General features: G+C 36.4%; 1 protein-coding gene across 1 annotated transcript; it reads left to right on the plus strand.

The window, feature by feature from the left end:
- The first annotated feature begins 9,690 nt into the window (after positions 1-9,690).
- Positions 9,691-117,081, plus strand: ACD11 (Glycolipid transfer protein (GLTP) family protein). Its single transcript, XM_089810416.1, has 4 exons — positions 9,691-10,131; positions 64,258-64,430; positions 115,296-115,441; positions 116,639-117,081. The coding sequence occupies exons 1-4, from the start codon at positions 9,919-9,921 to the stop codon at positions 116,743-116,745; spliced, it is 639 nt and encodes a 212-aa protein (XP_089666542.1). The 5' UTR covers positions 9,691-9,918; the 3' UTR covers positions 116,746-117,081.
- Positions 117,082-144,179: the final 27,098 nt, after the last annotated feature.

The raw sequence follows: 144,179 nt of genomic DNA on the forward strand, positions 1-144,179 counted from the left end.
TTTGTATATTCTTTCATGTGATTTTGTAAATGTGGTTATTCTATGACATGGACTTTCTTTACATATCAAACTCGAGCTTAATAAAAATTATGTGTGTGATTCGATGTTATGGAACCTTGGAGATATATAACTGATATTGGATTGCTTATATATGAATATGATTTGTATTTAAGTTATTGCTTCCACTTTTTATTATCTCTTGATTGTTTTAATCTTTAAAAAAAATGATTGCCAAACTTATTAACATACTAAGTTAATTTCTCTTGGGTTCCCTAGTAGGTCATTACAAACATGGTCAACATAATACCCATAAACATCCTTTCAATGTCTACGAACATTATATTAGCGCCCACAAAGATTCTTGTAGTGATTACAAATAAACTTTTAACACTTGTAAACAATGAAACAATGCCTATTATCGGTGTTTCCCAAATAGTAAGCATTTTCCAAACTTTTCGGATAGAAAAATTGACATTTTTGGATAGGCATTCAAGAGTTATACCTATTCTAAGAAAAAAAGACTTGAAATTCACCATTGTTAGAATTGTTTAGAAAATTGAGGCATTCATATTAAGTTTCAAAATCACATCATGGATGAAAATAAATGGTCTAGATACCATAATCATGACAACAATGAAAAGGAGAATCGCAGTGCAAACTTCACAAAGCAACTACAATCTTTACAATCATAAATCCATGACCTAGAGGAAGAAAAGGATACACCATCCAAAGAGTACTTGTAAATATTAATTTGTCCTTTTCTCTTTAGTCATGATCTAAACATACCTTCCTTTTCTTCAAATAAAGAGCCATCTAAGCATGACCATCCTATCTTCGATCAAGAATAATTTAATGACAATCCATCCTATCTTTGATCAAGAATAATTTAATGACAATCCAATATTCGATCAAGAGTCTATTTTACAACCTCAAGATAATCCAATCTTTGATCAAGCAAATAAAGAGGAAGTTACATCAATTTAGTTGAGTGTCTTATCAATCAATCAAAGTCATTTTGAAATCAAGAGAAATCAAATCCTATCACAAAAATCATCATAATAAATTGAATAACAAACAAAAGATAACAACAACAACAAAATAAATTCTCATGGTCTTCAATCCAACATCGCCTTGGAAAATACAAATTCATCTAAATGTCACCAAAAATTAGACTTTAATCCTTTCAGACAATATATTCAATCGAATTAGGAAAAATTGACTGAAATAATCTCATCGCATTACCTCTATTCACTTCATGTGGAATTACATTTGCGAGATTCTATTGTACATATCATCGACATAATGAACATGAAAATTTGTGTAGAACTGGAACATAAAATCTAAGATCTAATTAATGATGATATAATTGAAGTTGGAAATCCTAATGATTCATTTAATAAATAAAAACTTGCTAATCTCAAGAAAGATCAAAATCACGAACCTCTGTCTAGTATTGATCTATATTCCACTTGTACTTATTCCACCATCTCTCCATCTCATTTTTTTAACATCTAGTCACACCACACAAACCTAATGATGGTGATATTTTACATTTTGAATATGCTTACCCATAGGGACCAACTCTAAAATAAATTCAATCTAAAATATCTCTTTCAACAATATTCTTTCATGCTTCAAAGGTCCTAAATCCCAAGCTTTTATGTGTTTCAATACCCATCATACCTATTCCAAAAGATTCTCCATCATCTTTTCAAGAATCAAGCATGCATATGCAAACACCTATCTAGTCCTTGGAAGTGGATCCATGTCAAGAAGGTAATTCAAAGTGCAAATAAAAAAGTATCAGAAAGGTCAAGATTGAGATACCATCAACTCCTATCCAATACTTAAACAAGATCCCAAATTGTTAGAGTCTCGTGATTATCCCTTCCTACTCTTTCACTTCTTCCAAGATGGATACCCTTCCATCTTAAGAAAAAAATATCCTTCCAAGTTTTGTACCTCACTCATTTCTTAAGAAATATCAAGATATCCCTTTCGCCATTTCCAATAGTCCTATTGGAAATTAAGACAAAATTATCCTTTCTATAGCATTCAACAACCCATTTCATTATCAAGATCAAAACATCCCATAATTTTTGTGTCATGATCCACTATGTTAACCTAAAAACCCCATAATTCCTCCCAATCCCCTCATGATAATATATCCTCTCAAGCTTCAGTTTCTCCTATCAACGCTACTCACGAGCCCATGGATATAAAGATAAATCTTAAAGATTATAACCTTGGAAATACAACTCACTCTAAAGATGTTTATTTTTCTTTAATACCTTGTATCCCTCCATTTAAACATAAGAATTTACCTTAACCAACCTCCAAATCCATTCTTGGTCCATATATCCCAAAGTTAAAGTCTTCATCCCTTTCATGCATATTAGTTACACATATCCCTCCATCAATCATGCTTGCCATTCCCACCTTGTCACCCACTCACCCTATTATATATCAATAACAAGAAAGAAACAAACACTTGAGAGAATTCTAAGAACCCACCCATATTAACCCTTTGTATCATTCATATCCTTCCATGATTTGAAAAATCTTTTGAAGCAACTTGGATGTCAAACTTTAAAATAATAAATCCAAGAATCCACATATATATATAAATATCAACATGCCTAATCTAATCAGAATGTGATTACAAAGCAAAAAGAGATAATAACTTTACTACAAAGGTTCATTGAGAAAAAATAAAAGTCAAGGATAATGGGATTATTAAATACCCCATTGAATAAATGTATTCTAAAGGAGGAAAGGATAACTAAAGACTATGTGGGTTCCAAAGTTGCTTTTGTAAGACTTGCATACAAAAGAAAAATCAATTTTGATAGTCAAGCTTGCAAAGGTTTCCACTACACGTGCATCTAAAATATCTTTCATTTTCCAAATCCATTTTGGGTCCCTATATCCTAAAATGTACTACCTTAGACACATCATCAACTCCTTGTATCGAAAACTCCAAATTCTTTCCTCCATCAAAATCTCAAGCTTACCAATCGATTTCTCTTTCATCATTTCGCTATCGCTCGAGGTGTATGTTAGAATTGGTCTTGCCAACATTTCCATCCACATGTATACAAACCTTAAAATATCCCCTTTATTTCCCACCACCTACTTTCCATGCTTTTATTCCCCTTATCTTATCACATGCATAAATACTTAACTCTCATCTACCTTAACCCTCCATATCATCTCCTTACCATCACGTTATGAGCATCTTTGAGAATATTTTTAGTAGCCATGGTCCATTACAAAATATCTTTTAAATGATTATATATCTAAAGAAAAAAATGCTTAAACCTCTCTATTTTTTTCATGCAATCACTAGCTTTTAGAAAAAGAAGAAAAGGAAAAGAAAAGAAAAGAGAAATAAATTCATCTTATGGTGAAAACCACTTCTTGTCATACCCTTGATAAGTACCATGATGAAAACCTAGCAAACATGCATCATGTGCAATTCAACTTCTTGTACTTTATACATCCATACCATCTTAGCCATTATATCCTACATATCCACATCATTCATTTTCTTTCATTTATCCTATCTAGGCACATACCCCTTGTCCACCACTGGTGTTGACAAGGTTGAGAATTTCCATAAGCATAAAAAATTGCATCCATGCTACCTTATCATGATCTTTCATATCCCAATCCTTTCATTGACCATCCCCTATCACCTTTGAGTCCCATCCTATCCATATATACCCTTTTGTCTTGATTAAAGTGAAAAAATGACGTAAAATGAAAATCATGTTCTCAAAAGCTTCTTGACATGTCCACTCTTTTGGACCCTATGTACCTTTTATTGCATCATGACATTACCTCGTATGCTGCCACATTGACCTGGATTGTTGTGTCCTTTTCTCCTTCGCTTGGGTAATCTTAATGAGATTATCCACGAGGGTCACATTACATTCGCTTCTCCCATAATTTCCTATCCATTTCTAATCCATTAGTTCACCCATCCACTTGTAAGGCCCTATACCTTTCTAAACATTAGGAGAAAACAAAAGTGATCTTGCTTCAGACTTAGTGATCAAGTTAAAAAATAAAAATAAAAATAAAATCTTCATAAAAAAAAATCTTTTTAAATCCATCCCAAAAATAATCTTTAAAAATAAAATAAAATATTTTTTAAATCTAACAAATCCAACATTTTTTTAAATTGAAAAAAACAAAATAACAAAATCAAAATGGGGACACAAATCCAAATCCAATGAGCTTATAGACACAAGTTGACACAAATTGTTGTATCAAACCAAAGGTCATGACACCTAAACTTTTTGATCCATATCGAATTCCAAGAATCCCAAAATTTGGTCAATATCCAAACATTTGATATACCCAATCTCTAACATCAAATTTGTCCAAGTTGAAAAATATTGATAGTTAATAAAGATCAAAATAGATGAATTTATTTTGAAATACAAGGCCGCAAACAAAGGCAAAGATATTTGAACATGTTACTTGATTTTGTGAATCATGTCTTTTTAGCAAATCGATGATGTCTTTGACTAGATGAGCGATCATGAAGCATGATATTTTCTTGATTTTGATTGTAAGATTTACTCATAGAAGTATGTAAATTAATCTAAAAAGTGTGATCATCAAAGAATCATTGAGGATATTTGCACACAAAAGAATTCTTTCTCTATCTGTGCTAGAATCCACTTGCAACATTGAATCAACCGATTGTGATATTCACACCACCATGATTGAAAATATAACCAATGAGGTTTGTACTAATTGAATCATCCAACAAAAATCTCAATGATGAAAATAGAGAAATAGATCAACTCAATGATAAGTGAGAATATAGTTTTGTGTTGCATTCATTTTAGATTAATCCCCACATTATATTCGTTATGGGATTTATAAAAGCGGGACGAAAAGTAAATCAGTGCCACATCATCAAAATTTCTCCTTGAGATGAAGTATTTAACAAAAAATTGCATTTTTTGTTTGACTATTGTATTTCTTTCATCTAGGGGAATTTTATAATTCAGTACATTTTATAAACATGTCACTTAATCTCCATTTAGTTGTTCCATTGCAGAATCATTAATATCATAGCATTATTACATCATATAACATTTTCATGTGTCCTAAAATATTGCATTCATAGGAAGGAACATTCATATAAACATTATCCATCTAAGCATCTAGTTCAATACCTACATACACAAGCAAGAAAACTAAAGTGCATTCGTACATCTTGCATAGAAAATCACAAAAGCATGCATGTAGAACAAAATTCATTTACATTAGACACATAGGTTATCAAAATCATAAAGTCTAATGTATCATGATATCAAAATAGATATAAATTGCAGAGCCAAGAGAGTATATAAGAAGTCCATGTATCAGAGTGCTATCAAAGTTCATTAAGAGTCCATATCGAGATACAGATTAAATGTCCGTCACTATTTAATAAAAGTTCTAATCACTATCATCAAATGTTAGATATCCATTGTCATAAATCATTGTCAATTTGATCATCAAATGTACATAAATATCCTCAAGATATAAATACATGTATACAACATCACAATTTGATACCATTGCTACTTCTTAAATTAATGGGATGACTCATCAAAATGCCACCACATGTATCACTTGTCTTATCAATTCTTAATTCTATATCACATGGACATCTAATTAACGCTACATCATCAAGACATTCAATCAAGCTTATAAAATCAAACATCAAGTAATCAATCATTCATCAATCATGCTATCAGTAAATCATCAATAAAATTATCCATTCTTTCTACTCAATTGATATTTCTATCAATCTCAAAGATTACATATATTTTTAATGCTTGACATCATGAGGTCAAAGCATCAAATCCTATCATTTGACATTGAAATACACATAAACAATATTGACTTATTCACTAAAAAAACATACAATCTAGTATTTGAGACACATTAATGATATAATTGAACTAGTGCCAACTTCAAATTACATTAGGAAAAAATAAAAATAAAATCCAAATCCATCAAAATTAGTTTGATTCATTTCTTGAGGTAGAATACATACTATCTTTACAATGCAAAATCATCCAGTTACCCAAATCAAGTCATTTATTTCAAATCAACTAGGTCATTATCATCAAATCACCACCATATCATTAAATCAATTGATTCTACATCTTGAAATCAAAATTTATATTATATAAACATCAAAGATCAGACATCAAACATTCTTTGAATTAATGTGCTTCACACATTGTAAACACATTAAAATTGGCAAGGCATTTAAATCACTAGTTAATTGAATTTGAACCCTTAGGATAAATTAAATTCAAAGATTGAATAACTGTGTAATTATTTTAATCAACAATACAATTTATTTAAACAATTAAATCCAACCCATTTAAATCAGAGACATGGTTGACTTAATTAATTTTTTGATTTAAATAAATCCAAAATTTTCTCAACAACCACGAATGGACCAAATTGAATCAACCAAACAAAAATGATGATTGAAAGCACATGGATCACTCTTAGGCTTTACTATGTTAGCCACTCATTTTGTCTTTGTTATCCCGACCCTTGATTTTGTCATCTTATCTCAATATTTGAAACACAACACAAGCTTTCTCCTCTAGTCATGGTTAATTCACTCTACCCCTACCCTTGGGAAAATCCTATAGATAGAATGCATCCATGGAGTGAGCAATTCACTTTCATTTGCATCACCATTATAGTCAATTTGAGACCCATTCCCTTTAATATCTATACTATAGTCAAATTTCATCAAGTTCATTAGCATAATTGAGTTCATCATATCATAATAGCATCATAATGGAGCATTTAGGATCAATTTTGAGCATAGATGAGCATAATTTGGCTTAGTTTGCATTGTAATTGCATCTTAAATAGCTTTGATCTTTATCATTTGCACTCACATTTAGGAGTTGTCACTTTAGGAATGCTTAGTAATCTAAGTGCATTTGTGTTTCCCTTCCAATTAGAGGAACATAGGATGATTATTGATTTTTTTCAATTCAAAGTGTTAAATAGGTTATATCTTTTACATTTGAATTGACTTTGGTTGAACTAATTCTATGAATATACTTTTGATACACACCAGGAAGTGGACTTTTAAGATATTTTGTTTAACTTTGGGATGTTGTATATCTTCATAGTAACTCTATGCCCAATGGATTGTCGGGAGGCTAATCTTTCATACTTAGTAGACGAGTATCCCCTTTGAGTCGTCAGAAATGTTGGCTTTTTCCACCATCTCAAGCTATACAGAATAATCTTCACCATTTCATAAAACATACAAGACCTTTAAAATATGAAGTTTGTAAAATGATGACATATAAGAGTCTTTCACAATACCACAAGGGTCACTTATGATCAACATGATTTGACTAAAAAAATGATTTCTCTTTATCTTTTCCTTGACGGATAATATTTTCACCATTTTGTAAAAGTCTAAATCAATCAAAATTCAAAGATTGTGAAACAATGATAATGAGGTGTGCAACACACAAAGTTAGGTTGTCACCATTTTGCAAAATTACTTCTCAATCAAACTTTTTGACCTGCAAAATAGAAGTTTACAAGCAATTAGGATGGTTGTTTCTATTTTGTTGGAGGGCAATGAGACCATTCATGTTATAGACATGAAATGGTAATTAAGTTAAAATGTTATAATGTAAGCAGTCAAGGGGCTCATCACTATTTCACATGGTCATGGTCATTTGACCATCTTTGCCTATGAAGTAGTGACTTACATTCCATGTGAGTTTGAGTGGTGTAATGGAGGAGCCAAACTATTTGAGTAATCAATAAATATGATTCCAGGGGTCTTTTCGAGGATATAAATACAATATTCAACCATAGGTGGCCATGCTCAACTTCATCATTATGATAATTTGTCAGTTAGGTTCTTATATCAAAATTAAATTAGGTTGAAATGAGTTATCAATTACCTTCTTTATAATATTTCAACTCTTATAGCACAATCTTATTATGCACTCACAACTCAAAATGTTGTTTGTCATTAATGCGAAGTCATTATTGCCTATATTGTGAAGACTTTGGTGTGCATTTATTGCTCCAAGTTGCATATGGGTTTCTTCCGATGCATGATATTCTCCTTATTGAGGGCATTATTCATTTTTGGTTCTTCTTAGTCACTTCAACATGTATGAAGATAATTTTTTCTTTGATCTTCTCTCCTAATCAGAATTTTGTGCTCTCAACCCTTGCTGAGGGTTCAAACTTAATAATATAACGTGGATTATGTCTAAAATCTTCAAAAGGAAACTGTGTACATTCTTCTGGGGTCTTCTCTCTTGTTTTCTTACAAAATCCTTCTTTTTGACCACAACTTGCCTTGCTTAATTCGATAATTTATTGTTTTTACCTATTCTTAATTTCAAATAGCTTATGTAGATCTTATAGCATGTTATTTGCATGTATTTCATCATCTGTATTCTTTTGGGTTTTTGGATTGATTCTTCATAGGGATGTATTGATTCCTTGTCTCTATAGAGAGCTAAGGTTGACACATATTTGGTAGGGTAGCTTTATGATCTTATTAAATTCATAGTGTAGTCACAGGCAAAATGAGGTTGTTTCTATATTTCACAAGGTTGTTTAGGTCTCTAACTATCACCTAAACAAGGGTGCAGACTTTTGTGACAACAATAACTAGAACAATATGATTTGTGATTTCCTCTAAGTAACCACTGGGTTTGAGATAGAGCCTTGAAGTCTAAACATATATGTGATCCTACGTCACATGCATTAAATTGTTCACCATATGTGCATGATCGACACCATTAATTTACATTCCATTTAGTAACTCTTTGAACAATAGGCTTTGGGGTTCTTTTGGACCCCCATTCAACTTCATATTGGTAGTCACCTCAATAGTATCAAGGAAAGAGAACAAAGTAATTAACAAGAGATAGCATGTGCTTCAGATCAACATCAACCAGACTTAGTGTGGGAGCAAGAACACCATTAGCCTCTTGGGAAATAACCCAACACCAAAAACTAAGCTCTAGTCCTAAATGACAACCAAGATGTCACAAAAAGATGATACAAAATCTAAAAAATCTATAGAATCTCAATTCAACAACAAACAAGTGTCTAAACTCATAAACACATATTAAAGGCATGCCATGTAGTACAACACCTTGGATGCAAAGTCAATCATGCATCCTCTACCTTCCATTATTCACCATCCTTCCCATCCTCTCAACATTGTTCAAATTCTTATATTCTATTCTATTTAACCTCCTAGAGTGGGGGTCACATGAAGGGGCCTCAAGATCTATTTCTAAGAACTATAAGGATTTATGAATCTAAATAAAATTGTTATAATTTTTTCCCAAAACAATAGCTCCTATTTTTTAGGATTGCTAATTTAAGTGAATTGAAAAAATTAGAATTAGAAACCCCACCACATCAAACTTTTCTTATTGCTTATAAATCATCCCAATTTTTTCAAATTTTATCTCTTCTTTTTTCTATTATTTGTAATTCATGAGCCCACCTATCTCCATAAATTTGAAACATAAATTAAGTAATAATAAATTAAAAAACCATCACTTGAACATAATCCTAAAAAGCCTTAGGTAGGCTACTCACTTTGAGAAGAAAGTCATCCCCTATAAGATCCCTCATTTTACAGACAAGCATATGTTTTTATTATTCTATTCTGTTATAATCAATGAATCGTAGTTACATTCCAACTACAAACTTAAAAAAGAGGGAAAATTGAAAATTGCAAAACCTCGAGAGTCCACCGGCAACGTAGAAACCAAGCCATCCCGTGTCTACTATTTTCATCATACTGTCGTATGTATGGTAATTGCAGTTGAAAAAAGTTGATTACTAAAGTTTACCCAGTTGAAATAAATAGCTGGAATGGCAGGGAAGGCCGAGGAGGAGACGAGACCCCTGAGACAGATTGCTGAAGCGTTTAAGGATTTGCAATCAGCTATAATTTCAGAAAACGCTGAGAATAACGATGGCGATGTTCAGTTGGCTGCATTCTCCCACGCTTGTTCTTTGGTCTCTGTTCTCTTTCGCTGCCTTGGAATGGCCTTCAAATTTGCAGAAATGGACTATGTTGCTAAGGTAAATGAACATATCGCAATGCTTCTCTGTATTTTTTTTTTATTAACTGATTTAAGCATGTGGGTATGCTGTTAATTGGGGATTATTGGTATAAATTTCCTGAGGAATTGATAGCGTAACCTCGCATTACGCTGGCCCGAGGCTCTAAATTATGGCCGGCCTTTCCTCTTGTTCATTGGCAAAGTTCCGGCGAGCTTATTATTGGAAGCCTCTAAGCTTTAATTGAGTGTTGGAGAAAAGCTCGAAGGTCACTTCTAAACAGAATCCTGCTGAAACGTATTCCTTGATCTTTATACTGTAACTTAACCTCTTCCGCACCGCGTGGGGTAAGCTTTGAATACATAATTTTAAAGATTCAGAAACGTGGGTTACGATTGAATGCACTACATAGTACATAGTGATCATACAGTAGCCTTTGGTTCATGCATCTTAAAACATACGATTTCTAAACAAGGGTCATATTGGTCGAATGCATTGGAGTCGGGGGCCAGGAGTTGTTGAATCTATATACAGATCGTGTTTGAATCTAATCGAGAACTCCTATTTATATGATTTGTACACGTGGACCATACTTGAATTTAACTAATAATTTGTACAGCACGATTTTAACCTCGACCTACAATTTTAAAGGTTTGCTAATATGGGATATGCTCAAGTGTTCTCTGCAATTGTTAGAATCAGGCCCTAAGTTTTGAATCTTAGTTAATCAGATCTTTAAACATGGGTTACCCTCAAAGTTAATAATTAAACTGAAAGCTACCTATTATCAATGAAACAAAAAAGTGAAAGCATGAGTCTAACTATACCATTCAAACATGCCTATCTTTGCGATTCTCAAAGGCTCAATAGACGGCAACATTAAAAGTAGTATACAAATTAAGTTGTGTGTCAGTAGAAAATATAGATTCTCTTGATATTCCGGGCAACTTCAGATCCATATATAGGTTCGAATATATCTTTTATTTTTAAAACTGCAACTTCACCTTTTGAGCCCTAATTCTTTAGTTTTGTAGGCATGGATCGCAATCGAACATACCCCAAGATTGCTACAGCAGAATGCTACCGCTTAAATCTCAATTCTGAAGATTTGTGTACAAACAAGCGCCATGCCTGTAGGCGTTTCATAACCAATACAGTACAATTTCACAAGTTGCTGTAGGTTTCGACCAGCATTTTGCTAGAGGCCAAGCTGAAGCTGGATGACATTCTTACGAGTCCTCCCTTGTCTGTTACATCGCAACTTTTTTGAGAATATCGAGTTCCTTATTATTCTTCTTATTCTCATTATTTTGGTAAGTTCGAAAACACTCCCAATCCTGCTGCACTCTTGCAGGATTTCAAAATTCATGGCATGCTGTGACTGAGAAACTGGGAGGGAAAGGTATTTATTGTTCAGAAATTGAGCTGGAATGTATTCCTGGCGCTGCCCAGTTTTTAACTTCTTTTATGCCTTTATATGGGAAGCATACCCAGTATTATTCCAACTTAGGTTATCATTATGTCACATAATATGTCTTAACACTCCATCAGTGCAGATGACACTGTATTCTGTTCATTATTAACTCTTTTATGCTTCCAATTTCTCAATATATAGATTAATCATTTAAATTTAAATCAAGATCAAGTTCAGTCTGCATGGTCTTTGTTCAGTCCACTGACATTCTGTAGTATAATTTCAGTTGGATCCACACAGTTATATTTTCTGCAATTGAGTTTACCTACAAGTTCATGGCTAAAAAGAAAGCTACAAATCGCTTCTAATGGTTGGAAATTTATGCAGGAAATAATGATAGATAGTCATAACTGTACCAATCAAGAATCAGAAATTGCTGTAACATACTCCAAGTATTCAGAGTATTGTTGAGGGTTTCTTCTCCATATTTTGTCAATTGCCAGAGTGGAAAATGGCTCAAAAATCTGTTAGCAGTTCAGTACTTAGAGTCGGTAATATTGGGAAATTGACCTATTGCAGCATTGCGGAGGAAACTCATATGTACTACTATGTGTGCTTTCTTTAAATGGAATATTTTTCTTGACTCGTTTGAAAAAAAAAAGCAACCCACAACAATTGATTTCGAAAGCAGAACTTTTGTCTTAACATTTAGTGTTAATCCAGAAGAAATGATTGTAGCCCTTTTAGGGCATCTACATAAATTTTCCCAGAATGAAATTGAATTTTAGTTTGGGTGTCTGAGGCCAATTGATCCTTGCTATAACTGCAATAAATGTGAGGGAAGAAAGAACATGTAAAAATGTGAATGGAAAAACAGAGGTTAACTTATCCTTGCTATAACTGCAACATTCGGAAGAGCCTTTAGTTTTGGATGTGTAAAAATCTTGTTAGAGTATTGCTGCAAATGTGATAGCACTGCTTGTGTATTATGTGTGTTTCGAATGCAGCAATCTCTCTTACATTTATATTGGGAACGAGGCAAGGAGAGACATGTCTCTTCATGGGACATGTCTACTCATTATGGTGAGATTAATATAACAATAATTGACCATGCAACCATATATATATATATATATATAAAATCTTACATAAGATATATATCTTTAATATTTTAGTCTCATAGGATTTATCCAATAGAAGCTACAAAACATCAACACTCCGTCTTAGCTAGGAAGGATAAAGATAGGCTATGCTATTACCTTAGCATAATATCAAGAATGACATATTTAAGAATATCCTTGATTAAAAGATATTCACCATTAGATATCAAGTGTAATGACCTCCTAAATGTCAAGTTATATGACATCCACCAAGTACTTTGAGTAATGGTCTCTTGAATATCAAGTCATATGATATTCACCAAGTACTCCAATGGTTATAAGGTAACGGCCTTCTGAATATCACGTCACATGATATTCACCAAGTACCTACGATATATTTATACAAACAACTCATAGATTGCCAATTAATGACATCCATCACTTAGTTGTTGATTTACAAGATATAATCTATCATGATCTTCTTGGACATTATAAAATGTCTAACACAATAGAAAAATTCAAGTTATTTTAAGATTGTCACCTTTCAATAACTTCTGCAAATACAAGTGATGATCATTTGAAAGTGGTCACTTCCTCATGATGTACATAGGGGGTAGGCCCATTAAAATCATGCAGTCACACATATAACATCAAAAGTTTACTTGAAGTCGAACTCCCTTTGAATTTGATATCAATTGCTTTGACCTCTTAGTTCACTTTGTTCTTTGTGCATACTCACTCCTTTTCCTTCCATACTTTTGTGTTCGCAATACTTTCGTCTCTCACAAAAATCTTATGAATGCTTTCATATTGTGCCTTGTTAACATTAGTGTTCCTCCTTCCTTCTTCATGCGATGTTTTCTTTGTAATTGGCGGCAGAACATATAAATACAAAGCCCCAATAATAATAGTCTTCTCATAGTTGCCCGCAACGATGCCTGTGACCACGACCATTCCCGTGCTCGCGATCTACGACCATGGCCGCCGCTAGACTTCCCATGCTCGCCGTTGCCCTTCCTCCCTTTTTTTTGTGTTTCCTGTGGCCCTTCTTCCCTCTTCTCTGCCTGTTCGTTTCGTTTTGTGGTCGCTGTGTTTCCTGCCGCGGCCGAGGTGTTTCAGTTGGACTTTTGTTTGCGGATTGCGTGATTGAAGTGTTCTCTCGTGGGTTTCGTTGTTGGAGTTTTACGGGGTGTCTGCGACCTGATTTTTGTACTATTTCGTTTGCAATTTATTTCGACCATGCCTGCAACTTGATTTTTAGGGGTTTCGGGTTGTGCTTGCTGCCTGATTTTGGGGTGTCTGCGACCTGATTTTCGTAAGTTTTGGGGTGTGTGCTTGCCGCTTGACCTTGGTTGGTGAGTTTGGTTTGCTTTCTCCTGTGTTTGTTCTCCCGTGAGTGTTTTGCCATGGGTGCATTCTCCTAGTGCTTGCCTCTTTTAAATCTTTTCATAGGGTGTTTCCCGTGTGTGTGGAAGTGCCTCTGTCGAGGTTTTGAGCAGGTGTTGGCTTTAGTGTTCCTTTCTACATCTTTGGTTGCAGTTTTTGTTCTGTCTAGTTATGGTAGATAGTGTTGATTCAGGTTCAACCCATGGCCAACAACTCCTCACTTATCAGAGGTTATGCGGTAGGATTTCCAAGCTAGAAATAGACAATTTACAGCTGAGAGAGCAGGTTACCTCCCTAACTAATACCATTTCTGAACTTAAGAGTGCCACAATCTCTAATACGGCTCGGTTCCAATGTTTCTTAGATACTTTCACTATTGAGACAGTAGGATTGCAAACCAGTATCGACTCTATTATTTCACAACTGGAGGGTCTTGATGCCATCAAAGAACAACAATCCATCATAGCAGCTAAGCACTCCTCTTTGGTATCTAAAACAGAACTAAAAGTCAAGTCATGGGCTTCTCTTTGTAGTAACATAGAGTCTCAACTTTTGGCTAGTATTGACAAAATGGTACAAGGTAAGATTGAGGATCAGCGGGTGAGACGAGTTCGTGAGCTCAACCTGCGGGTTCGTGGACTTCCCTCTACTCTTGATCCTCTTGCAGCTAGACGCTTTTTCCTCTGTGATTCGCTTGGGCTTACCGACATCACGTGGGGTAGGTGTTGGATTGGACATGGTGATGTCCTTTTTATCATATTCTTTTCACTTGTAGATAGGTTTCGGGCTCTCTGTGCTAAGAGGAAGCTATTTTCTCTTCCTTCCAAGATCTTCTTAGATGAAGATCTTACGAAGACTTAGGTTGTAGAGTTCAAACATGCTCGTGGTATTGTTGCAGAAGCAAGATGGGCTGGTAAATGGGCAGTTATTAGAAATCTGAAAGCAGTTATTAGAGATTCCCCCCCCCAATGGTTGGGTAGAGAGGCAAGCCCCCAAGGCCAAATGACGGTCCCACTAGCAGTTGGACAAGAGGGAGACCCCCACTTTCTCCCTTCTTGTTAACTGCTAGAATGGTAATGGATCTTTATGGTCATTACCTGGTCTTCTACATGATGCTGTGGGATCCACAGATATTCTTGTCATATCTAAGACTCAGGGGTCTCCCTTCTTGTTAACTGCTAGAATGGTAATGGATCTTTATGATCATTACTTGGTCTTCTACATGGTGCTATAGGATCCACAGATATTCTTGTCATATTTGAGACTCATGAGAGTCTTGTGCGTCCTCTTCTAGGTGTTACCGGTTTTCAGTGGTTATCCATTTGTAGGGAGGAGGTTTGTGTTTCTGGTGGGGTACGGGGCTCGGGTAGTGTAGCTTGTTTGATTAAGGAAGACATTTTCAATAGCACTTATATTGTACACTTAGACACGTTTGCGAGATTTATGTGGGTCCGCATTGACCGTAAGTGTTACCGTTAGAGAGCTCTATTTGGCTACTTGCTACTTTCCACTGGCTTCCTCTCACAATGCTATTCACAGTATCGATGGAGACCCTTTTATCGATCTTTGCGAGACTATCGATGGAGACCCTTTTATCGATCTTTGCGAGACTATCTCACAGTTTGTTGCTCTAGGGGACACTATTATTCTCGAGGATTTCAATGTGAGAACCAGAGTACTACAAAATCCACTTTATGATTATAGTTCGGATTCCATATGCTCCATCGAGATTGATCCAACTTCTTTAGGGCTTCAGAGGTTTTCTGAGGATGCTCTTGGGCCGTTATCCGTGTATGCTAGACATTTGTTGTGACTTTGTGATCTTGAACGACCTCTCCTGCTTCTCTGGTTCCGAGCTCTTCACTTGTTGGCCTCATTGTGGTGGTGCTAGTGTCGTGGATTATGTTCTTGCCTATCCCTCCTTCATCCCTTGCATTCGCAGTTTCACCATCTTGTGCCTTGCTTTGGCGGACCATGCTCTCCTCAGTATTCATTTTCGCCTCTCCCCTCTTCTTTCGTCCCCTCTCATGTCGCCTCATCATTCATCTGTCACTGCTTGCTTGCCCATTCGCTTCTATTTTATCGATGGTGATTGTGAGCTTTTTTCCGCTTATCTTTTGAGACTCCTCAAGCTATCGTGCTTCTTGGACTCGTGCAAGGCCGCCGTCACGTTTGACTTGCTTGCATCGATTATCCTTTAGTCTGCCACCCTTTCCATTCCTCATCGTCCTTCTTAGCCCCTTCGCAACAAATGTCGTAATACCTACCCTATGAACCAGTGGTTCGATTTGACTGCAAATCTTTCCATCATTTTATGTGTTCTGCTTTTGAGGCTCGCTCCACTGATTTGCCTGCATTCATTCATCTTATCTCCACTTTCTTCAGAGTAAGAAGCGCAACTTTGCCGCTTCTAAGTGCAAATCTCTTTGTTCCACGCTGATCCTTAATCCCCAACTCTTTTGGCACACTCTTTTCCCCTGCAATTCTCCTCCACCCTCCACCTTCAACTTTCACTCTCTTACCTTGCACACCATGGCTCTCTATGACATTCTTGGGCAGCCTTCCATCCACCCCTTTCGCCTCCTTTCACCCGCCTTTTCACCCCCTCCCACATTTATGGGGTGATCAGACCCATGAAGTGTAGTAGAGTTGCTGACGAGGAGGGTTTCCAGGTTGAGCTTTTCAAGTTCGGTTCCTCAGTTTTGGGCCCCCCTCTCTCTATTCTTTTCAATAGAGTGATTCACATTGGTTTTTTGACCTCCAAGTTCGGGCATTTGATTTATCCATTCACAAGACTGGCCCTGTCTTAGATCCGGGGAACTATAGAACTATCATGATTGGGCACACTTTTGCCAAACTGTATGTGATAGCCCTTAATGCTATGCTTTTTGCGGAGCTAGACAAGAAAGGTTGTAGGGCTAGAGGGCAGGCTGGTTTTCAGGTTGATTATCAAACTATGGATCACATTTTCACTCTATGGGCTATTATTGAGGAGGCCAGACATAGATCGGAGAAGGTTTATTGTTGCTTTATTGATTTTCGCAAAGCTTTCAATTCTGTTCCTAGGGTGGCTCTGTTTGAGAGACTTATAGAGGTTGGTATTTTTGAGATGTTACGTACCGTTATTATGAGACTGTGGTTGTCAGATATAGGACTCCTGAGGGCTTCTCGGATCCAATCCATAGCACCATTGGGGTTAAGCACGGTTCTCCTCTCTCTCCTACCTTGTTTGGGTTATATATTGATGAGCTTGAGGACTTCCTCCTAAAGTCTTCGCTCCTTGGGGATGGATGTTATCTTCATCAGGTTCTAACTCTATCCTTCTTTTTGTGGACGATGTGGTTCTCCTTGCTTCCTCTCCAAACAGGTTACAGAGACTTCTTGATGGCTTGGCTTCATTTTGTGATTAGCGACAACTTGTGGTTAACTTGGGTAAGACTTGGGTCATGGTCTTTAATTGCTTAAAGACCTCTCATCGCTTCGTTTTTCAGGGTCAGGAGATTGAGATCACTTCATCTTACACTTATCTGGGGGTTATGTTTTCCGGTCTGCGTTTCAGTATGAGACTAGCTATTCAGCCTAGAGTTAAATAGGGGTATGTGTTCTCTTGCTTTGCTTGAGAAACAATGTTTCAGATATCACTTCCAAGATACCTTGTCTAAGCTATCTCTCTTAGACTCTTTTGTGTTGCCGACTGTTCTTTATGGATTTATGGTTTGGTGCCCTTCTCTTCTCAGCTCAGATTGGGCTTTGATAGAGCGGGTTCAGACTTTGTTCTTGAGGCGGATCATCATATGTCACAGGTTCAGTCCACACATTGTCATTTCGGCTGAGTTTGGTGCTCATCCCTTTAGTCTCGTGACCATCTTTGATTTGGTTTGGTTCCTCCATCGCCTCCGTGGGTTTGCGGATGATGTGGGGGACCATGATCGATACTCCTATTTAGCTTATTATTCATCTGTTTCTATTGCGAAGGCTGAGTTTGGTTCACATGCTCGCTGTTGGTATGCACAGGCTTGTTCTTTACTGGGTTTGATATTGATCGTCTCCCCCCTTTTCAGTTCTCATTGGATGCCCCCGCTCATCTTCTTCCCTCTCAACAGGAGTTGAATGAGCATGTTCGACTTGACATTTATAGACATTACATTGCCACTACTTGGGTTAACCCTTCTGGTGGGTTACGCCTGTGGATGTCCTTTTATGCGGAGCACTTTTTGGAGATTTATGATGGGATTATTGTCCGTCCTAGCTACCCTTCCTGGTGGTGGTCTCATGCCCTGCGGATCTCCTTAGGTTCTTTCAGAGTTAGATCTTACCATCTTTGGGTTCAGACTGATCATCATATTGATAGTGGGGAGCAGATCTGTATACTCTGTACTTTAGGGGAGGTGGAGACTGAGGCTCATTTCCTTTTTTGATGCCCTATATACTATGAGATCAAAGGGAGATTCTTTTGTCTGTTCCGAAATGCTTCTCTCTCTCTCTATGACTTTTTTAGCTTTTGTGATCGGAAATGTCTTGTAATTTATCTTCGTGAGGTCCCTACGCTCTGTGATAGCACAATCCAGTCATTGCTTCCATACCGACACTCATCTACTCAACACATTACTACCTTTTTTACACCATTATCTCCTTTGCGTGGTGTGAAAAGGCCTCTAGGCTCTATTAGATCTATCGGGCTATCCAGATGTGTTAGATCTCGTTCTGATTATTTGCACCAGCGACACTCCTTTGCGAGTGGCCAGAGACAGTACAATGCCTCTACACATCAGCATGTGTATCATTCAGTGACTGATTTCTTTTCGCCTAAGAATGACTCCTAGTCTCTCTTAGCGTTTTTTTTCTCTCTCTCTCTCTCTTTATTTGTTGTTGTTGCTTTGGTTTTAGTCATTTATTTTCAGACACCTTTGTGTGTTCCTACTGGTGTTTGCCTCACTATTGTAATCTTTCAATCCCATAGACTTTTTTTGGTCTTTTGTTGGACATTAATATCATTATCTTATCTTATCTTATCTTAGTACAAGGTTGTCTCTGATGAAGTGTCAAAATCCCTTTGAATTTGATATCAATTGCTCTGACCTCTTAGTACAAGGTTGTCTTTGATGAAGTGTCAGACTCCTTTTCAATTTGATATCATCCTTTTGACCTCTTGGCAACAAGTCCTTTCATGCTTCTTGGTTCAACAAGTATCCATCTATCTAGGGATGTTATAGTCTAGATGTCCTTGGTTCACATGGAACTTCATCCCATGAATCATAGTCCTTTAATTGCTATAGTTTTTTGATCAGTAGAGAAACCATCTTAGCATAGTCTACTTCTGAAAAAATATGATCAAGAACCTCAAAACTCAATTGAAACATATCCTCTATCTGCTCGCTCTCTTTGTCCAAAGTTGCATCTAGTGAAATTTCAGGCTCCCTTTTGATATAGAATGAATCTCAATCATCAAAGATATTTGCTTTAAGAGCCTCACTTTATCTAGCATGAATATTGGATGACTAATGAGTCCTAAACCAAAACTTTGGAGTCTTGCACAAAATTTGGTAGCATGCCTAATATTAATCTTCTTTTCCTACAAGAACATCCTACACATCAACATCCTTGATACAAGTTGCTCCAATGAAGGTCTATATGGATCAAATTAGAAAATGCCTCCATATAAACATTTGTCAAATAATGGGAATGGAACATTGGTTATTTCCCCCCCATGATGTAAAAACTTCCATTCTTATATCGTTTGAACAATTTTGCGTCAAATCAAATTTGGTAAACTTCTTTTTGCTTAATAGATTTTAGAACCTTAGTTTATTTGCACTATGGGAGGACATAATAGAAGCGATTAGGCCGAGCTTTCAGCTTTGGTCGACAAACACATCACTGTCATAATTAGAGTCATTTCCAACTATTGCATCATCACAAGCTTTTATAGAAATTTTCCCCACTCTATATTCAATATTCTATTGTATTTGGCATACACATTTCTTATAATATCTTATTCTAATCCATTTCCAATGATCTTCACATCAAATTCACATGGAGATGCTTCTGAGATGGCCATAATGTTGTTGTCGTGCTTGGTGTGGAGAACATGAATGTCATTTTCTCATTTCTCCCACTGCTGCTCAAGCTCTCACTAATTGTCATATCCTCCTCTAGAAGAAACTGATTGTAAGCTGTATATATTCTCCCTCTTCAGTAGATGATTCAACTTGGTGCCACTTAAAGTTGTGTCTCCACACAATTCATCAACGTGCGTGACTTCCTAATGAGATTTAACAACCTTCTCCCTAAAATTCTTATGCAATATATTATCATCCAGTTGAGCAGTTGTTGATAAAGTAAACATTCCACTATGGAACTCGATGCACTTCTCACACATGTCTCTTAGTAGAGTATGTAATGTATTGTTAGTCATGAATCCTATATAACATGGCTCCAAAAGTGCCACTTCTTATTCTTTCTAAGAAATCACAATTCTAGGTATTTTGTCTCTTATACTGCATATTCCATCACATATGGCAGTTTCAGTAAAATCCTTTGATGTCATTTTAAAAATGATCAAATTGTATATCAATCTCCCATCACTTACCAAAGATCTGACGACCCCGATGAATTCTTCTATACGATCCATGGTTTAATTCTTATTTGGTATACTCTGTATGACAAACTCCTTAATTGAAATTGCAAATGCTGCTTTTAGTAAATATTGTTATCTCTGAGTTGAATATAATTGTTTGGGCATGGTTTGATCTCTTCCGCCAATATCCTTTAGAGTTAGTATCTCTAGAAATGGCTCCTCTTCATGAGGCACTTGGATTACTCATACATTGGCTTTTCAAAGTGACTCCAAAAAATTCCTATTGTTGAGACTCTACATCCCTCGCACATATCTTGAATGATTAGATTTCATTTCATGTTTTACTGACACATCTCTTCTTATCAGATCCAACACTAGAGAAGCTCCTATGAGTGCATCATATGTGGATTCTCGGATATCAATGTTGAGTAGCTTTCCATTCAGAGTGCTTGTATTTCTGTTTACATTTTCAACCACCAAATTAATAGCAGTTCGCGCTATTTTTCCACTAGTTGTGCCAAACGCTCCATTATACTGCCTATGTTTATTGACAAAACACCCATTTTTACGGATGAAACAAACACAACAAAAGAAGGCTAGTACTTTGCAACACTGGACATCCAAAATTGGCTTTGCTCCCCATAGCTTCAGAAATATAAAAGATGTGAATTGCTGCCTTTACTATGGTATCAAATACATGAAATCATAAATCCTGATGGTGGAGTAATGACTGTTGACTTTTGTCCATGCCTAAATTTGATGGCCACATTTATGCATTTTGCATATACTCAAAACTCAAGAGGATTATGGGGGCTGAATATGGGTATGTCTAAACTGTATGATGCAATTTCTTAAAATAGCATATGCCTTAACATTCAACATGCATCAGAGGTGCGACCTGGGATATTCACGTGAGTAATTTGGATTTGAAATAACATTCATTCCTCTATTAGGCAATATAAAATCAGCTCCAGAACCATTATTTCCCGCATGTTTGGTCCTCGGAGATTCATTTGCTAAAATATTGTACTCCCTTGGCCTTCCTTGATTAAAGTAAGTTTCTCTTTCAGGCATAGATGAAGAACCTATTAAACTGAAGGTGTGCCTAGTATTGACTCACGTCTAATAGTATGATATGGTGTGAACCATGGTTCTTGACCGTATATCTCTATGCATAATTTTTTTTGCAACATATTGTTTTGTATTACGATAATAGATAGTTTCTATATCTATTTAATGGTTATCTATTGTAAATATTAGAATCTTTCTAATATTTAGTTAGTGGTTAGTTATTTGTTAGCCAAAATAGAATGTTTCTATTCTTGATGACTTTTTCCTAAGGAAATGTCGTTTATTATTTTGTGTATATTGATCATTTGATCTCTGCTAACATCAATTTTTTACCAATTACTTCCTGTATATGGTATCATATCTCAAACTTTAATTTTGAAAAAATTATATAATTTCCCGTAGAAATTTTTTAAGCAAATTTTTTGAAATTATTTTCTGCAAATCAATTTGGAAGATCTATCTGTAAATCTGCCATTTTTCTTGCGGATTTTTGAGTTTTTTCGAACCACATAGGGTTTTCTTTGAAAACCCTAATTTTTTCTTTATAGGTTCCAATTTTTTTTCCAAATCATGGTGGGTCTTTCGAGAGCTAAACTGGGTTGTCATCCATTTTTTCTAGGTGTCTCGATTTTTGTGCTTGTGGATCCAAAATATCACAAAAGATTCCTTCCAGGTTTTTTTGAGCTCCCTTTTGGGTACCGCTTCATTTTTAATTTGGGTCCCAACATTTTGCCTCGAAGTACATGCCTTTACAGATTTTCACATTTCACTAAAAAATGCGCCACGGCATCACTGAAAAATATTCTGCTTGGGGGAAATAAAAAGCTCAATGGTCGGAATTATGGCGCTTGGAAGCAATGGATGCTAACCATCTACGAATATCGCAGTAGCGATCAAGTGGTTTTCGGTACTACAACTCGTCCTGCTCAAGTTGGTCCTGATCAAATTGGTTATGATCATAATCGAGAGGTAGTGATGCTTCTCACATTATTAGTAGCTGATGAACAACTCCCTCAAATTCCTTCTGACAAAACAATTGTTGAGATATTGAAGCACCTAAAGAATCTACATGAGACTTAAGATAAAAGCAGAGCTTTCTTTTTCAAGAACACTCTATTTTCTATTGAACAGATGAGCAGAAATCACTCTAGGAACACTTGAATAGGATTTGGTAAATTCGTGATCAGTTGCTTACCATTCACTCTAAAAAATTTACCCAACTCCTACGAGCATTTTATCTAGATTCTCAACATCACTTTTATGGGTGTTGATGTCAAGTTCACGAATCTCTACACACTTCTGCTTTAGCAAGATCAGTGGAAACAACAGTTCCAGCTCCACCTCTACGGAACAAGCCTTTTCTGGGATAAGGGCTAGTCTCATTTACAACAGTCTTCTCAACAAAAGTCCTCTGCACCAGCATCATAAGGCTCCAAGAAAAAGAACATTCAGTGCAACTACAACCACAAGTATGGTCACATGAAGGCTAAATGTTGGAAACTCTTAGCTGCCTTTTCTAAGCAATTTGGTTCGCAACCCAAAGGGAATAGTGTAGAGCACATTTAGCAGATAGAATCTACCTTTCATGCTTTCATGGACTAGTGCTGGTTTTATAGAGCCCCAAATGTACTACATTTTTCATTGCTAGCGTCTGTGTCACTTCCACTGCTTAATCTTCCTTCTCCATATTGCTAAATGTAATGTTCTCCCTAATAATTTAATATCACCATCATAATGCTTATAAGAGCCATTGATCATGATCCTAAAGTTTTTCAAGGGTGAATAAGAAATTTTTAATTTATTATTATTATTATGTCGACGCTTGATTATCTAGGTTGCTATTCTTGCCTTTTTGAACTCTTTCTTAGTCCTAGCATTAATTCCCTTAGAAAATTACTCATTGTACTGGGATTAGTCTCAATCAAGCCGTCTCTTTATTTAAACTTTTGATCCACTATAACCTGTTCACATCAAACTTCCTACCTCTACTTGGTTGTCAATGTTTCCTTGACACCAATGGTGAGACAAATACACCTACTCCCATGAATGTTCATAGGACTGTTGAATCCGGGATATCTCTTATGCAAAATCCCAGTTGGTACACATTCAACAACCATTTTGTGCAAATCCAGCTTAATGCATCTTCTCCACTGTCTTCAGAATCTTTAGGCAATATTGCCCTTTTCATCATCTCAAATTATTTATGAAGTGTTATAGGCCTGGTAAGGAACCTGCTCAGATACCATGTTAAAGTTATTTCATTGGTTTCCTACCAAGATCCTTTTGATAATTTAATTCACAAACGTGTTGTTACTTTGGCTTACGTCCATTAGGAATTTCCCTTTCAGCAATTTGCTTTAATCTCTTCTTACACATGTGTGCAACCTCACAAGGAGGTGAAGTGCACACTTTAGAGTTAAAAAACTTGATTTTTTCCCCTACTGACTACCCGACATTGCCCAGTTGAGGATTGGGGTTTGACCTATACCAAGGGGAGGGTCCTAAATGACCGAGGCTTCGGACTAGATGCCTCACAGAGAATTTTGAAACTAGGGGGTCCCCATTTTGTGACTCAAAATTGGACGTGCGTTGTGGGACCACAACACTACTCTATATAGGCCGAGTCATGTTTATAAACTTGTATATACCGAGCTCTATAGCAGCCGAGCAAGTATGTGGTCGCCGAGTATTTTCAATTTAAGCCGAGTATAATGTTAACTGAGCAGTTTATGTGTGTTGAAGCTGAGTTATACAGAAGTTACTAAGCATAATAGAGACCGAGTGACAGCAACATAGAGTATGGCTGCAAATTTAATAGTACTGCCTGTGTATTATGTGTGTTTCAAATGCAGCAGTCTCTCTTGCATTTATACTGCGAATGAGGCAAGGAGAGACATGTCCCTTCATGGGACATGTCTATTCATTATGGTGAGATTAATATAATAATAATTGATTAAGCAACCATATATACATATGCATATTATATTAATTTCTCCTAATAGTATTTTAGACATATATCGATATATAAATATTATATCTCACATAAGCTATACATATCTTCAATATTTTAGTCTCATATAATTTATCTGATAGAAGCTACAAAATATCAACAAATCCAAATGGAAAAACAGAAATTTAAAACTTTGAATGATGACTGGAAAGATGACTTTACCATTCTAGAGACTGAAAAATATAGAGCTCCTTTACGAAAGAGCTAATAACAGAAATAAAACCACTATACTGTTGGAAAAGTAGTTTCATTACTATATAGAAAAGAACGTTCTTCAGGGGGTTGTTGCAGTGAGCTGAAACACTAGCTCTATATATGTGTATGCTAGGATTTGCTTCACAAAAACATGCCCCATCAATTGTCTAAGTGTCTGCATGTAGATATTTTTTCCATTCTATCTTTTGTTTTTACATGCGGAAAGAACAGAGAGTTTACACAAAATTGCACTCAGCTGACATTAATGAAAATGTCCTTTTGGATCCACAAAAGTGGGTTGAACTGAATCCTGTAATTTTTGAACGGAGACATGTGAGACTGTAACTAGCACTGTAACAGGAAGTCAGTGCGGCCAAATAGATGCATGGTGCAGGGCATTAGGAAATGGAATGCAACTAAAAGGTTTGGAAGAGGTAAGACAAGCCAAAAGATTAGCGCATGATTTATCCTAGAATGAGGCTGATTGATCAAGGATTATGCATAAAGGTCTGCAAATAAGACATACACAAAGCCATTGCAGATGATACCTAATTGATTGAACTTGGCACAAAATAGTGTTCCAGTAAGTGGCAAAGTATTCTATATGCATAGGAACAACATAAAGGTATTATGTGTGGCTTGAGTAATTGGGAGAAGTTGGCACAAGCTAATATTAGGGTGGCAAAACACAGTTGTATTAAAAATGGCATGGCACATGCATTAGTTGTGACATGCTGCTCTGTTGTTCTTTTTGACGAGTGTTTTTTTTTTTTTTTTAAATCTTTCAAACTAGACAGAAGGTGCAGGAGTTTCTTGTTTTCTGATTAAACTGCTGAAAACAATAATTTATAGCAGCAAATACCAATTCTGATATATAACTAGCAATATGAAATCTATGAGCAGAATATTCCAGATCTAAATGCTGATCAAATTATTGAATTTCTCAGCAATGGTGCTGTGCCCACTGCAGATCAGATACAACTTCAACTGATTTTGTCCTTGTTACAGGTTCTCCTTCAATATTTTCATGATGTCTTGACTCTCATATAACAGATCTTTTGCCTTAGGCACTTTGTTGTCCCTAGATAGATGATCCATTAAGTTGGGAGTCTCATATCCACACAAAGCTGTAAAAGGTGTCAGCCTGATAGATACGTGCTAGGTGTTGTTGTAACAATACTCACCTAAGTGCACCCACTTAATTCAAGCTCTTAGCTGTTCAACATAGTTCTTGAAGTACCCTTTCACCTATTTATTAACTATTTCTGTTTTTTCATTTGTCTGTGGATGGTAGCTCATATTAGCAGTGAGCTTGGTCCCACTTAACCTAAAGAGATTCTCTCATAAGGTACTCAAAACTTGTTGTTTGTATCACTTGCAGTGCTCTTGTGCACTCTCCTTAAAAAATTGATCAGCTTCTTGTGCGGTTGTATATGTAGCTGAGATAGCTAAAAAGTGAGCAAATGTAGACAATCGGTCAATTGACACATGAATATAATTTTTGCCTTGAACCTTGGGTAACCTCATAATGAAATGCATCAGAATACACTCCCATTCTGATTAGGAATGGATGATGGGTGTAGTAGATCAGCTGGAAATATATGCTCGTTTAGTTTGTTGGCAGATTGAATACTCGTAATATCCCCAATGGATATTTCCCCAACTTTTCTCAAATATATTTTAGAAGTTAAAATAGATACGAGTATGCAATAGATTTCAAGCTAACCAGCAAAATATCATAAAGTACCTAGATAAGAAGTCTTAGAAATCTGTGATAACCCTGTAATAAGCAGTGTTACCTGGGTGCACGCACCCGGGTCAAAAACTGCACGCATTTGGTGTGCGTACGTCCCCGGTGCGGGTACTTTGCACACCTGAGTACCCCCATTGTGGCCAAAACGCTGCCGCACTGCGCCCACACCGGTCGGAGCACCCGAGTGGGACGCAAGTGCGTCTTGGGTGCATGCAGGGTGTGCCCAGGGTGCGGCAGCGTGTTGCATGAAAGGTAAAAAAGTAGAACCCTTTTGCTTTTGTTTTTTATTGTTTTTTTAAGCATGAGAACCTTTTTTGTTCATATTTGAACAATGAATTTTGAATCTTTCATCTTTGCCATTTGATAATTTGATAGTCAATGGTTGACTTACATGGTACACTGTACTATGTATGGTTTATATTTTTCATTTATCATTATCATTATTATGTTTAAAAGTTTTAATATTTATAATTTTTCTAAGTTAAATGGTCATCGGTAAAGTTATGAAGTTTCAAGTTTCAAGTTTGAATTTATGGTTCGTGAATCGCATTTCAATTTTCTATATTCAACTATATTTGGAATGTTATATTAAAGTATCATTTCATAATTAGCATTTTCAGTCATATATGTATACTATGCAACCTACCCCACCTTCCCCCCCCTACACCTCGCCGCCGCACCCATGCCGTCCCCAAATTGAGGCCCCTTTTTTTTTCCCGCACCTGAAACTTGTCCTGACGTCCCCTTGCTCCGCCACACCCTTGCGCCAATGTAACACTGGTAATAAGTAATGAAAATAATTAATGTATATTTGAACGATGTATAGAATATATTTTCTACATAAGAAATTCATAAATGTTTCATAAAGTTTCCTAAAAGAATCCATATATATTTGTATAAGGTATAATATATATATATATATATATATATATATATATATATGTGCATGCATGCATGCATGTATGTATATCTCATCTCAGAAAATTATCAATATTAAAGAAAAGTAATATAAATGAAATCTTAATAAAAAAATAGTAATAATAATATAAAATAACAATGAACTGATATACAATAACTAAATCGATTTAATAACTCCCAACTATAGTCATTACAATTATTATTCTATCTCCTGATATGGACGAATAGTCGCCTGTCCAAAGGATGCGGCTAGGCAATGTGAACACATATATAAGTAGGGAAAAAATAGTCAGGGGGGGAGATATTGATCTGTGAAAAGTACATTAGGACGCAAAGAAGAGCAATTGAAGACCATCGAAGAATAGCAAGAAGAACATATATGAAATACACGGAAGAATTAACTAACACTCTGCATGCAAGGAAACAATTGTAAACATCATTGAAATTGCAGGGCGAGCGTTCAAATTACTTTGTCATTAACCGGGACCTCATCGAGATAGAAGAAGGTGGGCAGATGATTTCTATTTACCAACGTGAATGGGAAGAAGGCTCATGTATAAGGGATATATGATCAGTAGGTGTCAAATACAAACCTCCAGATAGAAGCGAACAGAGAGAAGGATTATAGACAAAACCAATAAACATCTCACCAACGTGGGCATCCCAATACACTGAGTAGTGATGTTAACACCAACATCGCACAAACCCAAAGCTGATGAATAGGAACCACATCACAGCCACAAAACCAATCATTGATTAGGAAATTACGTCTGACTTGGCTAGAAGACTAACAACACATCAGTGTGACACAAGGGGAACAGTAAGAATATAATTAATTACTAAGGAGGACTGAAGTCAATTTTAGCAATGAAATAGAAAGTGAATATAAATGAACAGAGAAGCAAACTACACAATTAAGGCCAGACAGAGGTATACCATAATTGATAATAAAATTATAAAGAGGTTAGGGACTGTAGATTTTATAGTGACCAAGTTCAATCTTGGTAGAGGGCATCTATATGGATGTCAAGTTTTTGATGAGAAACTTAAGAGCTAGAGGGCATTCATAATGGAATGTCAGATTCCATTATGGAAATCCAAGAGAGAGATTCATAGGAATCTCTTAGAGGCAATATTTATTGTAGTGGTCAAACATATGCATACGTCAGAGACTTGGTTAGAGGTGGGATCTCTACCAAGTAGTGTCATTAGAGATCCCAAAGAGGCCTAAAGAAGATATTCTTCATATGACGATTACCTAATTGAGATATAATTCTCATTAAAGGGTTAGGTAATTTGAGAAGGGTCTCTTCGGAAGGATTAGAAAGGGTTGTGAGGGTAGCATTTAGATTAATATTTATCTAACTCAATATTTCTATTATGTTTTATGTACATTTTCTCTCCATAGTACTGACAAATGGTTGTAGTTTACAACATTCAACCTTAATCCGAGAGAGGGGACAATACAAAATCTTATTGCATTTCAATCTTCAGTAGTGCAATAACAAGATAGATACAGCCAGATTGGATAATAAGAAATGAACTTGAAATACCATGTGAACTCCATCGTGAATCAGCTACTAAACTAGAATTGGGGTTTCCATCTAATCTACCAAGAAAGCCTGAATGTTTCCGTCCTCAGGTTTCAAAAAAGAAAGCTAGAAGCTTCTCAATTTCTCCAAGAGAAAACTGAAATCAAGAGTTAATCCAAGCATACTGAAATAAATCAAGCCTCATTTTTAATGCCTAGTGCAGTGACTCTTCAATTTCCCTTGCTTGTCTCTCATCTTTTATTCTTTTATTTTAAAATGTCCTTTTTCCACTTCGAAGAACAAATGGCCCTTTAAATAATAAAGTGAGTTATTAGTATGTGCCTTAATTTAATAGTCATATTATTAATAACTATTGAATTTTTTGGCACTAAAATAAATAACCAAACAAACTTAGAAGATGTGTGATAGCTCATTGGAAAGGTCCCAACAAGCCACTCCAAGTCCAATATCGAAATGTCAAAAATATGGAACTTTGTTTACTATAAATAGTATCCTAAAAACCTGAGTAAATTGCTTTGATTGGCCAAACAGAAAAAATGCTTGGGCCAAAACTCACATTGATCCCCATAAAGTCTTGGGTAGCCCATGCGACCATGGTGAAAAGGGCTAACTACTCATCAGTAAATAGTGGGCTAGAAAAGGGGATATCATAGTCCTCTCCTTGTAGAGATTGCTTTACCTCAAGTAATTTGTATTTGCATGCTGTGACCAAAATGCTTGGATCCCACACCAATCTCAAGGAAGCTGCTCCACCAAGCTGCCATGCTATTTTGATACAAACATGTCCACAATTTTGAAGCCACTCATCAATACCCCTCAACAACAATGCATCAAACATACTAATACAAGGATCCCAAATTATTATGCTGGCATGATTGTCATATATAAAGAGACAGGAGTACCCAAAAATCTACCATCAATGAGTAACTCTCCAACAACGAATAACGTCCCATGGGAGTGCCTAACACCTATTATAGGCATAAATGAAATATATCAGCCCAATCTGAGTTGCTGATGTAATGCATGACAACTCTTATAGGTCTAAAAACTCTAAGGGGCTTGAGATCAAAGCCATGATATGTGTTTTTCCATAGTAGCTTGAAAGAGACCACCCATAAGATATCCTATTAGTCATGATCCAAGTACTACTCTTGTAGTCAACTATTGTAAATCTATTGTCAACCGTTTGCTTCCAAATGGTAGTTTCTATTTTCGTCTTTAGTTCACGATCATTTCTTTTAGAAACATTGTCTTTGTAAATCTATATAAGGAGTTTTCATCTCCTTTGTTTAACACAACTACAACAACATTGATTTACCATAACATGGTATTAGAGAAGCTCGATGGGATTTCATAAAATTTGGTGAATTTTTTAAGGAAAATTCGAGCCTCTTTTGATTTAGAATTTTTTTCCAAAAAATGTGCTTTTCAATTTTTAGAAATAAAAATTGTTAAGAGTTATTTTTTGAAACTTTTGTGGTTCATCTTAAAGGATTTTTGCTGGAAATTGTAAGCTTGGTTAAGGGTTTTGATCCTGCGATTTCTTGGTTGCAACAAAAGTCTCTGCTTTTTGAGGGTTAAATGTACTTGCATGTGTTGGTTTACTATGCAATGTTCTGTGTTTTGCCACCCTTAAAAAAATCTGATGGGTTTTCATAATTTTTTCCCTTAAAAAGTTTTCTAATGGGTTTTCATAATTGGTGGTTTATAATTTTCTCCTCAAAAATTATCTGTTGGGTTTTACCGTTTTTCGTCAAAAATGAAGTTTTGTATTATATTGTTCGTGACTTGGATTCTGTTTGGTTTTGATTGATTTTTCACCTCAAAAATCATGTTGGGTTTTGACCAATTTTTCACCTAAAAAATTGTGTTGGGTTTTTCTTGATTTTTCTCTTAAAAAATCGTAGGTTTTTGTAGTCTGTTTTGGAGTGTCGCACTCACCTGCAAAGTTTGGAGGGTTTGCTATTTTTGACTCAACATCATGCTAGCTGTTCTAAGTGTTTGTCTCTGTCTCCAAGGAAGAGCTGCTTCATTATCCAATATGATAATTTATGATGATTTTTGGTTAGATGTTTTGTTGATTCTGGGAGGGTTAGTGGTCGACTCATTTCAGTGGCAGAGTCAGTGGTAGGCCCTTGTTTCTTGTTGCAAAGCATTTTGAAGAAGGGGGCACCCTTTTCTGTTCTTTTATGGACAAATTTTGGCTTTCGAGTGATTTTGACGGTGTAGATGCCCCTCAGTCCTTGGCTCTAAGCCACAGAAGTTTTAGGCACGAGTGGGCCCGTATTGGGTCCCTAAAAAGTCTATGTGGTGGCCTTTGCTGGTTGGTAGCTCGCAGGTTTCGTGCCTCGCTGGGTTGCCTCGTATGTCTAAACCCTCCAAAAAAGAAAAAGGAAAAAGAAGGGGGCACCCTTCTTTGTTCTTTTATGGACAAATTTTGTCTTCTTGGTCATTAACATTTGGCAGATCCAGGTAGGGTCTCAACAACAACAAAATGTTTTAAAGAATTTGTGACCAAAAGGCATCAGTTAGACAATGACCATTAAGGGAGGGTATTAGAATAATATAATGTTTGTTTAATGGTCATCTTAGTTAGTCTTTAGTTTATTAGGTAGTTTCTATTTCCGTCTTTAGTTCACGATTGTTTCTTTTAGAAACATTGTCTTTGTAAATCTATATGAGGAGTTTTCATCTCCTTTGTTTAATACAATTACAACAACATCGATTTGCCATAGCAATTATAACTGATTAATTGCATTCTCATGATACGGATTAACTACCAATTTAAATTAACCAAATAAATTACACAAGATAAGTGAATGATATCTAACTGGAATATCTAACTACCATTTCATGTAATCAAGAACTAACTGTATAATATATGTAGCTGAACTAAACTAAGATATGAAAGAAATTAACAGACGAGGTTACAAACAAGATTCAACTCACACCATGCTAAATGAAATAGAACTGATCTATCTTGTACAAGTCTTGGCATTAGAGGAGAGGAGAAGCATTGCCAGAGGCTTAACCTCCCAACCTTTAGGCTATTGTATCCTCACTCATTCTCAATTGAGAATGGCTCTACCCTGCATAAGATAAGGCACATGTACACCATCTCGTCCTGCCACCTGAGCATCTTGGTGTTAGAGTGTCAACTTCACAACTGACTGGATCACAAAGCCCTTCTAACAACCTATCCATCCGACTGTGAGTTATCCTAACGTCTAGTGATCATAGCAGCATTATTCGCCACTAAACCTACCTTGGCTAGGGATTTACATGGACATTATGTGCCCAATCACCCACCGCTCGACTTGACAAACAAGACAACACCCAAACTTCCCACAAGGAGCTAACTAGATTTTTGTTTTCAGGTTACAATTTCATTTTGGTTGTGATGTAAATTTCTATTTTATGCAAGGTGTTGAACCATCCAATTTATGTAGATTACACCATACATCTCTGCCTTACATGGCCATCCTTGATGATTCTTGGTGTAATTTTCCAGCATACATTGTGCTGGTTTGATTGATGCAAAGAGAATATCAACATTCTTTTCAAGAGTTCTCTTGAATAAGGTCAAATAAATAAATTGTTAAGCCTTTTTCAGTCATTAAACACCCTGGCAGGATATACTTCCATGCTTTCAGCAACATATGGAAAATGTCACTATATCAAGAAGTGTGCAATCTTACATGATCACCTTCTCATTAGCACACGTAAGTTTCTAGAGAACAAAAGAAAGAAAGGAGTTGCAAACACAAACTTCAGCCAATTGCTCACCCCATGACTGGCATGTCAGTTCAACAATTAATTGCAAACTCTACTTATATGAAACTTTACGAGTCCATTTGGACCATTCAGAGAAGGAAAGAACAAACAATTGCATGCATCAAATCTAGTGTTGATTATCAGTAATGACATGAAAAGATTTAAAAGTTACGACCTGACAGAATTTGCAATGCAAATATGAATTTGGTGTTCTTACGGCTCCAAGCCATGCTTCAATGTTTGAAATTATTGGGCACTATTCAGCGCCACTAGCAGGGTATACTTCTTGATATAAACTATCGCGGTACAAGCATGAATTAAGAGCAAGCCCCCAAGTGGCTGCAATTTCCCACTTTGTAGAATAATGCTCGGTTAAACAAGAATTGAACCTAAACAAGAAGTTACATCATGAAAAGATATGCAAGGTGGCAAGCATAAACTTGAAGTTTTGACAAAATATGAATAGTAAAGGTGGCCAAATTATTAAAAGAATATAAGAGGCCGCTAGACTTCATGAGATTAATTTCTTTTTCAAATGGGCTTATTCCCAAACTATTATTAAATAATACTCATATTATCTAAGTGTAGTTGTATGTAATGTCTACACACACACACACACACACACGTGTTATATATTAAAAGTTTAATACACATGTATGTACATGCACATTAAAGTATATGTATGCCCATACGTGTTACTCCAAGATACACACACACATATACAATGAAATATGTACAATTACTCATAGGTGCTATGGGTATTATTTATAACAAGACATAATCACCATTAGATGGAGCAAACTTCCCAAGTGATATTCAAAGGTAACAATTTAATTTCTCTTTTATTTGTTTATGTAAATTATAAATATGTATATGCATTTGGTGGCCTAGTCAACTCATGGTGGACACTTGGCATTCTCTGGTTTGTCCTAGTTTGTTTTCCCTTGATCACGATGGTTTAGACAAATGCCTGATAGTTTGGTGGTAGGTTGGTGCCCGTGCCCTATTTCCTCTCTGCCAATGCTTCCCCCCTTCGCCGTGCTCCTGGAAGAAGAAAATAACATGGTGAAAGCATATTTCCAAAATCATTCAAATACAATTTAGTTGTCATAACTAATAACCATATTAACTAACCATTTCCAATCCATGTAATAACATAATGATTAACCAATATCTTCAATTTCACATGAAACATAACAAATAACCCATATTTCCTATTCACATGAAATCAAAATGAGTAACTAATTTAACCAACCATTTCTGATTTGCTTGAAGTCTCGCCGGCTAAACAAAATATTTAAACTTAACAAAATAGGGAATGTAACATCAAACAAGGACATGTCAACCAGCTAAAAGTTATCTAACTCATAATGACGTTCTGGCTGATCCAAAGATTTGTTACTTGCTCTTTTGGGACAGCCATCCAAGTCATAACTCTATTGTATGCTATCAAGTTCCTTAATCACTTCCTGACAAAAATCAGACCGACCTCTGTTTGCTTGTTCCCTTTATTGAGTAGTGGTAACAATCTGATTTTCTGTTTCCAAAAGAGCAATCCATGTATGCTCTAAATATTTCTTGTGTATCTTTAAGCACCTTGACGAACTCATTAACCTCACCCTTCTTTTCTTCCAATTTAATTGTGTGTACTTCAACAACCTTCAAAATATGATCCTTGTTTGATAGTAACACATATAATCTGATTTCAGAGATTCAAGGGCTGCTTTGACCACCTGCAAATTAGCAACAAATGAATTACCTTCCATTCCCCTTTGCCTCTTTCCCGTTTGAGTGTTCCTGTAGAGATCTTCAATGGACTTGTGAGTATCATCATAACATACTAAAGCTGCAACAACCATATCTTCTATGACTCTCAGCTCATTCCGCAAAGCATGCTTCTCATCATTGTCATTTTGAAATGCATTTTTTGATTGGTCATCCGAATCACCATCATGCATAAGTGAGTTGCTGCTATAAAGAACGCATGATCCATCATCCCCTTCACAAGTGTTATCAATGTCATCAAGGCCTCTAGATCTCTGTTTAATTGATATGCATGCAAAGTTAAGGTTGCTGCTATTACATCATTTTCAAACAATTTTCTTATGATGTGAAGTTTCATAAACTTTTTTGGAAACAACTGGAGATACCCACATGCTCTCATATTGATTAAGACCATCCTCAACAAAATGTGTGCCAATTACAACCTCAAAGTCACTAATGTAGAGATTTGTATAACGGTTAACCCATACTTCGAACATTATCTGAATCCATTTCACCACCATCATGAGTGTTATTTTGTGGGGGCAAATGTGTTGAATTCCTATCTCCATTGCTGGTCTGAATTTCTTTGGCTGCCTTGTCCTCATTACAATCCCCACAAGCATGATTATTTGTCTAATTTTGCTGGCATGTGAAACAGATGCACTCTCTTCTCATTTTGTTCTTGCTCATTTTCGGAGATCATATAACTTGTAAGCCTATTGGTCTTAGTTCATTTTCAAACATGTGCTCCTCGAACCTTTCATTTTTATGTTCAACCAATCTTCTTGAGAACGCATAAGCAATAGGGGGTACAACTTGTTCCTTCCTCCAAATAGCTAATAAATTCAATTGCATTTGCTTGCTTACTTCATCATTTTCATCAACGATTAAGGACATCATGGTGCGCATGCAAGCCCTTACATTTTCTGGATGATGCTTCTTGATTTAAGCTGAGAAGCATTGAAACATTTCATTAGTTTCAATGTCAATCATAATGGTAAATGATACGACCTCTGTCATAATTTCTAAGATCTTAACCCTCTTAACAAAGGCAGGGCCTTTGTCATCATGTAACCCCTGAAAGCTTTTCACAATCAGCTGCAAAACCTTTCTGAACACATCATCATTATAGGGTGCTATAGGAGCTGTTATCCATGTCATCATGCAACCCCTGAAAGCTTTTCATAATCAGCTGCAAAACCTTCCTCAACACATCATCATTATAGGGTGCTATAGGAGCTGTTATCCATGTAATATCAGTGAGACATGAAGCCACTGCAAGCTTAACATCTCTATGTGGATGCTCCATAAATTTTTGCGGAACCAAAATACACATTGAGGGCTGCAAAGCCCAATTAAGAAGCATAGATGTACTTAGACAAATATGTACTGATTCTCACAACTTGGTAAGAAGAGCATCTCGAAACTTCATGAATTCCAATTGTAAACCAATTATATAGAGCCCATTCCCAATTTCTTTTTCTTTTTGTAGGTCTATTAGTTGTTCACCATTAAAGGTATCAGTAAACTCCCTAAAGAAAATATAATTTTCAGACCTGCAAATGTCTCCATTCTGTTTTTTTCCAACTATAAAATGCCACCATGTTCTATCCCAAATTTATCAAATTCCTTTTACTGTTAACTGATACCTTTAGTGACCCAGGAAGATGCGACGATAATTTTTATATTCAATGATAGAACTAAACTGATAATGTGCTTGAAGCCAACTTGTTGGAAACAATTGTCGCAGACTTAATAACTCGAGCTGTTGCAACCATTTGCACCAAAAGTACCTACAGTGCGATTCCTGTTCTATGGGATGACACAATAACTCCTTTAATCAAATTCTTCTGGTTCCTTCTCGGTGTTCGAAGAAGACTTCAAAGGAATTGTGCTGTGGTTTTTATGCTGAAGCACCTTTCAATGCTCAAGCAAAAATATCATTTTGTAATTGGGTGTCTAGCAGAAGGAATAAATTTTCTGTTCTTCGCTATCAAATGATATGTTTTTGCAAATCTGAAGGCATTAGGCATTAGGCTTCTGTGTAAAATTTGCAAATTATTATTATATGCCTTTATATTGGAAAGCAAGCTACTTATTTTGTAATAGTGCAAGAACATTTTGTAAGACTGAAAAATATTGCCTTTGAGTAGACTCCTTAATCAGATTCTTTGCACCAGTGTCCAAGCAATCCGTGACTTTCTTCCTTGGCAGTTGGCTTTGGTCTATCTTCGGTACAATGCTCAACCAATCTTTACAAGTTGTTTGAATGTCATTGATAGCTACAGAAAATTGTTTTTCCATTGAAACGGTTCCCTTTGACTCCTATATGGTCTGCCACAATCATGTCGTTTGCACTTCAATATTTACAAGTTCTCAGCCTGATGTGATTGGTTGTCACTGGAAAAGAGAACAGAAGAAGATTTGTGTGTAAAAGCATCCATGATCAGTTGGAGTAAGCAACAAAATCAAGGTGGAAAAGAAGTTTTTGTGCAATGGGTTGGTGCTCACAAAGATAGAAGTGGGAGTTGGAGCTTCTTGTAGGTCAGAGCCTGCGAAGTGTGGGAGTTGGAGCTTCTAGTGAGTCGGTGCTCATAACCATAGGGGTTGGAGCCTCTAATAGGTTGAAGCCTACAATACATTGTAAAAGAACAAAGTTTATATAAAAGCATTTATTGTCGTGGTTTTCTCCTGCATTGGGTTTCCACGTAAATCTTGTGTCATTGTGTTCATGTGCATAATTGTTTATTTCAGCATTTGAAGTTAATTGTTTGGATAAAAGTTGTAAATTGACAAATTTGTTATTATACTGATTCACCCACCCTCTCAGTATAATCGTGTGCTCTTCAATTGGTATTAGAGCCGGTTTCTTCTCTAAAGCCTAACCGCTTGAAGGTAGATCTTCTGAGCACACATGGGAAAAAGGAAAGGAAATAAGAAAAAAAGAAACTCAAAGAAGAGTATAAATAGTCATTTTCTGACTGCTAGAGATGGAGTAATCGGCAATGAATTTTTTGAAGAAGGAGATGACTTTATATATAGTGATGATTGTAATGTTATTGCAAAAGCAAATACAAATATGGAAGCTAACATATGTGAGGAGGTGGCACTTGGAATATATATGACGGCAGAAAATGATGATATGACAAATCAGGATGACCTTGTGAATGATGTAAAAGAGATGATAAAAGAAGATAATGAATCAGATTCAAAAGAAGTCCCGGATGATGGAAAACTCAAAGAAGGATCTACTACATGTACAGAAGATGAAGAAGCAGCCTACAACGAAGAAGAGGATGTTGATATCATGGAAGAACTTCATTATGCTTACAAAGAAAATCGAAAGCTTAAGAACAAGAATGCAAAACTGGAAACACACATCCAAGAATTACATGAATCCCAAATAAAATCAAGCAAAGTAATTGAAATTTTGAAAGAGCAACTAGAGGAAGCCAGACAAGTTCAAAATGAGATGATGAGAAAATTAAATGCAAAAGAAGCGGAACATGCAAAATTAAAGGAAGAAGTCACCATGCTGAAAGTTGATTTAGAGAAAACCACTGCCAAATTGAATACTAGTCTCAAATTCGAAAAGAGTTCTGAAATCCTAAGCAATATCATTGATAGCCAAAGGCCTTCCAGCAAGACAGGGGTAGGTTATGAAAGAGGCTCAAAGAATCACCTTTGTACTTTCAAAGGCTTCATCAAAGAAAGAAGTAGTATGTCAGATTCATCTAAGAAAGAAGAAGAAGTTGAAAGATGTGATCGAGTTTTGATAAATCCAATCAGAGTTGAGAATAAAAAGGACAAAATCAGAAAAGTCTTTCCTCCTAGCCAAGAGCATAAACCCGGACTACGACATGACTTATATGGATATTATTACTCATGCAATTACTTTGGTCACAAAGCAAGAGAATGTAGAACACGGGATAAAAGCTTTCATGAATGGAGAAGAAGAAATAATGATGTGCAGTTGGCACAACACTGCAGATATGGACTAATGAAATTATGTTAAGAGTATAAGGTAAATTATACAAAGAACAAACCTATCTTTGTATGGAGGAAGAAACTTGGCAAAGACAATGAATCCTTATGGACTTGAGGCAGAATAATGATAAGGGAAGAACTAGAAAAATTTGGACAAGAAGACATCTAACGGAGAAGCACTTACCAAGGCAAGTGCTACTTGCAATTCATTTAACTCCTAGTTTGTGAGGGGATGTTGAACTTAGGGGGAGATACATATGAGATTATCCATTAGTCCCTTGGAGAACCAAGCAAGATGATTCAAGACATGTTGATGTTTTGAAGATTGCATTCAAGAGATTGGAAAGCAGATTGCATTTATGTCAAAGTTCTGAGAAAGATCTTCACGAAAGAAGACATATGAAATGACATCATAGAGCACGTAGAAACATTGGAGAATTCTTCTTAGAGGGAGTACGAGAGAACTTTCACAGGGGGAGCATTCGTAGATAGAAGCTTTTGATAGCTATCCCTTTGCCATTGATGTCAAAGGGGGAGATAGATTGAAAGGATGAGATTGAGAAGATTTGTTATTGCCATCAATGACAAAGGGGGAGATTAATAGAAGTATTGTCATTGATGTCAAAGTCAATCAGAGAGATTGATGGAATTATTGTCATTGATGTCAAAGAAACAAAGAAGTTGTTATTCATGGAAAATGTGAAATGAGTTATTATCTCTTATATCACAGTTAGGTTGTTCACAAAATATAAAGAGCATACTGTATTGAGTGAAAAGATTGTAATACAAAGACATATGGTATATGTAGCAGCAATAGAATAAACAGTTCGCAACATGAAGTAAATTAGGAATGGAAATCATGTGAAAGAACAGAGAAGAAAAATATAAAATGAATTTGAGGAGATGTGATCTACATGGAAGACAACAATAACGATAAGACTAACTTCATAAGTAAACAATTGAACCTCAATAATATATAATACCATTGCAGATTGGAGCAAGTATATTATGTGGATGCAAAGTAGACAAAGTGATGAAGGCAAGCCAAAGAATGTATATGGGTGCTACAGCATGATGAAGAAAGCAACGTGACTGAACAATGAAGACATGAACAATAAAGAAGTAATGCAATGATACACAGGAAAATATTATTAATCAAAGGAAGAGTATATTATAGTCTTCTAAATCATACCAAACCCGATAAGAATATAGTGACAATGATTTATGTGTGATGGTGATATGAACAAGTTTAAGAGATTGGATGATTGATGGCAAAGGAGGTTCAAAGACAATAGAAAAAATGCAGCACATAGTTAAATTTGATTGAATGCACAGATAATATTCATTTTCAATCAATAAGTATGTCATATATATGTAGCGATTAAAAATATTAAAGGTGCAGTAGACAGTGATAAAGATGAGTAGGTTTCAACTCTCACAAAGACATGTGAAAACCTTAAGAATCTTCAGTGGTATAGACAAAGGAAGTCACGTCAGAACAGTTGCAATGGCTATGATGTGTGAAGCATGTCCTGTTGCCAGCAAACACTGAAAGTTAACCAAGACCAATAAGAAGATTGAAACAAACATGAGTATTGTTGAATGGAGATGAACATAGCGATAAGAGGCTGCTATCCTATAAATTTCGAAACAGCGAAATTAATAATAAGTAAGAGACAGATCAGAAATGGAATAAGAATAAAAGAGTCCAACTCAGCAATTAATCTGGGAAAAGAGAAATACAAACCACAATAGTGAATATGAAGTGGTAAGAATCCATGATAAAAGGAGTATTAGACGAAATTGTATATAAATCCCATATTTGCATACAGCAACTAGATGTTTATGGAAGCTGTGATAAAGGTCAAATTAAAAGTATGCCATATCTTCCACGTCAGCAATAATAGTGTATGCCATATCTTTGATTTCCAGTCAGTGCCTAATTTTATGCCATTGGAAGCTGTTTGAAAACAATCATATGTCATAAGATGAAAAGACAATTCAGCAAAGGAGTTAAAAATTATATTCAAGCAGTGATAAATAGAAGGAAGTTAAACACTAAACCAAGACGGTGGTCCCAAGCAGTAAATTGAAGTATAATTACAATGAAGACTTTGATTTTGGGAGCCACGTGAATGATCATACACAGTGATCAATATGCAGCGATGTGTTTCAGGAAACTCAATCCATAGAAGATAGTGGTGGACTTAATATTCACAAAGGTCTGAAACATATATGCAGATAAAAGAAGTGATGGAAATATTGTGCAGATGAGTTGGATGACAAAACATTAAGCAGTGATGAAAATATCAGAGACAGAAGAGTTGTTCAAATCTACAGATGGCAGCACCTACACCTGGACTATGCAGCATTTTGGTCTTCATAATGCATGATATAGTATTGGTGAGTTATAGAAATAATATCATATGGCATCAAACAAAATAAGGTGAATGAGTTAGGAAAAAGCGGTGGAAAAGATAACTTTAAGCATTATGAGTGGAAGATAAAATAGTTGGAACTTAAAATAATTTGAAGTTAGAATATCTAAATCTGAGAATGTGTGATTAACAAGGGGAAGACATGACCATTTAGAGTAGGATATGTAAAGAAGTATGAGTAAATAAAAAGGTGTGTGTGTGGTAAAAGAAGAACAGAGGAAAAGAAGCAATGTGTAATCAGAATTCTTAATATTTGAAAAAGGGAGAATGCACAGCAAAGTGGAGTGATTAAAAAGGAAAAATATATATATGTGAGCAGATGAAAAAATTAATGAAGAATATGAACCAAAATAATGAGAATAAGAGAGTGCAGAAATAAAAGTCAGCGGTGGTGAATGAAGTAAATAAGATAAGATAATAATATTAATGTCCAACAAAAAACCGCAAGGGTTTATGGGAAAGAGCATACATACAGAAGAGCCAACAAAAGTAGGAGTACCAAACGGTGGCTAAGAAGAAACAAAGTAAGAAACAATGCCAAAAACACCCAAGGTAAGGACTAAGGATCCTTCCTTGGTACAAAGAAATCAGTCACAAAAGGATATAACCGTGGATGATTTAAAGTCATGGGCCGTCGCCGAGAACCACTGGAAGAGTGCTGTTGCCTGGACAGACTAGTACAATGTTTGACCGATTTGGAGGGAATGATGCTGGATGACGTTTTCACAACCCGTGGTGGAGACAAGGGGGAGAAAAAGGCGGTGATGAGCTGGTCCGAGGTATGGATCTGAGGTGTGACTGACTGCAGGGTATGCTCACGAAGCTGAGTGGCTTCCTGAAGATAAAGTGCAAGACATCGCTGGTCAACATAGCTGAAGAAGGCTAAAAGAGAAAAATAATCCTTGAATAAACAATAAAATCTCCCTCTAATCTCGTAGTAGATAGGACAACAGAATATGAAGTGGGTCTCAGTCTCAACCTCCACCATAGTACACAGAGTAAAGATCCAATCCTCTCTAGCCATATGGTGATCAGTTCGGACACGAAGACAATGAGAGCCAACTCTGAAGGAGCCCAAAGAGAATCATAGGGCGTGGCACCAATGCTGATAAAGATAAGCAGGACGCACAATAATACCCTTTTGAATCTCGAGAAAATGGTCTGCATAAAAGGCCATCTTAGGATGTAATCCACCAAGAGGATTACTCCAAGTAGTGATAATGTATTGTCTATAGATATCCTGTCCGACATACTCGTTCAACTCTTGATGACAGGGGAGCAGGTGAGCAAGAGCATCAAGCGAGAACTGGTAAGGAGGAAGACTATCAGTGTCAATCTCGATCGAATTTAACAAAGAGGTGGCTTGGTGTTCCAACAGCGAGACCTAGGGCTAGTGTCGGATCTCATAATTTGAACTGAAGAACAATATGCCAGATGAGGGTATTTGTGTCGGTCGGCATCAAAATCCATAAATCCACGAAATCGATGGAGAAACTAGATCAAGTAAAAAATGGCCGCAAGTTTGAAAGGATGAGATCCAAACTTGGCTAAGACAATGCTATGGGGGGTGAATCTATGACATCTAATGATGCACAATAGAAGCAATGTTGAACATGCTCAATAGAAGCCTAATTAGAAGCAAGAAGACAAGGTCCCCAATCTATTGAGCCATAAAGAATGGTCGGTCCGACTAATGAGTCCAAGAGGGATAGCTTGGACGAAATGTCCAGAAAATGATGTCTGAAACACCGCCTCTCAAGCAGTACATATACAACTTGTAGAGAAAAGAATAAAGAGAGAAAGATAAAAGGGATACATAGATTCAAATATTTAAATCTAATATTTGTATATTCAAAAGGCAAAAGGTTGAAGAAAAGATTTTATATAATCAAATTATATTTGATATAAAATAGAAATATTTGTAAGTACATATAAGGAAGAGTGATTGGTTGACTTCAAGAGGAGAAAAGAGAATAGAAGAAGATTTGTGTGTAAAAGCATCTATCATTAGTTGAAGTAAGCAACAACATCAAGGTGGAAAAGAAATTTTGTGCAGTGGGTTGGTGCTCACAAAGACAAAAGTGGGAGTTGGAGCTTCCTGTAGGTCGGAGCTTGCGAAGTGTGGGAGTTGGAGCTTCTAGTGAGTAAGTGCTTATAACCATAGGGGTTGGAGCCTCTTGTAGGTCAAAACCTACAATACATTGTAAAAGAGAAAAGTTTATATAAAAGCATTTATTGTCGTGTTTTTCTCCCGCATTGGGTTTCCACGAAAATCTTGTGTCATTGTGTTCATGTGCATAATTGTTTATTTCAGCATTTGAAGTTAATTGTTTGGATAAAAGTTTTAAATTGGCAAATTTGTTATTATATTGATTCACCCCCGCTCTTAGTATAATTGTGTGCTCTTCCAAACCAACCAATTTACATATATATTGAATTCTATATTGCTTTTGAATTGCCAGGCATATATAGCAGTCATTGATATAATTGTGATAGAATTGAATTATCAGTTGAATTCCATTGCAAAATTTGGAATTACTAGTTATATAAATGCATTTACCATTGCATTATTATACATTGTTATTCATTTCCATTTTGTAGCCCTTGGAACTACCAATCATATCTATAATTCGTTAATTTGTGTTTTAGTTCACTATCACAATTCACATAACTTCACTTTGCATTGATTAATCCACGTAGTGTCTATATAATTACAAAAAGGGGACATTGCAATTGGCATAAAAGCCAATGGACAATGATCAAGGAGTTAATGATAAACTCGATCGTTTTTGAGACGGGCAAAATACAGGTTTCAATCTAATTAATCAAACCTCTTACCAAAACATCTCTTAAACATTCACTAAGGGAGACTTCCCAATCGACAAGTAAAAACACTAGACATTCAAACTCTCACCAAGTTTACCAACGTGTCCCTACTAGCAAGCAAAAACTTCAGACTTGGCATTCTAACCTTGACCAATTCTACCAATATTGACCAAGGAACCCACTTCTTAACTGTACAAGACCAATTAAAAAATGATTGGGAGAGCAGTAATCTAAGGGAGCAACTAATCCTTAAAGAATACTTAGAGTTGAGAATGAAATATTATCTAAATGCAACTCCACCCCAAACACGACCACAATGTCATTCGTCTGGAAGACAACGCCAACAAGATTAATGAAAACATTGAAATAATATATTATATATAGTGAGGTTTCAGTTTCCTCATTGGGTTCATGCACCAAGAAAAATACAGATTTCAGAAGGGATGAGGGACCAAAATACCACCCAAATGAAACATACACAAGACAAATACATTCTTTCCTAGCCAAGGCCAATGGCAACTTTTCATTGGATACAAAAGCAGATTCACATCAATCACGAAATAACGTGGGTACAACCATAAGAAAATGGGGAGGTGAAATGACTTCAGATGAAATATCTTCTCAACCCTACCAAAATAACATCACTATGGATTGTCAAACAAAAAAGTAAGAATTACAAGATCACACAGAATCCAGTCTACAAGTTCAGAGAAGACTTAATTAACGACAATCCTTTCTTCCATATCGAGGAGTTAGAAAGACAACCTACCCCACAAAACTATACCAAGTGTAATATCCCCCTCTAGTAACGAGATTTGGCATAAAATCACAATAGTTGATATCTCTATTTGAAATAATTAAGTAATCAATTAAAGAATAAAACGATTATTAGAATTTTGATTATTATAATAAATTATTTAATAAATAGATATCAGTATTTCATTATAGAGTATATAAGTAAAATGATTAAATAATTACTCATTACTCATTGACTGATTAATCACTAACGAATATAATCAATCAATCAATATATATATATATATATATATATATATATATATACATATGTATATACATACATATATATACATGTCTATACATATACTTGTATATATATGTATATACATATGTATATATATATGCACACGTGTACATATATATATGTATATGTATATATATATGCACACGTGTGTATATATATATTTATATATGTATATATATACATGTGTATACATGTATATGTATAGACATATGTATTTATATATATGTATATACATATGTATATACATAGATATATATATTATATGTATACACGTGTATACATATATATACATATATGTATATACATAGATATATACATAGATATATACATGTCTATGTATATACATATATGTATATATCTATGTATATACATATATGTATATATATGTATACACGTGTACATACATATGTATATACATATATGTATATATATGTATATACATATCTATATATATATATAGATATGTACATATATAGACATATGTATATATATATATGTATATACATATATATATCTATGAATATATATATGTATATACATATCTATATATATATGTAGACACATATGTGTGTATATATATATATATATATATGTACACATATGTGTCTACATATATATATAGATATGTATATATACATATATATACATATGTATATATATATATATATATATATATATATATATATATATATATATATATATATATATATATATATATATATATATATATATATATAAACTACTAATCAATTATATACAAACTCAAAATAATCTATCAAACTATATATATTAATCAAACCATATACTAAATCCTAAATATACTAAACCATATGCTAATCCTTAAACACATTAAAAGTTTATACTAATATTCCTAACTTCTAAATGAGATGACCGAACATGGCTTACATACTGTAAGTTTGACTTGCATCGAGTGTAAAAGACATGGGAGGCAAACAATAAGAAAAAATATAGAGTAAATGGAAGCAATTTGAAACAAAGAAGTTGCTATAGCTTGTCCTATGCCATGTAGGATTGATGGGACCCACCACTAGTGAACGTAAGAGATAAGGTGAAAAAATAATAGGGAGAGATGTGGAAATATCACATGTAATGCAAAACATAGAGTGCGATCATGTTGAATGTGAGGGACAATTTAATATAAATAAGAAATACGCCTAATGTGCCATCGGGGAGGGCAAACAATTAAACACCACACCCACCATATTATATAATTGACATTCGGACATCTAAACCATGGATTCCACACAACTTGCATACATTCCCTCACTTTCATAGGCCACGTCAACAGACATAAGGAATATGCTCTGGTTATATACTTGAGCCGATGGGTCATAGTTTTCTTGATTTGACTCAAAATTAAATTTATGTGTTACCCAAGTGAGATCCAACCAATATTGACAGAACCTAAGAGCATGGTATTGTCAACCAATAAAGTTATAATTATAATCAAAAGCATTATAATTGAGTAAATATGAAAAGTATAAATAAACCATAATGTGGTCAATATTCAATATAAATCTCATTAATTATTTAAGACTAATTTTCAATATCATTATAAATAATCATTAAAAGAGAAATGCTGTAATATATTCTTATAATCACGTAGTGCTGTTATAAGAATATGACTTAATCATTTGATTATCAAAAACATGATCATTTTTAACATTATAATTATTTGATTTGTGATCTGAAGGACAATGTTACCAAGGAGGGTCTTGTCTAAGTCCGAGCAATTGGATATTTGTCCCAAAATAGGGTAGGGGTCAGCCACTCGTGATCCTTTGGGATAGGGGCTTGGACTTGTAAACTTTGAGGAAATCCATTACACATTTGGCGTCTAGGCCACCTGGATAACATTTATACCCTTCGATCCCAAATCCAAATAACAATATCATTTGACAACTAAAATAACTATTATGAACATCTTGATTGATTAAATAATCATTTTTAATAGTGGACCCAAAAAAGGTACATTACAAATGGATATCAGAGCATGATCTTGCCATCCGATAGGGTAAAAGCAAATCGATCAATCGCTTCTAAGGAAAATAAATTTGAAAAGAATTGGTTAAACAAGAATAATAACAAAAGTCTATTTAAGAAATGTATACCATGTATGCTTTGTATCTTCAATGCGTATGCTTTGTGTCTTCAACATGTATGCTTCGTGTCTTCCTGCATCAATGTGTATGCTTCGTGTGCTCATGCATACTTTGTTAGTGTAGTTTTATATTTTTCCTATTTTGCCAGGATTTTCCTATACTTTTAATAATATCGCTTAGGTTAATAAAGAATGTCTTATTAGGTGAATGGTTGTGAGGTGTCACCTTCCTACATGTGAGCATCCATTAGCTATCTTGGGAAGATACTTTGCTATCTTTAGTCCGATAGATGGTTGCTCCTCATTGGTTGGTGTTGCCACCTTCTCCCTCTTCCTAGCCTATATAAGCATGCTACCTGGCTTGTATTTGCATCTCTTGTTTTAGCATCCTCTTAATGCTATTTTGCTTCTAGCATTTGCATTACTCTCTTGGAGATTAACTCTGTGTTGCTATTTTGATTTTGTATCATTTGCATTCATAGTTTAGATATTTATTCTTTGCACTAGTTTTCTGGGTTATTAATCTTTTCAGATTCTAACAAGGTATCAGAGCTTTTTTATGTGCAAGAGTAGATTTTAGTTTCCTTATTTGAGATATTTGGGGGGGGGGGGGGCTAATAAATTTTATTGTAGTTTTTTGAAAAACGAAGTATGCTCTTCTCTTGCATCTTTGGATGATCTTGAGAATCAGAAAAGTTTTGACAAAAACGGTTTTTCTCTGGGGTTTCAATTTCAAATCTGACAACCAACTTGCATATTTGGAGTTTTCAATCAGTATTGTAGGTTCCAGCATGCCATTGATGGACTTATGAAGCTGATCTAGCATTTGCATGTCATATTTTGGTTGTTGGGGTCGTTTCTTGATTTTTGGAGCCGTTTTTTACTGTTAAAAGTGTCTGATTTACACTACAACAACATCTTCTGTACATCAGTAAGAAAATCGCTTTCTGGGTTTTGTTTGCAGCATCAAAAAACTATCTGGGTATCTTTTAGTTTTTGCACGCACGCTATATGTTTTGCAGAATCGAGCACAAAATGCTACAGCCATACCCCTCTCCATTGGTAGTCGCAGATTTGAACGCAATTTTCAAATGTCTCATTCTTGCTCATACGGACTCCGATTTTTGATGATTCTTGTTATGACCTTGGCTATTTTTTTGTGCTCTATCCACTAGTGGAGTTGTTTTTTGATTTTCATGCATGAATTCTTCAGAAATTGCAGATTCTCAGCCGTGACTGTGCATAGTTCTCATTTTGGAAACTTCAGAGGATCATAACTTTCTCATACGATCTCGTATCAGGGCGATTCTTTTTTTAAAAGTGCATGATTTTTCAAGTAGATCATGTTGGTGCTATTTGTTTCCTTGATTATTGTGCCCAAGTTTCACTTTCAACATATGCTTTTCATGAGGGTTTGTAATGCATTGAAATCAAGACCGCTAAGTATTTCTTTCTAGTGGTAGTTGTAAATGCACTAAAATAAAGTGCCAAATCATATTTCTTTGGGGGGGGGGTTCTTTGATTGAGTAAAAAGGGGGGGCATTGTCGTGGCTGAGTTCTCTTCTTTTTAGCATTTCTTCTCTGCATTTCTTCATCATGGATCAAACAAATATGCCCATCCTAACTCCATACAATTACTTTGAGTGGAAATCACGCATGACAATTCACTTAAGGAAAGTTGGATTAAATAGGATAACTATGAGACTTGAAACTGAACCTGATAAAGATGAAAATAAGCCTAAGTGGTTTAACAAATGTGATGAGGCATATGGAACCTTGTGTTTGTCTGTTTCTCCTGACTTGTATTTCACATTGAGTCTTTGGATACACCAAATGAAGTATGGACAAAGCTAGAAACACTATTTGGCACACAAGATTCAATGAGGGGTCATATGTTGGAAAATGAATTAATTAGTTTAAGTCCAGGCAATTTCAACACAATCCAAGATTTCTTCACCAAATTAAAATCACTAAGGCTGCAGTTAAAACAATGTGGAATTGAAAAGAAAGATGAAGAACTGATTCTTAGTATTCTCTCTAAGCTAAGTTTAGAATATTCTGTGTTTGTCTCTACCTTCTATGCTACTAAGGGTGCACTTGGTACTCAATTCACCATGCCATCTCTTGATGATTTTGCTGTCAATCTCACTCGAGAACAAGAGAAGCTAATCCAGATGGGCACCCTTAAGTCCTCTAAGTCACATGCCTTAGCTACCAACCAAGGCACAAAAGAACAAAAAGGACAAAGTAGTAACAACAATAGTAAGGATGAGAAACAAAATAATAGTGAGGAAAAGAAAGATCAGATATCAATTGCTTCAAAAGCAACTATTGATAGCTCATCCTCTAAGGGCGATAAGCCTAAGAAAGAAAAGGTTAAATGTGCCTATTGTAAAAGACCCGATCATGATGAACATATATGTTTGAAGAAACAAATTGATCACTTGATATACATTCTTGAGAAGAATAATATTAGTGTTCTCGAGTCTATCAAACAAAGTTCTAATGAAGAGTCTAACAAGGCAAAAGAAAACAACAAGGGGAAAGGAAAGGGTAAGGCTCTTGTTGCAGTTGCTTCCTCACCATCCACTTGGGTTCTTGATTCGGGTGCTTCGCACCACATGGCTTCATCTAAGGAAGAACTTGCATCTTTGGAGCCATGTACTATGCCTTCTATTTTGGCGGGTGATGACACTCCTGTTGAGGTGTGTGGGAGAGGGTCTGTTGATGTGGGGGATGGCACATTCCATGATGTTCTTTGTGTACCTTCATTATCAACCAATCTTCTATCAATATACCAGATCACTCACACAGGTTCAGGCAAGTGGGTTGAGTTCACTCCTGATTCAGTGGAGATACGTGAGTTGCATAGTGATTCTGTAGTTGCAGTTGGAAGAGCAGATCATCAGTCACGACTCTATCTGTTTTCTCACTTTGTTCCTGATCCTCCTTCATCTATTTTGTTCACTCACTCTAATGATGTGAGTAAATTATGGCATGAGCGGTTTGGCCATCTTAACTTCCGCTATTTGCATCAGCTCAACCACCAGAGCATGGTCACAGGGTTGCCTTCGGTTCAATTCTCAGGAGGTGTTTGCCAAGGTTGCATTCTTGGTAAGCATCCTAAGGAAAAGTTTGAAAAAAGTAAGGCATGGAGAGCTTCACAGATACTAGAGTTAGTTCACAGTGATTTGGCTGGTCCATTTCAACATCCTTCTTTCAGCAGGACCCGATATGTCCTCACATTCATTGATGACCTTTCTTGATATACATGGGTGTACTTTCTCAAACAGAAGTCAGAGGTATTTGATCATTTTCAAGACTTCAAAATTTTTGTAGAAAAGCAATATGGGAAAGCCATCAAGGTTTTGCGCACAGACAATGGTGGTGAGTATGTCAACCATCGGTTTGAAAGATTTTGCACTTCAGAGGGGATTGATTTACAACATTCAGTTCCATATGATCCTCAACAAAATGGTGTTGTAGAACGGAAGAATAGATCCTTGAAGGAAATGGCAAACTGTATGATTCACTCTAGATCTCTTGCACCACAGTATTGGGCAGAAGCCATTAACTGTGCTTGTTATATCCAGAACCGTGTTCCTCATCGAGCCTTGAAGGGAGTTACTCCTTTTGAAGCTTGGAGCGGTCGGAAACCATCTGTTAAGCACTTTCGGGTTTTTGGCTCCTCTGCATGGGCCCACATTCCTACAGAGAAATGTAAGGCCTTGGATCTGCAAAGCAGACCTTGCATATTTGTAGGTTATCCTGATGGTGTGAAGGGTTATCGATTGCTCCACCCTACTACACATGAGTTATTCATTGAGAGGAGTGTTCAGTTTGAGGAGGGATCTTCAAGCTCGCTTTCTATTACTTCTCCAACTCCTTCTACCTTGACATTAGAGTCACTTGGAATACATGACAGATCTTCTGATGAGTCAGATTCACCTGAACAGTCTTCTATCTCTACTTCTGATGCAGAAAGTGATTCAGAGAACTCACCTCCTTCCTCTCTTAGTCATCATTCAGAGGTTAATGATTCCCCTCCAGATTCTCCATCTTCCTGTCCAATTTGGGCTAGACAAACCTTGCAGTCTGCATGTGATTGGGTTGGGGATCCATTAGACACCAGGCGAACTCGTTCACAATTCCAAGATGCTCCACATGTCTTCATTGCTATTGCCTCAGATCCACAGTCCTTTCATGAGGCTTCTGGTATTCCTGAGTGGGATACAACTATGTAGAAAGAGTATAGTTCCTTGATGAGGAACCACACTTGGGATCTTGTCCCTCTTCCTAAAGGAAGAAAACTTGTTCAATGTAAGTGGATCTATCGGACAAAATTTGCAGCAGATGGGTCAGTTGATAAACACAAGGCTCGCTTGATCGCCAAAGGATTCTCCTAGGTTCCTGGGATTGACTACTCTGAGACTTTTGCGCCAGTTGCCCGAATGAATTCCATTCGAATTGTTCTTGCCATTGCTGCAGCTAATCATTGGGAAGTACATCAGATGGATGTGAAGTTTGCTTTTCTTCATGGTGACCTTCATGAGGAGATCTACATGGAGCAACTACAGGGCTTCCTTCAGGATTCTTCACTTGTGTGTCGTCTTCGGAAGTCTCTCTATGGCCTCAAATAGGCTCCTCAGGCCTGGTATGCCAAGATGGACTCCTTCCTTCTATTAGTTGGGTTCACTCGGTGCCATTCTGATCCTAATGTCTACATTTTGCTATAGGGTGATTCACTTCTATTTTTAGTTTTGTATGTTGATGACTTGCTGATCACAGGAAGTTCTTCACCCACCATTAAGACTGTCAAAGTGGCCCTTCAGGACAGTTTTTTGATGACTGACTTGGGCTTGTTGCATTACTTTCTCGGGATTGAGATCCTTCAGTCTCCTTCTGGGATCACCATCACACAGTCCAAGTATGCTCTAGATTTACTCTCGAGGTTTCATATGGCTGACTGTAAGTCTGCTCCGACTCCCTTCCTTTCTGGAGTCAAACTTGAGGCTCAATGTTCTTCTCCACTTGTTGATATCACTTTGTACCGCCAACTTGTTGGGAGTCTTATTTATCTGACTCATACGAGACCTGACATCTCCTATGCTGTAGGCATGGTCTCTCGATTCAAGTAGGAGCCCCATGAGCTGTACTGGAAAGCATCTAAGCGGATCCTTCACTACATTCAGGGTTCTCATAGTTGTGGGATTCACTACGCAGTAGGTATTGAGCTTGATTTGGTGGGCTGCACAGATTCAGATTGGGCAGGTGATTTTGAAGATCGCAAGTCTACTTCAGGGTATATAGCTTCTCACTTGGGTCAGGTCCTATTTGTTGGTCGAGCAAAAAGCAGTCTGCTATTGCTCTATCTTCTACTGAGGTTGAGTATCGGGGGGCTGTAAATGCCGCCACTGAGGCCATTTGGCTTCAACATCTTCTCACTGAGTTTGGTATCCAGATTAGACAGCCATCAATCATATTTTGTGACAACCAGAGTGCCATTCAGATCTCACGGAATCCGGTTCATCATCAGCAGACCAAAAACATAGAGGTCCACATGCACTACATCCGGGAGCTCATCCATGGTCATGTCATTGACCTTTGCTATTGTCCGACTTCCGAGCAAGTTGCTGTCATCTTCACGAATCCCTTCACTGAGAGCAAGTTCCTGCATTTGCGAGCTTTGTTGGGGGTGTGGGATGCTTCATCTTTTGGGGGGCTTCTTCCTCTCACTCGGAGTCTTGACTTTTTTTTGGGGGGTCTCTTTTCTCTCTCTTTTGGGAAATCTTATGTACATGGGTACCTCATCAGACTTGACTTGCCGGGACCCATTTCTACATCCACCTAAGCTTCGCTTATGGGGGGCTGTTAGTGTAGTTTTTTATTTTTCCTATTTTGCTAGGTTTTTCTTACACTTTTAATAATCTCGCTTAGGTTAATAAAGCATGTCTTATTAGGTGAATGGTTGTGAGGTGTCACCTTCCTACATGTGAGCATCCATTAGCTATCTTGGGAAGATACTTTGCTATCTTTAGTCCGATAGATGGTTGCTCCTCATTGGTTGGTGTTGCCACCTCCTCCCTCTTCCTAGCCTAAATAAGCATGCTACATGGCTTGTATTTACATCTCTTGTTTTAGCATCCTCTTAATGCTATTTTGCTTCTAGCATTTGCATTACTCTCTTGGAGACTAACTCTGTGTTGCTATTTTGATTTTGTATCATTTGCATTCATAGTTTAGATATTTATTCTTTGCACTAGTTTTCTGGGTTATTAATCTTTTCAGATTCTAACACACTTCATATCTACAAATTTCATATTGATTTGATTCTATAATAGCCAGCAGAGAATGGTTAACCCAAAATGTAAATTTACTAACTATAATACCAATTGTAGTGCATTCAAACAAAGCTACTCATTAAAATCAATCATGCCATATCTTTAGATTATGAATACGTCAATTAAACTTTGCAACTCACCAACCTTGATACCATCAAATCTATCAATCATCTTATAGAAGATGAATCACTCGCAAAATACACTAATCAATCTATCCTGTAACATCCTAACTATGTGTCATATTGAAAAGGCTGTATAATAAATATACTGAATCAATTAAAACCTAGAATTACTTGCGGACAAGCAATTTTGAGAGGGTAGGATTGTAATATCCCCCTATAGTATCAAGACTTGGCATTAAATCATAATAGTTGATATCTCTATTCAAAATAATCAAGTTATCAATTAAAGAGTAAAATAATTATTAGATATCTTGATTATCTATAATAAATTATTTAATAAATAGATATAAGTATTTCAGTACAGAGTATATAAGTAAAATTATTAAATAAATGCTAATTACTCATTGACTGATTAATTACTAACAAAAAGATATATATATATATATATATATATATATATATATATAAACTACTAATCAACTATATACTAACTCAAAATCAAACTATATATATATCAATCAAACAATATACTAAACTATATGCTAATTCATAAACACGCTATAACTATATACTAATATTCCTAACTAACTAAAAAAATGACGCTGCCGAACATGGCCTACATACTATAAGTTCGACTAAAACTGAGTGTAAAAAACATGGAAGGAAAACAATAAGGAAAAAATACAGAGTAAATGGAAGCAATTTGAAACAAAGAACTTACTGTAGCCTGTCCTATGCCATGTAGGATTGATGGGACCCACCATTGGTGAACACAAGAGAGAAGGTGAAAAGAATATAGGGAAAGATGTGGAAATATCACATATAATGCAAAACATAGAGTGCACTCATATTGAATGCAAGGGACAATATAATATAAATAAGAAATATGCCTAATGTGCCATTGGGGAGGGCAAACAATTAAACACCACGCCCACCATATTATATAATTTATGTTTGGAAATGTAAACCATGGATTCCACACAATGTGCATACATTCCCTCACTTTCACATGCCCCGTCAACAGACATAAGGAATATGCTCGGGTTATGTGCTTGAGCCGATGGGTCATAGGTTTCTTGATTTGACTCTAAATTATATTTATACATTACCCAAATGGGATCCAACCAATACTGACACAACCTAAGAGCATGGTAATGTCAACCAATAAAGTTAGATTTATAATTATAATCATAAGCGTTATAATTGAGTAAATACTAAAAGTATAAATAAACCATTATGTGGTCAGTACTCAATATCAATCTCATTAATTATTTAAGAGTAATTTTCAATATCATTATAAATAATCATTACAAGAGAATTGCTCTAATATATTCTTATAATCAAATAGTGGTGTTATAAGAATAAGACTTAATCTTTTGATTATCAAAAACAGGATCATCTCCAATTTTATTATTATTTGATTTGTGACCCGAAAGATAATGTTACCAAGGAGGGTCTTGTCTAAGTCCGAGCAATTGGATCTTTGTCCCAAGATAGGGTACGGGTCAGCGACCCGTGATCCTATAGAGCATAGACTTAGACCTATAAACTTTGAGGGAATCCATTGCACATTTGGCGTCTAGGCAACTTGGGTAACAATTATGCCCTTCGATCCCAAATCCAAATAATAATATCATTTGACAACTAAAATAACTAATATGAACATCTTGATTGATTAAATTATCATTTTTAATAATGGACCCAAAAGGGGGACATTACAAGAAGGAGGATTCAGATGATGAGGTAACCTTGGCGAACATAGATGTACCTGCTTTGAATACCTTTCAAATTCAAGGACAAATTAATGGAAGAAACTTTAAGATACTCATGGATAGTGGCTCTACTGACAACTTCATCAGCAAAGCTTGGATCCACAAATATGATCTACCTAAACTCCTATGCAACACCTTAAAGGTCAAATTGGTCTGTGGAGAAATTGTGCTTTGCACACCATGAGTCTTCCCCTCAAACTGGAACTTGTAGGCTACACATATTTGGCTCAATTCCACATTCTAACATTAGGGAATGCTGACCTCATATTGGGACTGCTGTGGATGAAGAGCTAGGACCATTCAAGCAGGATATGAACAAACAAACAATTGTTTTGGAAGAAGCAAGGAAGAAAGACATCCTTGTGGACTCCAAGCCAAGACTATCACACCTCAATTGCATCATGAGAAAATTAAGAAATCTCTATAAATCTCAAGGAGCAAGATTCACCCAAGGGTTGAAGTAATCATTAAGAGTGATGAAACATTGTGGATCTGTGTCAACTATAAAAGAAACCCATAAGAGCAGAAAAATCAAATGCTCGTGGGCAAGCATTTTTGAAGGAAAGGAGACTGATATTCCATTATTTTGATCAAATAAAAATGTAAATAAGGGCAAGGAAAAATAAACGTACCTTTGCTATGCATTTTATTCCTACATTTTATCATCCATATAAATGCATCCATTCATGATGTCTCATCACATATTTGTGCATTCATACGCATCAATTGTGGATTTGTTCATGTATGATGTGGATCATGTATGAATGCATGTATGTGTATATGTGTGTATATATTTATGCATGCATATGCGTACGTACATACATATGCATGCATAAATATATACACACATATACACATACATGCATTCATACATGATCCACATCATACATGAACAAATCCACAATTGATGCATACTATTATACCACACCTTCGTACCACTGATATATGAATACATACATGCTACAATGTTCTATATAAATATCGAAACATTCTATCAGAAATAGACATGCATTCATGCAGCATCATCTTTACATATATCTCTGCATCATACTATTGGTGAGAATGGTATCATTGAGATCAGCGTTACTCAAGGTTACAATGATTTATGGTTACTAGGAGTAATCCAAATGATGACTAATAATGATCATACATGATTATTATGAGTAAATATTGATAATTCTCAGCGATGGCTATATTCATTTACCATTGATACTTGGCTTTTATCGATTATCATGTTAATCTACAATAACATACGATTATTCATAACAGTTGTATTGTTTATCCATTCACAAATGGTGGTTAATGATATTGAAGTTTGGCATCTTTTCATCATGCCTCTTTGGCACATATATTTATTATTTACTAAGCCAATTGGCTATCCAAAGCATAGATTGAAGAATTGATTTTATAAATATATCTATTTTTGTGGAATCCGCTTGGTAAAGAGAATAGACAGTTGCTAGCGCAACTTATCTTAGTGCAAATATTATAATTGCAGATCAGCCGACAACATCAGTCAAGGAGCATATAATATTATTGACATATCTGAGACGGCTCCCGTACAGAGTATTTGCGTAATTTATATCAGAACATCTAAGACGACATACTTCTTTCTAGTATTTATCCAGTAACTTGCGGCACATACAAGATTGTCTATTAGAGACAGCTCACGGGGTAACATGCATGCATCATATTGTTAAATCAGAAGCAATCACTTTACATATATATTGAATTCTATATTGTTTTCGAACTGCCAGACATATATAGCAGTCATTGATATAATTGTAATAGAGTTGAACTATCATTTGTATTCCATTGTGGCATTTGGAATTACCCGTCATATAAGTCCGTTTACCATTGCATTATTTTGCATTGTTATTCATTTCCATTTTGTAGCAATTGGAACTATCAGTCATATCCATAATTCATTAATTTGTGTTCTTAATTCACTATCATAATGCACGTAACGTCAAGATACATTCATTAATCCATGTATGTCCATATAACTACAAGAAGGGGACATTGCACGATAGTGTGCCATCATGTCATGTGTTGGGTGATTGGGATGATTTTATTTTTGAAAAAAATGGTGTCTTAGTTCCAAACCATCAAGCGTGTAGATAAGGTGGCATAGAAGACAATCAAGTTCTTCAAGGACAACCAACTGCTTCAATGTATGAATATGAATTTTTTCATACATTTGTTAGCTCGCATAATCTTGAAGTGCGTGGCTATGAATACAAATCAGAAGCTTTGTATGGAGTTGAGTCTCATAAGTTACATCATTTTGAAGGTTAACTAAGGTTAAATGAAGGTATGGTCTTTGCAGCTCTAAACCATTTTGATCATGTTCATAAGATGATGCCAGATTTGTGTTGGAAGGCTTTAGGGAATGATGATGTTTCTGAGGGAGGTGAATCTCTTGCCATGAGCTCAAGTAGGCCTTGGTAGTAGTAAAATCAAAATACCTAGACTTACTTGCAGATATAGATCATCTCCTTACACTTGGTGAGATATGCTTTGATGCCTTGAGAAGAACAGGAGATGATGTGGGTAAGCTTGGTGAGGCATTGGGCATAGCCCACCCTTCATAATACATAGTAGAATTTCAGACTTCTATGTCAGCCAGACTTACAAAAGACAATGCAATTTGAAGATGACAAAAAGTTGAAATATAGAGGAAGGACTTGAAGGGTCCTTTGATGAAGACATGATGGTAGAAGAGGCACATTAGGAGCTTGAGGATGATAAACATAATGGCAAAACACATGTTATGATTGCTCTCCTTTCTGCTGTTCTTAGATATCATCCACAGAGAAAAACAATGCAATATGAAGATGGGAAAAGGTAGAGACACAAAGGAAGGACTTGAAGGGTCTCTTGATGAAGCCATGAAGGTAGAAGAGCCATATTAGGAGCTTGAGGATGATAAAAATGATGAAAAAACACATGGTATGATTGCTTCACTTTCCGGCATTCCTAGATATCATACACATCTGTTAAAAAACAATGCAATATGAAGATGGCAAAAAGTGGAGATGCAGAGGAAGGACTTGAAGGGTCCTTTGATGAAGGCATGAAAGTAGAAGAGCCACATTTGGAGCTTGAGGATGATAAACATGATGGCGAAATTCATGGTATGATTGCATTCCTTTCTAGTGTTACTAGATATCATCCTTTCATGTTAAAAGGAATTGTTAAGGGACAAAGAGTTGTGTATGGTAGAATTTTTCAACAAACTGGAGTTTGAATGTTCTCCAATGGGTAAACATAGTGTTTTAAGGCCCTAAGGAATGAAGCAAAGGATGGGACAGCTAAAAGTGTGTATGCTTACTTTGACATCAAAGATTTCAAAGACAAATAAAAATGAAGGGATTGGGCCCAACTTTCTGATCATGCACAGTCGTGTTTTGCCTTATTTTTGTGTGATATTGCAACCTTCAATCGTGGAGAAATGAATAGTATGAATTCTAGTATTGTTGGTATACATGATGCAAGCATGGGATATAATAATTTTGATGATTTGTTTTGTGACAGGATTGATTGTTTGCATTTCGGAGCAGCGGATATAGAGCAGTCCCAAAAGTTGAATGACAGATGGCTAGAAGTAAAAAGTGAATCCACCATTCAAGAGATGTCTTCATTGGGCAATGAAGACATCTACATTTCATCTCTAGATTTGCCACCAATTTCATATGATATTGTAATATCACCAACTCCAGACCAAGAAAGCAATATAAGATTATATAGGTTTTAATTAAAGATTGAAACTTATGATTTCCCAATCAATTAATGAGCCTTGCTAGCTCACTCTTGAGTATGCTGTAGAATTAATATTGTTTTCCTTGCCATCTTGAAAGCTTGTGATTTTTTGGATTCTATGCTCTTCAGATTTTGAGAAGAAATTAAAAAAATGCATAGAAATAAATGGTAATCCACAATCTTATTTATAATTTTGCAAATATATACAATGAATTGCAGCTGTACGGAATGCACATTTATTAAATAGTGAAATGCAAGGAACTTGACAAAGATAAGAACTACGTAAGTCCTTGGCAAATGGAATTGATAGTTGTTGGAGAAGTAATAAACAGTGCCTCTAGATTGCTGTTTGCAGCCCTCTAAATGTCAAACACCACCCTTAATGAATAATTGCAGTTATGAGTAGAAGCGACACTGCTTGTACTTTGAATGCCACCTTGCTATAGAATACAATGAAACGATAAAATCGGCCAGTTATAACAGATTATCACCTAGCTCTATGTAGCCAATCTAGAACATGCAATGCCAGCAGTAATATTATCTCAAACCCTCAAATAAACTCCTTACAAGTTCTCAGAATTGACTTGAAGGAATGAGTAGATGACAAACACAAGTCATTGGCTTAATCCAACTCAAAGTGCTGAAAGACATTGAAGAAAATTCACCATTTCCTCCAATTCAATGCCAAACCCTTGGAATTCACACTTCATCAAATAAATAATGCATAATGGAATGATTCGATCCTTCGTAAGGAATGCATTTATAACATTTTTAATGGCCAAGTTTCCTCTACACACTCAATGCCAAGAGTCTTCATGAATATACTTTTCACTTAAATGCCCTTTGCTTTATACTTAGGCGCATATTTGAATAATATAACTTGTTAACTCCCTTTGATTCCAAAAATGATCTTTTCACCAATATCACGTATTCCGACACACAAGTGTAAAGCCACAATAAAACATTAGTTTATTATAGTATGATCAAGAATAGTTAGTAGAGGGTTGGGCTGGTTACGTAGTGAGTGGATGTGTGTGTTGGTCTCCTTAACCAACCAAGGATCCATTTTAGAACTCTTCAACATGGAAGATGGATGCACTGTTTTTGATAATAAATAAAGAATACTATTTTGCTTTGCACTCATGTGGTATGTTACCCATTGGTAATAGTTTTGTATATGCTATTGTTGGTATTAAATATTGATTTATTCAATTCATGTCCCGGTGAACTGTGGTATAACCCATCTAAATTTTTAGTGTCATTGTCGAGTTTGAACTTGGAGGTATCATAACAAACAAAATGGAGCAATGGGCCCACCATTCCTATAATAGGTTCTAGTCACAAACAGTAACGTGAAAGAGGAAGAAGTAACAAGGGAAAATCAAGTAACATGAGAAAAGGTGGAGGCCTGGGAAGTTTTTGTTGACCAATACGTGTGAAAGGAAGCCTGAGAGAGTGGTTCCTGAGAGCACGGTATGGAACAATTTTTTTAGTTCCACTAATAATATACAATCTCCTTAGGTAGATACCTCGGTTACTGGCAAGGAACTTGGTACGGTTGGAGGATAAGTGAGTAGAAGTACAATAGGAGCAACAAAGGCAACAAGTACTTAAGCAGTTTGTGGAAAGAAGCCTATGTGAAAACTAGGCGAGGGATATTCCAAGGAGGACACCTGGGCAACAGAACAATTAATGCCCCTAATTTTGAACAAAGACCAAGGTGAGTACGAAAAGCTGAAACTAAGGGGGAAATTGCCCTAAGATGAGCCTTAGGTACTAGGGAGCAAGAGGAAAGACATCGCTGTTTGAAAGATCTTATTGACCAATCAAAAGTGCTTAACCAAATAGAAGAGAATCTGATTGAAACTACCATAAGAGAAATAGAGAAATTGGCAGTCTTAGAACAACCTGAAATAAGGGGTGGGTAAATGGATCCGGAAACACTAGCATGCATAGAGCACCGCCCAACCCGATAAGAAATCCCTAGTTACGTAAAAGGAGAAGTAAGGGGGCCGCCAGTGGTAAGCACTCAAGGTGTAACTCAATTGGTTACGAACACTCAAGGAAATAGTGGGAGAACCAAGATGGCCAAAATGAGAGACGAACAAAGACTTCCACCATTCACAAAAGAAGGATTAGAAAATCTAGCATGACATTGAAAAACATGTACAACAATATGGTAGGCAAATGGTGAGAATGATGAGGACAAGTCGTTAAAGGCGTTCTCGACTACCCTAAGAGGGATCGCCGTTGATTGATATCCAGAGTTAGAAGTGACCAAGAAAACAAGGTAGAAAGATCTTCAAATAGATTTTGAAGAAGAATTTAGACTGTTATGAGATGATGATGAGATAGTAACAAAACTATACAATACTAGATAGGGGAAGAATGATTCCATACGAGCCTATAGTACGAGGGTGAGAGAATTAATTGGCAAATTAGAAAGTAAACCAACATAAGAGATGGTTTATCAAAGGTCTAACTCCCATCCCTATGTAAAAAGATGAAGGTAGTCCCATCATCATCCTTTGTTGATGCTTGCACTTGCGCCATGGATATTGAAAGTGAAAGGAAAACCTCAAAAGGGAGGAGGCGTGGAAGTGACATCGAGAGCTCAAAAGAAAGTGCGGATGAATCCAAAACAATCTAAGCATTGAGAAGGGATATTGGGAGGAGATGGAAGATATGGCTGCCAATAAGGAAGGTACAAAAGAAGGAAACTGTGGTGCACTGACTGTTAGAAAGGACACACAAAAACCAGTTGCCCAAGGCAGACTGTGATATATGTCAGTTATTAGGACATTCTATTAAGGAATGTCCTTATAATTTGACGATACAAAGCGCCAAGGTATTTTTGATGCAAGGTGAATAGTCCACACCACCATCCACACCCCTAAGGAATGCAAACATGGAGGCATCACCAGAAGGGTACCCGAACAATCGATAGGGAAGTAATAACAATAGCAATTCCAATACACCCAGGAGTCAACCAGTATCACACTAGGGGATGCCCTATGATCGAATACGAATGATGTAATGAATGAGGACATTTTGCTTGTGACTACCAAAGTGGAGGAATGCTATGCAAATGGTGTGGACCTGGTAATCATGAGGATACCGACTGTCCCAGACAGAAAAGTGTGAACATGCTTGAGATTTCATAACCAAGGAGGGAAGTCCTAGCCATTACAAGGATAAAAGCCAGGACACTCACATACCCTGATGCAGGTGTGGAGTAAGGGAGCTTGGAGGAGGCTAGGAGAGACATCCAAGATGCCATGGCGAAAGAAGGACAAATGAGTACCCCCAATTCCCTTTCCCTTAGGTCAGTATCTGAAGCTAAAATTATACAAGTCTTAGAAGCCACTATACTAGTGAAAGTTGCAGATTTGTTAGAAACTTTACCTCAGCTAAGGGTGGCTATAACACAAGGCAAAAGAGATAAGGAAAAAAAAGCCAAGGAGGGAGGAGAGGAGGAAGCAAAGGTAGGGAAGGACATCAACACTCTATTCACCATAGGGGTAGGAAGGACACCTTTAGTGGTAAAAATGGAAATAATGGGATGTAAGTTGACAAATACTATTGTGCATGGAGGATGAGGTGTTAACATCCTTCCTGAAGAAACTTGGAAGGCCCATGGAAAACCAACTCTCTGGCTGCCTACATTTCAGTTGGTAGGAGCCAACCAGCACAGAATCAAGGCCATTGGAACACAGTTGGGACAGAAAGTGGTGATTAGTACGCAACAATTCTTCTTGGACTTTGTGGTCATTGCCTTGGAAAAAAAGGGTATGATACACTACTGGGGAGAGGTTGGCTTGTTACAACCAAGGTAAATAAAATTAAAAAAATGGAAAAAAAAAATAAATCTTTCCAATGAAGTGGATGGACTAAAGTATGTAATCGACCTCCGAAACCAAGCGCTGAGCCAAGAGTTGGCCTTAGATTCAGAAGTGGAAGGAGAAGAATGGGACAAGGATGGAGTAGAGCTTGACAAAGAAGGCATATTACGGCCAGGGAATCGCTTAACAGGTGAAACAAGCTCCCTCAATGGGCTGTTTCACTGGCAAATGGGAGATTATGAGGTCTTTGAATCAGAGAGTAATATGTTGCAAATTCAAGAGACAAAACTCAAGGAAGAATACCCAGGACATTATGAGGAATACAAGGAAGGTACTGTAAAACTTGATGACACCCTGATTCACAGATTTGAGAAGGACAAAGAAATAAAATATAAAGAATCTAAACTGAGAAGAATGAATCTATGGGAGGAAGATCATCTCAAGAAGATTCTCGTGGGCGATGATTGGGACCCAGTGTTAAAGGCAGCAGCATTTAGAATTTTCCTGGAGTACTAGGACGTGTTCACATGGACATACAAGGACCTAAAAGGAGTGCCTCCAGAACTATGTGTCCATAGAATACCCCTCATACCAGGAGTCAGACCAGTTGTAAAAGACCCTACTGAATGAATAGAAACTATGCAGCTGAGTCATAGCCGAGTCCGAGTCATGGAACTATGTGTTTTTTATGGGGTTTGGACTCATCTTATTTCTTCTTGTAAACATCATTGCAAAATGAATGATCTCATCCAGTATATGAAAGTCTTTAAATCTTTAGAGTAGCCAATGCTACATTCAATTTCTGAGCCTGACAGAAATATGGGAAGAAGCATTATCACTTTATAATTTATTATTTAATGTTTTTCTTTTTCTTTTGTAGCGTCTCCTTTATCAATATTTTTGTTTGTAATAGCAATGGACATACTTATACAGTCCCTGGAATGCATATGATAAATTCTGCTTTGTATGGAAATCAAATTGTTATGTGCTTGCCACTTCAAAAGCATCTTTTTCATTTGAAGCTTGAATTTAACCATTGGAATAATTTTTTTAAACAGCATTCTTTGTCATGTTGCAAAAACAGCATTCTTTGTCATGTTGCAAAAAAAATGCTTATATGAGGCTGACAAAGGGACTTGGTTTTCCTTAAAATTTCAATGTAAATATGTTATCTTCTTTTCATTGCGATTACATATATAATTTAGCAAACCACTAATGGTTAAGTCATTTTTTTTTAACTATATGGTCATGTAGCACAAAAGTAAAGATCAATAATACCTGAAAAAAGAAGAGAATACACCTGTGAGTTTGTAGAAGTGTATGGAAGTGACAGTAGAACTTTTACAATGTCATCTGAATACTTTTGAAACTTGAACAGGTTGATAATTTGAAGGAAGCATCAAATTCCATAGACACTCTGCAGTCAATGTTAGATCTTGACATCAAGTCAAATTCTGTTAGAGTGGGAGGCAGCAATTCACGTAACTTGCTGAGAGTCAAGAGAGGTCTGGACATGGTTAAAGTGTTATTTGAGCAAATTCTAGTCACAAAGTATGCTTTCTTATCCGATTTTACTTTTTATATTCTGTTTCCTGTTCTGAGATTGTTTATTTTTGAAATTAATTGGATTTGTTTTAAATGTTAAAATTTTTTATGTTTCTTGTGGAGAATATCTCCTACTTATCACTTGTTGTGTTTGGAATTTAGTTAAATATTGATTTAAAAAAAAAATAATTTAGGTTTGAGATGGACATTCCATCTAAGTTCCATCAAGTACTTGCAATGTGGGTTGATAATGATCGGTAAGAATGGAAAGGGTGATAGCACATGAAACAACAAACAGAAAATCAATTAAGAAATATTTTTTATCAGTGATATCTGTAATCAAATGATCACAAGCATGTAAACTTCACACTAGAAAACCTGAAATATGTGCCTCATCAGATTCCAGTGTTGTCACATTTTTGTTTATATTTAAAAAAAATCTTTGTATTTTATTTTGTGGCTTTACTTTTTTTGGAGTTTAGAAGTTTTAGAGAGTTTCTAGGGTTTAAATGTTTTTTTGTTTTCTTTCTTGATTTTTGGATTCTTTTTAAACTTATAACTTCAGTTATACATTTTATGATGTAATATTAATAATTTTATATTAATATTTATTAGTTTTTATAAATATTTTTTATATTAATATTTATAAAAACATCCTTAATCAAACAGGAACTTCTAGTGTGCCTACAGCCATGTCAGAATTTTCGATGTGTATTGAACTTATCATTTTGATCTATGAATGAACAGAATCCTGCTTCTTAGTTATATAAATTCAGTTTTTAGCATGCTTTTTAAGATTATTTGTAAACTACTTGTTTTTAAATTATTTGGGAATTTCAAGGAGTTTTGGTGTGTTTTTCCTAAGTCAGAGTCTCAGTTAAATTTGGGTCTGCCAAGTTTTGTCAAATCCAAAGTTTTTGAAATATGCTCTCAATTATGGTACGGGCATGTTTTATCCAATGAGATATGTCAGTTCTTTGAATGTTTTATGAATATGAAATCTTGCGAGGATCTACCAAAGAATAGCAGTTTCAGGCATGGTAGTGCAATATTTTACACTAGTTGTTTCTTCGGAGAGTGCATCCATCTTGCTTATGGATGCAATGAACTTAATTAAACTTCTGTTTTTAATTTTTCTTGGCCTTATATTCAGAGTTAAGATTTGAGTGTGAACCAGTTTTATAATTAGATTGTGGAATTGTTACTATGTTGGTTAGTATTTAGTGATGTGCGGATCAAAGATTCGAAACTTATCCAATTATATTATTTAATGTCATTCAGAAAAATGTGGAGTGAGATTTGTAAAACAAGAAGTTAGTGGAACATTAAGCCTTATCCTTAGGGGTGATGATACTTAGAGGTTTTGCATATGAAAAGAAGGATGTTTGTTGTTGTGTTATGATGTCTGCTGTGGCAGATATTTTAGTGTTAAAAATACATGTTTCTTTAATTTGTTTGTCGAATATCAACCAATCATCCTTCTGAACTTTCTTATCAATATTGTTTACAATTGTGAGAAAATCTGATTTGCTGTTCAGTTTACCCTCTTGTTGCAATCTTCACTTTATCGATGTGCATATTTGACACCTCAATCAATGTATGTTGGGAGATGGTATTATGTCACATCCTGTAGTAAGGCTCAATAATTAAATTGTTGTTGGTGCTAGGTTAAGTCAATAATTCATGCTTCAGGGATTCAATAACCTATGGTGTAAGAATGCCAGTTTAAAACTTGGAAGTGTTATGATATCCCCGTCATGGAGAAATTTGTCTAACCATTGGACCAACTTTCATTGACATCTTCACATTACTTGAACAGTGTCAAATTCAGTTTTTTTTCATATATGAATTAGGTGTATAATTCTCAGAGTATATTAACACAAATTGCAATTATTTAGTATTTATAAAAATTTTGAACTGTACAAATTATCTTAATTGGTCATTCAAACTGAATGTGATTGGTGGTTTTGGAACTTTTATGCTAGAAAGAAATGGTTGTGAAATCTAATGCCTATCCACTACTGATGAGACGAGTGTGATAAAGTAAAAGAAGTCAAATAAACAGTACCATTGCCATTGTTGTTGTGTCTGATCTCTCTTTATATCCACTTTCTCATACTTCTTTTTTAGTCTCCAACAAATTTGCTTGTGTTTAACTTCCTTTTAATGTTGGCTTATTTTTCACTTGCCTTCTTTCTTCCTTCAATTTTATCAGATGAATACGGAAACACTTCATATGGTTCTACGTGTTCTTCAAACATCTCTGCATTTACCGTATGTCATCTGCATTGTCGCCCTATCATTGTAATGGAGCATTTGAAGTTTTCAGATGTGGGAATAACACTTGGGGTTATTTGTTTGGAAAGAAGGATAGTTGTTGCGGTGACGCGTTGTGAGGTTTTCACAACATCATCCCATTGCAAATGGGAACTCCCTCCTTTTTCCTTTTGTTCCTGCCGCTTAGGTTTTGTGAGTGAGTTTGGAAAGTCTCTAAGGGCCAGCAGGGACAATTTGGTCAGGTTGGATGAGAAGGAAGGCTAAAAATCAGTCAAGAGTTAGCCTTCATTTTGAGTTGAGGAGAAAGCTTGCGGGATAAGGCAAATGGTGTTTTAAGTTACACGGTGAAGCAGAGAAATTGTGAGACTAAGAGGAATCATAATTCCTCCCATACCTTAAAACTCTGCTCTTAAGCTGGGCTTAGAAAGTGATGGAGCCCTAATTTTGTGCAAATTGAGGTGTCTGTCTGAGCTTTCTCTCCCACTGCTTTTTAAAGTTTACCATTAATATCAGTTCTTATAAGATTGATCCTTAGCAGTTTTAGGGGTGATGATACACTTATTCAGCTATATCACAGCTTTATTACGGAATTTGAATCAAAGATTAATCTGCTTAGGCCTGCACACTTCATTGTCATAGTTTCACGTCAGTGCACAAAAAGGAGGCTATTATTAGCCTCTTGGAGGAAATATTTGAAAAGCTTATCGACATAATATAACAAATATTGATCATACAGTTTATGCAAGCTACCTTTGGGTCTTACTGTAATAGTATGACGCTGGAAAATTTATCATACTTTCCAGAGCGTTAGCGAGATTCAGGCCTCAAGTCTGCCAAAGTCAAATCAAAGCATTGTGTTACTGTGGAGAAAGACAAGTATAATCAATAACAGAGGTTGCAAGATAGACAAACAGGGACTGGGCAATCTCTTTTAAGGTCATAATCATTCACCACTCAGGAACCGAGTGTGTTTTCCATACTTGCAAGTGGATAGCAGGCACAGCAGCATGGTGGGAATAATTTGCTTTGCAGTCTGAGTATATAATTTGCTTTGCAGTCTGAGTATAGTCTGAGTATAGATTGTCAGAAATCCGATGATCTTCAATTGTGGGGGTTGTCTCATTCAGTTCTTCTTACAAAATAACTCCCAAGTTAACACTGATCACTAAAGTGCACAGAAGTTTATAAGTGTGTAGCGGCGGTCAGCGAAAATTTGAAGGGATCTTGATCACGAAGGTAGAGAGAGGAATATGAAACTAAAACACTTACCAGTACCAAATCACTCTGACAGAAAATTGTTTAAAATATATAGGGTTTGCAACTGTGATTTGATAGAAAATAGATGAATCAAATAAAAGGTTTGTGATAATTAAGTCTATTGCCCAGCCTGAAATATTGCAGTGCAATGATGAAATAAGCAGGTCTTGCATATCATAGATTCACGAGATTGATCTTCCAAACATAAGAACTATTGACACCTTGACCGTGTTTGTATATGATTCAAAAATAAAATATTCAAAAGCATCGATTAAATATCGGGGTCATACAGTCAACATACATTTCCACATCATTCGGAGATAGTTTGGCACTTGAATGAAATGGTTATGGGAAATACTGCTATGAACAGGAATAATATATAGGCAACACCTGGTGGCAGATAGGAGGGACAAATTACTTGCAGCAATAGATAAACTAGCCACCCAGTACTTAAGAAGAAGTGATTGATGGAGAAAATTTAAACAAAAATATTCAGCAAATCAAGTCACCCATGTGTATGAATTAATGCCACAAATGGCCAAGACAAGAAAGCAATACTTACAGTTAGAAAAGCCAATTCAGCGATAATTATACATGATGGTGGTCTTAGCAGTATTACCAGCAGTTAAGGTTTACTCTAATATGGATATTGAGTCTCCATAAGCCCCGATAATAAAAGATCAAGGAGTTGCAATTAAGATATTAATTTCAAAAGAAGGCAATCGCCCATTTGGAGAAGCTACAATATCATTAGAGAAATTCTAAATTAAAGGAGACAATTTGATTTAATTATTAGTAGTGAAAATTCATGATTCTTGACTTGAAAAGTCACCTTCACTTATACAATCAAATATAAATAAGAAGTGAACCATTTTTGAAGGGAGATAATAATCAACAAGACATATTTGGAAGAGCAATATAACTACAGAGATGTTTTCAGATTTTGTAAGGGGAAATATGAATTATAAAGAATGGCTTATGATATGGATTAATATATTATTATTTCATGATTAAAAATTCTTAGTTCCTGTTTATTTATTTAAAGCAAAGAAAATAAATACAATTTGGATTTGTCCTTTTTGATTAATAAGACGATTATTGGATTATTTCTGACAAAGCTCATGTATTAGATTCTTCATCGCATTCTTTGTTTGATATTCAGGGATAGTGTGAATTATATGTGTTTCCTCATCTATGTCCAATTGGACTTCCCACAATAGAAATTACCTTCCTTTTGGACTAATGTCGAATTGTATATAAGATTTATCTTCTGCAGAGCATAGGGGTAATTTATGATATTTTAAATGTTGTCTCATAAAGTTGTACATAATAATCTTCATTGTGTCAAACTCTAATGCCCAAGTAAACTTGGCACTGGTAATTTAGAATCATTGAAAAGTAACCATAAGGTTCATAGTCAAAGTTTATGATCCTTCTCTATATTTCCTTCTTGCAAACATTAACTCCATTATTGAAAAATAATTATATAAACATTCAATCATATCAAAGCATTCATATAATTTCTTTTTGGACAAGTTTTAAAGATTTTGCCAACTTAGAATTCACAGTCTAAATTCGCTATAGAAAAGCCTTGAATCAAGCCGCAAGGGTTTAAGGAAGGTTTACCTGCCTAGGTTTAGCGAAGCCTAAAGTGCAGGAGAATTAAATCAGGAGAGTATTCCCGTTTGTTGACAAAAACTGATTGAGTAATCCTATTAGAGAATTGGCAAAGCTCCTGGATTTCCAATCTGTGGTTTTGGGAACCAACAGATTGGCAACTTTGCTGGGAAGAGTCACTCACAATATATATTGTGAAGTTACCCAGAATTTCAAATTTCTTAGAACAGAATCAAAAAACAGCTGTATCAATTTCTTTGGAAGCATACTTTGGTGGAAGCAAGAACCCAAAAGATTAGCACAATCGATACACTCCTCGAAAGAGGTGACGACTATTCAATAAGATTTCATTTGGTAACTCTGTTGAGGGAGAAGACTTTGAAGGAAATGGTAGATAGTTTTATTGCAAATGTATCAATCATTTCAAAGAAAACCTTTTATTCCAGATGGCATCAAGCCGTTGGATCTCAGAAGATTTGGTTGTAAACCAAACAAGTTGTTCCCAGAGCTTTCACAACTTGTACCAAAGTTCCATGGAGAATGGGATGAATCAACAATTCAACATTTGGATGCATTTTATCCATTCGTAGAAGATTGTGAGATCTATTCAAAGGATCAAGTGATGAAGCCATTTGCTAGGACATTAAAAGACAATCCAAGACAAGCATATGAATCATTACCTACACAAAGTATTTTATCTTGGTTTTTATATGAATTTCATAATGCAAGTGAGGAAAATAACATGTATTATGAACGAGATGAAGGCCAAAGTTGCAACATGGAGGAAGATCCTAACATGTCTCTACTATATGCATTTTTCAATGTGGAAAGATATGAAGGTGAATCTGCAACACATTTGTTCCTGAGGATGAAAAGCACTTATTATGAGATACCATCAAACCTCATGCTTCCATACATGGAATTTCTTAAAAAATTCTGAGTTGGGAATCTCACCAGATGACTGTGATTTGAAGCTTCTTTTCAAGAATTAGAAGAAGATGAGGAAAAATATACCAAATTGAGACAAAAACATAATGATAATTTCGATTGGAATGGAGAAGAAATTTTTGGTCAATGTAAAAACCCAACTAGCTTCCGACTGAAATGATGATGAACAATTTGGAACTTTGTATTTGTACTTTTAATTTTCAAAGTTTTGGAACATATATTTTATAATAATAGATTGCTTCAATGAAATACTGAACACAACTGATTTAAATAGCCAAAACACTTTATTTCTTTTGAGTGCATATGCAAAGGAAATCAACATACAAATAATTAGAACCAGATATGTAATGGAACAATACTCCAGTTGGGCAGATCAGTGTGCATATAATTCCTTAACTGTATGTCACAATGCTGCCGCCTTAAGCTTTTAGACTGAACCACTGTTGGAATACTGATCTGAATTGTATTCGAGAGGCCTCCACAACACCCAGCCTTCTACTAGGCAACGCAGCCCACCCAGTATTAGATATGAGCCAATGAGATTGGCTGCTGGTCCCAAACTCAAATCACAGGCATATAAACATCAACGCAAGTCTTCAAGGATACCACTTGCCGGCCCCTATGCTGATCGCTTGCTCATCAAATTTGAATTACAACCAATAAATATGCAAGCTGGCCTCTGTAATCCCAATGCACAGGCACCCAGCAACAGCAAACAAAACGTAGACCCTCAGTGAGCTCACATGACTGGAGGTAGTGATGGAAATATTGTCATTGATGTCAAAGGCATTCGGAAGATTGTTGAAGCTATTGTCACTGATGTAAATAAAGGGATAAGAAAATAGATGACAATTTCATTAAGAATATTATGGCAATGGAAGCTAGAAGACTATGAAAAGAACTGCTTGATGAGCTTATTGAAATTGCAAGATTATAGAGACTGATATGTCCACTCGAGCTACAGATCCAATTTGTAATCAAAACAGTATAAACCATGCTGAGTATGCAGCGGGCAGAATTCCCAGTATCTCATCAGTTGACATATCCACATATGCATTGATTCAGAAACATGTTTATCTGAAGAATATTGTGCTTATTAATTTGACATTAGAAGATACACAGAGTCGAAAATGGCTTTTAGCAATAGTTCTTAGGTAAAAGAAAAATGGTAGAAGACATATGGGAAGGCTTACAGTTTCAGATGCTTATAGAACAGTGATTGTGTTGTAGAACATACAAACAGCATTGAAAGAACTGGTAATAACTACACACCACAAAAATCACAGACCCGATCCAATATACAAAGATATACTGGACAGAAATGATACAGCAGAGCATTCAAATGAATGATGATTAAAAGTCAAACAAAGACAAAATTTAATGTCTCATTCACAGAAAAAGACAGTATAAGAATAAGACAAGAATTTGTGTTATGTGAAGGCTAGCGCACAAAATATTAAGGACACAAAACAGATAAGACAAAATTTGTCTTATTCATATGACAGGTCAGAATTATATTAATATACAGAAAAAAAAGACTAGCCCGATATATGAAAGTGTAAGTATGTTTTCAAAGGATTCTTTCAGAAAATGACAAATTAGATTGCCACATCACATATTAATCAGAAATGATGGAGATTGACGGCAGCATAATATATAATTATAATAAATTCTGGAGGAGACAGTAACGTCAGAGTTGCTGTTAAATATGTGCAGTATAAAGAGCAATTGGAACCCATCGAGGAGTACAGTTTAAACATTAAAAAAGGCATAACTCAGATATCCATGCGTCAGCAATATTGGTAAGTAAAAGTGGGAAACTATTATGAAGTCCGAATAAATTGGTGATGTAATGTCCCTTTTCTAGCATTCATAGCATGATGTTGTCGTTAGCCTATTTCCCCACAGTCCCGTAGGCTAACTAGGACATTAAAGGGGCTTAGAGGCCATTTGGCCTAGACAGTTTCAGTTGCAGGTCTTTCTGAGTGGTTCTGAGGCAACTTTGGGCATACTTACTATTTATAGTAAGTCATCTTGGACATGGCCGGACATTCAGTCACAGTGGTATGTCGATGGTAATTGTTTAAAATCGACAAGAAGATTTATTTATCATTGATAAGATTTGTTATGCATTGATAAAGCCATTTTATAAAGTTAAATTTAAATATTTAACTTTATTAATGCATAGACTATAGTTTGTGGGAAATATTTAAATTAAAAGAGTTCCCTTTATTTTTATAACACATTGGAGACATAAGGTACATAAAGGGAGTTATGTTTTATCCCACATTGAGAAAACGAAGGATTGAGCTCTTGTGAGAACACTATAAAAGAAATGGAAGAGCTTTTTTTTTTGTATGCTTGGATGAAGATTAATGTTATGTTGCTGGATATTTGATTATTGGGCTTGGAGGACGGAATCCCTCTTTGCTAGCATTCTCTTCGCTGTTGGAACACACAATCAGGAGGATCAAGGGTGTTTTCACTTCAGGAAATACACTGGGTTTCATTTGGGGCGTTTGCATAAAGAAATTTACAAGGGTTTGAGGTGCAGATCTGAAGTTAGTTTTTGCTACAGTCGGCATGAACAGTATTTTGCTACAGTACGGCGTGAACAATGTTGGTATCAAGTTTACTTGTTTTTCCGGCTGATTAGAAGTTTGGAGGGCTGGCCGACTACATCTGCAAAATACTACGGCCACTAATTTCAGGTTTCTTCTGTCAAATTTTGATATTTTGCATAATAATTGTTGAATACAAGTCTGAATAGTTGTTGCAGCCTTTAAGGCAGCTGTAAGTGCACATCTACATTTAAAAATCACCCTTTATTAGCAGATTGAAAGAGTTTCCAGATTTTTCATATACTATTGAATGTGTACCAAGTGTTTGTGAAAATGTTATGATGTGTATTATGCATTTTAATGTCACTTCATACTTGTTCGTAAATCTACTCATTGGAAAGCAATTTATTGAGGAAATCAGCTTTATGAGTTTGCATACAAAGTGTTTGACAATATTCCTTAAGTTAAATTTCTGCAAGTCAAAGTTCAAATCAGGGGAAGATATTACAAGTGATAAGGATACCGGTATTCCAACATCTGGATTAAGATACGAACAATGAAGATAAAGAGTCTATAAGTGATTTAATACACGAAATATAATTAAAAGTGAGTGAGTTTAGTTTGCAAATATCTAATGAAAGAAAAGACATGACCTTTGCAATATGAAAAGTCACCTCTTATATTAGAATATAAATAAGGAATGCTTCAAAAAGAAAGACGTAGTGCAGGAAAAGAGTGTGTTGAAAGAAGAATATATAAACAGAAGAAAGAGAGCAGAAAAGAAAAGTAGTGGTTGAGGAAAGGAGTATTAAAAGTGATACATCTGAGATAAGTCAAGGATAAGTGTGGATGTAAGCACATGTAAGAAGAATAAGAAGAAGAGCGAAAATATATATATATATATTCAGATTTGAATCTGACATATAATATATGTTGAATAGATGAGATAAAAGGAGGTATAATATCATCCAGATTGGGGACAGATATAAAAGATATATTTATGAGACATATATGCAAATATAGAAGAAAAAGATGCAAATTATAGAAAGGATGTGCAGATTTGAAGTAGAGATTTGATTGTCCATCATCAGTTGAAGTAAGCAACATTGTCAAGGTGGAAAACAAGTTTGTGTGTAGTGGGTCGTTGCTCATGAAGACAAAGTGGGGTTTGGAGCTTCCAGTGGGTCGGGGCCTACGAAGTGTGGGAGTTGGAGCTTCCAGTGAGTTGGTGCTCATAAACATAGAGGTCGTAGCCTCTAGTAGGTTGTAGCCTACAAATCTATTGTAAAAGAACAAGTTTATATATAAACATTTATTGTCTTGGTTTTCTCCCACATTGGGTTTTCACGTAAATCACTATGTTAATGTGTTCATATGCATAATTGCTCATTTCAGCATTTGAAGTTAATTGTTTGAATAAAAGTTTTTAAATTGCCAAAATTGTTAATACCCTGATTCACCTCCCCCCTCTCAGTATATTCTGTACTCTTCAGGTAGGTGTCCACACAACTGGCAATGAAGTTGCAGATCCAATGATACAGTTGTCTATCTCCTTGATGGACAAATTCGGCTCAAAATTCGGTCAACACAATTAAAATGTACAGAATGCTGCCTCTAGATGCAATTCGGCAGTCCCTTAATATCAATTCCTTGCTCCGCCAGTTCGCAGTCTTTAAAAAATGAAGGGCCAATTCTATTCCCTTCGAATCTAGACAACACTCTAAACCAATCTCCAAAACACAGTAAATACAGTAGGAGATATTCAGAATATGCTATACCTCAGCAACAAATTACAATACTATCTACAGCAATTCTGATTAAATCTTCACAGAAAGCCTCAGCTAGATAATCAATGAGAAATATAATATTTGAGATTATTCTCCTTAGCCACATAATTTATAGGAGATGTTGGCCAATTGTATACTTCAACACAATTGCCAAGAACTTCTTAGAATTTCGGACTCAACCCATATACTTCAGCAAGGGCCATGATAACAAAACTCAGAAAAAGCCACAAGGACAACAAAAACAATAAATATCCAAGCATACTTTTCTCAACAAATGGGCTTGTATTTATAACCTCTAGATTCCCTTTTGTTGCCAAAATGTAACTTCACTCAGGAAGCTTCACCACACAATATTAATTAGAAGCTTCCATTAGATTCTCTCATTTGACTTTGCTTAACTAATTAATAAATGACACTTTCACTTTCCATTGATAACTCAACCTTTAACTTAGGTGAAATTATAAAGTTAAATTAAAACTTTATAATAAGTCATTTAATTATTTAATAATAATTCAGCCACTAAAATTATAATAACTCCCAAAATACTCATTATTTAAATATGACGTCTAAAATAGGAGTCATACCTATTATTTCTTCATGTGACCAAATGCACTTTCCAAAAATAGAAAGGGTCCATCTTGATCAACACCAACTTGCCACAAATAATAAGTACACAAAACTAAGCTCAAATGAAGTCCAGTCTGAGCCAAACGAAGACCAACCTGTAGCTTATTGAATTGTGGAGAAGATAAGACCCTACCAAGTCAAGCCACTACCTCAGAAGATCCTCTATCCACAATAATTAACCTAAGAGGATCACATTAATAGGCTAATCCATGAAACTCTGATATTGACAAAAATGGGGACATTACAGTCAATCTGAAGAGGAATCACCCATGATGATACTCGTATGACAACAAATACCGGTGCATACTTTGCATAATCATCGAATAATCGGCGAGTTTCTACTAATCACCAAGTTTTTGGGATTGGCAAGTTTTTCACAGATTTAATTGCGACTCGGCTACGGAAAAAATCGTCGAGATTTTCAAAAAAACTCTTTTTAAAAAAAAAATTTTAAATTTTAATTTTTTGCTTTTTTGTGAAAAACAAAAGGTAAAAAGCCTATATATATTATGTAAAATAGAGAGTTACAGTATGCTAGTAGAGCTAGGAAGAGGAAGATGTGATTGTAATGATGTTTTTTCTTCTAGTTTGACACAAACTATTTACTGTTATGCTTCCTGCCATTAGTATTCCGCATGAGAATGTGATTTTGTACCCACTATGCATTTATATATATCTAAACTCCTGCTTGTTTCTTTTGTGTTCCCTATAACAAACTCATTAGATACATCTTCTCATTGAAATTTGCAAAAAAATGTATTTTGAATTAAATGTTAGCCCTTTTTTTAGGTTCCTGAGTTTTTCCGATTTAAAAAAAAAAAGGCCGAGCTTTTCCCGATTAAACTTTTGGGGGGCTTGGCGAGTTTTCCAACTATGTACTGGTGAATGTAAAATTGAGGAAGAGAATTCTCTCAGCATGGAAGAAATTTCAGATTTGTTAGACGTAGAATATCAGAAACATATTGAGAAAAATGGTCCAATTTTTTTCTCAATTCACAACAATAAACGAGTTTATGAATCAATGCATGTTCAAGGATATTAGATGAAAGAGACGATAATTCCTAGGAATCAAAAAGTGGATGAAATAAAACTGCATACAGTATATGAACAGGAGGAAGTTTCAGGAGATAGTGTTAATGAAGATATCAGTCTTGTTGATCAAGCATATGATGGTTCTCAAAAGGATGAATTTAGTAAAAGTATACAATTTGCTGATATCTTGTGTTAATGGAACACAAATGATCCACATGAAAGCTCTCTTGGAGGTATGCCTGAATTCTCTATGTTCTTGAACTTTCAACAGTCCACTTTCAATCTACAGACTTAGACACCTCTATCAACAGAATAAAAGAAATCTGAATATTATGTTTCTGTACTGATGTGATTATAGTAGAAATGTAGAATATATTTTAATCCAAAACCAAAGGAACTAAATATACCTGTAGCAACTATCAAGCCTTATTTTTCTGCAAAAACTTCAGTGTATACGCAATGTCTGCTGCATATGCTTATCGACAGTGATAGATAATTTCAATGTATATTTGTTTCCAGATTTCTTCTGATAAAATTTCCAGCTCCCAGAGCATCATATGTGTTTAACTTCTTTTACATTATTTCAGCTTTCATATCACATATACCGTTCCATCCAACTTTATCACATGCAATATATACATCTATAATGTTCCACACATGCACCTCTGTGATTACATCTGATGCCGCGATCTCCAATATTAATTTTCCTTCACCTCATTATATGATGGCACTTCTTCTATTATTTCAAATGTAGATGTGCATCTTTTATAATATTGTAATTGGTTGGAGCTGGTTCTAACGTCCACCTGCCAGATAGAACAACCTGTAACATTTTCAATGTCAACCAATAATAATTGAAAGCCATTTAAAAAAAATACAAACTAACCTGATGCGCTGTCATCAACTGACGTCTTAATAAGCTGATGATATGTATATTACATAGCTTATTAGAAACAACTAACTTCAGTGCCATGTCAATTGCATACTTTAATCTGGCTTCATACGTGTCTGACAGGTCAAATAATTGTCTTATCTGCTGTTTCAAATAATACCAATTTATTCTCTCAAGACCATCAGGCATAAACCAAATTTGTTTGTATTATAATTTACTCAAGTGCTAAGGGGGCCACGTCCTATTAAACTGAATTCATGAGAAGATCAAGTCTTTGCTATGTGCATTTGTTGCATTATTATTTGTTATCACTGCCGAACATCTCAAGGACGAACTGGGCCACAAGTTTGACACTTTCTTCATATCAAAGACAAACTGAATATACCCTTGCTTAGCCGTTCTTGGCCTTTCGATTGTTCTATAGAGGTATGTACAAAATATTACTAATCTGTGTGTACTATGAACTGCATACTTCTGAGATTATACAGTAAATCTAAAACTTTTCACAATATATTGTAACCCCTAGTGTAGCAATAATATTCACTATATTTATGTATCAATTTTGGCATTAATGACATAATAGACCAACACTAACTTACCTAATTCAAGTCTAAATCTAAGGTGCTTGAACTGCTATTCAGAATTAAAACTAAGGGCTAATTGAGGGATTGCAATGGCAGGGACAGGCATTTTAGGAGCTAAAGCAGTGAGCTCGAAATAAGAATGGCAGACCCAAGTTAAGGAGGACATTGAAGATATGATGCCAAACTCTAGTTTCACCACAAGAATAAGAAGGTTGGGGCTACCAATCTTGGACCTGTCAACATGCTTCAAGTAAAAGAGAGAATCTCTAGAGGTACTTCTAGGATGGCAAGGAAAATGTTGAGTAATGGAATAGTTCAAGTAGCTTCTTTCCCTCCCACCATGTAGTGCACTGAGCTAGTCCTTGGATGTGCAAAGCATTACAATCCTTGAAGGAAGACAATCAAATGTGGAGGACAAAAGGATCTTAACTGTATTATCAGAAAAGGCTATTAGGGATGTTTTCAACATACCTTTTCATAAGGATGGAACATATGTTATTAAAGAACAAGCTTTGAAACACCATAATGATCAGGTTGATGCATTTGTAGAGAAGATGAACGAGGAGTGGATAGCTGAGTCATGGAATTACTATCCCAAGATCTTGAAGTTGAACAAGCTGATATATGATTTCGAGGAGTATATTGGCGACTTCATAGTCATGCTAAGTAGGGTGATGGGAGAACCACAAGGTGGCAATTTTGCACCTTGGATGTTTTACTTCTAGACAAGATATCTATAAGAGTAATGTTTGAATGGGAAAAGATTGTTAGTGACAACCTTGATTTTCAATTGATAACGATGAACACTAAGACATTTTACATGACATCCTACCTATATATGGTAGCTATGGTATGAGAAGATGTGGAGTACCTCCAAGAGAGTACTTAGTGCATAAATGTTACCCACAATTACACCTTCGCAACCACAATAATTTCAAGGTTTTTGACGATGCATTTTCCATGAAGGTTGTGAGACAGTTACAGGAAGTTCCACATGTGAGACTTTCCAAGGAGGCCAATATACTGATTTAGAAGCATGGATCGTGGTATATCTAGCATCCCAAGTTCACTTTCATTCAAGTTTTGGGAAGTATTGTTTGTCTAGTCAGTTTCCAAGATATCCTACAAACAAGATGGTGATCATGGAAGTGGCATGACAACTACTTGCCTATGACAAGATTCTAAAGCACAAACACAAGTTAGGAGTTGGAGTCAACTTCAATATTGGAAGTGAATCTTGTCCATCACAAGCAACAATTGAAGCTACAAATGAGGAATCTGAGTACTTTGGGCTAGGACTTTATGGGTCAAGGGGAAAGTTTGATACTGTGAGGAACATCAAGAGAGCGTATGAGAATATATATCTCCACATCCCACACTTGGAGGACTATTGGGTTGATGCAAAGGATGACGTAGAATTCAGGAAGAGGATGTTCTCAAGATTAACAGTGGATATGATTAGAAAGTACAAATGGAAGCAAATTGAGGTTCCTAATTAATTAGAGGAAGATGATAACATCAATAGAAGAGATTTTAAGATCACTACAAATCTTGAATTGGAAACAATTGATTGGTATGATGGTAAGGAGGTTAGCCTTGAGACCTACATGCTTCTTGTTGCCATTTTCACTCAAAAATGGTTGGATAGGAAGATGAAAAGTTTACTGAAAAGAGGAGTTCATTTGATATATGATAAGATGAAACAGGTAGAAGAAATTGTAGAGGAATCATCCAAGCAGCCTCAAGCATCAAGTGAACAACACAATGAAGTCAACAAGAAAAGAAAAAATCTTGCAAGGGCTCCACCAAGTAAGAACTCGAAGGAAAAGGGATGAGGATCGAAGAATCACAAGCCAAGAAGGAAAAATAAGTTGCCCTTCCATCCAAGGAAAATACTACTTCAAAGCAAGGAAAGACAATGCCATCCAAGGGAGAAGAAATAAATCAATAGGTTTCTTCTGAATTGGAGAAATGTGTTAGCTAGAGCTCTTCAAGATATTCTCTATTGAGTGTAATTGAGATAGAGGGAATTCTTTCTCTATAGAAAGGAATAAGGATGAGATGCTAGATATTGAAGATTTTCCTAAGGATGGACAAAGCCCATCTCCTAACGTAGGTCGAAGTGAGAACATTACAATTGTTGCAGTTGAAAGCCAAAACTAAAAAGAGCCTGAGATTGGCTTTGGGGAATGTACAACACCTGCGTGGCTAAGAAATATGATACAAGGAAAGAAGGTTGTGGAACTTGAGCCGATTGCAAATGGTGAAGACATTGTGCAACACATTGGGGAAGAGAAAGAAAGACAACTTGCATGAATGGTGGACAAGGCGATTAGAGATAATTTAGGGACTTGCAAAATCCAAATTGCTATTCTAAAGTTGGACAAGGAAAGAGATAGAATTTAGCCTCAAGACTATGGATAATTGAACACAAAATGGGAGAAAGAAGCAAGAATTTGAGGAAGCCCAAGATGCTTTGCAAGCCATGCAAGATCGAGAGCGCAAGGAATTTGCAAAGAAGAAGAAGTACAAGGATAGAAGGTATAGAGAATATTTCAAATAGGTTTTCAATCCAATCTAGCAGAGGATCCCATACTTGCACCACCTCTCACCCTTGAGAGCAAAGCAATTGGTAGTGCAAAAAGTTCAAGGATATCACTCCAAGAGACTCGAGCTTGGATGGAAGAAGTTTTACAAAGAGAATTGCCATTCTTTTAGGATTTGTGAAGCAATTTCAAACACTCACAACACTTGGGGCAACATTCCATGCTTTTGGCAGGCTTTGGGAGGAGTTTTGACCTATTAAGAACAAAGCCATACCTCAATTGTAAGCTATGTCAAAAATTCCTAAGCAACTTTTAGAGAGAACTAAAGTTGTTAAAGCAAGAGGAATGAAGGAGGTAAACACATGATAATTTTCCTTTATCTATAGGCAAGATATGTTGGAAAGGATAAGAAATGATGGTGCTCATCTTGGTGTCACCATCCTAAATATGATTGAAGAAGTTAAAGAGTGTCATGTCCCTCTTTTTGAAGCCCTTTAGCGATATTTTCATCTTGTTCACACCAATTTTGTGGAATCTCTAAAACACGAAATTGCAATAATGAAGTTCACTTAAGATTTCAATGCAAAAATATCTAACAATAGTAATAGTCAAAATATGAAAATTAAAATAAATGATAATAAATAACAATATAATTAATGGATTATATAATTTATTATTTATCAATAATAATATAATAATGGAAAATAACAATATGTTACTATCCATATATATATAAAGAGGGAAAAATAAAAGTGATTGAGATGAATATTCCGATGACTAAACAGTACATTACTTATGTTGAGCAACTTAAGTCGCGACCCTTAAATGGAAAGGAGAGGCTATAAAGGATAATGAATGCTTTGGATGTGCTAAAGGTGAGAGGCAAATAAAAAACTATGAGAAGAAAATGCTATGGGGGAATGCTATAAAGACGAGACGAAAATGAGTAGGGAAAAGTAAGCAAGTAGATGAAACAAGCATTAGATGATACATTATCATTTGCAAAAAAATGAGGTAAGGTAAAAATAGTCATCTTGAGATCCAAGCGAATAATAGCTAATGAGGGATGAGAGAATTCAACACCGCTAGTGACAAAGGATATTATTTGGTTGAGTCTCAATATCTCTTAATAAGGAATGATAATGGCTTAGTGCAAATAGTCTATTATAGTCCAGTGAATTCCAAAACTGTTGTATAAGTGTTGATTCATGTTGTACACGATCATTGTAAGAATTCGCGTTGCTCCAGTGCAACATTTAGAGGTTAAATATTGTCATTAGCATTAAGTAAAATATTGCTTTTCCATGATGCTTAGTATAAATCAATGGGTGAGAGTGATTGTTGTATATAACTGCTTGGTTAGGCTACGAAGATGTTAAGAGGCGAAAATAATAAAGGAAAGATCAATTGGGGTCTTATTGTAACCTTTGCTGAGCATGAACTTGTGTTTGATGATATTATAGATTGTTGTTGCCATACATCTGCTATCTAATATATGGATGTTAAGGTTTATATTCAAGGTTTTAATAACAATGAGACATACACAACAACAAAGAGTTGATTCTTATATTGGCTATAAGGAGCAAAGATATTTGTTACTAGAATACAAATGAAAAATATGAGAATGCAATAAGGAGAGCAGCGATAGTGATATCGAGTAATAAGATTTGATGACAAAGCAATAAGATGACTAATAAACAACTCAAAATTCATAAACAACAATGTGAATAATTAATGTAGAGTGCAAATAACAATATACATATTGAGATTATATATCTGAATGCTCTAATATTTATATTGGAGTATAGCAAACAATATCATTGAATTGCCCATCTTAGAAACAGCAAGAGATGACCTTATTAACAAATAGATTAACAATTTTCATTGCATCTTGCAATGCTGGACAACTATTTATGGTACTAGTGTCGAGTATGTATTCTAAGGTTAATCATTGATAAAGCATAAGCGACATCAACTAACATCAATACAAGCTCACAAGAACAATTGGGTTGTTAGTAAAATATTAATTAGCAAGAAGTTTTATCTCAATTGAATTTAAAGAAATTAGTCCCAAAACCCCATAGGATCGTTGGGGATGTTACAAAAAGGCAATGAAGGTTACCTTCCACTTCGAGGAGAAAAAGGAAGGAAACATGGACTTGGAAATCGTGAAAGAAAGGTTAAGAATTGACATCTTTGAGGGGAATGACATTATTAGAAGGGAGTATATGAGAACACTTTCATCTCTTGAACTTCTTGTGGCCTTGGCTTAGGGCAATGCAACAAAATGGTAGAGAACAATTTCTACAAGCAAAACTGAGATGGACTTAGAAGATTGTTGAATATATAATACACCCATGCCTCAAATGTATGAGCTTAACAATATTTTTTTCTAGATTCAATAAATTGGCAAAGAGGGAAAGAGACAAAGGAAATCATATTTTGAATGATGATTTGATGTAAGCACCTTAGTGGCAAACATGTTTCTCATTGGTTGTTAATTAAGATGCTTAATTCTAATTGGTCCACGTATCAGTGCCATTTGGTTGGTTGTCACTACTATGTAATTTTGCAATTGGGTCATTTTGAGATACTTGAATCTCATTGTCCACTAGGGTGACAACCCTAATTAGGGTTTGTAGGATTTAATCTGGGCCATTTATTTTTCTTGAGCTCCCTATATAAGGCTTGCTCCTCTCATTTCTAAGAGAGGTTGTTGGAGAATTATTGCTTATATACTGTCAAATTTCCTTTGTTATTCATCGTTGTGATTTGCATGGTGATCAACATCCCTCACTTCCAAATAGATTTGATTTTGAGTTGTTTAGATTACAATTTTATTTGAGTAATTTAATGGATTAGAGAAATTGTGAATGTATAATTGTTAGACTCAAACATAAAACTAGGCCACTAGCCTTTTGTTCCTTGTAAGTGTGCCTTGTGTGATTAGCCAGTAATTGAATGCACTCAACTTCAATTGATATTCAATCTTTAGTTTGCTCCATTGATGGGATTGAAGAGGACATATTAATTTGAAAGCAACTTGGATATACCTTAGAAGCTTGCACTAGGTGAGTGAGTCACTGACATTAATGCATCTAATAGAGTCCAAGTACATCCATAGTTCCTTGCATCCATAGTTAGAAGTAGAAGTAATAGAAGTTAGTTTAAGTTGAAGTGAAGAGCTGAAAAATCAAATATAATTTCATTGCATTTGTGAAGCCAAATCTTTAGAATCAAGTTGACAAGTCTTGAGAAACAATGTAATTCCCCTTGTGATACCAACAAATCACATCATTTCAACTAAATGAGTATCCACAGTTGAAGGAACCTTGAAGTCACCTTGTGACCTTACTTTGCAAGCTTAGCATAAGAAGCTACCTTATTTAAGAGAAAATTGAGTATTAAGTGTTTCACCATGAAACATTTTGTTTGATTCTGCATGTTGTAGTGGAACAAGACACATCAACATGACCCTAAACTTCAGTTGGAGAATGGTAAAGCAGAAAATGTGCTTTTAAGTATTATTAGGGCTACCACTATTAATTTTGAAGCCCCATAATTGCTTTAAAATTGTATAATATTATGTGCTTACCATAATAATAGTATGCGCACATGTAGACCAAGATGTATGTGATATATTAAATAGCATCTATGATCAATTTTGAAATGCCACTCAATTACATATTCAAAATGGGTACACAAATAGAACAATAGAAACATGCCCTATAGATGCGTGTTCAGGGGTGTTGACCAATTAAAGTTATGAACTTCCTTACTAGAATATTAGTTTTTTGTACTTGAATAAATTGTGTATCAAACCTTAGGATTGTTGTGCAAGAAACTGATTTAGAGTTGGGAAAAACTCTGTGTAGATCATTGAAGGGGTTAATTCCTTTCTTGAAATTGAATTAAAGTCAATATGCAAACTCTGAATGTAAAGAATATTAAATCTAATTATTCTAAAAAATGGATTGGGATTGATTGGTTGCAAGTAATTTGAGGACTGATTCTACTGCAGGCAATTACAGTTATCTCTAATCTATATCATCATGTTTGGTTGAATGATATGCTGGTGTTGTTATCCATAACAAATTTTCGTGCTTCATTTCTGTGATTTTGACAATTACATAACATAAATAACATATACAGTTTAATCTTATGCTTTGGAATTGGTGATGGGAGATCTACAATAGTTTTTAAAACCATGTTGTATTGGAGTCTTGGAATGAAGGGATGGAGGCACCAGGAACCTTGCTTTGGAGAGAGTGGTTGGTGAGGATGTTGGGGTTGACCACATGGAGTTGAGGGGCATTCTTTATTTTATCACTATGTTGTCTACATTAAGCCCTCACTAATACAATATGTCTAGCCTAAATTTCAATTTTTAGACAACTAATGATTCAGTGTTGGGTGGCGTTGCATGCTTTTAGGTAGTATTTTAGTAATCAGAAGTCAGTAAATACAATAATTATGAGTTTTAAGAGTTCAGTTTCAGCCCCATACATCTTCATCAGAGGACTACTTTAGAGTTTTGAATCTTTGTCATCAGTGGAGTGCTCTTTACATATTTTGAGCTTCTTGTACTAAATTGTGAGGTTGCAACTGATTGATATTATAAATCAAAATAATATAGCAGTATTATTTCAATAGATTACATCATACATTGTTATTTCTAATGCCTTTCATAACTACTTTGTAAAGTTTGGATGGTTTAACCTTGAAAGGGTTTAATTTGCATTCATTTTGATGATGCCAAATTTTGAAGAAACTATTTGTAAACCTAATAAACCCAACACAAAGTCTAAGATGTAGAAATTAAATTCAACAACATATCAATGAAGCTCTTCTCCATGAATAAAAAAACTTAAAATAAATTAACCAAATTATACCATCACATTCACGAGACACTTGACACCATTTTTCTCATATCCTTGAGAATCTTGTATGAAATGACATTTTCTCTTCAGCTATTTAGCACATGCATAAGATGGCATCAAAGGAGTGGAGTGTGATTAATTGATGTTGATGCAAAGATAGTGAGTGATATGATAATATTATAGCAAGTAGGCAACATAGCAATAATTGCATAAAATGGATAGTGCGTTAGATTCAAATGAGGAAGAAAGATGTTCTTTTATAGAAGCTTTCAAGATAATTAAGGTTTGAGATTATGAAGTTAAAAGATGAATGGCTAAGATAAGAGGATAGATAAGGATTAATAGGATTAAGAGGTTAATTTGGATGAAGGGATGGGATTAGTGGTAGGTAAACAAAGCTTGACTTTTAATAATGCATTATTGGATGCATTGAACTTGGACATGTTGGGAGATGTGAGAGGAAAAAGATAGTGAATCAATTAAATAAATAAAAGCATTTATTTAATTAATAAAAGGAAAAAAATGGAAACTAGATAAGATAAGATAAGATAAGATAATGATATTAATGTCCAACAAAAGACCAAAAAGAGGTCTATGGGATTGAAAGATTACAACAAAGCAGGGCTGAAGCCAGCAGGAGCACACAAAGGTGTCCGAAGAAAAGCAACAACAACAAACAAAAACAAGCAATAGAAAACACTAGGAGTCTTTCTTGGGTGAGAAGAAATTAGTCACAGAATGATACACGTGTCGATGCGTAGAGGTACTACATTGTCTCCGACCTGTCCTAGAAGAGTGCCACTAGTGCCTTTAAGTAGAACGGGATCTAACGCATCTAGAAAGATCACTAGGCCGAAAAGAGCTAGAGGGCCTTTTCACACCACGCAAGGGGGGATAAAGGTGTAAAAAAGGCTGTAATGAGCTGAGTAGATGAGTGCCGGTGTGGAAGTAGAGTCTGAATCATGTTATCTCGGAGCATAGTGGCCTCACGCAGATACAATGCAAGGCATCTCTGATCATAATAGCTGAAGAAATCATAGAGAGAGAAGCATTCTCTGAACAAACAAAAGAACCTCCCTCTGATCTCATAATAAATAGGGCATCGAAAAAGAAAGTGAGCCTCATCCTCCACCTCCCCTAAAGAACAGAACAAACAAGTCCGCTCCTCACTGTCAATATGATGATCCAATTGAGCCCGAAGACGATGGGAACCAACTCTGAAAGAACCTAAAGAGATCTGTAGGGCATGAGACCAGTGCCGTGAAAGATAGCTAGGTCAGGCAATAATCCCATCTGAGATCTCCAAAAAGTGTCGTATAAAACGACATCCGTGGGCGTAATCCACCAGGAGGGTTAACCGAGGTAGCAGTAATGTAACGTTTATAAATATCAAGACGAACATGCTCATAGAATAAAATAAAATAAATAAAATATACAACTAAATAAAAAATAAATTTATTTATGAGATAGAAAAGATAAGAATTAAATAAGTAAATGAAAATATCTATTAAAATAATAGAAGAAAAGACTAATGAATTGAATAAATAATAAGTATCTATTCAATTAAAAAAAGTATTATAGTAAAATATTTTTTTAAGGCAAAAGTGGACGAGCCACTATGTATATAATTATAATAAAATAATAAAATAAATAAAAATATTTGCTTAATTGAGGACATTTTTAGGTGTCTACACATTTCATATTTTAATATTGGATTGTTTGCAATCCGTTAATTGCAAGCAATCAATCAACTTGTTTTGGCATTGAACAAGTTGGCATCATCAACAATGTTTTTATTTTAGTCAAGCTTCAACATTATGCTTGTGTTTTGCATTGGTTTCATGCAATCTATTGAAGAGGTGTTAATAAGGCTTGCTCATCGCCTCTGTGTCTTTTTATGTTGCTTGGTTAAGAGGTGTCGGTTAGGTTGGCTAAGGTGCATGCATATCTATTCAGTTTGCTATGATATCATTTTGTATTTGCAATCATTTGGAATGGCTGTGTAGTTGGAAGTGTCATGTTGTCTAGGGTAAACTTTAAGAAAGCCACTTCCAAAAAAAGATATAAAATATTGTTGAATCTTTCATTTTTTTGAAAAAACAAAATTATTTTTATTGGCGAGTCTCTCAATTTTTTATTCTAAATATGATTAATATTGGCGATTATTTTTGAATCATAATTTTTTTGTATAAAATATTCAAGAACGTCAATAATTATAGGAAGTTCATTAATCACCATGGAATATTACAAATCAAAATTGAACATTTTTTTACCTTGTAGAATATTATGAGGATCGTTACATATACTTTAAATCAACAATGAAAACTAAATATTTGTGATATATCCCTGAAGTAACTAATAATTATGATAATTATTGGTTAGATAAATATAATTTCTCGAATAATATATATTATATTTAGGTGACTGAAATCTAATCATTTGACGAATATTTGAGTTTAAATTTTTCAATAAAATAAATTATTGAGTGATTCTAAATATTCTAGAACTAAATTTTATAAAACTATGGCGATTTAGGTTGTATCAAATCTTAAATTATTAGCCAAATTACTAGCCAACAAATTCTAAAATTAGCCAATTTGCGAATATTAGCCACTAAAAAAGACCTTGTTGTCTCACCTTGCTCATTTCATATCATGGTGATTGAGAAGAGTCAAAGACATAGCATTTGCATTTTCTATATTGTAGATAAATAAAAAGAAAACATATGGTGAATGTTTACTTCTTTTTTTTGATTTTGGTTAAGAAAAAATACAAAAAAAATCAGAAGATCAAATCATTGTCTAGGGACATTACAACTTTGGGCTCATTGTAATCACATTGATTGGCAACCTATTTCTAACATCCTTCATTTATTGCATATGGTGAATATTCCTAAAATATGCCTTGAAGCTCGAATCATCTCCAATGATCTACCAATAATGTCTCTGTTTAGTGTTGACTTGGTGGTCAACACCTCCTTGGAGATTTTGTGCTGTGGACCCGGGTAATTCTTGACATTTGTATCAGGCATTGACAGTTCGAGCTTTATGGTGCAACGACAAATGCTACCTACAATTGGTATTAGAGCCCTCGGGTCATGGGTTCGAGTCTCCCTTTAGTTGGAGCTGAAGGCTCAGTTGGTGCTGAGGGGGAGATTGTTTAGTGTTGACTTGGTGGTCAACACGTCCTTGGAGAATTGTGTTGTGGATCCAGAGAAGTCTCAGCATTTGTGTCGGGCATTAACAATTCGAGCTTTTGGTGCAATGGCGAATACTACCTACAGTTTCCTTCATTATCCAAAAGGGTGGTCTTGCGCTTGATAAGGGAAGGTGAGATTGAGATGGAGATATCAATTTCCAGTGTTTTACATGACCCAAGAGGGTAGTGTGGGTTCTGTAATTGGGGATCAAGAGGGAAAGTTATCCAAGGTGTGAGTGGCAAAGTAACATAGATCAATTGAGGTATTTGAGGATTAATCACATTGATAGTTGTGTATATTCACAACATACTTCATTTTATTTTTAGCTCACTTGAGGCATTTGAGGATTAATCAGATTGATAGTTGTGTATATTCACAACATACTCCATTTTATTTTTAGCAAAATAAGGACCCCTTCTTTTGTTTGAAATTTGCAAATCTTGTAGTTTGAAACAAATATCATCAAAATCCCTTAATCTTTAATTTGGTTCTCTAAATGGCTGAAATTCACCATGGGTGTAAAGAGTACTGAAAAATAAGTGATTTATTTTCGTTTGGATAAGCAAGAGGCTGAGGCCAATGATTAATTTGAAAAATAATACAACCCAACTCAAGGGGCACTGAGAGGACAAAGTTGGGTGATAGTCCTTCAGTTTCATGTCAATAGATGCATTACAATTTTTGCAAAGCTTATTTGAAATCCTCTAAGGTTAATAGGAAACCTTAGCCTCTTCATCACGCAATATGTCATTTCCTTTGTTCTGTCATTGCCCAATCTAGTTTGAAAAACAATACCAAAGCCACTATAATACTCTATGCTAATTGGTAGGAGGTTAGAGAAAAATAAATCAAACTAAGTTATTGAGAAGGAAGAGCTAATTATGTAATATAGAACAATGATATTAAAATATGAAAAGAAAGAAGCGAAGATCAAAATCATATAATCAACAAAGTAGATAATGAATAAAAATGAAATTTAGAATTTCAGGCGATTCTTGCGATTACATCACATGACAAAATCCTTCAAAGGGAGCGAGAGTTACAATCAGAGGAACAAAGATTTAAAAGTCATTAGGGGATGAATTATCGATCCCCTTATTTGCAAGCTCATTTGCTCTCTTGTTACCTTCTCGGTATATTGTTGTCCGGCCAAACAGGTAGTTAGTCACTAGTGCCGCGATGGTTGTGTCGTTTCATTGGCACCGTTTCAGACATTATAAATTTTGTGGACACATGTATTTTGGAATCATTATCATTGTATGGAATAGCATTTAATAATGAATAATATTTTGCATTGAGTATATGTTTTCTTTCTTGTTCGCCACGGGCTGAACATTTGGTGCCATTGCTAGTTCAAATTCGGAATAGTATGGAAGGACAAAGATAAATGGGAAGAACAGTCCAAGACAACTGGAAGACAAATGATGATGGCGAAACATAAATTTTTGAAGGAGAGCACGAGGTAGCGCAAAACTTTCACATTCTGTATCGCGTAGGTCTTGAAACTTTCGTACAGAGGGAAGCTACCGAGAATGGGGTTACGACAGATAGTGTATGGGATGACATGCATGCCAACCCTACTAGGACCAAATTTCTAGACCAACTTCCCCGTTTGATTGCTTAAGCCTACGTGGCACAGAAGTGACGTTGGGAGGAAGCATAACGTGAGGAGCTCCATCAGGAGATCCTCAAGAAGTTCTATGAGGAGAGAGCCGCACAGCGGCAAAAAATTGAACCATGAGTTGATGTGCTGTGGTGTCTAGGGCACTCAGAAGTCTGTAATTGTTGTCGCATAAATTGACACGTTATGTATACAAAGTAAATAAATAAAAAAGTGTTTTGTTTTGTTTTATTTTATAATGGGATATGTGAGATGCCCAATCTTTTAAATAAGAATAGAAATTTGAGGGAAGAAATTGACGAATTACAAATTGTACGTGGCGAAGCCAAATGTCGGCGGAGAATAAGACAACTCGCCAGGGAATGGATTGAGGGGTAGTCGGAGGAATCACCTAATGTGGTGGTTGTAGCGGGTTTCACAGGAACCAATGAAGGGTGCTACAGTTCACCGAAGCGGCGGGGACAAAGCAACGAGGAGTTGCTGGAGGAAACTCGACATAGATTAGTAGTGCTTGAGGAGACAAAGGAGCAATTTTTACATTCATCACATACACCACTATGAGAGGGAACCAGTGAAGGAGGAGAGGATGCGAGGCCAATAGAAGACACTAGGGCAAGAGGAAGTGCTAGAGCGGCTTGTTGATGTGAGTTTTGTATCACTTACATAACATATTAGGATTTGAATATTCAATAACGGATATCAAACATGCAACTCCTCTCTTGAAAAGTTATTACTCATGAAGACATAAGCAATAGCTCCAATGTTCCTTACACCGTTGGATACTCGCTCAGTTTTATCGATATTATTTGTTGATAATCACGTAGGCGGCCTTACGCTATTCATTCGAGGATGACTTGGACTTTGGTGGAATGATGGAGATGACGACTCGGTTTGTGAAATGTGCGGAGGCAGATAATGTTGATGGCGGTGGTGATGGAGGATGTGTCTGCCAGTGATGATGTTGATGGGAAAGCGATGGTTGTGGAAGGTGAATGGATGTTTTCTAATACTTAACTTACTCCTCTAACTTGCTTCTCTAGGCTTCGACTACCCAGCTACTTACTATTCTACTCCTATGAATGGAAGGTTAGCAAATGGACGGGGATCGAACCTAATGAGAGCTGACCAACGGCCTCACTTCCACAGGTGCAATGATTCAAAGGAATAATAAACTCGCTTACCACACAAAGCTTCCCAACCAGCTGCTAGGATGCTAGTTGCCTATTATTGATCGCTATCAAATATTTACCAATGCTACCATACAACTATCCATCTACTTTAACTTCACTTAAACAACTTCAAATGCAACCAACTTTAACAACTTGAAAGGAAATCTAACTAAGTGGAAGTAGAAAATATGCAATAACACCAAATGTTCTTAATCAACATGCAAATCGCAACAATGAAAAAGAGAGCAATTTTGGTATTATCTTCGCAACAATTTCTTCGACCACTTTACAAATGAGAGCAAATGGCCTTTTATAGGGGCCAAAAATACAACGGACGGTGGAGATCAAAACAAGATCAATGATCCAAATTGGATCCTCAAAACCTTAATTAGGGTTGCCACCCCATCGGCCAATGAGAAGACGCCACCTCATCAATGGACCAATGAAGAAAGTGCAAAAAGTGGCAACCAATGAGAAGGCACCAAAATGGTGGCCAATCAAAATAAGACACTTGTCCTATTCTAGAAGAAAGGGGAAATTTGCCACTTGGGCTTACATCAAATGATCTTCTAATATAAATCTTCCCTTTTCTTTCATTTTCTTGGCTAAGGCAATGAACTTAGCTAGCCTTTCGTTAACTTCTTTCATAGGAGGACAAGGTGTGTGCTATGCCTTGAGTTTCGCTGACTTCACCACGCTGTTCGCTGCTTGTAGTATCTTTTCGTGATCCTTCTCATATTCCTTCGCAAATCCAATAAAAGTGCTGAGAGAGGAAAGGGTGCTCAAATGTTTTTTCTTAATAGCAACCTTTCCTAACTCATCCAGTCTTGATCCAAAATCTGTCTCATTGATATCTTCTTCTCTAATATCCTCAAAATCAAGTGCCACCCCAACGTTGCTCATCATGGTTGAAATAGAAGTGTCGACGCTTGGACTGTGTCGTGCAACCTCATTATGTATTTCCTCAAGTGTTCTAAATCTGGTAGTTAATGCAATAAACCAAGATTCAACAATACTCAATCCTCTCTCATCAACCAATCTGGCCCTTTGCAAATATGCCTCTGGTAGCCCAATGAACGCTTGTAGCCTAGGAATAGCCAAATCTTTGATGGGAAGGAAACCTTTCCACTCCTCTTCGAATAACCTGAACTTGTCTCTAATGGCCACTAATGATTGGAATGTCGAGATGAAGCAAGGCAAGAAATTTCGCCCATCTTGGATTGTATCATGGATCCAATCCCTGACTTCATGTAGCTGAGCTGATATCTTTCCTGAATTGCTCCCGCTGTCTTGAGGAAGGGCTGCCTGGTGTAGCTGTTGGATGGGCTGGCTATCTCTCCAATATTTGTTCTCGGCCTCCAACTTTACTATCCTTTCATTTGCCTTCCTTAACCTTTCTCTGATTGATGCTATACCTTCCTGGACCTCCTCAAACTCCATATCATCTGTATTCCTTCCCAAGTTGTGTTCCACTATCTCATATTCTTGGGCCACAATCTCATTCATTGCCTTGTTGACTGTTGGAATAGTAATCTGAACCTTTCGGTGATCATCATTGTCACTCTTGATTACCCTTGCCACCGTTCTTGCCATTTGTTTTTGGTTATCGCTATCACCCTTTTCCATTAACCCTTGGATGTCCTCAGCTGTATGGGCCGTTACCACCACGCCTCTTGGCATAAGCATTTGTCTTAACCATAGTGGTGCAGTGCGTCTCCCCAAATCTGGATTTTGTTCGACTAACAAAGCATCACCAACGGCCTTAGGTTCCTAACTTATTGCCTTGATGTCGATTGGTCCATCTTCTTCTCTACTAGCTTCTTCCATATCATTTCCTTGCTAGTTCTTCGAGAGAGGGGAGTACTCGGGGGTTTCACTATAGCCACTTGATTCCGAATCAGAGCTCACCTCCACTGCGACCCCTTTATCATTTGAATTGACCTCTTGGCTTCTAGCCTCAATTATACTCTCTCTTGATGGCGCTGCATGCTGTCTCTTGGCTGGAGGCGCTGGATGTTCTTGACCCTTCTTTACCTCCAAAACTTTCTTCTTGCTATTTCTAATCATTTCCTGTTGCCGGCTATTTCCTTCATTCCTTTGTCCGACTGATTCTGCTTGTCTCTTTTTTGGTTTCATCATCTCATAGGTAAGGGGAATCCTTTGTCTTTGTAGCTTCTTTAGTCCTTCATTATACCACAACTCGGTATGTAAATCCACTACCCTTGTGACTGCTTCCAAGGAAGGATCCTGATGGTCATCCCAATCCATTGGATTCAATTCTGTTCCTTCTACTCTATCATAGTCTTCTCTCAACACATTTCCATCATCCTCCAGTTGATCCGGAATATCGAGGCCTCTCCATCTAATAGCCCTCATCATGTTCACTGTCAGCCTTGAGAAAGCTAGCTTTCTCACATGGAAGTCATCTTTGGCATTGGCCCAAAAGTCTTCTATGGTGGGAACATGCTCAAATTCGTTTCCATGAGATGCCTTGATAAGACCATTAGGGTCAAACCCTTGCCTTGCTCTCTACCATCCTAGATGATACCATTCCAATTCCTTCTCGGCGGCTTCAAAGGAGGCCCGATTTGGGCAACTATCATTGCCAATTACGATTGAGAATGAAATGCCTGTTTTCTCTTCGTTTCTCATTATTCTATTATAGTGCTAAAGTTGCCTAGCCAATTCTAACAAAACTACCTTGTCAGGTGGGTACCTTGGAAGCCTCTTGGGACAAACTATACTTCTTGCCACTCTAATGTATGTAAATTGCGAAAATTGGATGAACCAACTCCCAAACTTCTTAGTTCTTGCTTTTGCTTCCGATGAAAGTCTCTTGGCAGGTGTCCCTTGTAATACCCTTACTGTCTTCATGGCGAAGGCATCACAAAATATCTTGTAATCCTTGTTATCGTGCAAATTGAGCTGCGGATAGCATTCATGTACCAAGTATTGTCCCGGTCCGCTACCAACTTCTCCTAAGGCCTTAAGTCCCGGACTCTTGTACAATCTAGCAATTAGGTAGGACAGATAGGAGCCCATGTAGAATTGCCTTTGGTTTTGCACGGTTCTGAGTTGCAACTCTAAGTTCTCGCTTATGATCTTGGCCCAATCAAACCTTCTTTTCCCTTTCTCAATCTCATCAACGAAGAAGTGTATCCAGTTTTCAAATTTCATCCCTTGAGCTAGGCCCATGATCGGACTGAGCAGAACAATGAGATCACCATATTCTGGTTTGAAATCTGCCATTGTGAGCCTCGATGATCTGTTAACTCCTTTCCTTCCCTCGCGTATCCAATTCTGCTTTAGATGTGTGTAATAGGCCTCTTGGTTATCTTGAAATGATTTAGTTGCTTGGTCCATCATCACAATCGTCATGCCCTTGTATTGGGGAGTGTTGAATGTTTCTTCGATTGCTTGTTCGCCAATGCTGGCCAACACTCTCTTCCCTTCATCAAAAATGATGGAATTACTGTTTAGATCAAATTTGGATGCACATTCCATAATCAATTCTAGACAGAGCAATGTGGGAGGAAAAGCCGCTGCGTGTACAATTCCGTTCTTGTATATCCTTTTTGCCAAGGGGGATTGTCCTTCCTTCAGTCTGTCCCTCATCCGTATCATGTCCACTGTACCGATATTGGTGTTGGTTATTCTTTTCATTTTCGAGAAGAAGGAAGTTTTGGGCATCATATCCTCTTTGTCTTTCTTAGTGTTCGCCTGCTTGGGATTCTTACTTGCACTAGCATCCTCCATGCTCGTCGCCCTATTACGGGATGGTAGAGTGGTCGACCAGAAGGCAAGAAGAACCAAGCGGAGCAATCCTTAGACTAGAACGAAAGATGGATGTCAGCTTAAGCACCCCGTGCAACTCTAGATGATGAAAATTCACCTTAACCAATAATCTTACAGCGATTTTTCGGAACCTAGGATATGACTTTCAAGAATTTCAAATCGCTTTGCAAATTAGAAATTTAAACTTCTAAAACTATCCAACACTTGCACAGCAAAAAAAATTTAGACTTCCATATGCATCCCTTGTCTCAACAAAATCGCCAAGTCTGATATAAAAAAAAAATGCAGTTCTAAATAGGAAAAATCAGACCTTCACCATGAATTGCCCATGTCACCAAATCAGATCTGCCTCAAGAAAATGTCAAGAGTGAAAGCTCTGCCCTTGCCTTAATTCGCCCAAGCATGGAAGTCCTCAATTTGCCCAAAAAAATATTACCTAGGGCACAAATCGCAGCACTTAGAAGGAGAACAAATCACCAAAAATCTACAAGAATCTGCCCACAAGAAAAATCGCCAAGGCCTGAAATCTGCTCCCCAAGAGAAATTCTCTCAACAATGGAGAGACATCTGCCTTCCACAAACTCGCCAAGTCTGGAAAAAATCTGCGCCTCAATGAAATTCGCCCATGCATGGAGAGGAAGAAGTGAATTGTGGAAAAGAAATGGGAGAGAGGTCTCCTTTATACCCAATCTCCTTCTCCTCAAAGCTGGCCGACCTGGTCTTGGAGGAAAACAAAAAACCAAAATTAACTCCAAGTCAAGGCCCATAATTAAATACTTAGCTCAAAAAATTTAATTTTGCAAAAGAAAATTGCACTTTAAATTTGCCAATTAGCTCAAAATTGCAAAACGAAATTAAATGGCCTTGAGGGTGTTAAATATTTCCATTTAATGAGGGTTTAGTAATTAATATGTCATTAAATTTGGATTTTGGCTAACCAAAAGCCATTTTTCAATATTAAATTACCAAATTCATTAAAAACTGAAAGCTTTCAAGGCAAATTAATCCAATTAAAGCCAATTTTTTGCAATTTTCTACCAAATCGATTTTGCCAAGCTAAAATAAAAATAAAATAAAATTGCATCTATAACCAAAAATCGATTTTTTGCAATTTAGCCTCATTTCAAAAAAATTAAAATTTTCACCAAAGAAAAATTTGAGATTTTCCAAGAAACTTAAGTCTAATTAAAATTTCCCTTTTTAAAATCATCCAAATTTACACAATTAAAACCAAATTTTCAAAAGAAAACGTCTAAGTACAAAATTCACAATTTTATCCATGTTGAAATTAACTTAGAAAGTTATTCGACCTAGGGATAAAATTGATAGCTCTGGAAAATCAAGTCGAAACCGGGTGAAAATAAGCTAAGCCTCCCCATATTTGTCTTGGAGGTGCCAAGGCGTGAAATTTTTAAAACTCAAAAATTTTGGACAATCCAAAAATTTGCCGAGGCTAAAAAAAAGGGGTTCCCCAAGATTTGGGGCGATGTGAGAAGACCTCACAACACGGCTCTACACGGTGGTCAAAGGAACTTGTTGAGACCAACTTTGAATAGTTTGGCGACATGATCTAGTGGTAATCAAAGGGCAAAAAGCACAATGTCTCAAAAGCTAAAACTCCTGAAGTTCATAGGCAATGGGAAGGAGGATCTTGTGTAGCATTGCCATACATGTGAAACAATATGGACGGCCAATTCGATTACGGATGTGGATGAATGGTTGAACCAATTTCCCGCTAGCCTATGGGGAGTGGTGGTGGATTGGTTCTCTGACATGGACAAGGCAAAGATCTCTACATGGGATGATCTAAAGAAAGAATTCCAAGCATAATTTTGACTACTCTGGGATGATAATGAGGTTGTAACAAAAATCTAAAACTGCAAACAAGGGAAGGACATTGTTCGAGCCTACAATCGAAGGCTTAAAGATCTTCTTAGCCGGATGGGTACTCAACCGGCGGATGAATTAAAAAAATGCTGGTTTGTAGAAGGCCTCCGTGGGGCATTAAGAAGAAAAATGAAGATAGTTCTTCCCACGTCATACACTGATGCATATGATTGTGCCCTAAATCTAGAAAGTGAAAACAAAACCACAAAGAAGAAGAAGAAGAGAAGTAAATCTTCATCATCCTCCGAGAGCGATGAATCGCCCTACGAGGGAAGCAGTGCCGACAGTGAGGAGCCCAGCAAGAAAGTGCAAGCACTCTAAAAAGACTTAGAGCGGATGGGCAAGGAATTGAAATCCATGATGGGAATGGGTGGACACATGGAGGAAGGAGAAATTTGGTGCACGAATTGCAAAGAGAAGGGCCATTCAAAAGGAGTGTGTCCGAAAAAGGCAATGTGTGATATATGTCACGTCCTAGGGCATTCTACAAAGGAATGCCTGTTCAACATGAAGAATAGGAGCCAATGGATATTGTTCACATAGGAACAACCATCCACGTTTAGCACAAACAATGAAACCCAACACAACAATAATGCCACATTCGACGACTACCGGAACGATCATCAAGGAGGATAGGGTGGGAATGACAATAGAAATCGAATACAATATGATTCCAAAGGAAGGACCATAATCCAATGCCGGGCATGTAACCAATGGAGCCACTTCACCAGAGAGTGTCCAAAGAACGACACTCCACAAAAATTATGTCGATGGTGTGAACCAAGAGGTCACGAAGATGCTAATTGCCCAAAACAAGTAAATATTATTAACATCGACGAAGAAAAAGTTTTGGTCGTCACCCGCAACCGGGATAAGCAGGCCACCTATCTTGACCCCTGCACAGAGAAGCAAAGGCTGAGGTAGGCACTGGAGGAAGTAGAAAAAGTAATGAAGGCTATGAAGGATATTAAAGATGCTATCCCTCAGCAAACTGAGGGACAAAACAATTTGGTTAATTAGATTTTGCAAATGGAGGTGCCCGTTAGAGTTCAAGACCTATTACAAGTAGTACCGCAACTCAAGAAGACATTATTGAATACCCATGCAAACACGTTGGAGATGAAAGGACAACCAATTGTACTAGGAGGGTCGGTGACAGATCCCATGTTGTTGACAGTATGCAACAATCATCATTCGACGTTGGTCGAGATGGGAATCCTCAGAACCATCTTGATTGACACCATCATGGATGGTGGGTCCGGGGTGAATGTTCTTCTCTAGGAGACGTGGAGGAAATTGGGGAAGCCTACCCTGTGGCCATCCACATTCAACCTACTCGACGCCGACCAACAAGGGATAAAACCCCTAGGGACCTTGTTGGCCCAACAAGTAACTGTTGGGACACAACCATTTGTGGTGGATTTCGTAGTAATCCCCTCAAAGAAAAAGGGATATGACACCATTCTTGGAAGAGGATTGTTGGTGGCTGCGAAAGTAAACCATAACTAGAAGAAGAATATCCTGACAATGGAAAGTGGAGGGCAAAAGTTTGTGATTGATCTTCGAACTCAAATGGTAAGTGAAGACATAGCCTCATTGTTGGAGAGCACCGGAGAGATTAAAGAAGAATGAATCCAAATGACGAAAGCGTTCTAGAGTTGGAGGAGTGTTTAGAAGACGAGACAAGTTCACTGAATGAACTTTTTCATTGGGAGATGGAAGACTAGGAACTCTTCCATACGTACATGCTTGGCATCAAAGAACCCGAAGATGAGGTATTTCCACCACAGTTCGTGGAGTACAAAGAAGGAAACGCAAAGATCAATGAGAGTCCCGCCCATTGCTTTGAAGGAAAAGAGATAAGATACGAAGAGCTGTTCGTAGAGGTTACTAATCTTGGGGATGCAGAGAATCCAAGGAACATATTCGTGGGAGACGACTGGAACCCAGTATTGAAGGCTGCGGCATTCAAAATTTTTCTGGAGTACAAAGATGTTTTCGCATGGACTTACAAAGATTTAGAGGGAATCCCACTAGAGATGTGTATCCACCGCATATAGTTGGTACTTGGAGCCATACCTGTGCGGGAACTCTTGTGCAGAATGAATGATGAGGAAATACAGTGCATGCTGGAGGCCAAAATAATATTCAAAGTTCAAACAAGCGAGTGGGTGTCACCAATTGTGATAATGATGAAGAAGGACAGGATCCAAATCCGGATATATGTGGACTTCTGGTGCCTCAACGAGGTAACAATAAAAGATCCCTTCCCAATTCCGATCACTGACATGATTCTGGAAGAAGTGGTTGGACATGAGATATATTCCTTCATGGATGGATTTTCTGGCTATAACCAGATCTCCATTGTTGAGGAAGACAAATTGAAGACTACTTTTGTGGTGGAGGATGGAGTGTATGCGTACAACTGAATGCCTTGCAGATTGTGTAATGCACCTGCCACATTCCAGAGGATCATTTTGCACATATTTGACAAAATGTTCGTAGGCAACTTCCGTGCATTTCTGGATGATTGGTCCATTTTCAGTGGACAAGACAACCACTTAAAGGCACTTCTAGAATGTATGGACAGATGTCGACGGGCAAGGGTGGCATTAAATCCAAAGAAATGTCGGTTTATGGTTCCTCAGGGAAAACTACTTGAGCACATTGTTTGCAAGACACGGTTAAAGACTGACTTGGACAAAGTAAGGGTGATGGTAGAAATGGAAGCACCGATGGACGTATCTGGAGTAAAGTTCTTTCTTGGGCAAATTGGGTATTATAGACGGTTTATAAAGAACAATGCCAGAATTGCTCTGCCCCTGGACAAGCTGACATGAAAAGGAGAACCATACATCTGGACATCTGAGCAGGAGAACGCCTTCTTAGAACTGAAGAATAGATTGTTGGGAGTGCCCATATTGGCATATCCAAACTGGGATAGGGAGTTCCACGTCCACGTGGATGCATCAAACTTCGCTATCGATGTGACGTTGGCACAAACTGGTGATCATGGTCTCGATCACCCAGTGTATTTTGCAAGTCGGCTACTGTTAAAAGCCGAGAGGAATTATAGTACCACTGAAAGGGAGGCTCTTGGGATGGTGTACTAGGTACAAAAGTTCAGACATTTATTGGCCACACCATTTACCTTTTACGTGGATCACTAGGCGTTGATGTGCCCAGTGAACAAACCAATCATCCAAGGCAGAATTAGCAGATGGTTGCTGTTGCTATAGGAATTTACCTTCACCATCATTGTGCGACCTGGGAAGAGTCATGTCATTGTCGACCAGCTCTCCCGAATCAAGTCTATAGGGGAGTATGTATCAACGTCCAAATTTTCGAGAGAGATGTCGCCAGGCGAATGACGGAAGCTAGTTCTAAGAAGCCGGATTTTTTAGTTAATAAATGGTCTTCTCTATAAGATGGGTTCTGATCAAGTACTATGACGATGTGTAATGGAGGAAGAAGTGCAAAGTGTTCTAAGAGAAGCACATGATGGGCTGACAGGTGGCCACATGGAACTCGACACAACAACACGGAAGGTTCTGCTTGCCGGGTTGTGGTGGCCCACACTTTACACTGATGCACGGGAATGGGTGTTGAGTTGCGACACATGCCAAAGAGCCAACAAACCACTCAAGAGGGACTTCATGCCATTAAACTTGTCCCACAGCCAAGAGTTTTTTGAATGTTGGGGATAAGACTTCGTTGGTCCCTTGAAGGCGAGTAGGGCCCAGCGCTGCTCATACATAGTGGTAGCCATGACGTATCTAATTAAGTGGGTAGAAGCACGGGCACTACCTGATAATTCTGCAATCAATATGACCAAGTTCTTGTATGAACAAATCATGACACAGTATATACCTATTTAGTTGACAAGTGACAGAGGTCACTCTGTCAACCATGTTATCTAATTATCGACAAAAGAATTCAAAATATTTCATTCGTTGTCAAGTCCCTACTATCCACAAGCCAATGGCTAGGCAGAGGCCATAAATAAAATTTTGGTGGCCATCATATACAAATCCTGTGGTGTTGAACAAGCAGATTGGGAGGAGAAGTTACCTTAGGCACTGTGGGCCTGCCATACTACTTTCAAAGTCACAACAGGATAGATGCTGTTCTAGTTGATGTTTGACCAAGAAGTTGTGGTACCAGTCGAATTTATGGTCCCAAGTTTGCGAATTGCAATTAACAATAAACTGGGAGATATGGAGAGTTTACGCGAACGCCTATACCAATTGAACAAACTGGACGAACGCAGGTTAACAACACAATGGGCGACAGAAGTGGTGCAAACCCGTCAAAAAGCGTGGCATGACAAAAATTTGAAAAGGACGAGGTTCTACCAGGCCAACTCGTGCTTCGGTACAATGGCCACATCGAAATAAAACTAGGAAAGTTCAAGGTTAAGTGGTTGGGATCATATAAAGTGAGAGAAGTCGGCGACAATGGATCCATAAAACTGTGGACCTTGGACAAGCGCAAAATTCCTGAGGCCATCAATGGATCGAAGTTAAAAATTTATCAGGACCGAGAAGGAGGTGAAGCAAGAAATAATCGCCAAATAGGACTTAGGTAAAAAAAAAAAAGGAAAAAGAAAAAAGAAAAAAAGAAAAAATAAATAAATAAAATGAATAAAAAATTAAAAAAAAGAAAAAAAGAAAAGGAAGTGAGACGAAGTGTTCTGCGGACACTTGTCCTGTGGTTACAAGGTGTTCGGACACATGGTCGTGGACGACAACAAGTGTTCGGCGGACCCTTGGCTGTAGAAATAGAGTTCCTTGAAAAGTACAACATCATTCTAGATCCATTAAAAAACTCATCGGATGTAGAGACTTCATTGGCAGGGTATAGCAGATTTAAATCGATCTGTTACGTTGCAACTTCTGAGAAGATGTGGAATTGTTGAAAGGAGAGGAAATTATGTCTTAAGGTAACTAGTGCTTTGCGAAAGTCTCTCTATGATATCTTTGCATATTATTTTTGTGGGCAAGGCATCCGCGAGGTAGATATATAAAATATATTTGTATTAATGAAAATATCGAACTTGGGTTAGGCTTATTAGCAATCAAGTTATCCATTCGAAGGTGGTTTTGGAGGAGATTTTCATTGGTAACTTGTCAAATTAGTTTTGGACATTCTACTTGAAATTGTGAGAAATAAGTTTGGTGCCGTCGAAACTCGTCAAGCTATAAGATTCCTCCGTGGGAAGAAAAGCCGAACGGAAAAAAAAATAAAAATAGAGAAATTGCAGCTAGATGAGTCTCTTAAAAAAAATGCCACAGAGAGTCTTTTTCAATTTCTAAGGTTAATCCGCCCAAGCATTATTTGCGGGAAGATAAGAATATTTGTAGGGAAGTAGAGAACAACAAAGGCATTCAATGTGGGAACCATTTCCGCCAGAGAATCACTACTGCGGAAGACAAAAAGAGAGAGAAACCCTAACCATTTCTTTTAGGTACATTAAAGGACAAAACAAGAGACTATTATTATGGAATCCGCAGGGAAAAGAAAGTAGTGGAAAAACCGGTTGAAGGCACATATGGAAAAGAATGCGAGAGTGTTGGCTTCCACAGTCTGAGTTGTAGGGCCAACAACATCTAGCAGTAAGAAGCAGAAAGTGAAGGCTGACCTATCATGCTTCACGGTTTAGTTTGAAGGACTAAATGGCAGCGAGTGTCGGAAATGGTGGCAAGAGATTGCAGATACACAGGTAATCAAACAAATTCTGGTACGAGCGCGAGTACATTGGGCAATACAACTTCCAATATTTTCCATTCAGCTATTTGAATTGATTTTAAGAACTATGATAGAATCGTACAACAGGAACAGCATAACGAGTACATTTGTTTACAAGAAGTATTGTATGACAGTCTCTTTCAAACCGCAGGATTTCAGTAGCGTTTTTGGCATCCTTGGCCAAGGAGGTCGGAAAGTGGAGACCAAGAATTGTAAGTTGTCACAGGCATAGTTGGAAAACTCGCTAAAGGCAAAAACTCGCCAAGCCCCCCAAAAGTTTAATTGGGAAAAATTCGACAATTTTAAAAAAAAACTCGGGAACCTAAAAAAACCGTTGAAATTTAATTAAAAATACATTTATTTTGCAAAATTTGATGAGGAGATGCATCTAATAAGTTAATTAAAGAGAATACAAAAGAAACAAGCAAAGTTTAGATATATATAAATGCACAGTGCGTACAAAATCGCATTCTCGTGTGGAATGCTCATGGCAGGGAGCAAAATAGTAAATAGTTTCAATCTGTCAAACTAGAAGTAAATACTAAAAGTCTAAATACATCAATACAATCACATCATCCTCTTTCCAGTTGCACTAGCAGGAAAGCGAGGGGGTCTAGTCCTCAAAGAAGTGCCCTGCACTGGGATAGGGTGTGAGCTGCGTGACTGTGAACTCTGTGGTTGTGCCTCCTTGCTCGACATCCCTACTGACTGGCTCGACGTCCTAGAAGAGGATGTATCTCCTCCTATATGTGCCTGTGGCACTGGTAATGCCTCATCCTCTGAGCTTGAATCATCATCGTCCTTGTCCTCGTCCTTAATGTCATCCATTGTGAAATGAAACCCAGTTCCAGCATCCCCCTCGATGGCTTGCCTCTCCAAATCAATGATCTCATCTGGTGTAAATAATGGACCTGGCTCCTGTGCTGTCCAATCAAAATAAGGATCTATCTCATCTAGATCAAGTGGACCAGGTAGTGCTGAACTCTGTGCCTTTTTTATGCGCAACTTAAGATTATAGTGCACATAAACAAGGTCATTAAGCCGTTTTTGAGTCATTCTGTTTCTTTTCTTTGTGTGGATGGACTCAAATAAGCTCCAATTGCGCTCATAATGGGATGAGCTACAAGGTTGGCATAGGACTCTGAGAGCAAAATTCTTTAAATTGGGGATATTGCCACCCCAACTTGCTCACCAAGAATTTGCAAAACAAAATATAAAAAGTTATAAAGCATGAAAAAAGATAATCAGAAACACAACTTATTAATTTACAAAAGTTTTAAAGTTTGACGTTTTACCTGGTGCTTGAGTAGATCTTGCTCTCTTTGCTAGCATAGAAGAGAACAAATTACTCCTCGATTCCACATAGACTTGTTGTTCAGTCACAATAAGGTCTCTCTCCGCTTCGTTGGATATCATTCTCTCAATGCATTTAGAGAGACCTTACATGACCTTTCCGTTAGGATTTGAGTAGGAATCATCAGCCCTAAAACAAATAGAAAATGATATCGAGTCTTACTACACAATCTTAAAAAGTAAAGTAAAATAAAGTCTTAGTAAAATCTTAACTTCAAGGACAATTATAGTACTTGAATATGGGGTTGAGGAAGTAGCCTGCTGCATGAATGGGTTGGTGAAGCATATTGTTCCACCTCCTATCAATTATTTCCCAAATGGGGTCAAATCTGAGTCTGTCCCCATGGTAGTAATTTCTAACAGCCTCTTTGGCCCTATCCATGGCCTCATAAAGACCTGTCATTGGGGATTGTTGCCCATCACATATGCGCAAGACTCTAACCAGGGGCATATACATTTGCATTTGAAATTTGAAAAATACAAATTAGTTGATAACATAGTAAGTTATGAATTAATAATGAAATTTGAATCAATTAAAAATATAATGTTTTAATTCTTGAAGTTACCTCCACAATCTCCTTAGCCTTTGCAAAAAAACTATCATCAAAGACTATCCGTGCCATAGCCTCTCCTTCGGGCTTCTTTGAGTAAGATGAAGCAACACAATCAACACACACAAACATTTGTTTCAGAACCAATATGTGCTCGAGAATACTTTGCAACGTCAAGAACACCGTTGCAAACTTTGTCATAGCGGGTCTCATCAAATCTTTGCCTTTAATGGTCTTTCTCATCAAATTGAGAACCTATGGGTGATTATAGATATATTTGGTGACTCGCTTAGCATCTTCCACAACTGGACTCACCCAATCAAATTTTCCTATGTCCTCCAAAAGAAGGTCAAGGACATGTGCTGCACAAGGTGACCAAAAAAGTGTGGGATGCCTCTCTTGGAGGATTCTACCTAAAAGATTAGTAAAAAATCAATAATTAGTTACAAACTTTCCATATTTAGTATTACTATTTACTTCAAATCTAAAGTGAATAATACCATAGCATTACATTCATGATTCATATTGAACATAAAAAATTAAATTTACTTGCTGCCACATATGCTGCTGCATTATCTGTGATTATTTGCACCACATTCCCTACTCCCACCTCCATGACAACATTCTCCAACATTAAAGCCAATGTGTGTGGATTTTTCACTTTGTTGGAGGCATCAACAGATTTCCAAAACACCACATCATCTTTGCAAGCAACCAAGAAATTAATAATGGTTATATTTCTTCCATCTGTCCACCCATTAGATAAAATGGTGCAGCCATACTTCTTCCACTCTTTCTTTTGGTCTTCTGTCAATACTCTTGCCTTACCAACCACATTGTCAAGCAACATACAAAATTTATGTGTAATAAAGTGTTAGTAAAAAAAATGGAAATAACAATCAAGACCTAAAATATAACAATGAACTGAAGTGAATTACAATTATTTACAATTACTAAATAGTAAAATACTAACCTTCCACTCATATTCTTGTGATTAGGCGGCTTGTACCCTTTGCTCGATATGGAAATTGCATTCACCATATTGACCCAATAGGGACTATCAGCTGCATTCATTGAGATATTGTTGAAAAACCAAAAGTCAGCTGCTGCAATATCAGTTTGCTCATGCACCTCCTTGAACCAACCAGTGCCCTCTAATGATGGCTGTGATCCAGCCGTGTTCTTGGGTACAAAATAACTACCTATCCTTGATGCGGATGGTGACGAAGAACTAGGACCTGTAGAAGAAGTCGAACCAGTAAAAGAGACATTTTGTTTGTGGATCCGTGGGCCATGAAGAGACCCTGGTATGTTCTCAAGTGCTTCTTCTTCTTGCATATCAAAAGGAGCTTCTTGAGATTCAGCTATGGCTGCCCTCATAGCGAAATTCGCCTTCTCCCTATTCAATTTTTTCTCTTCAGCAACTGCAAGTAGGGCGTTGATGAATCTTTTTTCTTCTTCACTTACCTTGAGACAAGGATTTGAATCATGTTTCTTTATGCCTGCAAGGTGGTATTTGAAGCGGTTTATGCCTCCAGAAATAATTCTCACATGAAATGCATATCACCTTCCCAACATCATTTGGAGCTTCATAGGCATACCACCATGCCTTATCTCTTGCATTTTTAGGCCGTGTGCCTATATATCCAGATGGGCATGGTGTTTGTGGCCACTCTTCTTGCGGGTTTGTCATTTTTTTTTAATGTTTGACCGCTGTCCTACATATAAATTTATAGAAAAATGAATAAACAAAGTTAGAACAACTAGGGTTTGTTTTTAGAAAATCTTTCATATTACTCAAAAATAATTGTGAAACATAGAGCTGAATGGCTTTAAATGACGAACATAGAGCTAAAATGCTTTTAAATGATTTGAAATCATTTACAAACAACAATAAAAACAATAGAACATTTGTTAAAACTATAAAAAAGTTTTCAAATTATGATAAAATGAACATACCTGGAAAGAAATTTGTCTTGTAAAACCTGTTAGAATCCTCTAAAATCCACTCAAATCTGCTTTGAATCACTTGCAATCAGCTAAGAATGCTTCCAAACCTTCTTCTCCCCACACAAATGCAACAAAAAATAAGAAAAAAACGTGTTTTTGCCCTTTTAAGCCGTCACAGGCCGTGGGCTAGGAAAACTGCGAGTTTTTAAAAAAATTGCCCATTACTCGCTGAGTAATTGACGATTAATTGTGTTGCAGCCGAGTTTTTGGATTCGCGAGTTAAGTGGCAAAAAACTCGCCAAGTTGAAAAAATCGGTATTTTTTAAAACTCGTCGAGTATTTGGCAATTTTTCCATTTATGGTCACAGGAATGTAAAGAGTATTGGGTGAAATTAGTGGGTCGCGACCTCACACCAAAGGAAATGGAGTTTGTGGTGAAGGGTGCCAAGAGCCGAGGACTATGGAGAGATTTTATTTAGGAGGGCCACTGGAGATGTATCATGGATGTAATTAAAAGCAAGTTGACGGGGGCAAGTTTGGCGGCGCATATGGCTTTGCCGTAGATTACATTCATAAACAACATCATGAATGGTACCGTGTATGATTGGGTCACGGTTCTCGCCGACAGGATGGAGGAGTTTATGACACTCCAGCATTGGACATTCTTCATGCTGCATCATGCCATTGGCTTGTTTTTGGAGGTGAAGTGCCAATCGACAATTTTGAGGTTTTACCGAGGGGGAAGTTGGCACCAGGAGAACCCCCAATATTCTACTGGAGACATTTAGACACGGGTGGAACTTCAACTGGGCAAAAGAAGGTATTACAGGGATTGGAAGCATACAGAGACACAGACAACAGAAGGGAGGAAACTACAGAGAGCAGTGGGGCCGATTCTGAGGAAGAGTACATCAGTAGAAGTTGGTAGCGACGCAGTGGCCCGTGGGTCCACATTCATCACCCCTCGCCAATTGCCAACTTGGGCACACTTGACCGCCACCACTTCGCTCATTCCTTCGTTTGGCTAGAGACATGCGCGAGTCGTTATGACTCCACCGACGACCACGATAGATATTATGACTTCATAGACGGCCACGATAGATGTTATGCCTCCACAGAGTTTTCGCTAAACTTAGTTGCACCAACAGAGCCAGTCATAGAGATAGTAGAGTTGCCGGCGTCAGAACCTGAACCTCAGGTTTGATTAGATGTGATTGGCTTTGATGCTGTGGTCACCATCTCTTCCTCTTTGTTGATCGATGCCCAGCCAGTACAATCAGTTCTGTCGGTACAACCAGTAAAACCAAATGAGAGCATTGAGTCGATACAAGTAGCTCAGCTCGAGAAGATGAAGGTGATGGACAGAGCAAGTGCATTCCTACGATAGTAGTTCCGACTCATTCCTGCAGAGGTCGGTCCTTCCATTCAGTCCCTGAGGCATGGAGGGGTATCCCTAGGACCAGTTGCCGTATTGGAGCTACAGGAGGTGGGAGTACCATAGTCCGAGGATGCCCTCGGAGAGGAGGTGGCACCAGATGTGGATGTGACTACCGCAGGAGGGGCAGAGATGGATACCGATAGGGAGTGGACAATCGATGATTTGGCGAAAGAGGAATGGGTTGGATGAGATAGATGTAGGACATACCTCAAAGCTATGTAGGTTGTGATGGAGAAAGGACGCATCGTTGCATGTTAGGGTTTGACTCGTAGGAGGGAGTTACATTTGATCCAAGCTTATATTCGGGGGTAGTGTCCTGATATTCAGAGTTTTTGCTCTTGCTTTGAGGCCAAGGGATGGCCAGCTGTGGAGACACCGAAGATGTTGGCTGATTTGGCTACAGAGCCTTAGCTGGGACCGTGCAACACTCCGATGGAGAAGTTGGCAGACGAGATAGTGGGGTTATATAAAGGCGTCTATAGATAGTGGGGTCATATAAAGGCGTCTATAGATAGTGGGGTCATATAAAGGCGTCTATTATGCTCATAGGCGTGCAGAGGCAGACAGGGCATCAGAGAGGATCGTAGTTGAGAGATCTATGACAATTGAGAGGGAAACTAGGGAGAAGTTAGTTGCTGAATTAGTTAGCCAACAGGCAGCATGGGTAGCCGAGTGCGCGACACTTTTGTGGGACAAGGAAATGACCGAACAAAGACTACAGGCGGCCGAGCAAGAGTTGCAGACATCTAAGGCCTAGGCTATGGACGCAACGCTTCTTCTGAAGAAGTAGTGGAGGTTAATACGTGGACTTAGAAGGATTTATGCATCCATACAGATCAAGTGTACGAGTTGCGCCGACAGCAGAGCACTTCAAGGACACCACCTCCTTCCTAGTTTTTATTGTTTCTATGTTGTATGTTGTCTCCTATTTTGTTAGTTTTTGAAGTCGCCTGGAGACGACTTTGCTTTTTTGGAAGGGGATGATGTTGTCCGACAAAATGGGTAGTTAGACAGTTACCGGTGTAGCGACGATTGTGTCGTTTCATTGGCACCGTTTCAGACATTATAAATGTTGTGGACACTTATGTATTTTGGCATCATTATCATTGTATGGAATAGCATTTAATAATGAATAATATTTTGCATTGAGTATATGTTTTCTTGCTTGTTTGCCACGCGCTAAACATATATCTGATTAAATAAAAGCTTATCAAATGATTTGCAGAATTCCATAGCTTTTGCAAGCTTTGCATGTAAGTTCCAATTTGTAAAGGAGCCTTTTCATAGAGCATTAATTGGGATAGTCGAATCACCTTAAGTCCTAGCTCTTTACATAGAGCAAGTCCTTCCACCAAAGCTGGAACTTTTGCCGAATTGTTAGTGGCTTCACCAATTATCTTTTGCTATAGTGCACCTAGTTCTTGTTCCCTTGGATTCCATATACACTCTTTTCTTTTGTTTGGTCCTTGAGCATCCCCCTTGCTAATAAAGGGAGGAATTTTGAGGCTTGTCCATGGGTCTCACATCTTCTTGAGGCACCATCGAAATTTAACTTATACCATCTCTTCTTTGGCACTTTCCATATACACTCTTTTCTTTTGTCTGGTCCTTGAGCATCCCCCTTACCAGTAAAGGGAGGAATTTTGAGGCCCGTCCATCAACCTCGCATCTTGTCATCCCAATGAGACATAACTGCCGATTCAATATTCGAATTTGACATCCTATTGTTGGTCAATTCAATAATGGAGGCCTCTATTTTGTTGATGAGTTGTTTAACCTCCATCTTCCTATCTTGGAAGATTCTTCTATTCCTCTCCTTCCATAGTTGCCACATAACTATGGAGGGAGAGGAGATCCATATGTAGTGGAAGATACTATCAGATTTTAAGAAGGGCCAAGCCACATTAACAAACTAATAATAGAATTTGGGAGAGCCGAGCTCCAACCTAACTGGGAACACAACCATTGCCAACAATGGTTGGAATAAGGACAATTAAGGAAGAATTGATTGTCTATCTCCTCTCGTGAGTCACATAGATGACATCTGCTTAGTCCCTGGAAGCCCATTCTTCGAAGTCTTTCTATCGTGAGTACTCTCTTATGGAGGACAATCCAAGTAAACACACGACCTTTGGGTAGGCAAAACTTGTCCCAACATAAATTTGGTGGAAGTGGGTTCTTCACGTTACCCTAAGAGGACTCACAAATTGTAACCTTGCTTGGAACTGTAGTCCCCATTGTTAAGTTTAGTAGCTTCATATGAAAGTCAATATTATTGATTTATTCCCTACATTATAATTGTCATCGGGTGATTAGTGGATCCAACAAGTATGTGGCGTTTCATACTTACAAAAATAGCAGATGCCTTCATTTTACTCTTTGTCAGCTGAATATGACATTTATTGGAATATTAACTATAAATGACATGTGCCATTTGCATGTGTTTAGGCATGAATATCCAAAGAGTTGTAACTAACTATAGGAGATATCAGAATCTCAAGAGACCTTTGGCTATAATGTGAAGAGTCTCTCCTATTATTATATATATTGCATCAAGCGAAGGATATTGTATGCTTCAAATTTTTATGATCAATAAAATGATATTTTGTTGTGTGGATGGGGTTTTTCTCCTCATTCTGGAAGGGTTTTCCTAGGATATCTCTGATGTTTATTGTTTCAGTTTTGGCTCTTTCTTATTGTTGTTTATCGTCATTTATTTTTGGGCTCAAGACTTAACATGGTATCAAAGCCAAGTTTTTCTAACAACTCAAAGAAGTGTATGTTTGTTATCATGCTCAAAGACAAAGATGGCCAGATCTTTCTACTATGCACAGGAGCTTTCACTAATTATGTAACATATATTGTGGTCAGCTCTAGAGATTTTTACCCTTGCATGTAAGTCAAGCAGTTTGCAGTAGTAAAAGTATTTAGGGCAAAAAGATGCACATAAATTTGGGTTGATGGAAGGTGATGATAATTTGTCTTTGACTGCAAATGATGGCTCCTTAGAATGGTTTAAGCAACTCAACAGTAATGAGGAAGTTTTGACGTCTTTGCAATCTACTCAACCAAATGGTGTTGTAGTGACATCTGTGGTTTGTGTTCTTGTTTGGATTTATTTTCAAGTTCTTGACCAATAAACTAGCTCTTGGACTTATTATTGTGCAAAGGGCATATTATAGAGCTGATTCGAAAACTTTGGTGGATCTTCCTGTGCAAAAGAGATAAGTATCCTTGAGTATTAATCTGTATATATTGATTTCTATTATGATAGATGTTATCAGTTTTCAATGTCTATCTTGATTGCATGCATTACTTCTATTGTTGTATATGGTTGCATGCATGATCAAGGTGATTATTCTTCAAATAGATAACTATTTATGATTATATCTCTTGAAAATTGGGTATACACAATGTTTCTCTTAGCATTGGAATTTGTGAGTGATTAATCTTTCATGATTGCAAGACATTAAATGCAGATGAGAACACTCCTCTGGACTGATTTGATATTCAGCTCCAGAGGGAGGTTTCATGACATGAATGAAAACAATTGGAATCCGTTATGACTAGAGGGAGTTGTTCTTGATTGAGAGGGAGTTCTCATAAAAACCCTTATTTTTCTTTTACATGCTTTGTTATAGTAGATTTTTGAGACTTGTGTTGGAATACAGTTTAATTTATGATTTAATGAGTTATTATTCATGTGAAATCAAATCAACAAAAAGATTGTAAGATCAGCTATAATAACTCTTTCACTATGCTACAGTGAACATCATGTTGAGAGAGTCCATGATGTCATCACGTTGAGAGATTCTATGATGGGAGTTGGATGTCACGTTGAGAGATTCCATGATAGTTTACGTTGAGAGAGTCAATGATTAAAGGCTTAGCTATGAGTCTTACAAATCTATCATGTTGAGTGATTCCATGATGATTAACAATGAGTAATTGTTATAGGTTTTCATGTTGAGTGATTCCATGATGATTAACAATGAGTAATTGTGACAGGTTCTCATGTTGAGTGATTCCATGATGATTAACAATGATTAATTGTTACAGGTTTTCATGTTGAGTGATTCCATGAATTTGATAGGAACTATGTGATGAGATTTTATCATTGACATTTTGGTTGCAGTCTTGTGTGATTGTTCAACTAAAGATCTCTCTGGCTAAGAGGGAGTGTTGAAAATTGTAGCTGCAATAGAGATCTCTATCTCTAGAAATATAGACGTTATTATCGTTATTGTCACCTTCAGCTGAAAAAGGACACTTATAGTTAAATTGTAATATTAAGCATAATGACGTGTCATTCAACATGCTTGGATTGTCATGTAGATGGAATCTATGATTGGTTAATTGATTTCATATTTGCTAAGAGGGAGTGTTAAGTATAGTAGCTTCATATGAAAATCAATATTACTGATTTATTCCCTACATGTGTAACTGTCGTTTTGTGATTAGTGGATCCAACAAGTATGTGGCGTTTCATACTCGTGAAAATAGCAGATGCCTTCATTTTAGTCTCTGTTAGCTGAAAATGACATTTATTGGAATATTAATTGTAAATGATGTGTCATTTGCATGTGTTGAGGCATGAATATTCATAGAGTTGTAACTAACTACAGGAGATACGGGAATCTCAAGAGACCTTTAGTTATAATGTGAAGAGTCTCTCCTATTATTATATATATCACATCAAGTGAAGGATATTGTACACTTAAAATTTTTATGATCAATAAAATGATATTTTGTTGTGTGGCTGGGTTTTTCCCTTCATTCTAGAAGGGTTTTCCCAGGATATCTCTGAGGTTTATTGTTTCAGTTTTGGCTCTTTCTTAGTGCTGTTTATCATCATTTATTTCTGGGCTCAAGGCTTAACACCCACTATTACTGCCATCCCAAACAAGAACATTCATATCACCCCTGAATGAGACTTTTTCAGAATGAAGTAATTTCTGCAGAAGTTCCCTATCTCTTGATGGGACATGCTCTCCATCTAAATCCTTCCAATGTCATCTAAGTCTGTCAACCTCAAAAGCCATATAATCTTTAACCTTTGATCCCCATCTTGCTTTTGAGTACTCCATTGAATTAGTGAGAGAAGGGAATTCATTTGGGCCTTATAACCCCGCCAAGAATCATGCCAGAAGGAGACATCCTCCCCATTTCCCAGGTTCGAAGTGAGTTTATCTTGGATGATAGATCTACATTTGATCATAAAATTCCAGAATCTTGAACACGTTGGAATATTGGCCTCCCTAAAGAAATTAATCGGGTTAGGTGAAGATAGGTATTTGTGGGTTAAAATCCCAACCCACTTTAGATGAGGGTGTTTCAGCATTCTCCAAACTAAATTGGCTCCTAAAGCCAGCCTTTGCAGTTTAATATTCATGATACCTGCCCGCCCCTAAATCCTTACATCTACAGACCTGACCCCAAGCTAAAAGTGGGAATTTTCTTTTCTCAGCACTACCTTGCCAGAAGAACGTTCTCAAGCGTCCATTAATTTCATTAGGTTTACAACTCAGAAGGTCAATGCAAGAATTTTGATAGATAGGTTGGGCAGATAGGACTGATTGAACCGAGGTCATCCTCCCAGCCGCAGAGAGCCATTTCCCTTTCCAACCTGCAGTTTTTTTCTTCAATTTATCTATAATCGGGTCCCAAAGCTTGGTAGTTCGTTGCCCAGCATCTAAAAGTAACCCCAAATATTTACAGGTAAGAGAAGCTTTATTGAAATAAAAAATAAGTGATGTTACCTTTGGAGTTTGTTGATGTTTTAAAAATAAGCAATTTATACACATGCGTGTTTATATCAGCAAGTGTGAATTTCTAGTTCACTTGCATTCTCTTGCATGTCCCGTTTGAGTAGATTTCCCTGCAATTCTGAGATTTGTAGTCACTAGTGAATATTATCTTTCCAAGCCTTGAATTTCTAGATCACTTGCCATTCATCATACCTGAATTGTGTATTGAATCAATTTAATCCTTAGCAGGGGTTTAGTGCTTAACCGCTATCTGATCTGAAAATTGGAAATAATAATTTCTAGTTCACTTGGATTTTTCTGCAGAAGTATCATTTCCAATTTTAACCAAAATCTTTGTGGAAATCTGATGTCTTACTGAACCTGCTGATTCAACAAAGGCTAATTTTTTAGTTCACTTATCTTTCCTAATTGAAATAAACAATTCTAGCCAATGTTGGTTTCCTACAAAAGTCAGGAGTCCTATCAAAGTCACCCTTTAATGAAGTGTTCATAATTTGTTCATTCACTTGGTTTGTACAACTATGACAAAAGCGTGACATTACCCAAGGCTTCTGAAACTTTCACTTCTAACTGAACCATAGGATTATGAACTTAAATTTCTAGTTCACATAAAGATTCTAGCATCTGTACAATGATGACATTAGCTCCCCTACATGTTTAATTTATCTGTCCTTTAGGCCAACCTCATGATGAATTTACATGACGTGATGTTACTCTCAAAGCTTTTCATTTGAATCTGAACTTTAGGCTTCAGCACTAATGCAAGCTGATCTGTCAAAATCTTTTGCATGGAACTGAATTCTTTGTAACTGTTGATATATAGCTAGACTCAAAGTGAAATTGACATTTTAATTCAAAATTTTAACACATTGTTATTATAAGATTTAATAGAAAGACATCATGAGGCAAATAGGAGGAATGTTATACAAGAAAGGGTTCACAACATATTTCTCAACAATGGTAGTCGAAACAACTTACAATCCTCAATTCTAGAGGTTGATATGTCAACAGTTTTCCAAACGAAATATTTGGATGGTGATTTTGAAGTGTATATTGCTTCTGAGATGAAGTTGAATGTTGGAAACCCATAATGTAGAAATTATTGCAGAGATATAATTGACAATTATTAATTTATTGAACAAATAATTGCAGACTTTAGGAATTGCTTACATGCTAGTAAACTTTTAGACTAATCTTTTAACTGAGTATCTTAATTTTTGAGTGAATTCTAGCTAGTTTTTTTGCTCTGCTCAAAACTCTTTTTCATCATGATTATTCTTATTCAATATCTTATGGCATCCTCCTGTAGAATATGTCTTAAGTATTCTTTGACTGTGAGTATGATGATATCACCCCTTCTAAAAGACCTTGTTTATTTTGACAGTGGCAACTCCCTCAGAGATCCAGCTTCAATAGCATATGCACAAGTTTTGTCTCAACACCATGGATGGGCTATTAGGAAGGCTGTTGCTGCTGGAATGTATGTCCTTCCAACAAAGGCACAACTTTTAATTAAACTCAATGAAGATGGTGTGTATTTTTCTCCAAACCTGAGATTTTGTTTCCTATTTATCGTTTTGTTGCTAAGGTGTCCACAAGATTGTTTATGTTGTGTTTTCTTTTTTCTCTTGGTATTGTAAAAATTAAAAGATGCTAGCAAGGCATCATTTATAATGATTGAAGATAGAGTTATGACATGCAAAATGTATGTTAGGGTTTTGTTAGGGTCTACTCTACTAGTTAAATCTAAGAGAATATTCTTCCGCTATTCCCTTTAGTTTTTATATCTTTACCTTTTCCTCCAACTTAGATCCAGCCAGTGTGTGTCATTTCTTAAGAAGCTTGTAACCATTATATAACCAAACCGTCACCCCATTTATAAGGATTGCTAATAGTCTTGCATTGAATCAAAGAATAGGTGGGTCTGTTGACAAACATGCAAGGTTTGAAACCTGGTATAATTTCTTTCACATAGAAGGTTATCAATATCCTTATCCTCAAACAAATTGGATAAATGATGTTGTTTTTCTAGAAAATGCCTTTACTCTCATAAATATGAACATTAACGTTGATATCTTGATCTCATTGGAAAAATGCATTTTGGGTTGGAAAAAATAAAAGTAAACAAGAACTGTTGTTTGCTACATATATTTGTGACTTCCTAAACATTGTACTCCCAACTTGAGCTTCTTTTGCATTTGAATCTATAAGAAAAATAAAATTCTCTGGTTAATTAGAACCCATGCAATGGATTTTCTTCAAGAGATACACATATACCCAAACCAGTATTGAGACACTCTGATGCTCTTTAAGCCTTCCAAAATGCCTGTTATATGAACTTTGTGATATTATCTATGATAGAACATGCTTTCTTGTGTATTTGGTTAAACCGTGTTGACATGTTATTTTTAAATGACTTCTGATGTTCACATTTTGGTGAGTTCTTTCTCTCTGTTGATTTAAGACCACCATCTTATAAATGTAATAGTCTTTGTATCGGGCCAACAAACTTGGTTGGAAGATACGATTTTATGTAAATAATGTTAGATTTTATTCTCATTTCTTGGTTGAGAGATTCATTTTTCAAATGTTATAATTGAAATGAAACCAATTTAATTTCATTGATATCTCGTGCAAGATGGATCTTGTTGTTTCTTAGCATTTATAGAAGCACCTTCTATTTTGGCGGTCTATTTAACTTTGACTTTGATTTGTTTCTTGTTTCAGAAATTTCTGCTAGAGCAGAAATGCAAAGTTATGTAGATTCATCAGCCTCAGTTATACAATATGTGAACAATCTCTTCCTCTCAAGGAATCTAGGAATAGACTGGTGAATTCTTTCTACATTGCATTTTGAGGAGCTCTCTGTACGTTCCATTTCAAGGAAGTATTTGTACTATGTTTATGACTTGTCTTGTGTTTCTGTGCAAATCGTACATTAGTGGAAGTCGATCATTTCCAATATTTTTTTTGGGGGAATATACATGATTTTGTTTGTAATCCAATTCAATCCATACTATTGCATATATTCTAGGATTGCATAACATAAGGGACATGATGAATAGTCTGAATAGTTTTTGCTTCTGAATTGTCTTAAGATAGTTCATTGAAACAGAGTTATTAAATTGCACAAGCTTCCCATTATGAAAGAAAATTGGTTTTCATTGAAATGCTAGGCAAATCTCTTCAAAACACTTTTTATTGTGCTTTTTTGTGAGGATCTCTTTCCAAATTTTTTTCACACATGATCATTGGCATTTAAATACTCCTTTTGCTCTGGATTTTACCTCACTTTTGGATGAATGCACATTTTCAGAAATAAATAAATATACTATGCAAGATTACATGTCGCGTTCACCGCCTTATATTAGTGTATCTCTCTGCCCCTCCAATCCAGTGTATTAAAGTAGTGTTGAATGTAGGCTACTGAACATGCTTCAACCTTGTAGCTTACATTAATTCTGAATCCATTCATTATGATATTTCAATGATTGACCAGTTATATTGTGAAGGATATTTAAATTTTATTGGCCAAGGATGAATGTCACTAAAAGTAAGTGCTGCATGATATCAATGTTAACATAGCTTGAACATAAAAATAGCAATTTTATTATTATAATAGGTTATTACGACAACCCTAATTCATATGCTTTTTATTGTACATTAGTAACACATTTTCTTATATGCATTAGAAATACAATGTTATTTATTAAATACTGCATGTAATCACTGTGTTTGATATTAATCAGCAGCAAAATTTATTTTGTTGGCACTTAACAAGACAACCACCCCAAGGTGTACAAACAACATGCTAACAAAAGATAAATGTCAAAAGCAGCCTAGGACAGAGCTAAATAATAGGTTAACATAGGCCATAGATCAATAGTCTATACCCGTAGAAAGTTAGCACCATACTATGGAGTAGAACCAGTCAGAAGAGAACATACTAAAAAACCATCTGAAATGCTAACAGTATGTCCAAGGCTGTAGCACACCCGACAAGTTCAAAGAGCTACTAGAGCTGAAAGCAAAATATACAAGAAATCCTCAAAGGGGTAGGGAGTCCAAACCCCGTTAGACCTTATGTGAAAATTTAATGTCTCAACTCGATTGATTATGATCATGAGACAACTCATTTGTGAGGAATTTGAACAAATCCTTGTAGTTATCTTCCTCTTGTTCATGTTCATCGAGAATCTTGCATTGTAGCATGCAAAGAAAAGGTTGACAAGCTGTGCATTACAGAAAAACTGAATTTGAAGATCCTTGTAAGCTTTGTTTCAACTTTGTTTAGTCCATTTTTAAGACTGTCCACCTCTTTGCACAAGTTTACTAAATTCGATGTAAGCTAGACAAAATTGGTTTACCCTCAGATGGTGACATGGCACTAATAGGATCCAGAAGTGCCTCTTGTTGTCTTTGTGGGCAGCACCTCCTTTGGGGTTCGCAACATGGCTTAACTGCCTCCTGTGGATATGGATAAGTCTAGTGTTTGTGACGTTCGTTGATAGCTCGAGCTTTTGGCACAACGGCAAACATACCAACAATTGGTATCATAGCATTGGGTCATGGGTTCAAATCTCGAGAGGTCTCCATTCTGTCGGTGCGGAACCATCAATTGGTGCTGAGGGGGAGATTGTTGACTTGGTGGTCAGCACCTCCTTTGGGGTTCGCAACATGGCTTAACCGCCTTCTGTGGATATGGATAAGTTTGGTGTTTGTGGCGTTCGTTGATAGCTCGAGCTTTTGGCGCAATGACAAACATACCAACACCTCCCTTGTTTTATTAGGAGTGGGTTGAGTTGTTGGAAGTGGGCTTATTCGAGCTACCATTATCATTGATCTCCTTATCTTCCTTTGCGTTATTAATTATCCTAGTCCTCTCATCAACAACTTGATTCACTTTTTTTGTGTCTTTCTCATAGTCATAATCCACAAGTAGCTTTCTTCCTTTCTTCATAGATCTATTGGCTAGTCTATTGGATGTTCGGGGAGTACTATGCTCCTCTTCCACCTCATCATTATTTGTGTTAACATCTTGAACAAAGAATTTTTCTTTTTCTTTTTCTTTTTGCTGTGGGGTGGGAGGGGGAGGGTCTTTGTCTTTCCTCTTAGAGGTCATTGACGTAAAATCTTTTCCCTTTGGGCTAGTATAAGGGGCAACAACATCAGAGTTTAGAATCTCTTGAGTGGAAGGTAACTTTCCTAGACCTTTGATTTTAAATGTTCTTTTGGGGTCATCAACGTAAAATCTTTTCCCTTTGGGCTAGTATAAGGGGCAACAACATCCGAGTTTAGAATCTCTTGAGTGGGAGGTAACTTTCCTAGCCCTTCGATTTTAAATGTTCTTTTCCCTTAGTTTGACCATGCATGTGAATGATGTTAGCTAGTGATGAAGATTGTGGCATAGGGGCCTCATAGAAGACGATGGGTTTAGGAGGGTAAAGGACCAAGTGAAATTATGTAGCCTAAAAATGAGGCACTGGTGCAAATAAATTGGTTTCTTACCTTGACAAACACCATCCTTGAATCAAACACAAAGCTCTTAAGGGGTTTCAATAGGGAAATAAGGGAAGAGATGATTTTGTGATTATTGAAGTTACTCAATGACCTGTGATAAAAATAGTAAACGTTGAAATGCCCTTCCAGTGTAAAATGCCTCGTGATCATAAAGTAAACTTGGTCCTTAGGAGGCATCTTTGCCCTATCGTGTTCGCCTTGCTTCTTTATCGGAACCTCACCGCCCTTCAAGGACTTGTTGAAAGTGTCATTATCCACTGTTCTTCTGATCTTCCATTTTTTTTGCCCTGGGTAGAAAGTCCAATGGACTTTGTGACAACCTCTTCACTAATTTCAAAAGAAATGGCCCCAATTGAAGCCCTTTTGTTAATCTAGGAACTAGCAAATTAGGTAAATAGTCCTTCATCAAACTTGTTAATGGATTCAATATAACATATAAACCTACCCTCCTTGCTAATGTGCCATATTGTGGGGTCATCCGTGAGTTAGTCTAGTTTCCCCGGTTTGATGTGGTTGTAGTCGCTGTCCATAACTGTCACATAATACAAAGGGGGGTCAACATTGAAATGAGGATTGCGACTCTTGATATGACAAGGAGAAGTTGTCATTATCACCAAGTGTTTTAAAGGCATAAAGAATGATTGTTTGTCTAATTGAGTGAAATCTATTAACCATACTCTTAGAAAAATAGTCTCACACCAGTTGTAGTTTACCATGAGTAGGGGTTTGTCCAATATTGTGCAAATAATATACCATTCATTACGCAAGGGTTAATGATGAATATGAATGCCTTGTGCTATGTTAATCACACAATGCCACCAAATCATTTTACAATACTCATTGGGACTAAAGTAATCAATATGATTACATAAGAGTTGTTAGGGTAAATACTACATCATGAATTGTAATAAATGTCCTTTCTAGATACTCTTCAAAAAGTAACTCTTCTTCGACATCATCTATCCTTTATTCAAATTCAAAATATTTGTCTATTCTTTGCTCTCACTTAGGACTTAATAGGTAAGGGTAATGAGAAATCCAACGCCCTAAAGCTTGATGGAGACACCAATTCCAAAGTAAGATGTTACATGTCATCTTCATTGGGTTTTGAACACTCTCCATTCAAGTGAGTGTGCATGTCAGGTGGGAGAGAAATAGGGTTTCACCAACACTTCAACCCCTCCAAATTATAGCCATGCACAAAAAGAGAATTTGCAACAAGGTTGTCGTTGTTGTAGATACGATTGATAGTAAAAAAGATCAAATCCTTGCAAGAGCTTGCACATATCTCCCAAAATGCCATCCATGAACAATTTGGTCTAGGATAACCCTTTGACACCATCAATGATGAGCTTGGAATCACCCTTAATAGAAAGTGCCTCAATCCCAATGGAAATCACAATCTTAGTCCCCCAAAGAAGTCTTATTCCCTCTGCTTGATTGTTTGTGTATCAGGGCAACACTCCACTAAAACTTGTCATTAGCATCCTAAAATGGTTTCGAATCACTCCACCCATAGTAACTGAGCCTTGAGATTGCTTTATTGTGCTATCAAAATTTAATTTGGACCACCCTGACAAGCGGGAGTCTATTTTGTGTTTTTCCATTTCAGTTATTTTATAGAGGTCAAACTTAAAATCCTATAGAACCTAGTTCCTTGCAATTTGGCGATCATTAAGAGATGGAGGAATGGGGGGATAACTCCCCGTTGTGACACTTAGATTTTCTAACATCATCTTGTGGAAAAAGCCAAAGACTATCTTCGACAAACATTCCTTATCACAAAATATATTCTTGTTTCTTTCCTTCTAGTTTGCCCAACCTAGATGTGGAGGAATTTGGCATCACAACTGTCAGTCCATTGCCAATTGTAAGTGATTGATGATCATACCTATTCCTCACCTAGTGGATTTGGAATAACTGCAAAGCTCTTTGCCACAATTCTCATGTAAAGGGACAGTGGATTAGTAGGTGGTTCGGTAAGTTCTCGTTCTATTTATAGAGGATACAACAATTTGGTAATTGAAACCCAGGTTTGTGAGATTGTTAGAGTAAGGATCTTGTAATGGATAGCTCCCTACTAGAATAGAATGACCTTAGGGATAAATTGAGAGTTTCAAACCCTTTTCCACTACTCATTATGATCACCATCACATATAAGCATAAGAAAAACAAATTTCTCCATGAATTCCCCACTAGCATTATTTTTCCATACAAACCTATCCTTCCTTAGCAACATCATAATTCTCTCCTCCCCAAGTTTGCTTTGTAAGTCTAATTCCAAAGACAAAGTTGAATGTTTTCAAAGTATCTAAATTTGTCCATGTAGTTATTTGCCTAGATCCCAAAAGAAGACCATTTAGCTAACTTGTAATGGTCATGAAAGGTATAGAGGAAGGAGAGTGGGTGTGTTGTCTAGCCAACTATCGTTGAAGAAATAGATTGTCAAACCATTGTGAATCCATCATTTCAAGCCTTGAAGGAGTAGGGACTTGCAATTGAGTACGTTGTTCCATATTTTGGACCTTGTGGGCAGTCCATGCATAAATAATATATATGGTAAAATCTATTCTTACTTCAGTACTAAATAGACATAATGCCATACCATTTGGCTTTGTCTGAAAGGCTCCATCTAACCTTTGCGAGGAGAGCCTTGTTAAGATGAGAGATTCTCCTAGCCCCAAAACTTCCCATGGATTTTGGTTGGCAAACATAGTCCATTTAACCAAATCCATCTGCTTCTTTTCTTCTATAACTAGAGGAATTTTATCTAGGTTTTCTCTAGTTTCTTAATGTAGTTAGATATTGTAAAGAGTGAGAAAAATTAGACAAGAATCCCCTATAAGGGCTGTTTAAGGAGTTGCAACTTACCCATGTTGCTTAGAAGTTTGCCTTTTCATCCAACTAGCTTGCATTGCATTCTTTCCAAGATTATATACCAAAATGAGTTATACAAATGAATACATTGACATCCAAGAATATTTTGAACTTTATTCTATAGAGAGTGACGAGTATTGAAAAAATAAAATTTGCTTTTAATATAATTGATACTTTGCCTTGACACTAAGACATATTGTCTAGGAAGATGTTTCCAACTTCTAGCTTTGAGCATTGATGCAACACCAAAAATATTTATGTTATCTACAAATTGTTGCACGACTACTTAGGGTAGGGTAGAATGGGGCCATGAGAAGCACATCATCAAGCTGAGAAATAGTTCTTGGGAGGCAGTCCAACATGCGTTTTTCAAGAGCACGGTTAGTAGTACATCAATCCTTCCTAAAGGTTTTGCACAAGACATATGAAACCAAAAGACCCAATTATGTGTCTTTTGTAACCATCCTATCATGTTCATCTCTAAGGTTGAGAATTGTGTTTCTTTTGTTTGTGCAGGTTCATCAATGAAAGAAGGATGAGTTTGTATCCACTTCCTTAAGTGATTGGACTCTGGATCTTTCTTGTCAAAACATTTTCCTCTCTGTCTGTATAGTATATTTTTCCAATTAGACCTTAGAGCCTGCTCAACATGTGTTGTTATGGAGAGGTCACCCCTCGCCATTTCCTCTTGGATAGAAGCTAGTTTCACACAATTTTTGTTGTTGCTCAATGATAGTCGAAAAGGTGGGCATGTTCCATCCTTTCACATTCCTAATAATATTTAATTTGTGGATCACCTAAAACATAAGAGTTCCAATCATTGGCGACTCTCACCATGCTTTAATACAACATTAGAAACTGGGGCAAGTGCTCCACATGATTTCATAGTGAAACAAAGTATGTCCCTTCTATAGCCTATTTTTCCAATCCAAAACAAGTGGATTATGACCAAAACTTATTAGGGGGAGAACAATAAGGAAATAATTAAATCCTATATCCTAGTTGGGAGACCAGAGAAATTTATCTAGTCTCACTTAAATGAGGTCCACACCCTTATTATGTTAGAAAAGGTAAACATATATTGCATGAGATCAATGTCAATGAAGTTGGTAGCATTAATGAATTTTGGTAAATTCCCCATACCTATTATATAGTCTTCTAGTCAACCAATCTTTTTCGATGGACATAGAGGGGAATTGAAGTTGCTTGAAAGGAGCTAGTGCAAGTTAGAGGAACACCACAAGAGGGATGTGATCTCATTTTCTCTTTCCATTAGGTGCATAAACATTAACCATGAACCAAGTCAAGTCTCTAGAACTGAACCTGTTCATCAAAAAACTCTAATTATAAAGATCAAATTCCTAGTAACCTTAGTAGATTCCACATGGTGATAATATTGCCAGACACATGATTAGCTTCAGATATACCTCTAGGCCACAAAAGCCTTGTAACAGTGTTGAAAGAGGATTCGATAATCATTTCTTCTTGAAAGATAAGGATATCAATACCATTATCTTGAATACAATTATTTAGAGTGGATTGTTTTTTGGGGGGGCATTCAAACTTGCATGTTTTGTGAGAAGATCCTCATTTCTTCATCTTGGGTACAAAATCTATAGTCCTCTGCCATCCATTGGAGATTTCCCTTGTGACTTCCCTTTTCCTTATGATACGCTATGCATGTTGTTAAACCTAAATGTTAGAGTCGAAATCCACCTTGTTTTACTTTTGTTTTTTTCTAGTTCATCTATCCATTATTGGCCATAATAGAACTACTGGAAGCTCCTAGTGACGAGGGTCCCTTTACCCATGGTATGGGCAGGTGGGGGGTGGGGTTGAGGAGTAGCTCTGGTGGACCACCCATATCATTAGGGGAGATCAAAGCAATCTCCATTTACGATGCAGTAGGCATAATTTTAATTTCCTTGAACAAACTTGTAGTTATAGAGGGGGTTCCCTTATCCTGACTTTTAGTAGGAGGAATCTTTTCTTCACCATTGTCAATATGATCGCTCTAATTACCTTGATACACCACTTTTTGGGATTGGGCTTCTCCTTAGCAATAATTTTTCTTAGGATGAGAAATATCCTCATTACTTTCCTCAATATGATCCACCTTATGGCCTTGATATTGTTGGCACCATGATGGAGAGATTGGTGGAAATCCTCAAGAGTTGCTTGTTTGGTTGTCATTGATGAAAAATAAATAAGAAAAATCAAATAATATTATCAGTGACATCTGGAAACAATTGATAAGAAGAATTCACAATTAGTGATGCAGGAAATCAGTTAAGTCTAGAGGATGAATAGATAATGAGGACAACATGTTGGTGGCAATCATCGTTGAGATGGAATTATGTAATGCGATTAGAAGGACAACATCAATGTGGCTACTTCTTAACACAATCAAGATCAACTCAATTGGTGATCGACAAGAGAGTTTGGGTTGTCGCAATTGTTTAGACAACTAAGAATACTTGATTTCTTTAAGACACTTAGAAGATTCTAGATCGATGAGTGGTATGGTAAGTCGGTCATATTTGGTAATGTGATGATGAAGATTAGAAGTTATGGTATGATGAGTTGGCATTTTTGAGATCGCTTGAAAAAGCGTAAGGTAGATTTGAGGCAGTGCATTGGATGAGTCAAAATGTGTTTGACTACCTTGGAAATATGATAGGTAGATCCTTTTGTAGGCCGACATAGTCATATAAAGAAAATATTGACATCGCGATATGAGATTTAGTTATGGTGTTTTCTTGACACGCTAGATGTTTGAATGAATGACAAGGATTAAGTGGCAAAAATTATGTCTTTAACATAATTGTTCTTAAGGAGGTACGGGATGAGAAAAAGAGTGTGAATTTGGTGTGCTAAGGTTGCGATCAAGGTATTGAGCAACAAAGGAGTAATAAGTAGTTAGAGAGAGTGCAAAGAGTAGATCGGATATGACAGGCAAGCAATGCGACATCTAAATCGTTATCTTATCGTGTCCTAGCAGTTGCAACAAGCAAGTCCTTTAATCAAGTGAACTTTAACATGTTTTTATTGTAAATCCCTTAATTGGGTGAACTCATAGAAATGGTTTTGAAATCCTCTTGGGAGGTAGAGCTTAGCTTATATGTTTGTACTTCTAGCAAGGTGCAAATCACTCCTAAACATGTGAAGCCTTAGAAAGGGTCATTGCAGCTCCTAATTGGGAAACACATTTATTGCAGTAGTGAGCTTGTGGGTGTCATCCCCACCACCATTTTCATCCTCTAATCAAGGGTTTCCACACAAAAATATTTGTGTCATGTATGATATTTTTGTGGATGCTTGATATTGTTCTAATTCATTTGCTTGCATCATGTAGATGCTTTGTGGTTTGAAAGTTGATATTGCAATTGTGTAGATTGGTGTTTGAAATTGTACATTACTTGTTTGTATTGATTCATCCCCCACTCATAGTGCCTAAGAATCCTAACAAGTCTAACAGATACATCAACTTCTTTGGCACATGCTTCTTTCTCACTGAGAATTTCGACTTTGTGGTCTTTGGGGTATCAATTTCTTCCTTATAATCTGACCCAACTTTCTTTCTAGACCCACCATCATCAAGGTTACCCGCTTCCACAAATCCCATAAGCCTGGGGCTGGGATTAGTTGAGGTCTTAGCTCTTGAATAGTCATAAAACACTAAAATAAGCCCTTGATGAATACCATTTTTTCTAGGGTTCTTCCTATGATTGTAAATGCTAGCTTTAAGATAGGAATAAATAAAATATGTAAACAAAGTCAAATTCTTACACCTAAAATGACTCAAAAACACAAAGTGGTAATTGTGCATCTTGGTAAATCTCCCATCCACCATAAAAATTCCATGATAAATTGAATAATCCTTACCCAAAATGGAATTAACTTTTCAAGATCAAAGTGTGTGTTTGTACCTTTAACAAGGGCCTCCCTTTCATCTTCTCAGTTGTAGTGTATAAAATTTTATGATCAACCAATGCACAACTAATGTAATACATCAACCATTCTTTTCCATTACTTGTTAGCATGAATGTTGATGATATTCCCATGGGGAGAGTATTCTAGCATTGGTGGAGCATTGGGAGATTGTTAGTATGATTATATGTTGCATTCATAGTAGTATTTGTAATTGATGTCAACATACTGGTTATTCTATGAAAACTGAGAAAGCAACAGAAAAATATTGAGATCACGAGGTTCAAGAATTGAAGATGAGGTCAAGGTAGTTGAGGATATGTTTTCCAAAGTAATCTGATGACATGGTTAAGTGCACATGCAAAAAGTTGAAGATTGCTGACAGTTATTTGAGATTTACTGGAGATGATATACCGACAGAGTTCTTGAGAAGCAATTTTTGGTAATTGGATTATATCTCCTAATAGGGATAGAATTTGGTTAAGCGTAGTTAGACAGATGTATGAGACATCACGATGATGACATGGTTAAGTATGTGAAGTCTAAGGCTGCACATGTGAAAATTTGTAAAGACTGTGAGCCGATAGTATTATGCAATTATGAAAAGATGTATTGTAATGTATAATATATTAGCTTATTGAAGTCCTATTGTAATTGTAAATTGAGAAAGTCTCAAGGCTGACTCAAACTAATTTGAGGACTTGGTATAAAGGAAAGTTGTTTTCCTTGTGGTTAAGAATTAGAAGTGAATGTAATTAAAATGTAAGTGTGAATTGTGAATTATATCTGAGTAAGTGATCTAAGGGATTTATGCGATGTGAGTGCGGATATGGTATCGAGATCAAAGGAGTGTTTGCTGTAGCAGAAACACTGTGAAAGAGTGAAGTGGTTGTATTTGGCTAGTGGACAATTGATCATTTGGTATTTTTCTAAAAGGAATAATACAAAGGCCAGTTGGACAGTGAGTTTGGTTGTCTTGCCTTTGAAGCCGTTTGGACAGTGGGTCCTACATTCCACAACTCCTAACAAGGTTGGAATCTCCTCATAAGGATTCAAAGTCTCCTAACAGAGACTGATATGTACAAGATCTATTTATTTGACTCCTAACATGGTACATCCTCTTGAAGGAATTTATATATTAGTTCATCATTTTGTGGGTACCATCCCTACTAGGGTTTTCCCTCTAATCAAGGGTTTCCCTAGTTAACAATATCTGGTGTTATTGTGTATGGTGATCTTGCTATAGTTGGTTAACTTATTGATTACATGTTTCATATTCAATAAGGTTAATAAGAGTTATTTTAATTGGATAACTCATTCACCCCCTTCCCATCTTCCCCCCCTCACAGTTATCTTGGTGGACTTTACTTTCTAATATTACTATCACATTGAGATAAGACATCACTTAATTCATTCAAAGAAGATGATATGTAGATCAAGAATGGTTTGTTAGGTTGAGAAGGTTGCAAGATAGGAGGATTAGGAAGGTATTATTTGAATTTCTCAAATGAATGTTGACAATCGTCATTCCAAGAGAATGTGATATCTTTCTTTAACATAGAAGTGAAGGGAATGGTATGGTCCACAAGGTTTGATTCAAACCACCAGATTTATTGTATTTTTCCTTGTAAACTATGAAGCTGTGAGATGATTTAAGGAGGTGGCAAATTATCAATTGGCATTTTTTTCTACCATGACCGGAGATAATAAATCTGAGAAGTTTACCACTATTAACACTAAAAAAATATTTTCTAGGATTTAAACGCATATTGTATTTACGAATTCTTTCAAAAATATTTCAGAGAACAAGCACATGTTCACTGTGTTCAATGGACTTAGCAAGAAAATCATCAACACAATTTTCAATAAATTTATGAATGTAACCATGAAAAAATAATTTCATCACATGTTGATATGTAGCACTTGCATTTTTTAACCAAAAAGACATCACAACCCCACAAAAGGTTCCCCATGGGGTGATAAAGATAATTTTATATTGATCAAGATGAGGAACAAATATTTGATTATAACCTAAAAACATCCAAAAATGACAATAAAAAATGTCCTACAATATAATCCACAATCATATCAATTTGTGTACTTGAGGATAATCATCTTTTAGAGAAGCTTTGTTTCAGTCTCAAAAATCAGTCTACATTGGAATATTGTTTTCTCCTTTTCACACTGACACAATATTTGAAATCCAACGAGAATAACCTATAGGATAAGTGAAACTAGTATCAAGAAGTTTTTCTATTTTAGCTTTGGCCTAGAGAGCTATAGTAGGATTCATCTTATGTATCTTTTGTTTAACGGTCTTAGAACTTGGAGCAAGAAAAATATTATGAGTGACTATCTTGGGATCAATGCCAGACACATGATATAAGTCCAAGAAAATATACTAGGAAGTTCTAGAAAAGTGAAGTAACTTGTGTACATTCTTCAACTTCAAGTTATTTTCCAAATTTGATAACCTTTTCGAGATTATTAGGATCCATCAGCACATCAATAATTTTAGTAATTAATATATTACTCTTTGGAGAGACATCTATAGCTCAAATAGAATCAGGAGGATGTATAGAGTAACCTTCTTTCCCATAATACACTTCAAGACTAAACAATAAGGCATTTGTTTATTAAGATGAAAAGGAGGAAGATCATCATCAATACTAAATATGTCCAGAGACGATTTGTGATCAAAATGAATGAGATCAAGATTAAGAAGTTGGAGATGACTAGTATAAATGCGATTAACATTTCAAGCAACCAATTGGGGTTGATTATAAGCATTAAATCATAATCCCTAGTGATTCTAATGTCCTTAAATATATAATGGAACTTGAATTCCTTGTTTTAATTTCCCACAACCTTTGCCATTAAATTCATATTTAGAAAGCAAATGATAGCCAAGAACATAGCAAGATGCCATATTTGAGAGAGGTAATGAAGCTTTGTAAGACATTTTGTCAAAACAACTAGACTTGAGAGTCTTTAAAGTTTCATTTGATGAAGCAGTGAAAAAGTTATTACTTTATTCTCCAGAGAAATGGGTTGGAGTAACAATTTCACTTACATTTTCAGTTTTAGGTTTCATGGATGCAAGTTCTAAAACTTTATGTTCTGCAATGAATGTGCGTAAAATTGAAATTCCACTAATAATCTTTTAGAAGAGAAGAGGTAGTTATTTCTTTTTTAAATTGATCACTTGATTTAGATTCAAGTTCCTTCTTGTCTTCAGAAGTCTTCACAAAGTCGGGTTTTAAATAATTGTTTGGTTTATCATCCAGATGAAGTGTATACATTACATTATTATAGATGAATTTAACTTAATAATGAAGAGTTAACAAGATAGTATGCATATTATGTAACCATGGTCTTTCTAGAAGAAGGTTGTAATCTAGAGGTCAAGGCCATGGTTACATAATATGCAATAATGTAATGTGTATAGTGATTATAAGTCTAGAATGCCAAAAAACTATATATTGTAAATTCTAAGATCTAACCACGAGGAGTGAAACCCTAGCATGAAAATGAAATCAACATGTGCTTAATGTATAAATATGAAGAAACAAACTATAGATCTAAAAATAAGATGGAAATCATGACAAGCCCCAAAGGGCCAACATACTTCTAGCAATTTTCACAATCCATTGGCAACTCCACAATGAATAATTAATGGAATGTTGTCTTTGATGCTTGAATGTTGGAAATGAACTTTTCTTACTTCATTGGATGATAAAAAAGTCTTTGACTTCCACCTTGCAATCTCTCTATGTCAAATCGAGATGTTCACGAAAGCATGGCCTTAGCCTCTTGATCATTACCTATCCTTTTGTTGTCCAAATGAAGACAAAAAGATTTATTTTATAGTGATTTAGAGGGCTAAACCTTGTAAGAGACGGCTAAGAAGGTCGAGAAAAATAATAATTTAAAATTAACCCAAGATCTTGCAAAATTGGTGCCTTGGGTAGGGGTCAATTTTGGCCTCTAACCTTAGGTAGAGGTTGATTTTTCCTTCTATCCCAAGGTAGAGGCTAACCTCAACCTCTATCCTAGGTAAAGGTTAACTTTTTCCTTGACCCAGAGAGATTTCAAGATCCCCAAACTATGAAATGTAAGAAGTTAATTGGATAGCCAAGAGAGAAATAGTGACTATATAAAATATAGGATAAAGCAAAGGAGGATGCATAGAAATTAGATCCTACATTGATTTGTGGATATGAAAGAAAAAGGAAAATTAAGGACGATAATTTATGTCCTACCCTAATTTCACCTAGGAAAGAGAGAGAGAAGGAAATCAGACTGAGAGAAGTGCAAGTGTTAATAATGTAAAGTATACTAAAAAGTAGCTAAACCACCAGTAAATTGAAGTGCTTTCAGTTCAGTATGGTACAAGGATATAATTAGATATGAAGTTTAGTGTAATACCAAAATAAGACTCGATGAAGGGTGTTCCCCTTGATAGCATAAACACATAACAAAAACAAAGAAATAACACGAATTTGTGAGAACAAAATGTGGGTTTCTTATTATCGCCACAAATACAGGATTACAAAATTGAAAATTACAATATGCTATCCCACATGGGTGCCTTCATTATAGTAATCTGCAAGACAAAGTTGCAAACTATCACCTAGAGCTGTCCTAGATAATGTAAAAGGGCATTTCTTAAATAGGCAATTTTATGCTGCCTGGGAAGGTTCTAGACACTCAAATTTAATACCTAGGGCCGATAGACCCTAACAATACATATAGAGTCGGCCAAATACACCTTTGACATTTACTTTAGAAGGTTTGGTTGGTCCAACTTCAAAAGACCATAACTTTCAAACCGTTGCTTTGACTGGCTTTTATAACCATTTTTCAAAATCCTCAGCTTTTAATCTACAAGCTCAAATTTGTGCAAGTGCACATCCGTCGAGTTTTTAGGCCTCATTTGGGCACGTTTTGGCCTTCAATGGTAAGCCTAAAGTTTTTTTACCAAAATTGCACACCAAAAATCCGCAATAAATTCATAAATACTCATGATATGACATTGAGCCTCAACTAGTAGATTGATATTTCGAAGATGAACATCCACCTCTGAAATTAGGACATTCCGAGCTCGTATGACTGACTTACTAAGTAGAAAACCTCCAAAAACAACTCTAAACCGAGACAACCCTTATTCAAGAAACAAAAAAGAAATATATTTGGGTGTTGCATAATTGCTCTTACACCTAGGATGCTCCTGTATTAGATTCGTTCACTATGTCTTAGAGCATGTACTATTATTAGGTAATGCCTTTTGGCCTTAAAAATGCAAAAGATACATATAAACATGATATGAAAATGATGTTTCGTAACCTTCATGATATCGTGGAGGATTATTTGTATGAAATCTTAGGCAAATCAAAGACAAGAGAATCACATATTATTATCCTTACCATAATCTTTGATTGATTGGAGAATTACAAGGTGCAATTAAACTCAAAAAAATGTGCCTTTGGTGTTTAATGAGGAAAGATGCCAAGTGATGTTATATCTTGTAGATGTATTGAGGTTGTCCCAAATAAGGTAAAAGCTATCTTGGAAATGCCACCTCCTAGGAAGCTGAGACAACTCTAAATCCTCTATGGTAGACTATTAATAATCCACAAATTTGTATCATAGTGTACCATCTTAAAATAGAAGTACCCATTATTTAAGACCTTTTAGTTCCTTTCCTTTAACAACCTTATGGACCATGGATGGACTTGTGCCCAACCAACTCTTTCTCCTATTATGTCCCACATCTTCCATTTTCATTAATGTAGTATTTAAGAACTTAGATTTAGCTCGTTGTTGGCCGACTCTTAAATATGTTGACCTAGGTCAACCTATTCTAGAATAAACCAAGTTGACATTTTGTAGACTAGGTCGTTCCAAGTCAACCTATTCCTTCAAGATTTTGAATCCCGAGGCCATTCTTGCCTTAGGATTACAAATTAGAAAATCAGGCAACCCTGTTAGCTAGCTTTACTTTTGTGTTTGAAAAATAGTATATAAGGAAGCCCAGGCACCTCATTTTCACATCCATGAACAATCCACTAACAATCCATCAGTCACAATACATTCTCAAGATTTCAAACATTCAAGGATCCTTTGTAAACATTTCCTCTTAAAGATCTTGCATTTTCTTGGCCATCAAGGGATGATATCTACATTGAAGCATTTATCAAATTCTTCATTGATTCATATTGACATCTATGGGTGGTTTTAGTAGATTCATTGCATTTGTGGAGATTTCCTACACCCTTCATTGCAAATTCAACATCTACAATGCACAAGCTTGGCAAATCCTTACTGACAAGGGATTCTACAAGAAAGATGAATACTTACATCTGTCTTGCTTTTATTAGATGTTTTTTATTTAAATTTTAATGTTGATTCCTTAATCTAGGGTTTGAGCAAGGCAAGATTTCATTAAACCAAAACCAATCCAAATTTTACTGTGCATAGGAGTAGGATAGCTGAATTGTGACCACCGGTCTGGAAACTACTCACCATAAATTTTTTGAAGAATTTGGGTTGACTTTTCCACTATATCTTGAGACTATGACAATCTTCTAGTAAAGTGTTAGAACACTTTACCACCTAGTCAACATCTTCTAGACACATGAGAAAAACAACATATTCTGGGCTTTTTAATGTGATCACAAATCCAGAGTTGAAAGTTCTATCGCAAGTTCAAATCCAAATTTTTTGGAGTGAAAAGACATATTTCCTTCATTTCAAGTTGAGCACTTTATAATTCATTTCATTTTTTACTCTATACCTATTTCCATATCTTAATTCGGCTGATTACATATATTTTGTAAATAGATCTATCTTACTCTTGTTATTTAATCAATTGACTTAATTTCACATTTTTATTTACACATATTTAATCAAACATAATATTCCATGAAAGAGAGGCTTGTCCCTTTGGTGAAATGGTGGGGCTTCTTGCCTGCAGAGCCTACAACCAAGGTTCAAGTCCCCACAGGGCCATTCTCTACTGTGGATCTTAATTGAGAATGTTTTTCCATTGACCCTTGGTGAAATAGTGGGGCTTCTTGCCTGCAGTGCTTACTACCAAGGGTTAATAAATTTTTTTACAACCAAGGTTCAAGTCCCCACAGGGCCATTCTCTAATGTGGATCTTAATTGAGAATGTTTTTCCATTGACCCTTGGTGAAATAGTGGGCTTCTTGCTTGTAGTGCTTACAACCAAGGGTTAATAAAATTTAAGAGGGTCGAGACAGTCCATCAACTGGGAAACGAGTTATGTTTTCTTTATCAACACTCCTGAGGACAAACAAAAGAAAATCTCCAGAATTTTGGGATGTAGTGTGGGGAAGCTTCCCTCTACCTATCTTGGGCTTCCTTTGGGCACAAATCCTCCTGATTCTTTCTGGAATAACATTATGGACAGATTCAGTAAGAAGCTGTTTGGTTGGAAAGGGGCCTCTCTTAGCCAAGCTGGAAAATGCCAACTGGTTAAATCCACCCTTTAGAACTTGCCTGTTTATGCTTTGAGCCTTTTTGTGATCCCTGGGAAATTTGCTGAGAGGATGGAAAAAATTCAGAGAGACTTCTTATAGACGGGGGTTGAAAAGAATAAAAGGTATCCTCTCCTTGCTTGGGAAAAAGTCTGCCTCCCCAAGAAATATGGAGGTCTAGGCATCAGGAAGCTTACTCACCTCAACAAGGCTCTTTTGGCTAAGCAAATATGACGTATCTTTAGTAGCGTAGGGGAATGGAGAGACATTATGGAAAAAAAGTATATAAAGAGGCCCTCTAAATAGTTTACCCTCTTCAGCGAAGATATCCCAAGAGGTTCTGCTGTTTCGAATGGTTTTTAAAAAGCCACGGACCTGGCAAATTCTAGAGCCTCTTGGAAATTGGGAAATGGGGAGGATATCAAGTTATGGTCCGATAGCTGGCTTATTCAGGGCCCTCTTATGAACAACCCCAGCTATGAGGTCTGGGTGAATGTCTGCATCAACCATTTTGGGCAGAAAGTTAGTAACTATAGGAACGACTAGGGATGGATAGACCTATCCGTCATCTCTGAAGATCTTAATCCTATCATGATATTGCTAAACTCTATGGCCCTAAACAACAAGATGGATGATTTGGTCTAGGGAGATAACGCCAATGGGCTATATACTACTGCCTCTGAGTATTCGGCCCTTTGGAGATTAAATTAGATTCCTCCTTGGTCGAGGGCTTGGCTTCCTGGCCTCATTCCAAAAATTAATATGTTCTATTGGCTAGCTCTACAGGAAAAAATCCTCACCCAGGATAACCTCATTAAAAGAGGTCATATTATGCCTAGCAGATGTGTGTTATGTAAAGATCAGACGAAGACTGGCAATCATTTGTTCATTCATTGCTCTTTCTCCAGGGAGGTTTGGGTTTTCCTAACCCAGGACTTAGGCTTCAATTGATGTGTGCCTTTTAACCTTATGGATTTCTTCTGTCAATGGAAATGCATGTTCAATAGGTCTGATTTGTAGGAATTAAGTTCCTGGATCTTGCCTCATTTCTCTTGGAGCATCTGGAAGGAGAGAAATAACAAAATCTTCAAAGATAAAGAGTAGCCGGCTATAGTGATAGGAAAGAAAATATTTGCAAACATTAAGGAAAACTATTTAGTAAGGAAAGGGGGAGATATAGAATTAGGTGGTAGAAAAAAGGAGAAGGCTCCTCGGGAAGTGGAGGCATAATAAGGAAGGAAAATGATAATGGTATTGCGACTTTTTCCTTACCGTTGGGATTTCAAACCAACCACTTTGTGGAAGCAAATGTTGTGTGTAATGCTGTCAAACTGGCTTTTGAAATTGGAGTTACTAACCTTTGGCTTGAAGGGGATTCGAACAACATTATAAATTGTATTAATGGAAACTCTCAGCCATCATGGTTGATTGCAAATCTTATTGATGAGACTCGTGAGACTCTTGCCAAATTTGGTAGAGTCCACGTCACTCATATTTTTCGAGAAGCTAACCCGGTTGTTGACGGGTTTGCTAATATAGGGATCGGCTCAAACCAAATTATGACATGGCATCCTGAAAATATTTTGTCGGCAGATGTCAAAAGCATGATCGAACTGGACAAGATCCAAGGAAGTACAGAGAAGATCAATGTGCAATTATGAGTATGAATGGATCAAGGGGAAAGGGTACTTCCCAAAGAGGTAGCATGGGAAATTGTAATTGCTGTAATTTATTACAAACTTTTCGACACGCTTTATGGGTCATTTTTTGCATTTGCAATAGGAGCAACAGAAAGGTTATTTCTTTCAGTATTATGCTGAAACAAAGAGGTTACTATCAATCATAGTGCGAGGTGCATATGAGAATTGAGGGTGCGCAAAGTGCAGATATGGTAGGCGAAAGGTGCAAAAAGGAGCTAGTTGGTGAAATAGAGAAATGGAGTAGGGAAAAAGTTTGGGAGCAGCTGGATCAGGGCGAAATTACTAGATACATTACGAAACTGCATGGTTTTGATAAGGAGGTGACCAATAGTATGGTTGGTTCATGGAAATACGACAGAGTTGAGGTGAACGGGGTTTCTTTCATGATCGCTGAGGAGGTGATATCGACCATTTCTGAAATCTCGATTGAGGGTTTTAAGTTTTTTAGGGACAAGAAGCTCTCGGCTAACGCTGTGCGAGATTTTGTGAAGGATACGGAGGAACTGGAAGCCCTAAAGAAGATTGACACGTACTATTTTCTTGAAACCATGAAGAAACTGTGGAGGTATGTTCTGAGAGCTGTAATCGAGTACATTACTCTGGACTCTAGGTTTTATCGGGCTCGTACCCACCACTTTGTTCTTTTGAATCATTTTCGGCACAGCTGTAAAATTTATTTTCCTTTTTACTTGTTAACTTCCATGAGCAAGGCAGTGGTTAGCTTCAAAAGGAAGCCCACTGATAATTTCGCTCTGCATGAGGGGCTCTTGTTGCTCATTTATGAGCACTTTAGGGCTCAGACTATAAGCAATGCCCCCCCTCAGAATGAGAATGTGACCACTAGAAGCTCCAACTTCTCTTTAGGCTCAGATGATATTCAGAGCTTTAGCTCTGAGGATGGCAAGATTTCTTCCGCTAATAAAATTGTCAACCTTCAGGTCAAGAATTCGCCTTCTTTCATTACCCCAAGTAGGAAAAGCCCTAGGGTTCATGGGCAGAAGCAACCTGTGAAGGATGTGAAGGTTGACAGCAATGATGAGGAGGATGTGGAGACGAAAGAGGAGGAAAAGGAGATGTAGGAGGAAAATAAGGATGACTGAGGAGGGAAGAAATGCAAGAGGGAGGGTCTGGAGGATGAGAGATTGCAACAAGAACGACATATGTCTTCGCTGCCTCTTTCTCCTATCCATACTCAAACCCAACCTAAGGAGCAAAAAATGGATTCTGAGACTGAGGGTGGGGAGGTGCAGGTTAAAGACAGGAGGAAAGCTTGGAAAAAATTTAATGTTAGGACCTCAAAAATGGGCATTTTTAGAGAGGCCATGAACCTGCAGGTCCTTGTGGAAAACCAAGAAGAGGCGCGGCTTGAAGAACTTATAGACCTGGCGATTGTGGCTATTTCCGATAATGCAAGGGAATCTGGGCTGAACCTCTTGAACAATGCCCACAACAGTATGATTGATAACTTCAGATCAATCAAGTGGCTTTTCCATGAGCTGGAGGAGGTCAAAGAGCAGGTGGGTCATATGGAGGAAAACAGGAATGGAGCAGATTCTGATAATAGAGACGGCAATGGTGAGAGGCTCAGTCTGGCAAAGAGAAGGATTAACAACCTCAAAATTTACAATCATAATCTCTCGAACCAGATGATTTCACTATTAAGCTCCATTAAAAACAACATTATTTCTTTAACTGGTTGGATCAAAGACAGAGTTATGAAAGAAGAAGAGGAAGGAAAAGACAGGGAACAAGCCAGACTGGTGGTCGACACTGCAAAGGACAACATCAACAATGGTCAGGACCAGGAGGATCAAAGGGCACACTAACAAGAGGATGAGGAGAACCAGATGGCCTATGAGGCTACTCAGGCCATGCAAGACTTCGAGAGAAAGAACGAGGACTAATCCACTGTCTATTCTTTTGTCTCAATTTTTTTTTTGGCTTCTTGTCAGGGCTTTTTCCTTTGTCGTTTCTAAGTTGTTTCTGTTCCTGGTCTTTTCTATGATCTTTGTTTTTAGGCCAGGCCTTGGGCTTATTATCAGCCTTTGAACTTGAACTCTTTTGGCTGGGCTTTTCACACTTATTATCAGCATTGTTATTGTTTTAACTCTTGGGTTTCAGGGTCCCTGTAAAACCTGTTTACTTAATAAAAAATATTCCATGAAAGAGAACTTTGTTGCATGCTTCCTTGATGTAATTTGAGTTTAACATTGGCATTCCTTTCATCCCTTTGGGTTTTCCTAATTAAACTTGAGTTCTATTGAGAGTTATGTTTGGAAAACCCCCTCTCCCTCTATTCTATTTTGAATGTTAGTGTGGAAGTAGATAGTTGATGAATTCATTTGAGATAGTTTATATTGTTAAATTCATTAGCCCTCATTTTTCACCCCTAAATATTTTGGTGGACAAAAGAAAGTTTCTTGCTTTTGACTTTAAAGTTAGACACCTTGATCTCCATGTGTACATTAAGTGTTTACCTTTTTTCTGGTGAACCCAACATGTCTCTCCTTTTTTACTTTGGAGTTATATCCCTTGATCTCCTTTTGGTGTATTATATTTCTTTGAATATTTTGAGAGTTATAGTAGCTATTTTGTGTGCATGGATCTCTTTTTATGGTCCTTGTTACATTTATATTTTTGTCATTAGATCTCATTAGAGTTCCCTTTTGTGATCTCCCCTTTTATGAGCTTTATTAAGTCCAACCTTAACCATAGACTCATGGGTTCTTTTGATCATGGTTCCTCTCTTCTTCCTAGGACCCATGGTGAATCTAGCATTTTTCCTCATGATCCAAATCAAGAATAACTTTTCTCACTCCTCCCATTATGAAGGTGAAACCTAAAGAGCTTCTCCTTCCCAAGTTGGTAAGCTCTCTCACGAGTTTGATAAGTTGTATAATTGACTTGTGCAAGAGAACCTAAATCCCAATACTATAGTCACTATTATTGGAAATGATTCTTTAATTGTATGTTGTCATAATGTTACACAAATGTCAGAATTAATTGAGTGGTCGGGCAATGAGGAACTTGAAGGATATCAATATTATTCGAGTAGTCAGACATGAAAGGTGTTTAGTGTTAATCGAGTAGTCGGGCATTGAAGGACTTCTAGTGTTAACTGAGTGATCAATCCCAGTATTGACCGAGCTTCAACATAATTCACTTGTCTGTTAATTAACTAATTGAGGCCGACTATTTGGATAAAGGGTATTCAAGTTGACTTGGAAAAACTTATGATATATAATAAAGGTCAAGTAATGAGGAGAATAATTTAAGAGAATAATGTGGAACAAGATGGATATGTGATCAAAGGAAAATGCAGAGCAAGAAAGTGTGGAAGATAAGCTACAAAGAATATTCTGATTAGTAAGGATCTAGAGATCAAGCAAGAACAAATATTTGTATCTGTAAAAGAAATTGCTTCATAAATAAGCTCAAATTACTATTACCTTCAAACCATTGCAGCAGTGAAAAAATCTCTTGACAGAGTTGACTTATTAGTCATATTGCAAATCTTTTAAGAAGGTGACATTTCAAGATTGAAGTGTTTGAAGACCTCTAATTAGGCCACTCCTAACAGGTTGATCTAAATCCTCTAACAAGGTCATACTTAACGATATGTATTGTAACCTTTAACATGGTTGGCCCTAACAGAGCTCACTTCAAAAGAGTGAAAAATACTGTGACTAGTTGCATGGCAGTTTTCCCAAATTGGGTTTTCACGTTAAATATTGTTGTCATCTATGTTCATGTTATTTTCTTTATGCTTTATGTTTTTGCAACTAAGTTACTAAAGGTGAAAGGTATTCAGGGTTAACCGAGCAATCGAGCATTGAAGGACTTCCAGTGTTAACTGAGTGATCAATCCCAGTATTGATCGAGCTACAACATAATTCACTCATCTGTTAATTAACTAATTGAGGCTGACTATTTGGATAAAGGGTATTCAAGCCGACTTGGAAAAACTTATGATATATAATAAAGGTCAAGTAGTGAGGAGAAGAATTTAAGAGAATAATGTGGAACAAGATGGATATGTGATCGAAGGAAAATGCAAAGCAAGAAAGTGTGGAAGATAAGCTACAAAGAATATTCTGATCAGCAAGGATCTAGAGATCAAGCAAGAACAAAGATTTTAATCTATAAAAGAAGTTGTGTCATAAATAAGGTCAAATTACTATTACCTTCAAAACATTGTTGCAGTGGAGAAATCTCTTAATAGAGTTGAGTTAATAGTCTTATTGTAAATCTTTTAACAAGGTGACATTTCAAGATTGAAGTGATTGAAGACCTCTAACCAGGACACTCCTAACAGGGTGATCTAAATCCTCTAACAAGGTCATACTTAATAGTATGTATTGTAACCTTTAACATGGTTGGCCCTAACAGGGCTCACTTTAGAAGAGTGAAAAATACTATGACTAGTTGCATGGTAGTTTTCCCAAATTGGGTTTCCATGTTAAATATTGGTGTCATCTATGTTCATGTTATTTTTCTTTATGCTTTATGTTTTTGCAACTAAGTTACTAAAGGTTAAAGCAAATTAATATTTATAAGACTAATTTGTTAATCGAGTTACAACAATAACTTAGTTTTAACCGAGTTGGATAAAGAATTGTATTATCAGTGAAAAGTTTGATTTGACATTTAGGGGCATGGAATTGTTTTGTAGTAACTGATTCATCCCTCCCTCTCAGATACTCTCTTCATTTCCAACAATTGGTATCAGAGCATTTGGTGCTTTCAGGAAAGGTTTCAAGGACCTAAGTTAAAGATCAAGATGTCATACAAAAGGGAGATTCCCAAGCTTAATAGAGAACTTTTCAGTTGGTAGGAATTGATGAAGCTACACCTATCAAGCATTGGAGATATTGGTCTATTGTACTTGGAAAAAAAATATGTGCCACCACCTAAACCTATGACTATGGAACAAATGAAAGAGGCAAAAGATTATAGTATAATGATGATTGATATAGCTTCCTCTCTCAACAATTTTGAATTTAATGAGGTTAAAGATTGTCCTACTACATTTGAAATGTGGGAAAAACTATAGAAAGTCTACGAAGATGATAAAAATGTGCAAAGAGCCAAGGCATAATGTTTAAGAGGCAATTTTGATCGAATGAAAATGAAAGAAGGTGAAAACATTGTCCAATATAGTGAAACAATCAAAGAAAGTGTGAGTGCAATCGGAGCTGCAAGAGGAACAATAACTAATGAGACTGTGGTCAATGAGGTACTAAGAAATCTTCTTCTTATATATGAAATTAGAGTTTCAACAATTCAAGAGATGAGATGCAATCCAAACAATGATATAACCTTGGATGCACTTGATAGAAAATTGACCACTTTTGAATTGGATAACTTTGATAATTATGCTCCTAATCCTAACAACTTTGAAACTACATTCGAAGCCAAACTAACTCTTGGTAGAAAAGGAGGAAATTCAAAAGAAAAATAGGTTCAAAGGCAAGAAAGACTTAAAGAACTATAAGGACTACAAAGACAAAAGTAAGAAATCTATTTACATTGCTAAAGATTCTAATAACGATGATAATGAAGAAGTAGTTTATATTGCTATTAAAAATGGATCAAGTAATGAGGAAAATGAATAGATGACACTTATTTCTCATGTTGGCAAAAATGATACATGGATCATAGATAGTGGTTGTTATCATCACATGACTAGTGACACAACTAAATTTGAACATTTAGAACACTTTGATGGTGGAAGTGTTAGGTTTAGAAATAATGAACCATGTTATGTTAAAGGAAAGGATTCATAACATTACCTAAACGAATCAAATGTGACAATGCCTATTGGGTTGAAGGACTAAGTCATAATCTACTGTGTGGCACAACTGAGCAACATAGGATATAAGGTAGAATTCATGAATGGAAAAGCTAAGCTATTGGATGGTAAAGGAAACCTAGTTCAAATTGGCAATTGGACAAAAGGTAATTTTTTTAACCTAGATATCACTGAAAATACATGTTTATTTGCACAAATAGAGGAAAGTTGGCTATGGCATAAAAGGATGTCTCATGTTAACTGTGATAACCTGGTTACCATAAGCAAGAACAAAAGAGTAAGAGGCATACAAAATCTCAAGAAAGCTGAGATGGACATGTGCAAACAATGTTAACATGGAAAGGTGAATAAAAGAAATTTTAAAAAGTAAGTCTTTCAATTCTCAAGAAGTTTTGGAACTATCTCATACAGATCTTTGTGGACCAATAGGTATAGAAAGCTACTATGGAGACATATACTTCATTCTATTTGTTGATGACTATAATGTTCTTAAAAGATAAATTTGATGCTTTTCAAAAGTTCAAATGGTATTTGGCTACAATTGAGAAGGAAACAATGAAGAGTCCGAAATGCCTGAAATTAGACAGAGGAGGTGAATTCATCTCAAATAAATTCAATGAATTTTGCAATGCAAGAGTAATCAAAAGACATGTATCAACACCTAAAACACCAGAGAAAAATGACATAGCAGAAAGAAGGAATAGATCCATCATGGAATGTGCAAGAACACTAATGATTGGGAAAAATGTTGCACCAAAATACTAGAGAGAAGCAATCAACAGGATATTTCAGACACTAAATCGAGTTCAACTGAATAATGGTACAAACAAAACACCTTATGAATTATGGTATGGGTACAAGCCTAATAATTTTTTTTTATCTTAGAGTATTTGGAAGAAAATGCTATATCTTGAAAGATGTAAAGAAAGGAAAACTTGATGCAAAAAGTGATGAAGTTATATTCCTAGGTTACTCCAATAAAAGTAAGGCATACAAATGTTTGAATTTTGCAACTCACAAAGGTATAGAAAGTGCACATGTGAAGATTGATGAGTTTGCAGAAAGAAGTTAAGAACAAAACAACAAGGAGCCTGAAGACTCCATAAAGTTTTTAAGTACGAGAAGGAACTTGAGACTTTACCACAATTAATTGGAGCTAAGAAACAACAAAATGCATGTACTGGGTCACAAGGAATGCAACCCGAGTTGCATTCATAGACATTGCAACCCAAGTCATAGTTATCACAACTTGAGTTACAGTCAGATCATCTAGAGGAACACGAGTCATAGAAAAAGGATCCTGAGAAAAATGCAGAAGATCATGGAGAACCAAGTTAAAAAACAAGAAAGAAAGAACCAAGACTTGCAAAATATGTCAAAAGACATCATGCACTTTAACAAATAATTGGAGGAGAGACAAATGACATCTTGATAAGGAACGAATTAAAAGGTACATGCTTTCTTGGTGATTTTGAACCTAGATTTGTAAAAGATGCTTTAGAAAATGAAGGTTCGATAGAGGCAATGAATGAAGAAATTGGGCAAACAGAAAAGAACAATACTTGGTCTCTTGTACATAGACCTAAGGATAAGAATGTGTTTTGGCACAAAATGAATATTTAGAAATAAGTTAAATGAGAAAGGAGAAGTAAGAAGGAACAAGGCAAGGCTAGTATGCAAAGGTTATGGACAAGAAGAAGGTATTGACTATGGAGAAACATTTGCCCCTATTGCATAATTCAGTTGTCTATTAATTAACTAATTGAGGTTGACTATTTGGATGTTTAATTGTTATTAAAAGGGTATTCAACCCGAATTAACATAAATTATGATATATAAGAAAGGTCAAGTAGTGAGGAGAAAAATGCAAGAGAATAATATGGAACAAGATGGATATGTGATCAAAGGAAAATGCAGGGTAGGCAAGTGTGGAAGATAAGTTGCAAAGAATATCCTGATCGGTAAGGATCCAAAGATCAAGTGAGAATAAACATCTGAATCTAAAAAATAAGTTGCTTCATAATTTAGGTCAAATTATTGTTACCTTCTAACCATTGTAGTAGTGAAGAAATCTCTTAACGAAGTTGACTTAAGAATCATATTGTAAGTCCTTTAACAAGGCAACATTTCAAGATTAAAGTGTTTGAAGACCTCTAGCCAGGCCACTCCTAATAGGGTGATCTAAATCCTCTAACAAGGTCATACTTAATAGTATGTATTGTAACCTTTAACAGGGTTGACTCCTAACATGGCTCACTTTAGAAGAGTGAAAAATATTGTGACTAATGGCATGATGGTTTTCCCAAATTGGGTTTTCACATAAAATCTTGGTGTCATCTATGTTCATGTTATTTTCTTTATGCTTTATGTTTTTGCAACTAAGTTACTAAAGGTTAAAACAAATTGATATTCATAAGACTAATTTGTTAACCGAGTTACAACAATAACTTAATTTTAACCAAGCTGAACAAAGAATTACATTATCAGTGAAAAGTCTAATTTGACATCTAGAGGCAAGGAATAGTTTTGTCGTAACTGATTCACCCCTCCACTCTCAGCTACTCTCTTCATTTCCAACATCTATTGCAGCTATTCAAAAACAATACTCATGATGATAATAAAATCTCTATTTTATGTGGTATATCTCACCTTATTAATACTCATGCTAAGCCTTTGACATAATTTTCTAAAAAATTATGATACAGTCCTCTTTCCATAACCATTGAACCTTACATTCTTATTTCTACCTCTAATCCTTGTATTCCAACTTATGCGCCACCTCTCATGATGAATTCTATGCAAGTCTCTATTCCTTTAAGTGTTGGTCTTCCTAACCCTTCACTTGCTTTGAGCATTCCTCCTACCTCCTTACATTAATCGTTACCTTCATATAATATCATTCCATTTACATATTCCAATCCTCTTCC

The sequence above is a fragment of the Cupressus sempervirens genome, chromosome 11 (genome assembly GCF_028749045.1).
Source record: "Cupressus sempervirens isolate cs-2001-9-10 chromosome 11, ASM2874904v1, whole genome shotgun sequence".
Taxonomy (NCBI): domain Eukaryota; kingdom Viridiplantae; phylum Streptophyta; class Pinopsida; order Cupressales; family Cupressaceae; genus Cupressus; species Cupressus sempervirens.

Bases quoted from the DNA above. Each gene is read 5' to 3' on its own strand.
- ACD11 (XM_089810416.1), top strand. From the start codon at position 9,919: ATGGCAGGGAAGGCCGAGGAGGAGACGAGACCCCTGAGACAGATTGCT. The intron at 10,132-64,257 runs GTAAATGAACAT...AAACTTGAACAG, and splicing joins AAATGGACTATGTTGCTAAG to GTTGATAATTTGAAGGAAGC. The intron at 64,431-115,295 runs GTATGCTTTCTT...TTATTTTGACAG, and splicing joins GAGCAAATTCTAGTCACAAA to TGGCAACTCCCTCAGAGATC.